This window comes from Notamacropus eugenii, chromosome 1 (genome assembly GCF_028372415.1).
Source record: "Notamacropus eugenii isolate mMacEug1 chromosome 1, mMacEug1.pri_v2, whole genome shotgun sequence".
NCBI classification, from domain to species: domain Eukaryota; kingdom Metazoa; phylum Chordata; class Mammalia; order Diprotodontia; family Macropodidae; genus Notamacropus; species Notamacropus eugenii.
The window spans coordinates 476,047,761-476,162,871 of record NC_092872.1 but is presented as its reverse complement, the minus strand read 5'-3'; the positions used below and the strand labels follow the sequence as shown (position 1 = coordinate 476,162,871).

The 115,111-nt window shown below is 41.8% G+C and overlaps 3 protein-coding genes across 3 annotated transcripts; 1 reads left to right on the top strand and 2 right to left on the bottom strand.

Moving 5' to 3' along the window:
* Positions 1-12,709: 12,709 nt before the first annotated feature.
* TGM6 (transglutaminase 6) lies at positions 12,710-60,915 on the top strand. The gene is made up of 13 exons (XM_072632397.1): positions 12,710-12,795; positions 30,181-30,354; positions 36,620-36,862; positions 37,180-37,298; positions 37,714-37,842; positions 39,770-39,947; positions 40,380-40,518; positions 42,407-42,510; positions 42,636-42,878; positions 54,539-54,886; positions 58,135-58,289; positions 59,264-59,397; positions 60,401-60,915. The coding sequence occupies exons 1-13, from the start codon at positions 12,789-12,791 to the stop codon at positions 60,552-60,554; spliced, it is 2,127 nt and encodes a 708-aa protein (XP_072488498.1). The 5' UTR covers positions 12,710-12,788; the 3' UTR covers positions 60,555-60,915.
* A 17,057-nt stretch (positions 60,916-77,972) lies between these two features.
* On the bottom strand, positions 77,973-89,163 carry SNRPB (small nuclear ribonucleoprotein polypeptides B and B1). Its single transcript, XM_072632396.1, has 7 exons — positions 89,005-89,163; positions 87,237-87,388; positions 84,396-84,507; positions 82,687-82,839; positions 80,055-80,193; positions 79,615-79,740; positions 77,973-78,139 (listed from the first exon to the last, which is right to left on the bottom strand). Exons 1-7 carry the CDS (start codon positions 89,005-89,007, stop codon positions 78,102-78,104), a joined length of 723 nt encoding a protein of 240 aa, XP_072488497.1. The 5' UTR covers positions 89,008-89,163; the 3' UTR covers positions 77,973-78,101.
* A 4,199-nt stretch (positions 89,164-93,362) lies between these two features.
* Positions 93,363-108,083, bottom strand: LOC140519433 (small nuclear ribonucleoprotein-associated protein N). The gene is made up of 7 exons (XM_072632395.1): positions 107,867-108,083; positions 106,652-106,803; positions 104,606-104,717; positions 100,926-101,078; positions 94,860-94,998; positions 94,380-94,505; positions 93,363-93,885 (listed from the first exon to the last, which is right to left on the bottom strand). The coding sequence occupies exons 1-7, from the start codon at positions 107,867-107,869 to the stop codon at positions 93,848-93,850; spliced, it is 723 nt and encodes a 240-aa protein (XP_072488496.1). The 5' UTR covers positions 107,870-108,083; the 3' UTR covers positions 93,363-93,847.
* Between the last annotated feature and the right edge of the window lie 7,028 nt (positions 108,084-115,111).

Here is a 115,111-nt window from a genome sequence, read left to right as displayed (position 1 = left end):
TAAACTATCTACCACAGATAAGAGTATGGGGAACAAGTCAAGTAATCCCCAAAGTAGCACCTGGAATATAACAGTCTGACCCATAAATGGTGTTCAGCCTGAGGAAGCCTTCCAAGCTACCTGTTATATTCTTGGAGCTGTCCTGTTGCAGGTAAAAGATGATCATATCTATCACAGCAAAGTATAATGTAATATATGTTACTTTTTATATTATTTTATCTTATCCATTTGTTCTGAGAGCTAAAGAAAAACATTCATTTCTCACCCTCTTCAATAGAGTGATTGCAAACCCCTTGGAAGCTACTGATAATAAAACAGTAGAAATCTGTAACTTTTGGATAAATCATAGAACGTAGAATGTTGGAGCTGCAAAGGATCTTGGGTTATAGGATATTCTTTCAACAAATATTTATTAAATACTTATTATGTATACTGAGCAATTCTTTCAGAGAGCCTGGAATCTAGAAAGGGGATAAGATATCCACACAGACAGCTATAATATAAAATATTACGTGATTAAGAGAGTTAGAAATAAAAAAGTTGCTGCCTCTTGGATTGATCCAGAAAGGTTTCCTGGAAAAAGTGCCATTGAGGTGAGACTTAAAGGATGGGTAAGAATTAAAAAAGAAGTATAGGGAATTCATAATTCACCAAAATTACAGAGAACATCATACATCAAGCAAGTGGAAGGGTATGTTTCCAAGGAGTAGAAAGATGCTTTGTTTGGCTAGAGAGAATATATATATTACACAGAGGAAATTATATTATATAAGACTGATGAGTAAGGTAGTGCCAGATTGTATACCTGCTAGATTGTACACCTTAGCATACTGACAAGGAGTTCACACTTTACTAAGTAGGCAATAGAGAGCCACTGAAGGTTTTGAGAAGAGAAGTGATACAACCAGCTCTATATGTGCTTCAGTCAATGCTTTCAAGGATCTGTGATCTCACTGTCCAAAGATGAAGTTCACCCGTGTCCTCTTAAAAATCCTCTCCAATGGGATGCATGTTCAGGAGGGGTGAGATGTCCACTGAATATACACTTTCCTTTAGATTGCATGACATTTTGCAGGTACCAATGAAGCACAGGGAAGACCATCAGTTGTCTCTCACTTTCACTATGCAACTGACCCACATCTTCTTCTGGTCCTCTGGTTCTATGATAATTTTCTCATGTCACTTCTCCTGCCCATTTTTTTGTTGGTAACAGACAACTCATGTCTATGTGTTGTGTTTTTCTCCATTGCCTTTTGCATGATCCACAATCTTCATATCTTTATATATCACATATTCAGGCTCCATAGTCATATAACATGCCCAAAAGAATATTAGGGTTAAGAAGATAGGTCTTTGTTTCAAGGAGAGGAAGAAAGACTATTATAGCTGTGGTATAAAAGGATAATGTGGAGGGGAGGAAATGGAGAGCTGAGAGTAGAGGCAGAAAACCACTAGAAAGCTATTGAAGTAGTCTTTATTCAGTTGTTTCAATCATGTCCAACTCTTCATGACCCCACTTGGAATTTTCTTGGCAAAGATACTGGGGTGGTTTGTCATTTCCCTCTCTAGCTCATTTTACAAATGAGAAACTGAGGCAAACAGGATTAAGTGACTTGTCCACAGTTTCATGGCTACACATATCTAAGGTCAGATTTGACCTCAGGATGATGAGTCTTCCTGATTCCAGGTTTGGCACTGTCTCCAATGGGTCATCTAGCTGCCCACTGAAATAATCCAGGATCATGATAATGAAGATCTAAACCAGATTTTAGCAGTGAAATAATACAGGAGAAGATGGATTAGAGAGATGCTGTGGTGGTGAAATTCACAGAATTTGGTAACAGGTGATAGAAAAAATGAGGCAATAACAAGAATATCAAGGTAAATCACAAGGAAATAACTCCCATCGGTGCAGTGATCAATCAACTTCAGGAGACTGACATACCTCCTGCCTCTTGGCAGAGGGCAAAGTGGACTCCAGGTGCAGAACAAGGCATGCATTTTCACACGTGTACTGATTTGTTTCATCTGCTGTTGGTTACAAGGGAAGGCGAGGGGGTAGTCACTGAGATGGGACAGTGCTATCATAAAAAGAAAAGATCAAAAAATATTTAAAAGGAAAATAAAGCTATGACAGGTGAGGAAGAAGAATCAAAGACAACCTCTAGGTTGAATATATTAATATACCTTTTTTAAAAGAGCAAGTGACATCAAATAGAGAGATTCATAGTTTCATAAATGATTCTCTTTATGTTTGCTACTTTGTAGATAGAAATGCTCAGGGGATGGATTTATTGTTTGTAAAGTTCAAAATAAAAAAATATTTTATAACATAAAAAGAATTTACCAAAAGAAAGCTCAAGTTTTCAAGCATGAAAGACGCTTTTGACAATGGTGTCACAGACAGAATGGTGAATCCAAAAGGAAAAGCAGGTTTAGGGGAAAAAATAAATTTAGTTTAGGACATGTTAGCAAGACTGGTTCAGCGGGTAGAGCCCCAGCCCTGGAGTCATGAAGACCTGAGTTCAAATCCTGTCTCAGACACTTACTAACTGTGTGACCCTGGACAAGTCACTCAACCCTACTTGTCTCAGTTTCCTCATCTGTCAAGTGAACAGGAGAAGAGAATGGCAGACCACTCCAGTATCTTTGCCAAGAAAACATCAAATGAGGCCATGAAGGGACAGAACAACAATAGCAGCCAAACATGTCAAGTTTGAGGTGCTAGTGGAAGCCTGTGGATGGAGATGATGCAGAGGAAGAGTTCCTGTAAGCAGGTGGAGATGCAGAAAAGAAGTCAAGAGATTTGTGAGTCATCTACATAAAGATGGTGGCTAAAGTTGTAGGAGAAAATGAAATTGCAAAGGAAGAAAATAGAGAGAAGGGACTTAAGCCAGGACTCTGGGGAATATCCCCATTTGTAGATTGGGTAAAGGTTTGGGGATTTAATGAAGAAGAGAGAGAAGAAACAGAAAAGTAGGAAGAGAACAAGGAAAGTGTGGTATCTTTGAAGGCAAAGGGAGAAAAAATATCCAGTATAGTGAGGAAGGTTGTCAAAAACTACAATGTCAAAAACAGGTCAAGCAGGTTAAACATGAAAACAAGGCTAGAGGATTTGGCAATGAGGAGGTCATTAGTGACCTTGAAGAGGTCACATCATTAGAATGGTGGGTGGTGAAGGCAGAAACTCAACCGCAAGGGGTTAAGAAGAGAGGATAGTGAGTAAGTAAAGATATCAGGCACGGGCAACTTGTGGAGAAGTTAATAGTGAAGGTGGGTGGAGAGATGGGGCAATAACTGAAACAGATAGAAAGGTCAAGTGAGGTTGGGTTTGGGTTGGGTTTTTTGGTTTTTGTTTTCTTAGGATTGAGACATGGGTGAGTTTAGAAGCAGAGTCAAGAGGTGAAGGAAGATGAGAGACAGAGGATACAATATGTAGGCAGGAAGAAGAGAATGCAAGGAGGGATTGAAGAGGAAGAGGAGAAGGATGTGGAGAAGCAGAGGGAAAGGAACCAGTGGCAAAGGGGAGGATGAAGACTCATGAGAGAGACTGCTGGAGCAAGGCCCCTGAGGATGTGGGAGGGAATGAGTTCCAGGACATCATTTGAAGGTTTTTGACTTAATAAATTGTAAGGATACCTCTTCTGTAAGATGAAATGAAAGGAGTTTGAGGAATGGAGGAAAGGAACAGATTGGGCTCATATCTGACAATAGAGCTGAAAGCAACCCAAACAGAACATGCAGGACCTTGTGCTCTGTTTGCATTGGCTTCAGGAACCTGGGTTAAAGAGTAGATATTCAAGATGGTGGAGTGAGAGACTTAAAGCAAGCCAGGATCCTCATCTACTCTACAAACAAACAATAAAAATGCCAAAGAGAATAAAAACTTCAAGAGAAAATAAAAACCAACCAAACTGAAAGATGAACAAAGCAGAGTGGCAACACAATTAAACAATAGTTGTCCCTCAACATTCAAGGCCAAGGTCTCCCACCGCATCCTGGATAATTTCCAGTTGTCCTGATCTTTATCTGGCCATTGGGCCCAGATGGCTCCAGAGGAGAAAGTGAGGCTGGTGACTTTGCCCAGCCCTCCCTCACTTAAATCCAATTCACTTTCAAGTCATGGCATCACCTCCCTGATGTCATGGTCCTCAGAGAAAGAATGACAAGTGACAAGAAGAACAAAGCTGAAAGCAACCTTAGAACAGAGAAAGTCAGCTCTGGGAGGGGTCCTAAAGACCATGTAGTCCAACTATCTTATTGAGAGACAGTGAAACCAAGGCCTAGAATGGGTAAGTGATTTGCCCAACAATACACAATGAGTTTGAAATAGGGCCTAGACTAGAGGATCCAGGAGTCTCAACTCTCAGTTCAGCGGAAGGGCTAGGAACACCAGGAAAGGGAAACCTCACAAAGCCTTTCTGGAAGATCCCCACCAGAGTCCTCCTCTCAGGCAGCTACATAGGGGAAGGTGAGGAAAACAAGAAGGAAAGAATCTAGGAAGAGGACAGAAAGAGAAAGAAGAGGACAAGAGGAAGCCAGGCCAAGGGGAAGGAGTCAGTGGCATGAGAATAAAGGAGGGTTATCTTGGGCAGGCCCCTCCTCACTCTAGGCCTCAGTTTCTCTACCTATTATACATTGTAGTTGAACTACATGGTCTTTAGAGTCCCTCTCAGCTCTGATATTCTCTTTTTTTGCTTTTCTTTTCTTTTTTGACAAGGCAGTTGGAGTTAAGTGACTTGCCCGGGGTCACATGGCTAGTAAGTATCAAGTGTCTAATTTGAACTTAAGTCCTCTGGACTCCAGGGCCAGTGCTGTATCCACTGTGCCACCCAGCTACCCCTCTGATATTCTCTTTTCTAAGGTAGCTACCAGCTACAATATCAGATTAAGAAAGAAGGAGACTGGAGGTCTCTTTTTTATAATTTTTATAATTAATTTGTTTTCAGTTTTCAACAATCACTTCCATAAGTTTTACATTTTCTCCCCCTCCCCACTCCATCCTCAAGACAACATGCAGTCTTATATGGGTTTCTACACATACGTTCTTATTAAACTCATTTTCACATTAGTCATGTTGCATAGAAGAATTAAAATGAGTGGGAGAAACCATGAGAAAAAACAAAACAAAACTAAACATAACAAAAGAGAAAATAGTCTGCTTCCTTCTGGGTTCGGACTCTATAGTTCTTTCTCTGGATGTGGGGTCTCTTTGTAAAGGGAAGCACATCCTCCTACCAAACTGACTGGGCCCATCTGTCTTAGGTCTCTACCACTTTCCCTCTCTTCCCAATCTACTTGGCCCATGGTACAGCCTCCCGGGTCGCTTGTTCCATTGTTTCCTGGTCCCTCACAGAAAGGAACAAGAGGGACTTTGGCTAAGCTTTTGGTCAAGAAACAGGAACCTATTTAAGCTCTCTCATGTGCCTTGCTCTACACCAAAGGAGCACTAGTAGGCATCAGGCCAGGGCCAGTCTCTGTTCTTGGGGAGTTTACAGTCTAGATGGGCAGTATCAGGGAAAGAACATCAGTGAGAGACCCGGGAGTCAGGTTTCAATTCCAGTTCTTCCACTTTAATTTCTCAGGTGATTTTTTTCCCTCTCTTGACCTCAGGTTTCCTCACCTGTAAAAGGAGGAATTTGCACTAAATGGTCTCTTAAGTTCCAGCTCTGACATCCTATGAATCTGTATATAAGATTAACTAACACCAGGCACCAAATGCCGTGCCTCTAAGAACAGACAATGTTGGAGCTCTCTCAGAGGAAGGTCAGACTTCTGTGAGTTGGGTAGACAGCAAAGGCTTTTTAGAGGTGTGAGGCAAGCTGAAAAATGGGCAGGATGTGGCTGGGCAAAGGAGAGGGGGCATTTCTAGATAGGGAAATAATGAAAGCTAAGATAAGAAGGCACAAAAGTTAAAGGCATGTTCAACGATAGTGAGGAAACCTTTTAACTAAAATAGAAAGTCCAAAAATAAATTCAAAAAGGTGAAGTGGGGGTACTCTAGTAGAGTAGAAAGAGGTCTGGATTTGGAGCCATGGAGTCCTTCACATCACAGAATCTCAGAGCTGGGATCTCAGAACTCCTCAGTGGCTATCTATCTATTCCAAATCATGTCTGAAAAATAAGTCCCCCTGCAACATACCCAGTCAATGGCCAGCCATCTTCTCTGCTTGAAGAATTAGAGGTGCAGGGGACTGTGAAATCCACTCCCTCCTGTGCTCTCCATTCCACTTTTATATAACTCTAATGTTTTGGGAGGGTATCCCTGACATCAAACTTAAATAGGGCTTTTCTCACTTCTATCCATTGAGCCTAGTCCTGAACCCTGGAGCCAAAAAGAACAAATTTAATCCTTCCTCCATGTGGCACCTCTGTGAGTTTCAGTCTCCTCACATAGAAAAAGGAAATCATGTTACTCACATTCTTTATACCTAGGACCTGTGTGAGGAAAAAATTCTGAAAACCTTAAGATACTCTACACACAAGTTAATTTTATGGAGAGCCCTGAATATCACACCTAGGGGAATGGGATCTCCCTTCTGGGAGAAGGGGGAGTTGGTAGAATCTATTGAAAGTTTTAGGAAGGTTAAAGATGGCACCTGGATCTGGGATTTCACCAGGACATGTAAAGGATGCTGGAGCCAGCTCTAACCTGCTCAGGAGAGCCCACTATTAAATTTTCAGCATGAACATTTACAAACCAGAAATCAGCAAGTACTACAATCAGGGCTTGATCTGCTGTTTTGTTGATTGTCTAGTGGTGTCAAACTCTGATAGAAACAAGGTCCACTAAGCTATACATAAGGATCCCTGAGGGCTACCTGTTGACTTCGTTTTAAAATGTAATGTTATCTTGGTTTTATTGTATTGTATTTTGTTAATATTTCTCAAATACTTTTTAATCTGGTTCCAGCTCACTTGGACACATCTGGTCTAAATTTAAGAAAGTGATGAAGAAAACGTTAATGATGCAGATTAAGCTTAAAAGAATGTACCAGGTACATTTTTTTTTCCCTAGCGAGACAGTTATCCAGTATTTCCTATCACATCCTTGAGTAAAGGAAAACTCTGAGAAGAGGAAATGCTTTTTACCAAAGCAAATCAGATCATCAAGGTCAGCTAGTTGGTTCAGGAGGATCTGAGTTCAAATGCAGCCTCATACTAGTTGTGTGACTTTGCACAAGTTGTTTAACCTAGCCTCCAAAAACAAAAAAGCAAATCACTAGTTTCTCTACAGTAAAGTCTTAAAGAGTCACCTAGAGGATGGTGAGTTCGTGTGACTTACCCAAGGTCACACAGCTATTAAGTGTCAGAGGCAGGATTTGAACACAGGTTCTCCTGGCTTCAAGAGGAGCTCTCAAACTTCTTCCTCTCTTCATAGGCTTTGGAGACAAAGGTCCTAGATTTGAATCCCGTCTGGTTCACTGTGCGCTACAAGCTGTGATCACTTCCTTTCTAAACCTGTTTCCTCACCTGTAAAATGAGGAGATAGGATGATCTCTAATATTCCAGACTTAATCCTATGATCTTAATCAGTTCCCCAACCTCTCCAGCCCCACCTTTGCTTTAGTTGAGTTCTAGATGTTGGTCCCCTCTGGAATTAATTAATTCCTTCTAAAATTCCTTCTAAAGATAACTTGATGAAGACAAGATGAAAAGGCTTGGAGCAAAGCTATCAAGCTGGAAGGAGGAGCCTGATCCAGCCCAGGTGGAAGAACTCCTTCTACAAGGGCCCAGGGACTGTTCTGTCACCTGGCCAATACTCTGGAGCCATTATGCAAATGATTCACAAATGACCACAGACAGGGATTATCCTGATTACTGGGTAGGTCAGGACTAGGGCTGAGTTCATAAAGAGCTTAAACTACTGTGGGCTGGCTCTCCAGCAGCTCCAAACCGCTCTCATTTCCTTCTCCTTTCAAGGTTTGCCACCCACAACCAAGTAGTGCTGGCCTCAGTCAATCACCTGAATTCCTCATTCTCCCCATTTGTATTCTAAGGGTTGGACTATTCCAGAAAGCGAAGTATGAGGAAAAGACCAGAGGTCCTAACCATGCTGTTAACTAACTGCATGGCCTTGGGTAAAATGCTTCTGACTGGGTCTCAGTCTCTTTATTATAAAAAAAAGGGAAGGTTTGTACTAAATGATTTCTATAGTCTCTTCCAGTAACATTTTGTGAAACATGTGATGTTATATTAACCCACTTTTTAATAGAGACATCAAGTGACTTACTCAAAGTTCTACAGCTAGATGGAGGAATAGCAGATTCCAGTCTGCCTGAAAGCCCTGATCTCTTTCCACTATCCCACGCTTCCTCTGAGGTCTCATCAACTTTAACATTCTATGTTACGTTTCTATGTTAACTAGGACCCACATATTTTGAATCCTCAGTTCTTGTGTATAAAAACCCAGACTAAATCTCAGAAATAGTTTTCCCTCCCCAGAGAAGGAGAGAAATCCCAAGTGAAGGCTTTGAGAGGCTCATAGGCCGTTCTCTGTGGCTTCTGGCTTCTCATTTGTAATTTCAGAAAGGGAGGCAGGGCATAAAACTGGATGATTTGGGCTAAACTCTCAGTTCTTTCTCCTAAGTCCCTTCCGGCTCTAGCATTCTACATTTTAGGTAACCCTTCAGTCTTAACACAGTCTTTAAGGGCCTTTTCCAGGTGGGGTCATTTCAAATGTTTTCATTTTTGTTTTGCTTGGTTTTTTTAGCATTTCTCTCTCATTCTGAGGTTATTGAGTATTTCCTCTGGAATTAGCAGGGACAGTTTGAGACAGAACCAATTTTGCAGTTCTAAAAAAGGAGATTTTTTTCAATGACTTCATGGAAGGTTGGAAAGGGAAAAGGAGGGATGACAGAAGTCACAGGAAATTCCATTTGGGGACCAAACTGAATCCTCTGGGCAGAGATTATGAAGCCTTCTGGGAGTCTAAGGGGGAATAGGATTTATCTCACTTTTTGGACTACTGACTAGATGTTCAATAGATTAAATAAATATTTATTCAGCATCTCCACTGTGATAGAGATTCCATTTCTTTCACATATACTCAGAACGCTTAGAACGATGCCTGATGTTTTAGAACGTTTCTGGGTTTCTTTTCGGGAAGCCATTAAGCCTAAAGAATGGAGGTAGAGAATATCAGCATTGTAAAGGAACTTAAAGCAAGGGTTTTTTTTTTCCTTTTTTCCTTTTCGTTCTCCTTCCTCCCTTCCTCTCCCCATCTCTCTCTCTGTCTCTCTCTCTCTCTCTCATTCTTTCTCTCTCTTTCTTCCTTTTTTCTTTCTTTCCACTCTTCCTTCACTTTCTCCTTCCTTTCCTTTTTTTTTTTTTTTGAGACAGTCTTATCCAGGCTGGAAGTATAGTGACAACCTATAAGACTATTTCCACTCTGATCAGCATGAGAGCTTTGACCTCCACCCTTTCTAACCTGGACCATTTTGCTCCTCACTAGGTAAACTGGTGCCACATCCCCTTCTGGAGGCTCCCCATGTTAGTGTTGAATTTAGTGCTAATACCGCATTACAGCTCAAAACTTCAGAACTCAAGAGATCCACCAGTCTCTGTCTCCCCAGTAATGGGGCTTTTAAGTACATTCTACCTCAACCAGCAGAACTAGGGTTCTTCAGGGTCCATAGAAAAGGTCTGTGGATAGATTTCAGGAAATCTATGAACTTGGATGTGAAAAATCATCTTTATTTTCACTAATTTCTAAATGAAATTTAACATTTTCTTAAATTATTTAAAAACATTACTTTGAGAAGGAATCCATAGGTTTCAGTTATTGCAAAAGGGGTACATAACACATGCAAAAAAAGATTAAAAATCATTTCCTACTTTAGAACGTAGAATATTGGAGATGGAAGTGACATTAAAAATCATTTAGTCTAGCTCATTCATTTTGCAGATTGAGAAACTTCAGTCTCCTGACTCATAGTCCTGAGATTTTATAATGCACAATGAAAAGCACTGGTTTCTGTAGGACTGGTAGAATCCATATGTCCCTGCTCCTAGACAGGTGACTCTGGACATTCCATCACCCCTGTCCCAGCAGGTATATGGGAAGCAAGAAAGAAAGCAATGTCATATAGCACTCACTCACTAGTCAATGAATCAGGAGGTCTAGGGTTTTATGCCACTTCTAATGGTTGTTGTAACTTTAGGCAAGTCATGACTTCCCTTCTCTGAACCTCAGTTCCCTCATCCACAGAGGAGGCAGTTGGGAACTAAGAAGCAGGGGGAGAGAGAAGAGAACAAAATTTTAAAACATTTTTTGTTCTTTAAGTCTAAATTGTTGGTCCCCACATCTTCTCAGACTGATCTCCAAGCCCAATCCTCCACCTCTCTTACTTGATTTTCAAAATCCTTTTTGAGCTCTTCCATGGCCTAAGACCATTGAATATTTATTTTGGAGGTTTGGGATACAGAAGCCTTGACTTTTATGTCTTTCCCTGCTGGTAAGCATTGTTCTTCCTCATCCAAAAGGATGGGAGAAGATATCTGTTCACCAAGAAAGTAACCTTCTATAGTCTTATTTTTTTCCCCTTTTTTGGGCATTTTCCCAACCAGTTACTTGACTTTTGGGTCCTTTGTCAAGAGTAGGGTATACTCTCGGAATCTGTAAGATCTCAGTTCCTCCAAGGTGGCACAATCAAGCATGTACTGGTCTGGGCTCAGGAAGGGATTTTTGTGCCCAGAATCTTAGCAGTTACTTCTCCACAGCTACCTAGCCTCCAGTTCCACCAAGTTAGCACTGGGGACTGATTTTCAGATAAACTGGATGGGCAGGGCCACCATTTGGTGTGAGACAAAGACCAGCTAACCCAGGGCCTCCACATAGGGCAGTGGCAAGAATCAGCTCCTCAGTGCCCCCAGGGTTTTTACACTCCAACAATGGATGCAGCTGCTGTGCCTGCCGATGTGGCCTCTGCGGCGTCTGCCTAAGGCCACAGCTTTGGGAAAGCCCTTCTCCCTTCCTGGCCAACTAAAAAAACCCTTTCACTGACCTTTGGTGCCTGTAGTCTGAGGGATCTGCAGACCCGCTGCTACTGGGACTGGGGATTCCACGACTAGAGATTCTGCCCCTGCGGGTTGTTCAAGAGCCGTGCCCTGCAGCCAAGGCTGGGCTGGGTTCCACTCTGTGTCTGGTGTAACAGACGTTTCCTGTGGGCCTTTCAGGACACCGTGGGCTGGAAATCTCCTCCACTCTGTTGTTCTCCACTTCTGCTGCTCCAGAATTTGTTGAGAGCCCTCTCTACAGGTATTTTATGGGCTGTGTGGAGAGAGCCTCTGTATCTGCGTCTTCCTACTCCACCATCTTGGCTCCATCCCTTGAGGTAATTCTTTTTGACAGCTCTACTTATACCATTGCCAAACTGAAACGGGGGCATTACAGGAAATCATAGGAAGCCCCAATTCTTAATGGACATGAATGAGAATGGAGGAGCAGGTCACTGCTCCTAAGGTCTCTAAGGTCCCCATTCCGTTCCCTCTCTCATCTGTTCCCTCGCTCATCTCACCCAGGGATAGGAAAGAGCCACATGAACTTGTGTAACGGGACGAGTTAGAGCCGACCCCTGTCCATTGCAGGACGCCACACTGAGAGCCTGCCTAAAATAACCTGGGGGCTTGTCAGTAGGGGTGGAACTAGATGGATTTCAGGAGGAAAGGTCTCATCTTTGTTGGCAATGTGGCAGTTCTTTGTCCAGTTCTGGATGTCCAGTGGAGAAGACACCCATATAAGGAATAGTGTTAGGTGATAGGTTCAATGTATAGGCATAGGAATGTTCACATAATTAAGACTATATATGCATGTGAGCTAGCTGGAATAAATGGAGTTCTCACCACCTTGTCTCCCGCCTCATTTCATTACTCACTAGATCAAGGCCTCTTGCTGGACAAGAGCCTAGGGTCAGGGTTTAGGGATCCCTGAAATGGTCTAGGGGACCCCAACAAACTTGAAGTCAAGAAATCAGAGTTTTCTAGTCTCTGATCTTCCACTCTGGGGAAATGGCTTTTCCTTCCTTAGGTTCAATTTCCTCATCAATAAAAGGGAAAGACTAGACCTGACACCTTCCAGCTCCAACCTTCCACATTTCTGTTTTTTAAGATTCCTTCAAGCTCCAAAATTCTATGTTTATGTTCTAAAATTTCTTCTGGCTATTCCATTCTATGTGCTAAGGTCCCTTCAGTCCAATTTTCTATTTTCTAAGAACAATCCCCCTAATGTTCTATGTTCTATGCTCTAAAGTCCCTTCCAATTTTGACTTTCTAGGCTCTGAAATAATTTGCTTGGGTGTTCTGTTTTATGTTTTCAAGTCCCTTCCATTTCTGCTGACATTCTATACTCAGCTCTCCTCCATCTCTGATATTTTATGCTTTGAATTTCCTTCCAGCTTTGACATCTTGGAATCTATATTCTAAGGTCCCTCCCAGTTTTTGCATTCTGTGTTTGATTTTCAAAGGACCCGACTAACATCAACATTCCCCACTTCTCAGATTCTGAGGACTCTCCATTCTGGGATGTTGCTTTCCATGGCCACCTTCCAGGAACAGGTGAGTGAAGGTAATTACTGTGGATGATTATGTGCTTTACCTGGTGAATAACAAGTCATCTTATTGAAGGTTGAAGGGGCCACGCCCCTGCCTTTGAATGCTGGCTTCCTTGCCTGAACAGTGTCCTCAGACTTCCCTCATTAATGTTCTTCCGTCTGGCTGTTGGCTAACACTGTCCTGTCCTTTCACCAAAGTGCTGAGGGAAAGGGGAGTCTGGGGCCCCTGGAACCATCATGGCTGGTGAGTGGAACTTGGGCACTAGGCCACGGGGTGGGGGGAGGGATGATTTCCCTTTAGAAATAGAGATGTCCTTGTGGTCCCTGGAATTTCACTGGAAGATGAGACCTTTGATTGGAAGACCAAGCAGAATTGTAGATCCCCAGACTTAGAGCTAGAAGGAACCTATCTCCTCCAATTCCTTCATTTGATAGATAGGTAAATTGAGGCTAAGGGAGAGGGAAAAAACCTGCTCAAAGTCACACAGTGAATTAGCAGCCAGACTTGGGACTAGAACCAAAGCCTCAATTTAAATTCAACAAACATGTACCAAGTGCCTACAATGTATAAGGAAAACTATATGATGCATTGGGAGGAGCATGGGACTAGGAGTTAAGAAATGTAGGTTTGAGTCCCTGCTCTGCCATTCGTAATTGTGTAGTCTTGGGCCGATTCATCCCCCATTGTGGGCTTAAGTGCCTTCATCTGTAAACCAATGAAATTGGCCTCATGATGATTTTTTAAAGTCCTTTCCAAAGCTAACATTTTATGAATTTGCAAAAGTAAGATGGTATTCTTGGCACTAGGGATACAAAGGTAGTGGTGACATAGACCCTATTTTCAAAGCAATTATTGATTAATGGAAAAAGGTGAAGTATACAAATATCTAAGGTACAAAGGAAAGAGTGATAACTGCACATAAAAGGGCCAGGCAGAACACTATGAAAATTAGAGAAAGAGGACCTGATTGAAGGGAAGGAGGAGGGAAATGAAAAAGAAGAGATCAAGGATGGTTTCATGTAGGAGATGGCATATAATTGAACCTTGGAAGAAGGGAGACAGTTTACCAGATGGAGATATAGGGATGGAGATGGATAGACAGAAGTCATTCTAAGAATGGGAAATTGAATGGGGAAAAGCATAGGGATGAAAGAGAGCAGGATGAGAACAAGTGACTGAGGGGAGTTTGGTCTGAATGAAACATGAAATGCATGAAGGGAAGTATGGATGAGGAGGTAGGTTGGAGTCAAATTATGGAGGGCTTTGAATGCCAGACTTAGAAAAAAATAACCTTGGCTTTATTCAGTAGGCAATGATTTTTTTTAGTGGAATCCCTAAAAGCTATAGATTCAAAGCCAGAAACCTGGATTTGAATCTCAGCTCTGACCTTTCCTAAACTATGCTACCAAGCACAGTCACATAGCCCGTGTGAACCTCAGTTGCTTCTACTCTGAAATGTGGGTTATAATTTTATATTCCCTGTCTTGAAATATGGTTGTATACTAACTTTCTTTTTAAAAAAAAATCCATAGAGTATCATAGAAATGTAAACTATTATTATGAGCCGGCTGGCAATTCCCAGCTCTGGTACTTGCTACCTGTGTGACCTTGGGCAAGTCACTGACACTGTCTTGGTCTTGCTTTCCTCATCTGTAAGATGATGGAACTGGATTAGATGATCTTTAGACCAAGTTGTAGACCTCATTTACCTATATCTCATGAGTAGTGAGGAAAATTGGAAGGGTAATGATAGGGGCCAAAGGCTTTTTCATTCAGCTCAAGGACACTGCACTAAACCCATGTGTCTCTAGCTGGAAAAAAGAAGACTCTCACTTGGGGCCTAAAGAATTTCTTCGTTCCAAACCCAAGTAGAAATGACAAGGATATCATTTTCTTTGGTCTTTCACAAAGGGGAGCCTAGTTCAAGGTCTTGGATAGAGCTGGCACTCAGTAAATATGTGTCGATTTGGTGTTTAAAAAAAAACCATTCCTAATCTTCTGGACTTAAGGAAAAGTTGATGATGCATAAGCAGGGAATCCAAGGGCCTAGCCTATAATCAGAGACTGTGAGGACCTCCTCCCTAACACGTCTGGTCCCTAGCCGACAAGTTTAAAGGGCTGTTAAAATCCTGAAATAGTAGCTCACCTCTATACAACGCTTTACAGGCCACAGGGTGTTTTACATCATCATATCATTTGATCCTCAACATCCCTGTAAGACAGGTATTGCAAGTATCTTTCTCCTCATTTCACAAATGAAGAAACTGAGGCCCAGAGAGGAAAAGTGATTTCCACGCAACTACCAAATGCCAGAGCTAGTGTTCAAAATCTTATCTATCACCTCCAAGTCCACAGCTTTTTTCTACCCATGTTCTATTTTTTTCTATTGTTACTTTTTTCTTCTTCTAATGTTTAAGCATTCTTTGTGGGCGTATGGTTTGAGAAAGAATCAGTTCTTTATAATTAATGCCCAAAATGCAGATAATTTAGCAAGGACACAAGCCCCACAAGAGTTCATTGAATTTGGTTTAGTTTCTCTTCCTTGAGAATCCCTAAGCCTGTTAGTTTCTTAAAACCATCTTGGATGGGTGGGCATGAGAATCAAGGGCCCTGGAGCATGACTATAGCTCCACATTTACCCTGGAAGCTCTCTGCATCAGATCTTGGAGAGCTGCCATGGAAAGAGCCAAGACTTATCAAAAGATTTAGGTTTAAATCCCAACTCCGAAACTCACTTATCTGTGTGATGATGGGTAAGCCACCTAACTTCTCTGACCTTCAAACTCCTCATCTCTAAAAATGGGAATATAATTCTGGCACTTCCTATCTCACAGGGTTGTTTTGAGGAAAGTGCTTTGAAAATTTTAAACTCCATAGAAATAGGGATAAGGCCCAGCTCATTTCATTGGTACAGAGTGAGTCAATAAACACTTGTTAAGCACCTACTATGTTCAAGGCATTGTACTAAATCTTGGGAACATAGAGAAAGGCTCTCAAGGAACTCACATTCTAATAGAGGAGTGAACATTCCAATAACTACATACAAACAGGCTATATGTAGGATAATTTGGAGATATTCAACACAGGAAAGATATTAGAATTAAGAGAGATGAGGAAAGGCTTCCTGTAGAAGGTGGGATTTTAGCTGGGACTTGAAGGAAGCCAAGAAGTGGGGATAAAGAGGGGGATGATTGGGGAGGGGGGAGGGGAGAGGGACAGGCAGTGAAAATGCCCTGAGACAAGAGCTGGAGTTTCTTGTGTGAGGAACAGCAGTGTCACTGGATTGCAGGGTGGGCACATAAGGGGAGGAGTGTGTAAAGTATGAGAAGACAGGAATGCTGGGTAGGGGCCAGGGTTTTAAAGCTAAATGGAGGATTTTATTTAGAGAACTTCCAGATAAATTGCCCCTTTATCTGGTCGGTGAAAGCAGGGAGCTCTTTGTCTATAATTTATAGTCTTAGAAAGTGCCTAAAATACTAAGATGGAAAAGGGTCACACAGTCAGAGAGGGTCAGAAATGGGACTTCACCATGTCTTCTTGGGTTCAAAGACAACTCTCTCTCTCTTCACACCATTTCACTGCCTCACATAGAAATGTGAGTTGAGACAATTGGGAGCCTGCTTGGAGATTTTTTCTTTGAGCTAAGTTTCTCTATGCCAGGAAGCTGTCTCTGACCATCCCAACCTATAGGAATCTCTCCTTTCTGGAGCACTTAGCGTCTGTCCCTCATTGAGCCCTGTTCATACTCAGCATTGTGTTGTGCTCATTTGTACATATTTCATCACCCTGAAGAGGACACATAGAAAGACCTGAGTTCAAATACAGCTTCAGATGTTACGTGGCATGTAACCAAAGAATCCAAGGAATTCCTCAAAGGATGGAGAGCCTAGGGAAAGATTTTTCTCATTCTGTACAAGTCACTTAATCTGTATTTGCCTCAATTTCCTCAACTATAAAATGAGGATAATAACAACACCTACCATATAGGGTTTCTGCGAGGATCAAATTGGATAATATTTGTAAAGTGCTAAGGCATAGTGCCTGGCACGTAGTAGGTACTATTGAAATGCTTATTCCTTTCTCCCCCCTCTCATTTCCATAATGCAAAGGTTTTGCAAAATATTCTCTTCACAACAATCCTATGAAGTGAGCAGTGCAGATATTACTATCTCCATTTTATGAGTGAAGAAAATGAATTTCCAAGAAGTTAAACTACTTGTACCCATAGTAATGGTCTGAGGTAGGATTCAAACCCTGGACTCCTGACTCTAAGTCCAGGACTCTTTCCATTGTGTCAACCTATTGTGTAGGGGTCCACACAATCTCCCCAGCACCAAGTCTTATGAGTAGTCAGCACCAAATAAAGGCTAGCAGATAACTCAGGAAGCAGTGAGGTATGCTAAAGAGATCTAGAACTGGAGACAAAAACTGAGCTCTAGCACCAGTTCTGCAGATAACTCACTCTATAAAATGAGGCTAAAGAATCATTCATGTCTTTTCCAGTTCTTTCAGAGTTCTAGGTTCAAGGATCTCTCCTACCCCTGATGTTCTATGTTCTGTATTCTAAGGTCCTTTCTAGTTTTGATATCCAATATTCTAGAGTCCATTGAACTTCAAGTGTATTTTCTATGGTCCTTTCCAGGTCTGACTTTTTGTTTGTTTGTTTAAGATCTGACATACTGTTTTCTGAATGTTAATGTCCAATGGAAACATTCACTTAATCCAAGATTCTGTCTGTACTGGGGATGACCTGCGATTGATGGGCCGTTGCTTTGCTCAAGAGAGAAGTTAATGATTCTTGGTCTACATTGGAAGAATTAGTGAAACCCCTAATTAATCAATTAGCTGTAAAGGTCAGATGTCAGTGACATATTATTCAAGGACATAATGGAACAGATTAAAAATCAATTACACCTCAGAAGCACTCTGGAGAGACACAGGGAGGGGATAGCTCTTGGAAGACTACCTAGCTTAAGTGAACTCAATCCCAAGCAGTTGATACTGGCTGAGATTGAGCTGCTGAATGTTCCTATTCTACCAAGTCTGGAGCAGAACACTGAGCCAGAGGTGGAAGGGGCAGGAAAGGGGTCCTACCCCATTTGAATCAGCAAAGAGAGCCAAACACATACAGCTAGTGTGGACCAGAGCCACTTCTAGTTGCAGCAGATGATTTTTCAATTAGTTGATCTCTAAATATAAAACCATAGAGAGACACCCTGCTGGGGTTTGGGTGAGTAGTATTGGGAGATAAGGTTAGAATGGTACTAGACTCTGAAGCTTGGAAAACTCCTATTACCTAAAGTTTTTGGCCTTAATTCTACAAGCCAATAGAGTCAAACTCAAATAGAAATGGGGGCCATTAAACTATACATAAGAATGATTGTGGGTGGTTCAGTGGATAGAGTGCCAGGCCTGGAGTCAAAAAGACTCATCTTTCTGAGTTCAAATCTAGCCCCAGGCTTAGTAGCTATGTGCCCCTGGACAAATCACTTCACCCTGTTGGCCTCAGTTTCCTCATCTGTAAAATGAGCTGGAGAAGGAAATACCAAACCACTCCAGTATCTTTGTCAAGAAAACCTCAAATGAGATCATGAAGAGTCAGGCACAACTGAAAAAGAACTGAACAACTACAAAAAAGGATGACTGCAGGCCTCATATTGACTTAGAAACCTCCTGCTACACCCTCCTTCCAGAGTGCATCTGGGTGACTGACTTATGTGTAATTGATTTTTAATCTGTTCCATTATGTCCTTGGCTAATGTGTCACTGACATCTGACCTTTACAGCTAATTTTGATTAATTAGACATTAAGCTAGTTCTTCCAATGCAGACCATAAATCATTAGCCTCTCTCTCCAGCAAAGCAACAGCCCACCAACCCCAGGTCAACTCCAGCACAGACAGAATCTTTGATTAAGTGAAGGTTTCCATTGAACGTTTATACACAGAAAACAATGTCAGATCTAGAACAAAAAATGTCAGACCTGGAAGGAACTGTATGTATATATGTGTATGCATGTATATATGCACACAGGCATATAGACTGTACATGTCTGTGTGCATGTGTACGTGGCTCTATACATATGTGTCCATATACATATGTATTGCATGTGTTAATACACCAAAATATTAATATATCAGTATATTAAAATGGTATAGGAACTACATTTTAATCTGGTTTGGGATATACTCAGGAGTGTTGTAGGCTGAGTGTTTGACCCCTCTGCTGTAGGCAACTGGGAGTCATGGAAGGTGTCTGAGTGATATGCTCAGAGAGACACCCTCACAGTAATGAATTAGGTAAATGATTGGCAGCATATGAAGGACGATTGGAAGGGGAAGAGGCTGAAATCAGAGAAACTAGTTAAAATGTTATGACCCTAATCTAGGTGTGAGGTAGCAGATGACTAAACTTAAACCAGGCAAGCACAGGTTATCAGACTATTGACTTCTGGAGAAAAGACTGGCCTCAGAATTCTTAGGAATAAGAAAAGATTTCAACTCCTCCCCTTCTTCCCCATCTCAAATCTGGTGACTTCAAGTTTTAGCCATTCACCAGTTCAAAAAGTATTTAAGGACCTGCCATAGGAGCATGAGCAAGACCTTGTGCTGGGCACTGAAAAGATGAAAAAGGTCTTGAATGCCAGGATCAAGAGCTTCAGATTTATTCCATAGGTAGCAGAAAATCACAGAAGGATAGAGGACTGAATTAAACATAGGAGTGCATTAAGAATGTTACTCAGGCAAGAGTGGGGAGGATAAATTGGGGCAGGGCATGGGGGAAGACCAGGTAGGAGACTATCTGAATTCCAGGATTTGTCTCTGGGGCTTAAACCTTCATTAAGGATTACCTGAGTGGGGAGATGTGTGTTCTACTACACTGAATAGCTTGGTTGTGGAAACCCACCTCAAGCACAGAAAATGCTTCATGCATAATGGAAAGACCATTGGACCAGGAGTTAGAAGATCTGGGTTCAAGTGCTGCTCCCTCACTTACTAGCTCTGTGCCCTTGGACAAGTCACTTAACCCAGACTTTGGTTTCCTCCTCTATAAATGGGTGGGAGGGGGAGTTGGACCAGGTGAGCCCTGAGGGCCATAATCTTATAAAAAATAATGAAGTACAGAGAAGTGTGAGCCTATATAGTGCAGACGGAAAGTGCTATAGGAGACCTGAGGGGAGCCTTGAGAGCTGGGTTTCTCAAGGAAGCTATGTTTGAGTTGGGTCTAGAAGACAGTATAGGATTTGGACTGGTAGAGAGAAGAAGAGGGACTCTCTAAAAGAGGCCTGGTGTGATACCCTACCACCATCATCTCCCCTGGGGCATTTGTCTTTCTGTTATATTTCTGAGGAATTGGATGAGAAAGGACCAGTCGAGTCTAGGAGAGTTTCAGTTTCTTGAGAAATGTGGAGGGGAAAGGTCATCTTGGAGAAAGTCTCTATGTAGGCCAAGGAATCAGAGGTGGCTCTCCTCTGGGCCTCTGGAGCCAATGGGTTTCTTAGCCAGAGGATGGGAGAGGAAAAGGAAGGAGACAGAGACAAGGGAGAAAAAGGAAAGAGAGGAAAGATGCTGAGCACAGATGGTGAAATCATGAAGAGGTCAAGGATAACCCAGTTTAGGCAAAGGTATGATTTAAGCCTTCCCAAGTATTCCTGCAGGCTTCTTCCCATGCCTAGAATTCTCTGTCCTCATCAACATGTTTTTCAAATCCTCTTCTTTCTTCATGGTCTAGGTCAGATGCCACCTCCTCCATGAAGACTTCCCTGACCACTCCCGGCTAAAAATCTTCTTTTCCTCCATAAATTTTTCCAGAGCGCATTGTCTGGGCCTCTTCTTTGCCCCAATTACCTTCCCTTGTATGATATGACTTGTTTACACACATGTCATATTATTCCCTATTTAACTATAAGCTACTTGAGATCAGGGACTATGTTCTTTTGCATTTATATTGCTAGCATTGAGCAAAGGGCCCTGAACCTAGTAGGTGCTTCATAAATGTTTATTGAATTGAACTGATTTGCATGCTAAGCCAATCTTCTTATGATGCCCAAATAGAAATTTTTTTCCTCCCAGCTCAGAGGCATCCTTGCTCACAGGATTCCACTTCTCCCCTCACCCCAGAATTTCCATGCCCCCCTTTGTAATAGACTTCTTCCTAAATCTAGGTTTCTCTAGGGAACAAGGAGCCCAAGCCAGGGTGCCAAGAGGAGTCAGTCCCATTGACCTCTGGCCCAGCCTGAAAATGTTTCCTCCAGACCTGAAATCTCAGACATTTGCCCCTCCTGCCATAAGGAGTTTGATTCACCCTGGAAACCCATTTTTCTTCAGGTGGAAAAGATCTAGAGATTTCTTCTCCCTTTCTCCCATTTTGGAGAATGATAGACTTTTTCAGGACCTTGGAGAGGGCAGGGAGATGTAGCATTACACCCTGTTGTGATAGATAGGGGACCACTTTGTCTCTTGAAGGGTATCAGGACTCTTTGGAGAGTCTGTATCCAGAACTAGGTGACCTAGTTGTCTTTTCAACAGAACCCCCTTACCCTTCTTGTTCCTCCCAGGAAAGGAAGGAAGAAGGAAACACAGATTGGAATGTGCTAAACAGACGCATGTAGGATTATAGACCTATAATGACATTGTCTTAGGGGCTGGGAGGAGGCCACTCAGCTGTGGAGAGTAGTGGGGCGGGGGCAGCAAAATTGTGGGTGAGTCCAAGAAGCTGACGTAGGTCTGATCTACTCTTATACAAACACAAACACACCTGTCGGTGTTATGGAGGGGAGTTCATCCATGTTCAAACCTGGCACAGACAATGAATCTGCATACCCTTAAAATAAGCTCCCCACCCCCCACCCCAGATTTCTCAACAACCTTCCTCTCTCTTCCTGGGAGAGGTCATCTCCCTATTGCTTTCTTCCATTACAAGTAATTTTAGGACCCTTCATCAGCACTACCAAGTGGCAGGGTTGTATAATGGTTAAAGGGGAGTCGTGGAGTCAGGAAGACTTTGGTTTGAATACTGCCTTAGACACTAGCTGTGTGACTTTGGGCAAGTCACTTAATCTCTCTGTGCACTGCTCTCCCCAACTGTAAAAATAGGGATAATAATTTAGGGTTGCCGTGAGCATCAGAGATAATATACATAAAGTGCCTTGAAAATCATAATGGACTCTATTCATGAGAAGTAGCGTGGTGTAGTGGATAAGGCAGTACTCCTTCCTGGGCCATTTACTGTATGACCTTGGGCAAGTCATTTAACTTCGTTGTACTTCAGTTTTTCATCTGCCCCTAAGATCTCCTCCAGCTCTAAATCTATGATTCCATGTAATAAAAGTTGATTTATTAGTCTAAATTAGTCTAAGGAAAACTTAGCATGATACCCAACTGAACAAAGTTACCCAAGGGCATTCAAGGATGAAAAGAGAAAGAATATTGGAGGAAGACAAGCAGGAGGAAGAAGAGGAAGAGGAGAAGGAGGGTAAAGGGCAAGAAGACAAGGAGTAAGGAGAAAAAGGCAAAGGAGAAGGAACATGATTTGCAAAAACAGTTACAACACACTTTTCCCCATCAAGAATAGTAGATCCTCCACACTTGGATACTAACATCACATTCTCTGAAGTAGAAATGGCACTAAAAATAATAAAGATTGGAAAATTAGATTGGATCAAGGATTTATAGAGATGGGTTGGAGGAGATAAAATTGTGAGCGCATTGAGGGACTATTTTATTTGGTCTCACAGCTCTGGTTAAAGCAAAGATCTGGATTCAAGAATTTATAGGAAACTGATACTCAAGAAACTGGCACATACAAGAGCTTTATTACTAAGTGGTGCAGTAAGCAGGTAAAAAAAAAATCATATACACCCACACTATATAGCAACATAGTGGACAGAAGTTTTACTGCATGGATGCAAGAAACTCACCCAGCACCAGAGGAAGGAAAACATGTGGGGGAAATAACATGCTCAAAGTTTAGATTCAGGTAGTGAAATTATATTCCCTAAAAATGAGCTTGGTTGAGAACAGGTCGCTGGTGCCAGATGTGGGAGAGACATTCCTAATCAGACCCAGAAGTGGTAGAGAAGTTTTCAGGGTCACTTATTGATACTGGACTTGAGTGAGACTTGGGTAGGGAGAGTTTCTGTATTGAGACCGGAAGCTGGGAGAGGGTCTGAGCAGGAGGAAGAAAGTTTTTACAAACCATCAGGAGTTCTGTCCAATCAGAAGCTAAGAGCATAAAGTGCCTGACACGAGGTTAGTATAAGTCAGAACAATAGGGAAAATATAACCTTTGCCTGTCTTTGCCTATATGCTTTATGGACATTAGGACCACTTAGACTAAGTGATTCCATATGGGAGTTCTATCATTATAACTATAATATCAAACAACATAAAGATCAAAATTATCACAGGGACCTATGTGCAAAGTATCCAAAAGAGAAGAGACCAAAGATGTAAAAAAAACCTCAGACTTTGTTGATACAAAAAAAAAAAAAAAAGGTAACAGAATATCAGTAACCAGTGGCCTGTATTCCTATTCTCCCTTCTGTACAAAATCTTGATGAGGGTCATTTCTATACAAACCAAAGGCATCCTCAATGAGGGTACTGGTGGGGCAAATACAGAAAATGGTCATGATATTCAACAATAAATGACATCTTTACTATCTCGCAACTGACTGAAAGATGTCAAGAATACAATATGCTATTGGGTTCGTTGTTTGTTAACTACACAAAAGCCCTTAATCTCACAGAATGAAAGTGACGTCTCCTAGGCTTTTATATCAAAGAGTCTCTCCTTCATATCAAGGTCATGCAGTATCCCTTGAAAGATATAACAAAAATGACTCTGTGATAATGTCGACCTGAAAGTTTGGTTTAAAAAAGGCAAACAGGCTGAATGCACATTGTTTATTCCCTTAAAGCTAGCTGTTACATGGCCATGGAGCCAGAATGAAACCTCTGACTGCCTGATAAAAGAATGACCAGGCTTAAATACACTTTACCATGAGAAACGAATTTTCTTAGTTGTATAAGTTGTAAATTCAGTGAGGCAAGACAGTTAACAAGGTAGAGTCAGTTGGAAATCAAGATCCTAGGATGTCTGTTTTCCTCTGTCCCTGCCTATCAAGATAAGAAAAACCCCACCATTCTGGTTGTAGGCATCCTGTGATAAACAGGTCTTTGAAGTTGCTGACACAGGAAAAGACATTTTTAGAGAAAAACAAAGCAGTCTGATTAATTAGTTCAGGCTTTGGTCCCTATTAAAAGTCCAAAAATGATATTAAATGTCATCAATAATAAATGGGAAAGGGATAAAGTGGGAAAATGTCCGCTCATTAAAAGTATACTGAATCCAGGGTGGAGTCTAGGAGAAGGAGAGATTACCTGTGGATTGTGAGGTCCTCCAGATTCTTCTATTTATAGATGATGTTTCATTAATAGCGTCAAGCCCAAAGACAGCAGAGTCTCTTGGGAAAGACCTATAAACACTCTGAGGCAGGGGTTCTTAACCTTTTCTGTGTCATGGATCCCTTTGGCAGTCTGATGAAGCCTCTGGGTGCTTTCTCAGAATAATGTTTTTAAACACATAAAGTAAAATACATAGGATTACTAAAAATACCAATTGTGTTGAAATACAGTTATCAAAACATTTTGTTTCCCCTCTCTGGGCCTCAGTTTCCTATTCTGTTACATGTAGAGTTTGGGCTAGGTGATTTCTAGGGTTCCTAAACTGTGCCTAAGATTACATGGAAGCAAGATCTGGAAATGCCCCCTGCCTCTAAAGCTGATCATCAAACAAAGGATAGTATCCAGAGGAGGGTAATTGGCTGGGGAATTCAACCTTGTTACAGGATCTGAGAATGTTCAGCAGTGAGAAGGCTTAGTGGAGACCATGGTAATGAGGTTATCACAGTGAAGAAAAATTAGGTTTGTTTTGAGTCACTGCAGCGTGGAAAACCAGAAGCAATTTCTGGAGGAGGTAGGGAAGGGGAGTTACAGGGAAGCATATTTTGATTCAATAGAAGGAAGAACTTCTTAAATAAGAGATGTTCAAAAATGGAACATGTCTTGTAAGGTAACAATTTCCCCATCACTACAGGTGTTAAAGTAAAAAGTAAACAACTAGATATTGAAGATGATATAGTGGTGATTAATGCATTGCAAGAAAGTTGGATTAGAAGACTTCTCGAGTCCCTTCTGGCTCTAAAGAAGAGTCTGTGATTCACAATCACCCCCACCCCAGATCTGGCACTCAGTCTGGACCTAGTCCAAGGGCTCAGGTAATTATTGCCCATTAACTTCACCTCCTGCCTGATGACTCACTTCCAGTAAGATAATTCTGCAGATAATTGTAGCAGAAAGAGGCCCAAGACAGGGTAGAGATGCTGAAAGTTCTGTGGAGGAGATAAACACCGCATTCCACCAGAGACCCTGGGGCACAGTGAGAATGGGAGAGGGCTGCACGTCCTGGCTTCTCCTTCCGGCTCTGACACCTCCACCCAGGTAGTATTAGGCACAGCACTTAGAAGCTTAGGAGCCCTAGAAATCAACTGGCCCAGCCTCTTCACTTTACAGAATAGGAAACTGAGGCCCAGAGAGGGGAGACAAGTTTCCCCAGACCATAAAGCAAATATAGTGGTGGGCCCTGGGTAAAGCCCGTCCTACTGACTTCAGTCCTGTGCTTCTTCTCCCACATCATGCTCTTCACCTGGTCTCCCTGTCTTTGGGCCTCAGCTTCCACATATGTAAAAGGAAAATCACAATCCCTCCCTACCTAAAAGGGAAAGGTTATGAGGATCAAAGGAAATCAGAGGCATGAAAGGACTTTAGAAACTTAAAAGGCCGAAAGTAGTCGGCTTGAAAATTATCTGTTTGCTAAAGGCATGATCCTTATTCTCCCAGATCATGATGGGGAGCCAAATTGCCCAGGGAATCCAGCTCTGCTGCTAGGGCAGAGGACAAAGCCCAGAAGAGGAGATGAGTAATGACCTCACCCCCGCCCAGGTCAGGGAGGTCAGGGAGGTCAGGGGCTGTTGTTTGCCTTTCTTTATATCCCCAGTGCTTGGCACCTAGTAGGAGTTCAATAAATGCTCATTGACTGACTGACTAGAGAACTCATTACCTCCTGGGCTAGCTCATCCCATTTTTAACAGCTTCGATCTGAAACTTTTCATTATTCTTAGTGTAACCTGCCTCTTTGCAAGCCCCACAAAGAGAGAGGTTGTTGTTCATTGTGTCTTGACACAGTACCTGCCACATTCGTTTTTTGTGGGGGCAGGAGAGTCTAGGCTTATGATTTCATCTGAATATGGAGAGCTCCATGGTGAGGACTGCATAGAGGGTCCCAAAAGTCTTAGTGTGGTTTAAACCACAGTGTAGTCACAGGGCAAAGGTCACACTGTAACCAGAATATCAGGCTGGACATAGAGGTATTTGTAAATCACTGAAGAGAACTCAGAGATCATGATGCTCTGGAAGTGTGGCTCAGTGATTGGAATACTGGACTTAGAGTCATAGATAGACCTGAGTGCAAATCCCCATGCAGCTTTAATCCACACTAAGAATTTGAGGACACCCTATATAAAATCAACATCTTCCATGTAGTTATAGGCCAGGGTTCTTAACCTGAAGTCCATGAACTCACTATTAAAATGTATACATATAACATACATGTGCATATATATATATTTATAAATATATTTCAATATAATTGGTTTCTCTTGTAATCCTATATATTTTACTTTCTGCACTTAAAAACATTATTCTAGCTTAACCAGACTGCCAAAGGGGTTCAAGACATATAAACTGTTGAGAATCCCTAACTTAGAGGATTCTCCATGGCCTTGAAAGGTTAAGTCTTGCCCAGAGTCACACAGCAAACATAGATCAAAGGTAAAATTAGAACCTAGCTCTTCCCAACATGAAAACCAGTTCTTTATCCACTATTCCACACTGCTACTGCATACAGAAAGGCCACTTAATGAATATTTGTTTAACAGTGAGTTAATTATTCCAAGTTCTTCCCTCTGGGGTCACATAGAACAAGTCTTGTCCCTCTTCTTCACTTGCTCTCCTCCACTCACCGAGGCTTCTTTTCTGCAGATAAAAATTCCAAATACCACAGGCCAATTATCATGGCACCATGGCAAGAGTCCTGATTCTGGAGTCAAAGAACCAGAGTTGAAATCTTATCTTTCATCCTTGCTACCTGTGTGACCTTAAGGCAAATCCTTGAGTCTTGTTTTGTCATCTGTAAAATGAGAAGATTGAACCAGGGAGCCTCTGAGGTCCCTTTTAGGTTTCAGATCCTATGGTTATTTTCCAAGCAGCCAGGAGGCAGAGGAAAGTGGTAGACTATCCACCATGAGACTCACAATAATACAATTAAAAAAAAAATACTTGCTGAAACTGACTGGGGGCACAGCCCTGGAACTGGCACATGGAGGGGAGGGGGGCGGTGCTGTTGTCACTAACACTTGGGGAGGGGACATCAATGACACACAGCTTGAGGCTTGAATGAGCCTAATGAACTGGAGAGTGATTGATGAAGGCTAGCCAGAAGAATAAGACAACAAACTATAACATGAGACAGGATGTACTGAGTGCTTTTGGATGGTTAGAGAAACAGTACTGTGGCAGGTTGGGGGGAGGCAGGGTTCAAAGGAGGGAGGGATCAGTTCCAGCAGGGAGGCAGCTTTCTGGAGGAGATAGCATTAGAGCGGTCTTAAGTAAGGTGTAGGATGTCAACAGGTATGTCAGTATTGGGCATAAGGTGGCAGTTTAGAGAAGGAGGGCGTTCCTGATGGATGGAAAGGTATGAGCAAAAGTGCAGAGAAGAGAAAAATAATACATATTCTCTTAGTTCTTCCCTCTGGGGTCAAGCACACAGGAACTGTGATGATCGTTGCAGGTCTAGTAAGAAAGGAAGAGAGCTGAAGATAGATAAGTATGTTGGGGTCAGACTATGAAGGGCCTGAAAAGGACAAAAGTAGGAGTTTGCACTTTATCCCATGAGTAAGTGTGTTTTAGTTAGCACAGTCCCTGGCACATGGTAGGTACTAGTTGACCTAGCAAATGCTAGTGGACTGACACAAGAGGAGCCATTGACTGTGTGTGTGTGTGTGTGTGTGTGTGTGTGTGTGTGTGTGTGTGAGAGAGAGAGAGAGAGAGAGAGAGAGAGAGAGAGAGAGAGAGAGAAGAGAGAAAGAGAGAGAGAAGAAAAGAGAGAGAGAGAGAGAGAGGGAAAGACAGAGAGAGAGAGAGAGAGGGAGAGAGAGAGAGAAGAGGGTAGAGGGTAACCTGATTAGAGCTGACCATTTTGAAGATTAGCTTGGCAGCCTTGTCCAGGATGGATTTGAAGACAACATACGGAAGCTCAGGAGAAAAGCAGATGCTCACTCTGTCTCCTTGCTGTCACCTCTCACCCCTCCCTTTGGTCCTCCCTCGCCTGACCCTATCAATCTGAGCTGAGTGAGAGGGCGGACTAGCCTGGAGGCAGAAGGATGACAGAGAGCAGGAGCCATGCCACTAGGGTATGGGGAATAGAGCCTATTGTGAGTGCCCTACAATTAACCTTCCTCAGGCCAATTACCCTCCAGGAGTGATTCATAGACTGAGAAAAGCTGGTCCCAGGACTGGGCAAAGTGCCTAGAAATTGGAGTTTGCCAAAGGCAAGGGGATGGTTTTAGGGGCCATTGATATTTAGTTTCATAAAATTACAGAGCTCTAAAACTGGAAAAACAAAAAACAGAGTTTGACAAAGGAGGAACCTTGAAACACAGAACACAGACTGTCAGACCTAGAAGGGCACTAGAACATACAACATAAATTACTAGAGCTAGAAGTGATCTTGGAACATAGAACACAGACTGTTGGATCTAGAAGGGCATTAGAACATACAACATAAATCACTAGAGCTAGAAGTGACCTTAGAATATAGAACACAGGCTATCAAGAATGGTAGGGGCTTTAGAATATAGACTGCCAGAACTAGAAAGGACTCTGGAAGATAAAGCAAGACCTCTAAAGCTGGAAGAAAGGGACATAAGAATGCAGATCAAACACCATGTCAGTAAGGCGTTACTATGCTCCTACTCTGGAGAGAAAAAGAAGAGAGACCTGGTCCCTGCCCTCAAGAAACTCACAGTCCAGCTGGGGAGGGTGTGCACACAGAGAACCAGAACAGAGCCTGGCGGTCTTGGGCAATAAAAGAGCTCAAAGAGTGAGATCCATTATGAATATGATATTATTTCATTTATAGGACATGGGTCACACTTCTCAAACCAGTCTATCCTTAAGGAGCAACTGTTGATAAACACTGAAAAAAAATATTTTCAATAGATGACATGTGGGCTTTATACAATCAGATTTTGTGGAAAAGTGTTATCATTGTCACCACCATCAGACCTGGAAGGGTTGTTAGAACATGTGATATAAACACTCAAGTTAGAAAGGATCTTGGAACTTAGAACACAGACTGTCCAACCTGGAACAGCAACAACAAAGGCTTTATACAAGACAGATCTGAGGGAAAAGCTACACCATGAATAAACCAATATGGCAGGAGCGATGGCAAAGTCCAAGGCCATCATTCTGAACTCCTGAGTGGGAGGGTCTCATGGAGCATGACTCCTGAGGCTCAGGGAGCTACCCAAAGACCTCTCCCATTCTCCTTATTCATGTTGAAGGCCTGGACAACCCTACTGTCACCCACCCTTCTGGGAGTCCAGTTGAGACCCTTTTTTCCTGTGATGATGGCCCTGGGCATCCACTGTAGCCAAAGTTCTCCAGGATACAATTGTGATTGTGGGGGCAGGAATGGGAAGGAGTTACACAGTGTGTGATTTGTTCTGCTCTCAGCATCCCCCCACCCCACCCCAGGAGTCAAGAGCTCAGAGGATGAAGAGATCTCAGTGGGCTAGGGAAGTCAGAGAAGGCTTGAAAAATAATGATAATAATAACAAAAATATCAACGGCAAATTCACATTTCTATAACACCTTATGATTTATAAAGCTCTGTTTTTACAATACTGTGAAGCAAACTATAGACACAAGGATTGTTATCCCCATTTTACTGATGAGAGAAAACAGAGGCTCAGGGCAGTCAATTGACTTTTTTTTTTTATGGTGACATAGTTAGTAAGTACCAGAAATGAGACTCCAGCTCAGGTCTCCTGACTCCAACACCAGTCTTCTTTGTATTACACCCTGGCTAAGACTTTCTATCAGCCTAGAAGTAGAGATGATGGTAGGAAGACAACAGCATAAGTAAACACTGAGGCAGAAAACTGCAAGGTTTGGGGGAGAGTGAAAAGAGTGACCCAGTCAGAGCACAGGTTTCATTGAAATAAGATTGGAATGATGGGCTTGGGGAGAGCCTCAAATACCAGACTAAGGGGCTTAGAGTCTATGCTGAAAACACTGGGAAATCAATAAAGGTTTTTGGATGCACAAGGACTATGATCAAAGTGGTCCTTTTCAAGTTATGTCTCCTCTGTCCCTTTTACAATTTATTAAGCAGGGGACAGTCAGCAATGAGGGAAGAAGAGGAGGGGGATTTTCCTAAAGGTTTATATTCGTTTCTTTCCTCTCCTTCCCCTTCTTTCCTCCCCTGCATCTGGATCCCCCAGCAATCAAAATAACAGAAATGGACTGGCAACAAGAGAAAAACACACGTGCTCACCACACAGAAGAGTACCCAGGCTCAGAGATGGTGGTGAGGAGGGGCCAGAGGTTCACACTCAGCTTCAGGTTCAGCAGGGCTCTGGAAAGTGAGGAGACCTTGATATTCACTGTGGAAACAGGTATTCTCTCCCCTTTCTCCTCTCACCTACTGAAGGTCTCCTTGAATGTGCTTTTCACCCCATTACTACGTTTTTCCCTTTGGTAGAACCACAAAGTGATGGAACCTTGAAACATTTTATTCCAGTATCACAGGATTTATACAGAATCCTAGAATCTTAGAACATACAATATTGAACTCAAAAGTAGCCTCTGGGAATCTCCTTACAAAAGGGCCCTCAGAAAACTATCCTAGGATGAGGTATTCCATGAGTTAACTTTTACCAGCTAGCCAAAAGACACCTTAATTCTAAACAAAAGATGTTCAATTGAATAGCATGGAAAATAAAGGGACAAGAATAGATTCAGCCAGGTACAGGTGGGGTACATTCTCCCACAGGTTACCATACCAACAAAGGGAAAAGATAGAAATGCAGATTTGTGACCAAGAAATACATATGGAGGGAACATATATGGAGAGAACATATGTGGTTAGGAATATTCATGGATGGAGAAACTCTCATACTACATTTATCAATGTTCTCTCTATAAATATCATTGTACTGCTCTGCCAGATATCCTATCTCTGTACTCTGCTGGGTATATCATCTTTGCTTGGCATATCATCTCTTCTGGGTGTTTCATTATTTCCACTGTTTCTTCTGGATGTCTCCTTGGTCTTTATGTCATTATCTCCTGAGACTCAGCTCTTTAGGGCTATTTACTGGTTGGCCATAGATTTGTTCTCCTCTATTAAAGTGTTGTGACTAGAAAGCCTCTCCCTGACAAAAGAAGCCTGATAGCTCTTTTATTCCATGGTAGGGATTATGAGCCCCATACCTAGTTAAAGGCAGTTAACAAAAGTGAGCCAGAAGTCCCTCTGGCTACATCTGTTCTTTTGACTATCTATGCCTAGTGCTGATTCAAAGTCCATGATCCTAGACAACAACCTGACTTAGAGTTAGAAAATTCCTTTAATTCCTGTGGAGCAACTCTATACCCAAAACCAATTTCAAAGACTCTGCAACAACAAAAGACAATTATAATAGAAGCTGTCTTGAGTCTAAAGTTCCCCAAATGCCATGCAAAAGAAGTTGAACAAGAACAAAAGTTAAGCAAAGAAGATAATGCCATTGATCTCTTCCATCAACATCCCAACCCCTGAACCATATTTCTGCCTTTATTCTGCATGGTACAGTGGAAAAAGCATGGACTCTAGAGTCAGAGAAGCTGGGTTCAAAGCCTGGTTGTCACTACCTGTGTGACCTTGGGCAAGTCATTCATCCACCCTCTTTCCTTTCATAGAAAATAAGAGACTTAGGCTAGGTGGTCTTTAGAATCCCTTATAAGTCTCGATGCATGATTCTGTTATCTTCCAGCCACTTAAAAAACAATAACCATAACAACAGTAAGACTTTTACATTGTATTTTATCTGTTACAAAACCTCATAGTCTCCATATCCCTAGAATATAGAATACTATAATCCCCAAGTCTTAGAATCAGAAGCAAGAACATATAACTCTAGAATCATAGAATATTAGGGAATCTTAGAATCCTAGAATCCCAGAGCCCCATAAAACATGGTAAAGCTTGACATAAGCTAAAGCTCTCAAGGAAATTTAAGAATCACAAGAAGCACTTTTGCTGTGGCTGCTATTTTTTTTCCTTTTTAGCTATATTGGGGAAAAGAGGAGAGACTCTAAGATGGAATAATAACTGAAAATGGGGTAAAGTAAAACTGTTCATTGCTTACTTCTCTGTCATGAAGAATAATCTTTGGAATAGAAAGGACAGAAGAGATAACTAGCTAATAGGGAACTGATGCCCAAGATTAGTCAGGAGACAACAGTGATAGCTCTGAGCTGCCATTGATGGGTTTAAATTACTTTGGCCCAGATAACGTCCATCCTCAGGTAAGGAAAGAACTGGCAGATGGGATTTTATGAGGCACTCTCAGTGATCTCCGAAAGATCCTTGAGAGCAGGAGAGATGACCCAGAATTGGAGGAGAACACATGTGCAGTCCTGGTTGTCAAGCAAGGGAAGAGAAGGAGGTTTGCAAACTAAAGTAGCTGTGAACCTGACCTCAGTTTGTGGCAAAATTCAGAGCCAGATTGTTAAATGGGCTGAGTGGGGAATAACTAGAAAAGAAAATGGTGACCATCACAAAGAACACCTTGGGTTCCTCAAGAACAGGTCCCATCAGACTTACCTCTTTTGACTTGAGTTATTAAACTGGGAGAGCAGGATAATGCTACATCTAGAGGATTCTAGCAAAGTATTTTGACCAAGTTTCTCATGCTGTTCTTGTGGGGATTGGAGAAAGGTAAACTAGATTATAGTACAGTTAGATAGATTTCGAACTAGTAAAATGGTCAGACCCAAAGAGTGGTTATTAAATGATTTAATGTCAACTTCAGAAGAAAGTCTCCAATGGAGTGCCGAAGGGATCTGTGCTTATCCCTGGGCTGTTTACCATTTTTATCAGCGAGTTGAACCAAGGTATAGATGCAAGGGTCTCATGAGGTTCAAATCAGATGTTGAATGTAGAGCAATAAGGTTTAAGAAAATCTCAAAACTCTTTATAAATAAAAGCCAGTTGCTGTCATCATCATCCATCACCATCATCATCATTAATTATTTTTGTCCTACTGTCCCCAGACCTCCAGTCTGGTAATGCCTTCACTTTCTGAGCCTTCTGTTGCGCTTCTACTGAGCTCAAGCAATGTTTATAGAATAATGCAAGAGTGTGCTGGCAAATATGTAACAAGGGGGGAGAAATTCTGGTCTGCACACACATTTTTAAGTTTAATCTGCATTATTAACACTTTCTGAAGTCTAGACAACCAACAAAAAAATACACTAAGCTCAGAAATGTAGTGATTTCTAGGTGTAAATGCTGACGCTAAAAATTTAACAATTAACAAATCCCCCTTAGAGGGGACTCTGGCCCACCCCTGAAGAAACAGCAGTCTTATCAGATTTGCAGATGATACAAAAACTCAAAAGGATAGCTGATATGGTGAATAATAGGATTCTTGACAGACTAGAACTTGGTTCTGAATCTAACGAGATATGAAATTTAATAGGGATAAATTTAAAGTCTTGTTCTTGGATTCAAAAATCCAATTTCGCATATATGTTGTAAGGGATAAGCAGATAATTTTCTGAGAAAGACCTGGGGTGGAGGGTGTGGGGGTGGGTTTTAGTGGACTACCATTTAAAAAGGGGTCAACAGTGTAATGTAACAGCTAACATTTATGTAGCCTTTTAGAGTTGGCAAGGCGCTTATATGTCATTTCATTTCATCCTCAGAACAACCCTGAAAGTAGATGCTATATTGTTCCCATTTTACAGAAAAGTAAACTGAGGTTGAGAGCAGTAGGAGGCTGCTACTAAGTATGTGTGGGGAGGAATTTGAACTTAGATCTTCTTCACTCAAAGCGCAGCATGTCCCCACTGCGCCACCTAGTGGCCTCTCAAATATATGCTATTACAATCAAGAAAGCTAATTGTAACTTTAGTCTGAATCCTAAAATACAATGTCCAGGAGGAGGGAGGGGATAGTGTTACCGTTCTTTGTCCTGTTCAGACCCACCCCATCTAAAATATTGTGTTCAGTTGTGGGTGTTACATTTTAGAAAGGATACTAATGAACTGGATAGTGAAGCAACTTGGTGGTATTGTGGATACAGTCCTGGGTCTGGAATGAGGAAGACCTCAGTTCAAATACAGCCTCAAACACTTACTAGCTGTGTGACCCTGGGCAAGTCATTTAATCTCTGTCTTGCTTAGTTTTTCTACACATTATGCTATGTTATGTTATGTTACACTATGTTACGTTACATTGTGTGGTGGTGTTATGTTATATTATAATCATAATAACACCTACCTCTCAGAGTGGTTTCAAGGATTAAATGATATAATATTTGTAAAAATTAGTAATCCAGTGCCTGGAACATAGTAGGCATTTAAAAAATCCTTGTCCCCTTCCCTTCCACCCTGGTATCCACACTAGTGTACATAAGAGAGCAGGCAGGATGATGGTGAGCCTCCATTTCATATGCAAGAAGATCAACTGAAATAACTACAGATCTTTAACCTAGAGAAGTAAAGACTTAGGGGGCACATTAATTGTCTTCCAGTATCTGAATGTTGTCAGATGGAAGGAGGGTGAGACTTTTTCTTGTTCTTAATCCCAGAGAGCAGAACTAGAAGAAATAAATGGGAGATACAAGAAGCAAATTAAGGCTTGACATAAGGAAAAACTTCCTGATGTGTAGAACTGTTCAAAATTATAATGGGAAGGAGGAAAAAGGGAATAATCATTTATATAATACCTACCATGGGATGCCTTGGGGTCCCCTACCTGGGAGGTCTTCAAACAACATCAGACTACCCACTTGGGCATGTTCTTGTTCAGGTGTGGGTCAGATCAGAGACTTCTGAGGTCTCCTCTGTATGATCTTAGGATTCTGATTTCATATATCCCAGATCTCAGCACAGGGAGGATTAGCACTTCTCAGTCTTTTGGCTAAAATTAAATCCTTCCCATCACTCTTAATACTATTACCCTCTGGAGTTACACAGAAAAAGTTTGCTTCCTCTTCTCCCATTACAATCCTTCAGATGCTCCTGCTACTCTAGAGCTCTCTCTCTCTGTCTCTCTCTGTCTCTCTGTCTCTCTGTCTCTCTGTCTCTCTCTCTCTCTCTCTCTCTCTCTCTCTCTCTCTCTCTCTCACTTTCCCTCTCTTTCTCTCTCTCACCCTCTCTCTCCCTCCCTCTCTCTTTTCCTCTTTCCCTTCCTCACTCCCTATTTTTGTTTTCTTCCCTCCATCTCTCCCTCCCTCTTTCTCTCCCCTCTCTCTCTTTCTCTGTCTCCCTTCATATCTCTCTCCTTCTTCTTTCTCTCCTTTCCTCCCTCCCTCTTTATCTCTCTCCCTTCCTCCTTCCCTTTCTTTTCCTCCCTCCATATCTCTCTCTCTACATCTCTCTTCTTTTCTCTTTCTCTTTCCCTCTCTACATCTCTCTCTTTCTGTCACACTCCTTCTCTGTCTTCCTCCTCCTTCTTCTTCCTCTCTCTCTCTTTCTCTCTGTCCCTTTATCTCTGTCTCTCTCCCAACCTAAACATCCCCACAATTTAAAAGATTCTCATTTGCTTCAGTTTCCACTCCTCTCCCTCACATCCTCCCACATCCACATCCTCTGGATGTGATCAGTTTGTCAATGTTGATCATCTAAAATCTGACTTCCAGATGGGACCTGACCTGGGGAGAAGCAGCCAACAACCAAGACTTTCTTTGTCCTGATCCCTGGATGTCAATTTGTGCTGCCTAAGATTGCAGGATTGCATTAGCTTTTGAAGCAGCTAAGGGACAGCTCATAAGGAACTATCCATGGTCTCTCAGGCAGGAGCACTTTAGACCCAGAGTACACTTTTTCAAGGACTGACCAAGATTTGGTATATATTTCGTGGTTATAGAATATGGTGTAATAGAGAGACTACTAAACTAAAGAATCAGGAGACCTGGGTCAAATGCAAGCTCTGTCATGTTGCTTGACCTCAGAAAAGTCACTTCTCCCTGGGCCTCACTTTCCACTTCTGTAAAATGAGAGTGTTGGACTCAAAGATTATAGATTTAAAGCTGGAAGATACTTAGGTCAACCATCTAATTTTACACATGTGAGCTCTAAAGCCCCCAAAAAGAAAAGGTGACTTGCCCAGGTTCTGATAGGGAAGTACACAGCACAGCTGAGACCTAGTAAAGGGCAAAGCCACAATTTAAAAGTGAATCCCACTCCAAAGCCAGTAGTCTTTTCATTACACGATCCTGCTTCAGGAACAGTTTTGATGCAGATGTGGAGTCAGGGGCTGGATTAAGTGACATCCCCAGAAACTTCCTCCAGCCATCAGGATTCTCTGAACCTCTGAAGTCAATCGCTGCACAGTGTACCCAACTTTCCTACCTAGACTGTTGTTATTTATTTGTTTTTCAGTCGTGTCCAACTCTTGATGTTTTCTTGGCAAAGAGCGATTTGCCATTTCCTTCTCCAGCTCATTTTACAGATGAGGAAACTGAAGTGAACAGGGTTAAGTGACTTACCCAGGGTCACACAGCTAGTAAGTGGAGGAGGTCTGACTTGAACTCAATTTCCTGACTCCAGGTATGACTCTATCCACTGTGCCACCTAGCCGTCCCTCCTACCTAGACACCAGACAGCATTTCTCTCCCTTTCTCATCCTCTTTGGCTTTCAGTGCTGAGTTTCACAGTCAATTCTCTTGATAGGACCCCAGGCTTCTGAAGCCCTCCAGACTAAATGTATATTTGAAGCATCAGAGTCCAAGCGCAAGGGTACCTGGAGAGCTATGGAGGAAACCAGGGAAGAGAGTTCTATGACGGTCACTATCTCTAGCCCACCAGACGCTGTCATTGGCCATTACAAGCTGAGTGGGAGGGTCTCATCCCGGGCCAAACACAACAACAAGAAATTGGGTCACTTTGCTCTCCTCTTCAACCCTTGGTGCTCAGGTAAGCCCTGGACTGTTAGACTAGTCCTCCAACTAGCACCAGTTGTCCCCTCTTCAGTTCTATGTGGGACCAGCTAGCTAGACCCATTTCCTAAAAGCAAAGTTCAGAGCCCCACACCACCTTTCTTCCCTCTCCCCTTAATCCCAGGACCAACAGGGCAGTTCCCCACCCTATTCCCCAGGTTCCCAGGTGCCTCATGCTCTCTGGGAGCATCCCCCAATGATATACAGTGTCATTCCCCCTAGCCTAGCCAGAGCAGAATCCCCAGTCCCATCTCAGTCCCTGGAGGACTACCCATACTGGTAACTGCTTTCCAGAGGATGATGTCTACCTGGCTGAAGAGGAAGAAAGGCAGGAGTATGTGCTGAATGACAATGGCATCATCTTCCGAGGAGTGGAGAAACACATCCGAGCCCAGGGCTGGAACTACGGGCAGGTCTCCAGGGGTGTGGTCACTGTGGGGTTCTGGGAGGGGGGAAGAAAGAGACCAAGTGTCCCTACTCTCTACGCCCCCCTCCCCAGGGTCAGACAATCCCTTAAAAAACAGCAACAACAAAGATTCCCGGTGTGCCTCTGGTTGACACTGGGTGTTTCTGAGACTTGGGATTACCTATGTGTGACATGCCTAGGAGAGGTATTAGAATTCACCAGATAGGAAGTCCATTTTCTGCACACAAAAGGAGGGACTCTTTATGGCACAGGCTTCCAGACAAAGCCCTGTGGTTCCAATATTAGTGATACTAATTAATTAGGGTGATTTGGGGGTCCTTAGCAGACTAATCAGAGCTAGGACACGTAGCTCCTAGAACTTGCCCTGGGATTATACTAAACTTGGCTTTTCTGAACCACAGTTTGAAGAGGACATTCTGAACATCTGCCTCTCTATACTGGACCGGAGCCCCAGCCACCAGGAAGACCCAGTCACTGATGTGTCCCGACGAAATGACCCCATCTATGTCACCAGAGTGATCAGTGCCATGGTGAGGACTGTTTGGGAAGCGCTTTTGCTAAGACCTGTAGGCCAACCCAAATTCTGAGCTGTGTGACTTGCAGCAAGTTCATCAAGGGCTCTCTGGTCTCCCCTTATCTGCAAGGAAGGAAATGGGACCTGCTCTCTTCCCTGTATCCCAAGAAGACTACAAAGTCAATGCACATATACTGAGAGACCTGCAAATGCCAGTGAAGACCCCCAAATGAGCAAAATTCCAGTTAATTCCTGCTCATGTAATACAAGGGAAGGAAGGAAATAATAATTTAAAAGATAGTTTTTATAATGGCTTAGGGTTTGCAAAATGATTTCCTTAACAGATTTGTGAGGTGAGTACTATAGATCCCTACTATAGGAAACCTCCTCAATTTAAAGAAGAAACTGAGGCTCTAAGAGGCAGTATTCAAACTGGGGTCTCCGACTCCTACCCAATACTCTTTCCACTATGCCATTCTGGAACCAATCCAAAACTCAGAGATAATTAAAAGACAAAAACAAAGGAACTGAATGGATGAAATGGATGGAGAGATGGATGAATATTGTCTTGGCTTTGGCTTAGGTTTCTATCATCATTCTAAAGTTGGGGTGGGAAATCTATGGCCTTGAAGTCATATGTGATCTTCTAGGTCCTTGGGTGTGGCATTTTTACTGAGTCCAAGTTTTGCAGAACAAATCCTTTTATTAAGGGGATTTGTTCTGCGAAGTTTGGATTCAGTCAAAGGGCCACACTTGAGGACCTAGAGGGCCATCTATAGCCTTGAGGCTGCAGGTTCCTCAGCCCTGGGACCTAAAGCCTTTACCATAGATTTTCTGAGTGGGAAGAAACCCTAGAACGTAATATGTTAGAAATAGAAGTAATCTTAGATTATTCATATGGAGAATGGCCTTTGAGAATAGATCATACAAGTGTATGTTCAGGCAAAACAGTGGTCTGAACTGGGACTGACCTTAGTACATACAGTATCAGAGAAAGAGAGAGAGTCCTATTCCACTTGTATAAATAACTTGATAAAAGTCATAGAATGAGCTATAGCGGAACTGAGACTAGAATTCAAGTCTTTAGCCTCCAAGATTTTTTCTTTAAAAAAAAAATTAGATTCAATATGGTTATTTCAATTTGTTCATGGTATTCTTTCTGGATGTACTGCCCCACCCCCAGCGCTAAATCCTCCCTTCTGAAAAAAAAAACAACAACTTAAGCAAAACCAGTGGATACAGGGTCTCCATCTGCCAATGTATACACCCTTCTGTCTCCATGCTCCCCTGCCTCTGTCATTATCAGTCCTCCATGACCAGGATTGGCTATTACAATTATTTCATTATATTGACTATTATTGCTTACTACTCAGAACTCAGCTTCCTCTCAGTGTCTTCATTTGCCTCCTTGGTCACTACACAACCTTTTCTCTGGGTTCTCCTTACCCCACTTACCTTCAGTGCATACATCTTCCCAGGTTGCTCTAAATTTCTCACGTGCATCATTTGTTAGGGTACAATAATATCCTATTACAGAGAACGGCAAAGTCTGCTTAGCCATTTCCCCAGTTAATGGGTACCTTCTTTGTTTCTAGTTCTTTGCTACCACAAAAAAATATTACTATGAATATTTTAGGAGATAAACCCTCCTGGTCCTTTTGCACTATCACACTCTCTTTCTCCTTTCCATCCCTCATCCTCAACAGAACACATCCTCTGCGTAGAGCTAGGGTAAACAGAGCCATCTACACTTTCCCACTTGGGCATAAGGCCTTCGGTCTCAAATGGAGGGGGAGGGATAGTGATGTACCCTCACCCATTCTGAGATGGCACCCTCAGCCCCATAGGATTTTGAGGTCCTATGCTCCTCCACTGGGTCATCCAGCTCTACCTCCCCCTTGAGGTTTCCAGCCTAGATAACTGAATGAGGCCTCTCCTGGCAGGTGAACAGCAATGATGACAAAGGTGTGGTCCAGGGCCACTGGCGGGGCAAGTACATCGGTGGGACCAGCCCCCTGCACTGGCGGGGCAGCGTTGCCATCCTCTACAAATGGTACAAGGGCAGGTTTAAGCCTGTCAAGTATGGCCAGTGCTGGGTCTTTGCCGGAGTCATGTGCACAGGTACCTGGGTGGGTAAGGGAGGCTCAGCTCTCCATTCCCTTGTCTTAAATTTGCACGAAGCACCCCTGGCTCCCCATAACTTCTTTGGTCTCAGTGATCTGCACTAGGGGAGCAAAACCACCAAAAATATCCATCCCACTAAAAAAAAATTACCAGACACACCCGTACAACTATTTCTAGGTTTCACTTGCAAACACATCTCGAGTATACCTCACTTTAAAAAAACCAAATATATGAAAATCATAGATTTAAGAGCAGGAAAGTTGGGCAGAGCAGGAGTTGGGTGGGAGCGGTGTGAGTGGAGAGACGCCATCAGAACCTTAATTCAGCTTTCTTTTGGGGGGGAAGGGGATGGAGGGGAGTGCAGAAATCTGCTGTGGGAAAGCCTTCCCAAGATAGTCTGGAACATCCCTAGTCTGTAATTTTTTTTAGTCTTAAGGTGCTTAGGAATTGCCACCCGAGTGGTCTCCAATTTCAACTCAGCCCATGACACAGATAAGAACTTGAGTGTGGACAAATATGTGGACTCATTTGGGAGGACTCTGGAAGACGTAACTGAAGACAGTATGTGGTAAGCATCTGGTTGTGCTTCCTGATAGCTCCTTCCCTTCCCCCAGAGGACAGTAGGCATGTGACAGAGCAGGCTTGTGGGGCACTGCCCTCTCACCCTTCCCCAAGAGTAAGGAACAAACTCAGCAGCATAGTCCTGAGCCCTACAATACTGCCTCTGGGGCGAGTCTCCTAAAGATAAATTTAGCCACTTCAGAGTTATTTTCTCATCCTTGACACTTAGAATTCTAAAATCCTGGAACCTTCATATTAGAAAGTCACACATTCTTATGCAGTAAGTATTGCCCAATCTCCTGGGTTCTTGTACCCTCGGAGGAATAGTTTGTTCTAGCATTGATGATGTCACCTTGATAAGGTGTCCATCCTTTGCCTTGTCCTGGATTGTCTCACTGATACCACATTGAGGGTGTCCCTCAATTAATATACTTAAGCTACACATCCATCTTGAACTTTAAAAAGGAGAGCAGAAATGGGGGCACAGAGAGAGAGACCCAAACTTGGAAGATCAGATTAAGAGAATTCATGATTCTTCTGTTTTGTGATGGAGACTTAGAAATAAGCCAAGTCCTGATATTACCAGGGGAAACCCTGGTGGAAGGGGGTGGCAAGCGAAATAGGACTCAGTATTGAGAAGTCACCAAGACTGTGCATGTAAATCCACAGAATTATGCACCATGATTTACAGTTAAAATTGTGGAATGTTGGAATTTTAGATGAACAGAACCATAGAATCCTAAAATGGTAGAGGCCTCTCTTCAGGAAAAATCATAAAGGAGGTTAAATTTGTCTTCGGTGTGCCATCTCTCACCTGATTTTCATTTCCGTTCCCTCACACTGTGTTCCTGGTGTCCCAGGACCCCTAATAGCTCACATTTATATAGCATTGCAAGGTTTACAAAGTGCTTTACAAATGTCTCATTTTATCCTCATAAGAATTCTAATAGGCAGATGCTATTATCACCTCCTTTTTACAGCTAAGGAATCTGAAGGAGAGAAAGATAAGTGACTTACGAAGGTCGCACAGCTAGAAAACAACTGACACAGGCTTTGAACTTAGTTCTTCCTGATTCTAGGACCAGTAGTCTCTCCACACTATTACCTATGTGCCTACTCTTCCCCAAGGCTTCAGTCCTTTAGGGCCTGGCTTTAAACTTGTTCTCAACTAATCCTAACCATGGCATGAGCCAACAAATGCTTCAGGGGTTCTTTCTGTTGGGGATATTTGCTTTTTCAAAGGAGAGTCCCAACGGCCTCAAAATCTTCAGACTTCAAAAGGAATAATTCCTTGGTCCCAGAAGAATGCCAGTTATTGGGATTTCAGGCACTTTGACAGGACAAACTGGGAGGACTTTCTGGGTAGGAAGGTCTTTCCACCTAGGGTTCTCTCATACACCTGGAATACAGTCAGCCCTATCTCTCCTTTTAGAGCAGCTAGGTGCCACAGTGGAGAGAGTGCTGAGCCTGGAGTCAGGAAGACTCATGATCAGTTCAAATCTGGTCACTGATAGCTGGATGACCAGGGGCAAGTCATTTATGTCTGTTTGCCTCAGTTTCTTCTTCTGTAAAATGGAGAAGGAAATGGTAGACCACTACAGTATCTTTGCCAAGAAAACCTCAAATGGGATCATGAAGAGTCAGACATGATGATCTTCACTGATTGATAATGACTTTCCCACTCAGACCTCACATAGAATTTTGTTTCATAAATTTCTAATGAACTTATCATGTAGTGTATATTCTGACTGTCTTGTCCTGCAAAACAGTAAGCTTTTTATGGTTAGGAATTGTGTTTTATCTAAGACTGGTATCTTCCCAGCACAGTGCTTTTCACACAGCCATGCTTAATAAACATCTGTTCTATCTGCATTTGTATTTTTTCTCTGCTCCAGGAATTTTCATGTCTGGAATGAAAGCTGGTTTGCCCGAAGAGACCTTGGTTCCTCCTACAATGGCTGGCAGGTCCTAGATGCCACACCACAGGAGGAGAGTGAAGGTAACCAAAAACTAGGGTTGGTGTTTCCATTTGGGACAAGGTCTCCTGGCCTCCCTGACCCAGAGTCCCTGTCTGAGGGTTGGCATCCCTTATATCCACTTTCTTTCCGTTGGTTTCAAATACAGGTGTGTTTCAGTGTGGGCCAGCCTCTGTTACTGCCATCCGGGAGGGCGATGTGCACCTGGCCCACGATGGACCCTTTGTGTTTGCTGAAGTCAATGCCGACTATATCACTTGGCTCTGGAATGAGGATGACAGCCGGGAACGGGTCTACTCAGATACCAAGAAGATCGGCAAATGCATCAGCACCAAGGCTGTGGGCAGCAACACCCGTGTGGACATTACCAGCCATTACAAGTACCCTGAAGGTAAGGGCATCACATGGGCTAGTCCTCCTGCCCCCATAGTTCCATCAACAAGCATTTATTTAGTGCTCAGGGATGGGCATACAAATACAAAAGCGACATGGTCCCAACTCTCAAGAAGTCTATGTTCTAATGGATAAAAAGAGTCCAAGTCTTGGAAGTGAAAGCCATGGGTTTGAGTTCCAGTTCTATTACTTACTAGCTGTGGAGCCATAGGCGAGTGCTTTTGTTCTCTGGGTCTCAGTTTCTCCATCTGTAAAAAATGGCTAGTTGTTTCCCCCTACTCCATTTGCCACCTTTTGCCTTTACAGAAGTGATTTTCCAGGCCTGGATGTACTCCTTCCTTACCTTTATCTGTCCCCTTGAAGCGCAGCCCAGGAGCCATCTTCTTTTTTTTTTATTTTTTATTTTTTATTTTTATTTTTTAATGTTTAACAATCACTGCCATACAATTGAGATTTATCCCCCCCACACCTACCCCCCACTACCCCCCTCCCTCCCCACAACTGCATACAATTCTGTATAGGTTCTACATATACTTTCCTATTGAGTACATTTTCACTATAGTCATGCTATGTAGTCAGACTAAAATAAATGGAAGAAATCATATAACAAATCAAAACATGATACACAAAAACATACACATATACAAACATGATCTGCTACATTCTGCGAATGACTTCCATATTTCTTTCTCTGAGTGTGGAAGGCATTTTGCCTTAGAAAACCACCATTGGGATTTTTTTTTTTTAAGAAGTTCTTGCGTTATTACGAAATTCCAAGTCTACCAGAAAAAACTCTCGCACACTGTGGTCGTTGCTGTGCACAAAGTTCTCCTGGTTCTGCTCCTTTCACTCAGCATCAGGTCATATAGGAGCCATCTTCTACATGCAGCCATTCCTGGTCCCTCTGGTTGGAAATTCTTTCCCTGTCTCTGTGTCTTTCTCTCTATCTCTGTCTCTCTCTGTCCCTCTCTCTCTTAATTACATTGGATAACCCTAAATTTACTTTCTTCTATATTTCTCTAGTAGAATGTAAGTTCCCCAAGGGCAATAAATACTTTTCATTTTTGTCTTTCTGTCCCCAGTGTCTCGAACAAAGTAGGTGCTTAATAGATGTTTATGGAAGTAAATTGCACTGCCTGCCTATTATGAGGAAAGTGTTTTATAAACCCCAAGGATTTAGATGTGAGCCAATAGGATGCTATGGTGGAGAATGTGGGATCAAGGGGCAAGAGGGGTCTGAATTTGATTTCTAACTCTCACACTTGCTAATTGTGTGACCTTTAGTAAGTCACTTAGCTTATCTTTCCTTGTCTGTAAAAAGTCTATCACCCCATTAATTACTGTGAAAATGGAGGCTGCTTGTCTATGCCACACACAGCAGAAACAGCCTATGGGCTGATTCTCACTGGCCCAGGAAATGGTGCATACCCCATTGCAGCTCCTTGGACTATGTAAGGGTCTCTGCCCCAGAGATTCCCTATGGCAGTTGACTCCTTTATACATACTCTCAGAGTACAAGAGGCTGATAGGACACTGGTGGGATTAACTTTGGAATGCCCCGGGGAGTCTCCCCATCCCTGAATAGAGGGCTGTCTTCAAGCATTCAAAAGTGGAAGAAGTCAACTTGTTTTCCTCAGTTTGAGAGGATAGGGCTAGAAATCATGAGTGAAAGTTAGAGAAAGGCTGACTTAGATTTGATATTAAGAAAATTGCCTAACTGTCACTGAGAGGAAAAGTCTGCCTTGGGAAGTAAGTTCCCTATCAGCAGAGGTCTTTAGAAGGAGACTTGATGCCCAATTTTCAGTGATGTGCCTGAGGGGACTCTTGCTCATGTACTAGAGGTCTTCTGAGGTGCCTTCTCAACCGGAGAGTCTGTGACATTCAATAGCTTGGAAAGCAGTTAGTTCTACTGCGCCGGGGGTAATGCCACTGGCTTAGATCTGGCTCAGTCAGATGAGCTGATGCAAGGAGAGGTGGGGAGTATAAGATACTATGGGCTGCGGGGAAGGCTGGGATGCAGAGAGAGCAGGGACTCTTTATAGGAGCAGGAAAGTTGAAATTGACTGGGTTGTGTAAGAAGGAATCAATGCTGTGTAATGATGTAAAGATGTGAGCTGACCAAGCTGGGACTTCAATGTCACTGAGGACATTGAAGGCTGAGGGGAGGCTGAGATAGCTCCCAGAAGAGTAAGTTGCATCAGCAGAAGTTCCCTAAGAAGGAGAAGACAGTGATGGTTGTAATGGGGGCAGCACAGGGCTTGCCAAGCAAAGGCCTGACCTTCAAAGAGCCCAAACAGCCAAGGTTAGGGTCTCAAGGTGATTATCAAAGGAGAGAGGGGGAGAGCAGATATCACTGAAGCCAGAATGGGCACAACTTTACCTGAATTCTTTTATCCCCAAAGGTGGGGCTGAATGGCCAGTAATGAATATTTGCCCAGGTCCTGACAACCAAAATCACCCATCATTTCTCTTAGTACTTTGCCCTCCCTCACTCAAATCAAAGTCAACTACAAGTCATGACATCATTTCCCTGATGTCACAGTCCTCTTTGAAAACAAGATCAAACACAATTAAAGTTTACAAAGCACGTTGGTATGATAGCCCATTTTAGGGAAGAGAAAAGTGAGGCTCCAAGAGAAAAAAAATTTGCCCAAGGCTACAGAGCTACTAAGCCTGAGTCAGACTCAAACCTACATTCCCTGACCGTAAGCTCAGGGTGCTTTCCACCACACCACGCTGTCTCTTACCTTCAAAGGGAAGAGTTCAGACATCACTTTTCAAAGATTCCAACCCCTGGGGCACATTCATACTTCTAGAATTAGCTGGAAGCTATGCCAAGTTTCAATTTGGTTTCTGACTCAGTCTCATAGTCATTTTTATGGAGTGAGTTAGTAGATGGGGAGAGAGGAGGGTTGAGGATGCAAAGAAAGCTATCTGTGGTGCACCCCCTGGAAGAATACAGGAGCCTACAAGGAGAGGTACCACCAAAGATGAGGTTGTTGTTTAGTTGTATTTGACTCTTCGTGACCCCATTTGGGCTCTTCTTAACAAAGTCACTAAAGTGATTTGTTACTTCCTTCTCCAGCTCATTTTACAGATGAGGAAGCTGAGGTAAACAGAGTTAAGTGACTTGCCCAGGGTCACACAGCTAGTAAGTGTCTGAGGCCAGATTTGAACTCAGGAAGATGAGTCTCCCTGACTCCGGGCCTGGTACTCTATCAACTGAACCACCTCGCTGCCCCCTAGGGGAGAAAAAGCAAATGTAAATAATTGCATGCTAATTGTCTGATAGACTCACATTGACTTAAATCCAACTAGATTTAATACAACAAGAACTTTTTCATCATCTACTCTTACCAAATCCGCATTTTCCTAACCAGCCTTCAAAGCTTGGGATCTATGAGGTGAAGGGTGGCTCTTTCTTTCTATCACAAAATCATAGAATTTCAGAGCCAGAAGCGACCTCCATAGCCATCTGATCCAACTTCCCCAACTTCTCCCTAAAAGTATCTCTTTTACAACATGACTAACAAATGGTCATCAAGCCTATTCTTGCTGTCAGTGACAGGGAGCCTGCTACCACCCCAGGCAACCCATCCCAATTCTGGATGCCTCCAATTTATTAGGAAGTTTGTCCTAATATCAAGCCTTAGCTTGCTTCTGTGCTGCTCTCATTCATTCCTCTTGCTTCTGCCCTCTGGGGGCCAAACAGAACAAGATTATTTTTGCCTTTCTTTGTATTCTCAGAGCTTCACCCAAAGCCTGACACGTAAGTACTAAATAAATGCTTCTCAACTGATTGACTGACTGACTGACTGGCTGAAGTGCAATCCTTCTTCCAAGTGATAGCCCTTCAAATACTTAAAGGTAGCCATCATGTGTCATTCCCTCCCACTCTCCCCACCCCCCGCCTCTCAGTTCCTTCCAATAATAATAACTTTTATACCTTTAGTGCTTTATGCATATTATTTTATCTTCACAACAATCCTAGGAACTAGATGCTATTATTTTCCCCATTTCACAGATGATGAAACCGAGGTAGACAGAGGTTAAGTGACTTGTCCAGGGTCACACAGAAAATGTGTCTAAGGCAGGATTTGAACTCAGGTCTTTTTGACTCCAGCTCCAACACACTAGCCACACTGTACTAGTTAGCTGCCTAACCTTATATTGCATGAACTTTTTGTCATTCTGACTACCTGTATCTGAATGCCCTTAAGCCCATCAATAGCCTTCCTAAAATATAAAACCTAGAACTAAACGTAATACTCCAGGTACTGTGTTACCAGAGCAGAGTGCAAGAATATTCCCTAAAGCTGTGCCTCTCTTAAGGCAGCCTGAGATCACATTAGCTCACTGGCTACCATACCATACTATTGAATCACATTAAGCTTCAGACCACCCTAATCCCCAGGTCTTTTTTAGAAAACCTACTGTCTGACCATGTTTTCTCTACCTTATGCTAGTGAAATCTATTTTTTTAACCCAAATGTGGGACTTTACTTTTAGCCTCAATGAAATTTTGCTTTATGAGATTTGACCCAACAATCTAGCTTGTTGAGAGCTTTTCACGTCCTGACTCATTCAGTGTGTGAGCTATTGCTCCCAGCTTTGTGTCATCTGAAAATTTGATAAGCATGCCATTTATGGCTTTATCCAAGTTATCATTAAAAATATTTAATAGCAAAGAGCGAAGCACAAATCTCTTAGACATTTCACTGGAGACTAAGATCCTATCCAGCCACTCAACCTGTTCCATGGTCATTGAACTGCATCATCATCCAACCCACATCTCTCCATCTCTTGCATGGATAAATAGAATGAGATGTTTTATCAAATGCTTGCTAAGACCTGGGCAGACTTTGATCTAAAACCAGGGATGTGCTGGTAAATGTTTAATAACTATCTCTCTAAAAATGAAAACAAAAATTGCACCCACACCCTACTTTTAAGTTTAATCTGCCTTATTAGCATTTTTTCATCACTTTCTTAAGCCTAGATGTTCAACTACACAAAAAACCAGGCCTTAATTTGAAGATTTCCAAGGTGTAAATGTTCATATAAAAAATCTAATACTTGACAGAGCCTGGAGAATTCCTCTGATCCGTTGTTGCTCAGTCATTTCGGTCATATTGACTCTCTATGACCCCAGTTGGAGTTTTCTTGACAAAGATACTGGAGTGGTTTGCCATTTTCTTCTCCAGCTTATTTTACAGATGGGGAAACTGAGGCAAACAGCTTAAGTGACTTATCCAGAGTCACACAGCCAGTAAGTGTCTGAGGTCATATTTGAATTCAGGAAGATGAATCTTCCTGACTTCAGACCCTGGGCCTTCTATCCACTGCACCACCTAGATGCCTGATCTACCATTTGGCTATCCTCGTCAAAAATTGGAAATAAGGTTAGTCTAACATGACCTGTTCTTTATGAAGCCAGACTAGTTATATGTAGTCACTTTTTTTCTTTTAGAAAAATAATTTAAAATTAATTTTACAAGCAATTACTATCATTTCTTCCCATCCCTGCCCCGCCCCTACCCCCACTGCCACTGAGCAATAAAAAAAAAAAAAAACCTTTACAACAAATTCCCATAGTCCAGCAAAGCAAATATCCACATTGGCCATGTCCAAAAATGCACGTCTCATTCTGGCTTTTAAATCCATCACCTCTCAGGCAGGATGTGTGTAGGTAGTGGGAGGTGGGATGATATGATTCATCTTTAGTCTTCTGGACTCAATGTCTATCATTGTACTGATCAGAGTTCCAAAGTCTTTCCAAGTTATTTTTCTCCATAATGTTGTCATCATGTAACTTGTTCGGGTAGTTCTACTCCCTTTGCTCTATATTGTTATAGAGGTCTTCCCACTGTCTTCTGAAATAGTCCATTACACTAATATTCCATTACAGATCAGCTGTTCCCCCTCACATACCTCTCAGTTTCCAGTTTGGGGCTACTATAAAAAGAGCTGCTATAAATATCTTTGTACATCTGGCACCTTTTCCTCTTTTTGAGGATGTCTTTGATCTCTAGAAGAGTTATAGCTCACCTTTTGCCAACCTCTTTAGTAACAGGTTTAATAATTGCCATAATTAATTTAATTAATTCAATAATGAATAATAATGCATTTAATCATATGTTCTAGAATTTTTCAGGAATGGATATCTCCCTCCCTGATTTAATGGTTTACAGATTCAGTTCTCTTCCCATTTACCTTTCTCCAGTCCTTTAGCATGCATCACTGCCACTTTCCACAGTATTTTAAAAATCACTGACAGTACTGAAGTAATCACATCTGCCAGGGTGTTGGAGTTTTTCTTTTTCTTTCTTTCTTTTTTTTTTTAGTACTCAAGGATATTGTTCATCTGGGTCAATGGAGCTGAATATGTCAAGAGCTCTTACCATCTCCTTAATTACTTTGGGTTCGGACTCCTTATTCTCTACTTCTGTTTTTTGCTTTTGTTTTTCAATCCCGAGGATATTTTCCTTGGCAAAGAAAACAAAGTAGTAATAGCTAACATTTATGAAGTGTGCCAAACACCTTACAATTACTGTCTCATAGGATTGTGACCGCAACCCTGGGAGGAACTGAAGCAGACAGAGACTGGGACTTGCCCAGGGGCACACTGAGGGTAGATTTGAACTCAGGTCTTCCTGACTCCAGGTCTAGCACTCTCTACGCCGCCCCCACCTAGCTCTGTACACCTCTGCAGTCGGGACCTGCTGGAGCCTCCGCTCACTGTGTGTCTTGTGTATACTTATTTATACGCGTCTCCCATGTTAGAAATTCAGGTCTTGCCTTGAGGGCAAGGGCTGGTTTTTGCCTTCTTTGATACTGAAAATGTTTACTTGGCATAGTGTCTGGCATACAGCAGGTGCTTAATAAATGCTTATTGATTGTTTGCTATAAGACCAAATGAGAAAGGACAAAATTATGAAGTGACAGAGTCCAAAAATGTCCTAAGATAAGGGCCATAGATGATGGACAAACTCCTTGGTCTATCTAGCCACACACATACACACACACATACGTATACATATACCCACACGTACACATACATGCACACACATACATATACATATACCCACACGTACACATACATGCACACACATACACACATATTCACACATACATATGTACACACACACGTGGGTGCACACACACCCCTATTGTGAAGCAGCAAGGAGTATGGGGAAGAATGCTAGACTTGGAGACAGGAGACCTGGGTTTGGACCCCAATTCTGAGGCTACTTCTGTGTCCATGACTTACCAGTCATATCCTCTCTCTAAGGCAGTCTCTTCATCTGTAAAACAGTAGTAATCTTTACACCACCTACTTCACAGTTTTGTAAGGAAAATGCTTTGTAGACCTTCAAGTACTAGAGAAATGAGAGTTATTATTTGCTTAGCATGTGGGCCTAGCTCAGATATAAAGCAGCTGCCAGCTTGCCTTCAGGAAGAAAGGAAATCTGGTCCCTACTGTTCTCAGGCCATGGAGACCCACTCTCTGCTGGATCTTCTTCTTGCTTCAAAGACAGTCCTTCCTCCTGACCTCCTCTGGAGCTTTGGGCATGGTCCTTTCATTAGTCAGATAGGTGGGCGGTAAATACAGGAAGCTAGGTGGTGTAAAGTAGGCAGAAAGATTTGACTTCAAACACTGACCCTGGCCAAGTCACTTAATCTCTTTGCCTCAGTTTTCTTATCTGGAAAATAGGGATAATAATATTACCTTCCACTCCAGATGGTTGTGAGGATCAAAGGAGATAATGTAGGGCCAGCATTTTGCACTTTAAGGCACTAGATAAGTGTGGGTCCAGCATATTAACCAAGCTCCATCCAGGCAGATTGAGTCATGGCTCACCTCAACTCCTTCCTCTTAGCACCAAAGGAACCTGCTTGAAGTCCCATCTCCAGACCATGCATTATTTTTTTTTAATTTAGAAATTTACTCTATTTAATCCACAAATTTTATATAGCTTTATTTTAAAAAACAAACACAGATCACACATTATTAAATGGTTAGACAGTTCCCACCAAGAATCATGGAGAGACTATTCTTTGCCACCACCACCCCTAAATTTGGCTCCTGAACAACTCTGGCTTTGCAGGCAATGGGGCATGCTGTGCTAGAGCCAGCTCAGTGCTAGCTATGCCTGGTTGGCATCTGTCAGCACTAGCACTGAGTGGGAACATGCTAGGAACACAGTGATTTATGACAATCATGCCCTAAGCTACTGGCAAGAAGATATGAGGTCTCTTCCTCAGCGTGGGAGGAAAGGAGAGTGGAACCTTGGAAAGAAGTGGGTGTTGGCCCCATGGGGCATTAGAGATTAGGCCTTCTGAAATGATAAGGGCTTGTTTTCCTTTCCAGTCTCGTCAAAGTGACAGACTAGCCCTTATGCATATAAAAATAGGAGGTTTGAAGTAATGGAAAGAGCCAAAGACAGAAGACCAGGGCTCAAATCTGGCTTCACCGGATCTCCAGCAGTGTGACAACATTAGACAAACCTTCAGTTTCCTCTTCTGTGAAATAGGGGATTGAACTAAATGGTTTCTAAGGTTCCTCTTAGCTCTAACAATTTCTAAACAAACTGACTCCAAATTATAACAAACTCCATCTGAACAGAATCCTGCTTGGTAAGATCTATAGAGAGACAACCACCGGTATGGCTAAGCTGCTAGATTGAATGAAGGCTGAGTCACAGTCACAGAGGATAATGATGCAGCCCCAGTCACTGCTGTTTGCTCCCTCTTCTCCTCAGCGACGGTGACCCAGAATCACACCCCTTAGAACTGGGAAGGACCTTAGAGATCAATCTAGTGCAGCTCACATCCTTTACAGAGGGAGAAACTGAGGCCCTGAGAAGTTGTGATTTGTCCAAGGTGACTGAGACACTAGGTAATCAAGTGAGTAGGACTCACATCTATAAAGAACTCTAAGGTTTGCAGTGTATGTTCTTTAAAATTATTCTATTGAGTAAGAAGTCTCAGAAATGGTCAATGATCTGCCCAGGGTCACAGAGCAAGTAAACATCTCAAAATAAGACTTCAAACTTAATGCCTTCTGATCAAAGTACAGGCCACTCTCCACTACACTGTGCTGCCCCATGGTTACTGTGGAACTCAAAAAGGTGAGTTCTCCACCCAGCCCCTAACCCTGTCCAACACTAACTTGGAAGAAAGAAAGGAAATGGGTGCTGCCTTAAAAAGACATCTAGGCATAGTCCAATGGACAGTTTCTTGGACCTAGAGTCAGAAGACCTAGCTTGTCCTAACTTCTTGTGTGACATTGGGCAAGTCATTGAACCCCTTCCGAGTCTCAGTTTTTCCATTGATAAAAGAGGCTAATTTACTATCTTTTTACTCCAAACTTTGAAGGGCTCAATGAATGAGTCATAATTATTGACTCTAAGTATCAAGAGGACAGAAAGGAAATCTCACTTCTGCAAATACCTTGAAAAATTTCCCTCCTTCTCAGATAACTTGGGAGAGGGGGGAGAGAGAGAGACTCTTAATCAACCAACAAGCATTTATTAAATATTCACTATGTGCCAGGCTCTGGGAATACAAAGATGAGAAGTAAAATAATCCCTTCCCTCAAGCATCTTACAATCTAGCTGCTTAGGTTCCCAAAGTAGGAGATACCACCCCTTGGGGGATGCTGGAATAATGGGGGGAGTGGTAGTAGTCTCAGTTGGGAGGTGTTGAATAAAAATAAGAGGCAGGGGAAGCATAAGGAAAAAAGAAGCAAATTTTGAAAAAAACATTTTACATTTTTCATCTTTGGTATAAGAGTTAAAGTCATGGTTTATTTTCCAAATAAACACACAAAATTCAAGTTATAACTGATTAGGGGTCAAGTTCCCCAGCAGGTCTTAACAAGCAAGTGTTAGCAGGTCTGCAGGTCACCCACACACTTTTGGGAAGTCCAGCACACGTTGACAGGAATGTGTGTGCATAATGATTTGTTTATAATATGATACTATATGGTTACATGACACAATGCTGCATCATCAAAATTTCAGTACAGGGAAAAGACCACAAATCTACAATAAATTATTAAATTTAAGATGCATCATTAAAAAAATTTTATACAGATTTTTTAAATGATGCAAATTTCAAAAAACCACTATAGAGTTAAAGAAAGTAGATTCCCATGGGAGTATTGAGTAATTTTTTTAAGGGGGTGATAGACCAAATAAGTTTGAGAATTTCTGGTCTAGAGGAAGGTAAAACACATACATAGAAATGTATACAAAATATATGCTAAAAGAAGATACAAGGTAATTTGGTGGGAAAAACCCTAAAGCTGAGGGAATCAGGAAGGTCCTCATGAAGATGACAGAGCTCTGTTTTGGGGAAAATTGGAGGTTCTAAGCGGCAGAGGAGAAGAGGAAGACTGTAATGCAGTCATGGGGGCCAGCCTGTGAGAAAGCATGGAGGCTGGAGAAGGGATGTTTTGTGTAGGGAATCCCAAGGAAGGTAATTTGACTGGGTCAAAGATGGCCTGAATGAGAGTAATGTATAATAAGTTTGGACTGGTATTTTGCAGCCAGGCTTTAAAACAGGGCTTTAAATGACAAACAAAGGGATTTGCATTTGACTCTAGAATTAATAGGAAGCCACTGAAGTTTACTGAATCAGGGAACAGCATGGTTTAGGTAATTCACTTTGGCAGCTGTGCGGAGGATGGGTCTGTATCCCGAAGAGATCATGAAAAAAGGAAAAGGACCCACATGTACAAGAATATTAATATCAGCCCTTTTCGTGGTGGCCAAATAATTGGAAATTGAGGGGATGCCCATCAATTGGGGAATGGCTGAACAATCTATAGATGGCAATCTTGGCAAAAAGACAAATTAAGTTACTATTGTAACTCCAGGAGAGAGGTGATGGGAGCCCTAACTAAGGCTATTGCCATAGTCCAGGAGAGAGAGGATGGGGTGCCTAACTAAGGCAGGGTCATATGGAGCAGAAAGGAGATGGATGTGAATAATGGCACAGAAGCAGAAATGATTAGATACCTAGGGTGACAGGGAAGTCAAAGACAACTCCAAGGTTGAAAACTTTCGTGACTAGAAAGGCTTTGGCTCTTTTATGGACATAGAGAAGTCAGAAGAGGACTTTGGGGAGAATATGAGTTCTGCTTATGAGTTTGATGTGCCTATGAGATGTCGAGTCAGCATTTATTAAGTGCTTTATGATGTACGAGGCTAATCTCCGGACAGTTCAGAATGTCCTGTAGAGGTTAGTGATGTGAGACTCTCAGGAGAGAAGCTAGGACTTCATTTAAAGCACTGGAATCCACTACAGAGAGAATAATTAAACCCTTTGAAATTGAAGAAATCCCCATAGAGAGAGTGTAGAGAATGACAGGCTATGTCAGGGGGATGGGGAAGAGGGGGTTGAGTTTGGGTAGGGATCTATTGGGTATGGTATTTGGATTTGGGCAAAATATGGGGGAGCAGGATAGGAGGAAGGAAGGGAGAATTAGGGGTCTGACCTTCATCCTGGCTTGCCCATGACCTGACCTTTAGAGGATGGACCAGCTGGTTTAAGGGAGATTGTTCCATCCCTTCTGAGACAAACTGTCTGTAGAGCCCCCACTTTGGGGAAGTAGACCCATACTAATAATAGCCTTTCTCTTCCTACCCTCAGGGTCCCGGAAGGAAAGGCAGGTATACAGGAAAGCAGTGAGGAAGCTCTTTGGGGTGGAAGCCTCCGGGAGGAGAGACAGGATCCGGAGGGCCAGTGGCCGAGGCTGGGCCTTCTGGAGGGATGACATTCTGGAACCAGCCAAGAAGCCCAACATCATGGGGAAGTTAAAGTTGCTGGAGCCACCTGTCATCGGCCAGGACATCAAGCTGGCCATCTGCCTCACCAACCTGACCTCTCGCCTGCTGAGGGTCAAGGTGAACCTGAGTGCAGCCACCATCCTCTACACCCGGAGACCAGTGGCTGAGATCCTGCATGAATCCCATTCAATTAAACTAGAGCCTGAAGAAGGTAACTTCCCTTATTCTAGGAGAACTGATCTGAGTGAAAGGTCTCAGTGCACATCCAGGTCTGACCTTGAGAGGTCAATGGGACATGGGGGATATCTTCCCCTTTGGGCAGTGATGGGGGTGGGGGTAGGGGTAGGAGGGAGGGAAGGAACAAGGTGAACCTGAGCTTCCTGCTCCAATCATTTAGTAATGGATTCATTTGGATTCAATTAGGGTGGATTGGGAAGACTTCTTCAAAGAGCCAGTGCTCAATCCAAGCCTTGGGGACAGGAAAGACTCAAACAGAGAAAATGGGTTATCTCCTTAGAGGCCCGTAGCTTTTAGATCAAGAAGAGAATTCTTTAGAGGGCATCTAATTCTAGTCCAACTCACTTGTTTTAGAGCTTAGGAAACTGAGACCCCCAAAATGTAAGTGACCTGTTCATGACCACCTGGAGAGAAATAATAGAGGCAGGATTTGAACTCAGGTACTCTGACTTCATGGCCATCACTCTTTCTATCCCAACCCTCCTTTAAGGGCAGGGACTGTATCTTACATGTAGTTAAACTTAGACAGGACAGACTCCACCGGAAGCACTCAAGATATAATTCATTTGAATTAAGCAAAAATTTATGAAGTTCTTACTGGATACAGAGCACCCTGCTAGGCACTAAGGGAGAGACTGTATAACATAGACATAATCAGTCAACAAGCATTAATTAAATGTTCACCATTCCAAGCATTGTGCTAAATCTTGGGGATAAAAAAATGGCAAAAACAATTCTTGCCTTTAAGGAGCTCACATTGGGGAGAATTAAGGAAAATTTCCTGGAGAAGGTAACTTTAAAGAAATTATAGGAATCCAACAGGCAGAGGTGATGCATGTTTGCGGGGGTGGGGTGGGGAGTCAGGAAGAAGAGAGGTACACTCTAGCACAGATAATTTAGTGGGAGCAAAGATATGGAAGTATGGGATGGGAAATGAAGAACTACCTTGTTTCACTGAAGACCACATGGAGGGGAATAATTGGTGACAATACAGGATTTTGGTAGCTTTCCTTTCTCTAGGTTTTAAATTCCTTCTTATGGCTCTGTGCAAATGTTACTCTCCCCATTTTACAGATAAGAAAACTGAGCCTTAGGGAAGTCAGAGAGTTTGCTCACAGTCACACAACTAGAAAGTGCCAGAACCCAGGTCTCTTGACTCTCTGTCTAGTTCTCTTCCCCTATAGCCTGGTTGCCTCCACAGTAAGCTCCTCTAATGATGGGAGCACCTGTGGGTCAAGCAAATAATGTCTCTGGTCTGTCTTTACAAGTATCATGGCACAAGGGAAAGAACATTGGTTTGGATTCAGAATAACTGGGTCCACACCCTGAGACTTAGTAGCTATGACTACAAGGGGCACCACCATGTCCCAGACCCTCAGGCTCATAACCAAGGTGCCTTCCTTACCTCCTCATTCTTGCTCACCCTCCATATCCAATCAGTTGCCAAGTTCTGTCTAGTCTATCTTTATACAATCTAGTATATATGACCCTTCTCTCCTCTGATGATGGACTATTGCAGTAGTTGCTGGGAGGGATGGGGTGGGAGGGAGTCCATCTGCCTTAAGTCTCTCTCCACTTCGGTCCATCCTCCATGACCTTTCCAAAGCAAGTCTGACCATGTCAGCCCTCAATTCCAGTGGCTCCCTTTCACCTGAAGGATCAAATATAAAAGCCACTTTATTTGGTTTTTAAAGCCCTTTAGAATCTGGCTTCCTCCTTCCCTTCAGTCCTTTTAACCTTATACCCCACCACATACTCATCAATCCAGTGAGACTGGCCTCCATGCTACTCCTCAAGTGAGACACTCCATCTCTCAGCTCTGGGCATCCTCTCTGACATGCCACATGCCTCCTCATCTCCCTCCTCATCTCTACCTCCTGGCTGCCTTCAAATCCCAGCTAAAATCTCACTTTCTAGAGGAAAACTTTCCCAATCCTCCTTCATTCTAGCATCTTCCCTCTGTGGACTATCTGCAATTTATCCTGTCTATACCACGTTTGTATATAGTTTGTTTTCATATTGTCTCCCTCATTAGACTATGAGCCCCTTGAGAGCAGGAACTGTCTTTTGTCTTTCTTTATATTCCCAGAATTTAGCACAGTGTCTGGCACATCCTGTGTACTTAATAGATGTATAGTGACTAATTTGACTGTGACTTTATGAAACTCACTTCGCATCTCTGGGCCTCAGTTTCCCTATCTGTTAAATGATAGGGGGTTGAACTATGTGATCTCTGCACAGAAGTTATAATCCTTTAAAATGCCTATTTTAAATTTTTAAAAAATTTTATAAATATATATAAATATATTTTGTATTTGTACTATACATTACAATTTATATTTGTATTACAAATTAAAATTTATAAATGTATACATAAATATAAAAGAAATAGATAAAAATATAAAATGCAGAAATATTTTATGCATTTTATGTATATGCATCAGCAAAGTTGTGTCTCAGTTAGGGAGATAATATGTACATTGAGAAGGAAGATCATTGGCTCTGAATTCAGAGGATCTGAGCTCACTTTCTGCATGATAGAGGATCTGTTTTGAATCTTGACTCTCTCACTTACTACCCAGGTGGCCATGGGCAAGTACTTTGTCCTCTCTGAATCTCAGTTTCCTCATCTGTAAAAATGAAGGGATTAGAGCAGAGCTATAAGAATTCTTCCTAGCTTTTAATCCTATGATTCTAAGGTATAAATATAGAGCTAGAAGGGATCTCAGAGGACATCTAGTTGAACCCCTTCACTTTTCAGATGAAGAAAATGAGGTGTATGGAGGTTGAGTGACTTAACAAAGGTCATACAGGTAATAAGTAACCAATTCAGGATTCAAATTGAGCTTGTTTCACAGGTAGTGAAAGACCTTGGCAGGATTTGAACCCACATCTTCTGATTCTAGTGGATAAAGTTCTGGGCCTGGAATCAGGAAGACCTGAGTTTAAATGTAGTCTTAGATCTCTTTAGCTGCGTGACCCTGGGCAAGTCACTTAATCCCATATGCCTCAGTTTCTGCATCTGTAAAAATGAGCTGGAGAAGGAAATGGCAAACCACTCCAGTACCTTTGCCAAGAAAACCGCCAGTGGGTTGTGAAGAATTGGATATGACTGAACAGCCACAGGTGCCTCTCACTCCAGAGTCAGAGTTCTTTCCACTGTACCCGATTTCTTCTCTCCCAAATGGCAGCCCAAGTGGCAACCTCCAATTTTTCTTTCAGAGAAGAGGATCCCAGTGGAGATCTCTTACTCAGAGTACAGAGAAGACTTGACAGACGACAAGAAGATCCTGGTGGCTGCGATGTGCCTGGTCTCTAAAGGGGAGAAGCTCCTGATAGAGAAGGACATTACCCTGGAAGACTTCATCGCCATCAAGGTCAAACCAGCCCAAGGGACCAATTGGCTCCCAAAAGAGCCTTGGGTTGTTGGGGTGAAGGGTGGTGGGTGGTAAAGGGACAATAAAAATTTATGAAGTGTCTGTTATATGCCAAGCACTGTGCTAAATGCTGAAGATACAAAGAAAGGCAAAAGATAGTCCCTGCCCTCAAGGAGCTTACAATCTGATTGGGGTGACAGCATGTAAACAACAATGTGCAGACAAGATCTAAACAGGATGAACTGGAGATAATTCCAGAGGGAAGGCACTGGGATTAAAGGGAATCCAGAAAGGCTTCCTGTAGAAGGTGGGATTTTAACTGAAATTTGAAGGAGGCCAAGGAAGCCAGGTGGTGAAGACCAGGAGGGAGAGCATTCCGGGCGTAGGGGATAAGCAGTGAAAATGCCCAGCTTGTCTTGTTTGAGAAACATCAAGGAGGCCAGTATCACTGAACCAAAAGGTATGTGAAAAAGAGGATAGTGTAAGAAGACTGGAATGGCAGGAAGGGGTCAGGTTTTGAAGAGCTTTATAAGGCAAACAGAGGATTTTATATTTGATCCTGGGGGTGATAGGGAGTCACTGGAATTTATTGAATAGGGAGATGACATAGTCAGATATATATTTTAAGAACATCACTTTGGGGGCAACGAGGTGGCACAGTGGATAGAGCACAGTCCTGGAATCAGGAAGACCTGAGTTCAAATCCAGCCTCAAATCCACTTACTAGGTGTATGACCCAGGGCAAGTCACCTGTCCCAATTACCCCCAGGGGAAAAAAGATCACTTTGATAACTGAGTGGTAGATGGAGTAGAGTGGGGAGAGACCTCCAAAGGTCCATTCCCTCCTCCTTTATCTTGCTAAGATTCTACTCCTCTTTTTGGGAGCCTCCAAACTTAGTCGGGGATGATAGTGCCTACGAGGGAAATGAGGTCAAATGTTCAGAGACCAACCTACTATGGTATTTCCCCTCCAGATGCTGGGTCCTGCTGTGGTAGGTGAAGTTCTTGCTGTGGAGGTCACGATTGCCAACCCCCTGTCTGAGCGGGTAGATGACTGCATGCTGATCATGGAGGGCAGTGGGCTCCTCAGAGAGCAGCTCAACATCGAGTGAGTAGAGGAGGTGTTAGAGGAGATGAGGGGACAAGAGGCCCCAGGGCCAGGGAGGGGAAAGGAACTAGATACTGCAACACCCTACTGCCTTGAGTATTTCAGGCGGGCCTGGTTGGGGGTGGGGGCTGAGAAGAGACAGAAAAAGTCCTAGAAGCATAGCCAAAGGATGCACTTTTGTCTACCTTGTAAAATTAGCTGTGTGACCTTGTACAAGCATCTCTGAGCCTCAGTTTCCCCATCTAGAAAATTTATTGGGAAGATCGGAGGAGGTGGTGTATATTGAGGCAGAATTGTGATACAGTACAAAGAACTAGGGACTGAATCTTTTATCAGACACTCACTAACTCTCTAGACCTCAGTTTCTTTATCTGTAAAATGGGAATAAATGATACACCACCTAACTCACAGGGTTGTTGTGAGGAAAGCACAATTTGCTCTTTCTAAGGTCCCTTTCAGATCTATATCCATTGATCATAGTTATAAAAATAATGAATACAAGGTCTGCAAATGATAAAATGCTATGTAACTAAGCTATTATTATCACACAGTGAGAGCTAAAGTAACTTAGGGGAAGAAACTTGTGAGCTGGAAAAATCAATAAAGGCTTCCTGGAAGAGGTGAGACTTAGCTGGGCCTTGAAGGATGGGAAGGATGTAGACAAGTGGAGAAGAGAAAGCAGAATATTCCAGGCTTGGGAACCACATAAGCAAAACCACGGAGGTGAGAAAAGGATCTTGAGGAGACATTGACTGTCTGAAATTGAGGGAAGGTTCATGTAGGATAGGAGAGGGGAGATGAGGAGAGGAAGTGATACTTGAGAGTTAAATTGGAACCAGATGGTGAAGACTGTCAGACACCAGACAGGGGAGTTTGGACTTGGTCATATTACAGGCCACAGAAAACTGCAGGAGGTTTTTAATTGCAAAGGAGTTTGTACTGTTCAGTCCTAGAGACAAGAGGGGCCTGAAGGTCTGACCCTCATTCTTTCTTCTTGTTCTAGTGTGCCAGCCCTGGAGCCCCAAGAGAGGGCTAGAGTCCAGTTCGAGATCACACCATACAAAAGTGGAAACAGGCAGCTACAGGTGGATCTCATCAGCACCCACTTCCCAAACATCAAAGGCTTCCTGGTCATCGCTGTGGCAACCACAAAGTGATCAGGCTGACAAGGATTTGGGGAAGCAGCGATGGGAGACACATATCATAGTCCACCACCTTCTAGTTCTAAGAACTCAACTTGGAGTACCTGAGTTCTAAACCAAGCCAAGCTTCTAACTCATCATGGGCCTCCTTAGAGAACTAAGATGGACTCAAGGTACAGAATGAGACCTATTTTCAGACATGGCCAATTCAGGAATTTGTTTTGCTTGACTATGCATATTTGTTACAAGAATTTTGTTTTGTTTTGTTTTTTTTCCTATAGGGAGAGGTAGGAGGGAGAGAAAATAATTTTTTGTGAACTAAAAATTAAATAAAAAAACCAAAAATATATATATAAATAATAATAACTAGCATTTATGCAGCACTTTAAGGTTTGCAAAGTATTTTATGTATTAACTCATTTGATCCTCACAACAGCTCTGTGAAGTAGGGTACTATTATTATCCCTACTTTACAAATGAGAAAACTGAGTCACAAAGACATTAAGTGACTTGCCCAGGGTCACATAGCTAGTGTCTGAGGCAGGATTGGAAATTAGGTTTTCCTGACACTGAGTCCTATACTCTATCCACTATACCATCTTTAAAAAAAAAACTTTACAAAGTACTATATAAAATTATTGTGTAACCTTGGGCAAGTTTCTTTGCCCACTCTAGTCTTCAGATTCCTTCTAAAGGTAAAATGAGGGGGTTGGGTTCTAAAATCCCATTCAGTTTTGATATTCTATATTCTATGACTCCTTCTAGCTCTGATATTCTATGTTCTGAGGTGCCCTGAGCCTCCTTCCTCTCAACCTTGACCCTTCACCTGCCCCACCACAACCCAATATTCTGTATTCTGCTTCCCCAGCTCTGACGTTGTCTTCTATATCTTAAGGTTTTGGTTGGCTCTGATGTACTGTGGGTTGAATGGACTCATGAACTTCCATGACCCTATGACTTGTGAGAATTGGAAAAAGGACATTGGAAGTCTCCATTAGTCATCTTGCAAACCAGGGGGAGCAATGGGGGCAGCTCCTCCAGGGCCTATCCTACTTTCAGTATCTTCACTATTCTCATTATCTCCAACTTCACTGCCTACAGCTCCCACATGAAGGTCTGTTTGAAGGCCAACCTGTGGTAAAGGGATTTCTCCATGTTACTGCCTCCAGACACACCCCAGCACATCTTGCTCTACTCCTTCCCTTACCCTTAAGTGCCCTCCAGCCCCAAGTCATACCGCCTACCTTCATATTTGTCTCACCAGCTCTTCCCCAGAACTGCTCCTGTCAGGGAGGAGTCTGCTTATGGTCCAGCATTTGAAGGCTTCTCCAGCTGACACCAAAAATACCCAAGGCTCAAGTAGGTAAACTCAGAGGTTTATCTTTTTCCCTCTCTGGTCCATCCTCCATATTCCCTTAGACTGCCCTACTGGGAAAGACTTTTCCTTCACAGGGCTCCTTGGGTGTCCAATGGACCCTATACTATTTGACAAAGTGGGAACAGGGATAATGGTATGTTTTTTTCCCTGAGGCCTCTCACACTCTCTAGGGATGACCACTCCCACCTAGCATTAGCCTCTGATCCTCACTCCCGCCAAAGATTGCCACTTTCCATAACTGCTCCCAGGGCATAACTAGGAATGAGAGAGAGCAAGTACCACTGCTACAAGTGAGGGCTTGGGCAGGGACATACAGAAGTGGACTGGGGTGAGGAGTCAGAGGTGGAAGTGACTCCGGGTGAAGACCAGCCTCATTCTCACTTAGAGAATCCCCCACAGTGGGCACCTTGTAGAGAGCCAGGATGTGTATCAGCCATGTTATTAGGTGGTGTCATGAGGTCAACTCACCTAGGCAATATTTCAACTCACAGCCCTTTTCCACTCTGGCTTAAATTATATCTAATTCAGTGCCTTAGTCCTTGGAACTTCCAGTACTCCCCTAGTGGTACCTCTCTCCCCTTTCTCCTACTTCCCTTCATAAAATCATAAAATACCAGAGCCTCAGAATAGAGGTCAGCACTGGAAGAGACCTTAGAAAAATGTCAGAACTAGGAGAGACATTAGAGATGACCTCCTCCAGCCCTTAGAGAGGGAAGTGACTTGCCTAAGGTCACTTAGAGTCAGCAACAGAACCCAAGCTTCTTGATTGCCCTGGTAGTGTTTTCCACTGTGCTGTGCAGAACCTACACTGGGGCCAAGTTCACCCAAGTCACCAGGATAGTGTGTTTCCTTCCTTCAGTGAAGACCCCCACATAGACCCAGAGAGGCTGAACAGATTTCAGGGCTCTGAAGCCAAGGCAGAACAGCTGGGTTGACAATCCCAGGGTCCAAATACAGATGTGGAGCAGCTGTGCTGATAGCTGGCACCCTCCAGCTTTTCCCCCTCTCTTGAATTCCCGAAATGAAGGGGAGGATCCTCCAACTGGAATCTTCCCAGAGTCATTTCACAAGTAGCATTTATTAGGGCCCTGCTGCATTCAAGGAGCTATGCTCATGGTAGATACGTCAAAAAAAAAGGAAAGAAAATTAATGTAATTCTTCACCTCAAGGAACTTATAGTCTTCTAGAAGTGATACAATAAGCACATAAATAAGTCCACTATATGGTAACATGTGATAGAAACAAAGGAGAGCTCCAGAGAAAGAACTCAAGGATAATTTAAGGAGGAAGATCTTTCTCTCAGTTGAGGTCTCCGGGAAGGTTTCATGGAAGAAGGTGGCATCCCAATAAAATAATCTCAGTTGCACCCTGAGACCAATGACAGGGCTTCAGATAGGAATTCAGTCCCTGTATTCATTTACTGATTTAGCAATTAAATTCCAACCTCCAAATAATGTAATGGCTTGTTTCATGTCATGGTGAGCTCTCCATCATTGGAGGGGTTCAAGAAGACAAATGTACTACTCTCAAGTAAAGAAAGAAGAGTATGGCTGGGTGTGGTCAGTGAAGGTTTATGGAGGATATTAGAGCTGCGCCTTGAAGGAGATGGAGATGTGGAGAGGAAAGACAGGCTAAACAGCAGGAAGGCTGGAGCACAGAAGTCCCTGAGGGGAGGGGGTGGCCTGGTAACTGACCAGGGTCAGAAGAGAGGGGAATCCTTGAAACCTGAACTCCAAGAGAAGCTTGGCCATAATGCTGATGGGAATGGAGATCCTGTAGCTTCTTGTACTGGGGAGGGACATGTGGAAAGCAGGCTTTGGGCAGATTATGCCACAGACAACTAGGGCACTGAGGATCCAGTTCCCTTTTGAGGTTATTTACAAAACAAAAACTGTCGATGCTCCTGAATTTAAGCACTGGGCAGAGATACTAGTTTCAGGTACTCCATTGAGGAAATATAAGGAAGACACACTCCTTGCTCCTATAACCCAAATCTGCCTCTTCCTAAACATTAGGGCCAAGCTGTGTTTGGCAATGACACAGAATAATTCCATCCTATAGGAGGTTGGTTAAAAGCAAGCCTTTTGGGGAAGGAGATGATTGACCTAGAATTCTTTTTATCTACCTTTTCTGGGAGGCCAGAGTTCCCTTCCATGGGTCTATCTTCTTAGCCATAAGGGCCAGAGGGAGACAGATTGGGCCTCTCCCAAACCAGACTGATGCGGAAAACCCAAGGTAAAAGATCTCTAAACTAGTTAGTTATATTGGTTGATTTAATGGGAACCAAACTGGTACAAACATTCCTCCTGCCATTGAACTCATAGGTTGACAATGCTTTGCTGCCTCCCACTTTCTGGGACCCTAGTTCCCTGGTTGAACTGGTTTCCGTTCACGGAGTATATGGCTGGACCCAGTTCAAGGCAGAATTACAAAGGAGGGGAATTCAATATCTCATTCTACCCTTGGGGCCAATTTAAGCATCAGTAAGGGAGATATTTTGGGGTGGGAAAATGGCTATCTTCACATTGTCCACAGCCTATACTGTCTAAGGTCAGCCCTGCTCCCAACTTGCAAAACAGGAAGGATACCCAGCAGGGAATTTGAACCAAGTACTCTGCTTTTTGAAAGCTACCAGTTTCAATGAAAGAATGAACTATACCCAACAGCAAATTTGGCATTCTGAGGCAGATTCTCTGGGAACCAGTCCCTGCCTTGCCTTGCCCTGTCCTGCCCATGCCCTACCCTAGTCTTCCTCCCAGCTTTCTGGCGCCTAGGGATTAATTTGTCAGCAATGTTGCCAATACTATACTTGGACTTCCCAAAGAGTGTGGTTTTTGCATCTCCACTACAGGCTAGGACGAGCAAGGGTCACATGGGCTGAAAATGAGTGACAACCAAGGAGGGAGGGTCAGGCAGGTAAGGCTGAGGACTATGAGAAACATCTTGGATTAAAATGTTCTATCAAACAGATCTAAGATCCTGAGAGGAAATTTTCTCTCTCTCCATAAGAAACTGGATCTAATAGCACTGGGCCTAAACTCCTATTAGCAGGACAGCAGTGGGGTGAAACAGATACATTCCTCCCTCTGTGCTGATTTCTCTAATATTATAGGATATCCTGGCCTAAATAGCCTACTAGACCTTGACCCTGGGTCCAGACTGATCCCTGATTCCAACTCCAGACCAAGCCCTGACCCTGGTGAAAGCTTTTAGCTCGGTCCCAGACTGAACCCTAACTCTAGTCACAGGATGAACCCCAGACATACCCTGAATGCTCATCACAGGCTGAGCCCTGAGTGGCAGGGTTTTCTTAGAGACCTCCAGGCTCCTTTTCTGTCCCAGTCTGTAGTAATACAGGGGACCATTTCAGAATGATAACCCTCATGCTGTAGCTTCACCTAGAGTCCAGGGGTTCAACCAGAGTCCTTTGACTGAATCCAAACTTCACATATTCACATACTTCACAAATTCCCATAATAAAAGGATTTGTTCTATGAAGTTTGGATTCAAGTTTGGACTGCACTTGAGGACATAGAGGCCTCAAGGTCACAGGTTCCCCACCCCTGATCTAGACTGCCTCCTTCCTCACCACCCTGATGCTGAGATGTGGGTATGATACGAGTTGGGGGATAGGGGTAGGGGGACAGAGTTTGGAGGAGGAAAATATTAACAATCCTGGAGCTTATTAAAGTCCATTTGGGACGCATCAGGGGGCAGCCCGAGTTTCTTCCTTGGTTCAGGGACCCACTGAGCAGACACTCCCTGGTATTCTCAGCTACTTGTGGATTCTTGGTCATGGGAGTATCAAGAGCTTATTTGCCTGAAAGAATTGAAACCCAAAATTTAATTTAATTTAATCCAAACTTTCTTTGGATTAAAAAATCAGATCCACATGGAGATGTTCACACACAAAGATATGTGTATATACATGCACACACACATAAGCACATGTGCACACACACATATACACACAATATATATAAATACCCAAGTATGTGCATTCATTGGTAAGCCATAAAGCAGTATAGAAAACGTGAACTAGTTATCATTATTATTAGACACATGCCCAGACATGCTCCCAGTTACTATTGAAATTTGATTCAATAAGCATTTTCGAAATACTTATGTGCAAGACTTTGTGCTTGTTGGCAGTACAGAAATGCAAAATGACAGTCTCTTACCTCAGAGAAGCTTAGAGTCTATTAATGTGGACAGAGCATGTAAACAAGGAAGAGTGTGATGGAAACAAAGAAAAGATCTAGAAAAAAATGGCCTGAGAAAAATCTATAAGAAAGAGATCACTTTCAATTGAAAGAATGAGACAAGGCTTCATGGGAAAAGTGGCGCCAGAGCAGAAGACTGGAGGAAAGAAATTATTTTCATAGAACAAAGAGGTTATTACTTGACCATTCTAGACTTTAGCCCCTTGATTTGTAAAATGGGAGTCATAATCCTTACACTATAATGATCTCCCAGAATTGTTGTGAGGCAAGAACTCTGTGTAAACTTTTTAAGTGTCACATGAGCTTTTAGTATTCAAAAGATTTGTGATTTCATCAGTATGGCTGCTCCCTCTATCAAGGAGAACTGCAAGGCCACCATGCCTAGTAGATGGGCCATAGGAACTGCAACTGCCCCAAAAAATCATCTTCTAGTGGCCAACTTGGGGATGCCATTAAGATCGCTTGCACAAATATATGAAGGAGGCAGATGGCAAGTCAGTTTCAAGGAACAGCTAGTAGTTCAGTTTTCTAGGAATGTAGAGTACCCAAAGGGAAGTCGAGGAAAAGTATGGAAAGTCGAGGAAAAGTATGGAAAGTCAAGTAGGCATTAGATTATGGAGGGGCTTAAATACTGGGATAAGAATTTCATGTTTTCTCCTGTAGGTAATAGGGAGTCATTGAATGTTTTTGAGCAAGAGAGTGACATATAATCACAGAATCTTGGAGCTGAAAGGAACCTCAAAAGAGATCTAGTTCAACCTATACTCAAACAAGGATCTTCTCTACAACACACTCATTAATCTCATCCTGCCTTTTCTTAAAGATTGCAATTGAAAAGGAATCTACAACCTTCTAAGTCATCCTATCCCACTTTGGGATAGTTCTAAATGTAAAGAAGTCTTTCCTGACATGAATGGCCTAAATCTTCTTCTTTCCAACCTCCACTGTTCCTTGTTTAGCCTTATGGGCCAAGCACAACAAGTTAAATCTCTCTTCTGTAGGAAAGTCCTTCCAGTTCTTAAAGACAGCTTTCTTATTTCTCCTAATTCTCTTCTCCAGGCTAAACAACCCAGTTCCTTCAATTGATCCTTGCACAATTAGCATGATCTCAAGACCCTTTAATATCCTACTTGCCCTGCTATGGACATTCTCCTCCTTATTTCTAATGAATTCTCTATCCTACTCCCCAAAGGAACTATTCCCAATCTTTTCTTCTCAGGTTTCCCCTATCACCTCTTCTCCCTACCGCTCAGCTGAGGATCTTGCTTCATCTTTTACTTGGGAAAGAGACTATGAGACAGGAGCTCCCTTGTAAAAGGTATCATGATATCGAGGTTAGAAGGGACTTGGAGTCAGGAGGGGCTAAGTACAAATCCCATCTCAGAGATTTGCTGACCGTGACACTTAACTTCTCTTAGACATAGTTCCCTCCTCTGTAAAATGAAGGGGTTGCACTCAATGGCCTGTAAGGTCTTCTCCAGCTCTAAATCTATGATCCTAGAGGGCAAGTGCAAGAGACTTCAGAGTCAGGAACCCTGGGTTCAAAAATAAACTCTAGCACATTTAAATAGTTGGTCAACTTCCAGCAATTCACTTTAGCCCTCTAGACCTCAGGCTCCATATCTATAAAACAGGAAGAATACTCTCACTACCTACTTCGTAGGCTGCTAATTTTTTGAAAGCCTTAAAGCACTAAGTAAATGTGCATTATTATCATGTACACACAGACGTACCCTCGTTGCTGAGCCTTAGCTGGTCCAGCAACGTGGAAACAGAAACCTCAACAAGTAGAAGCCAACTTGCCCTTCCCAGTTTCCAGGTAATTTCCAGGAGCCCTGGGTTCTGGGCAGTCCTCAGTTACCTGGGTAGAGAGACTCCCCTCCAGATGGAAATGGCTATGAGCCACATGGGCCAATGCCAGAGGTCCAAAATCATTCCGTGATTCTGCTAATGTTCATAACCCAGTAGTGCCTGATGGTCACTCCAGTCATCTGCCCCATGCTTCCCCCTAGTGGCCTATATATGAATCACAGCACTGAAAGAACTTTAGAGCCCAGAATCGGGGCAGTTCAACCATTCCCTTTGTTGGATGTGGGGGAAAGAATTGTAGACACATGCTCCCAGGGAAAGGGCACCTTTCTGACCGTTAAGTCCAACTCAGCCTTCTAGGGCTGACTCAAGACCATTGTCTAATCATTATCTTTTATTTTTCCTATCCTTAGGATCCCTTCTGGATGGTGGTCCTCTACCCCTCACTTCTTTCCCAAACCATCACTCCCTACACTGACCACATTCTTCTCATACTCTCCCTTATCTGCCTCCACCCCTTGATGAGTTCAACTCTACACTTTCCTCTACACTTACACTTCTTGCCCTCTTATATTGTTGTCCACACTTTGCCAAGTGCCAACCTTGCACTACTTCCACCATTGCCCCCCTTTGTTCCAGTATAATGTCATAAAGCTGTGCTACATCCGCTACAGATTTGTTACATAATATCAACTGGACCCTCATGGCTGCAAGACAATTTTTTTAACACTTCCCAAATGGAGTCACTGTCCCACTCACCACAGTAACTACTACAAACCTTTCATAACTCTTCAGTCTCACACAATGCCCCCCACCCCAAAACTCTCAGCTGAGAACCTTGCCTCCTACTTCACAAAAATAGAATAAAATTGAAGATATTCACCAAGATCTTTCTCTTCTCCCTTCTCCCGTGTCTCCCATTCCTCAAATGTCTTGCCCCACTATCTCTTCCTTCAACCATCTCACGTGAACAGGTGGCCCTTTCTCCTTGACAAGGCAAAACTGCAACAGGCATCCTTTCCTATTCCATCCTGCCATCTCCAGCAGATTGCCCCACTCTCACATAGATTTTCAATCCATGTCTACTGCTACTTCCCTGATGCGTACAAACTCATGTCTCCCTCAACCTTAAAAACCCCTCATTTAAGGGGTGGATCAGTGGAATAGGTTAGGTACTCAAGACACAGTATTCAATGAATATAGCAGTCTACTGACTGATAAACCCAAGGACCCCAGCTTCTGGGATATGAACTCACTATTTGACAAAAACTGCTGGGAAAATTGGATAATAGTGTGGCAGACACTAGACATAGACCAATGCCTGACACCATACACAAGAATAAAGTCCAAAGGGGTACATGACCTTGGTATAAAGGCTGATACTATAAACAAATTAGGGGAGCAAGGGATAGAATATTTGTCAGATTTGTGGAGAATGGAGAAATTTATGACCAAACGAGATACGGAACATTATGAAGTGCAAAATGGATAATTTTGATTACATTGAATTGAAAAGGTTTTGCACAAACAAACCCAATGCAACCAAGATTAGAAGGGAAGCAGAAAACTGGAAAAGAATTTTTACAACTAGTGTCTGTGATAAAGGTCTCATTTCTAAAATATATAGAGAACTGAGTCAAATTTAAAAGAATACAAGTCGTTCCCCAGTTGATAAATGGTTAAATGATATGAATAGGCAGTTTTCAGAGGAAGAAATTAAAGGTATCTATAGTCACATGAAAAAATGCTCTAAATTACTATAGATTAGAAATGCAAGTCAAAACAACTCTGAGGTACCATATCACACCTGTCAGATTGGCTAACATGACAAAACAGAAATATGATACATGTTGGAGAAGATGTGGGAGAGTTGGCACACTAATTCATTATTGATGAAGCTGTGAGCTGATCCAGCCATTCTGGAGAGCAATTTGGAATTACGATACAAAACAAAGGGCTACAAAAATGTGCATATCCTTTGACCCAGCAATATCACTTCTAGGACTGTATACCCAAAAGATCACAAAAATGAGAAAAAGTCCTCCATGTACAAAAATATAGCAGCTTTCTTTGTGGTGGCCAAGAACTAGAAATCAAGGGGATGCCCATCAATTTGGGAATGGCTGAACAAGTTGTGGTATATGAATGTAATGGAATACTATTGTGCTATAAGGAATGATGAACAGGAGGATTTCAGAAAAACCTGGAAAGAATTATATGAGCTGATGTTGAGTGAAATAAGCAGAACCAGAATATTATACACAGTAACAGTCACAGTGTGGGAGGACTATTTCTGATAGACTTAGCCCTTCACAGCAATGCAAGGACCTAAAACATTCCCAAAGATATCGAGGCAAAATGCCATCCATATCCAGAGAAAGCATTATGGAACTAGAATGCAGAATGAAGCAGATTATTTTCTCTTTTATTATGTTTTGTTTTGGTTTGGTTTTTCTTATGGTTTCTCCCAATTGTTGTTTTTTTTTTTAATTAATTAATTTATTTAACTTTTAACATTCATTTTCACAAAATTTTGGGTTCCAAATTTTCTCCCCATTTGTCCCCTCCCCCCACCCCAAAACACTGAGCATTCCAATTGCCCCTATCACCAATCTGCCCTCTCTTCTATCATCCCTCCCTTCCCTTGTCCCCATCTTCTCTTTTGTCCTGTAGGGCAAGATAACTTTCTATACCCCATTACCTATATTTCTTATTTCCTAGTAGCAAGAACAGCACTCAACAGTTGTTCCTAAAACTTTGAGTTCCAACTTCTCTTCATCCCTCCCTCCCCACCCATTCCCTTTGGAATGCAAGCAATTCAATATAGGCCATATCTGTGTAGTTTTGCAAATGAATTCCATAATAGTCATGTTGTGTAAGACTAACTATATTTCGCTCCATCCTGTCCTGCCCCCCATTGCTTCTATTCTCTCTTTTGATCTTGTCCCTGCCCAAGAGTGTTGACTTCAACTTGCTCCCTCCTCCCATTGCCATCCCTTCCTGCCCCCCACCCTGCTTATCCCCTTATCCCCCACTTTCCTGTAGTGTAACATAGGTTTTCATACCAAAATGAGTGTGCATTTTATTCCTTCCTTTAGTCGAATGTGATGAGAGTAAACTTCATGTTTTTCTCTCACCTCCCCTCTTTTTCCCTCCACTAAAAAGTCTTATGCTTGCCTCTTTTATGAGAGATAATTTGCCCCATTCCATTTCTCCCTTTCTCCTCCCAATATATTTCTCTCTTACTCCTTAATTTCATTTTTTAAAGATATGATCCCATCCTATTCCATTCACTCTGTGCTCTGTGTGTGTGTGTGTGTGTGTATGTGTGTGTGTGTGTAATCCCACCCACTACCCAGATACTGAAAAGTTTCAAGAGTTACAAATATTGTCTTTCCATGTAGGAATGTAAACAGTTCAACTTTAGTAAGTCCCTTATGACTTCTCTTTGCTGTTTACCTTTTCATGCTTCTCTTCATTCTTGTGTTTGAAAGTCAAATTTTCTTTTCAGCTCTGGTCTTTTCATCAAGAATGCTTGAAAGTCCTCTATTTCATTGAAAGACCAATTTTTCCCCTGAAGTATTATACTCAGTTTTGCTGGGTAGGTGATTCTTGGTTTTAGTCCTAGTTCCTTTGACTTCTGGAATATCATATTCCACACTCTTCGATCCCTTAATGTAGAAGCTGCTAGGTCTTGTGTTATCCTGATTGTATTCCCACAATACTTGAATTGTTTCTTTCTAGCTGCTTGCAATATTTTCTCCTTGACCAGGGAACTCTGGAATTTGGCCACAATGTTCCTAGGAGTTTCTGTTTTTTGGATCTCTTTCAGGCAGTGGTTGGTGGATTCCTTGAATACTTATTTTGCCCTCTGGTTCTAAAATCTCAGGGCAGTTTTCCTTGATAATTTCATGAAAGATGATGTCTAGGCTCTTTTTTTTGATGATGGCTTTCAGGTAGGCCCATAACTTTTAAATTGTCTCTTCTGGATCTATTTTCCAGGTCAGTTGTTTTTCCCATGAGATATTTCACATTATCTTCCATTTTTTCATTCTTGTGGCTTTGTTTTGTGACTTCTTGGTTTCTCATAAAGTCATTAGCCTCCATCTGTTCCATTCTAATTTTGAAAGAACTATTTTCTTCAGTGAGCTTTTGAACCTCCTTTTTCATTTGGTTAATTCTGCTTTTTAAAGCATTCTTCTCCTCATTGGCTTTTTGAACCTCTTTTGCCAATTGAGTTAGCCTATTTTTCAAGGTGTTATTTTCTTCAGCATTTTTTTGGGTCTCCTTTAGCAAGCTGTTGACCTGCTTTTCATGCTTTTCTTGCATCTCTCTCATTTCTCTTCCCAGTTTTTCCTCCACCTCTCTTAACTTGATTTTCAAAATCCTTTTTGAGCTCTTCCATGGCCTGAGCCCACTGAATATTTATTTTGTCTGTTTGGGATACAGAAGCCTTGATGTTTATGTCTTTCCCAGATGGTAAGCATTGTTCTTCCTCATTTCAAAGGAAGGGAGGAGATATCTGTTCACCAAGAAAGTAACCTTCTATGGTCTTATTTTTTTTCCCTTTTCTGGGCATTTTCCCAGCCAGTGACTTGACTTCTGAGCTTCCTCTTCACACCCACCTCGCCTCCAGATCTGCCCAGCCAGTGCTTGGGGTCTGAGATTCAAATGCTGCTTCCCAGCCTCAGGTTTTCAGCAGGGGCGGGGCTACTATTCAGTTGAGATTAAGTTCAGGTGCTCAGGTGGAGGCAGGGCTGCCACACGGGGCTCAGTTCTCTCAGGGGGTTTATGTGGAGACCTTCAACAATGGATCCGAGCTCCTGACTGCTTTGGGAGCCCCTGTTCGCTGCCACCTCTGCTGCTGCCTCCCGAGGGGACCTGAGTTATGGGGACACCCCACTCCCCTCTCGGCCACCCAAAAAGATTCTCTCACTGACCTTTGTCACCTGTGGGTGGAGGGACCTGCGCGGCTGCTGGAGATTCTGTCCCTGGAGCCTGCTCGGATCTGCTCCTCTCAGTGCTGCACAGCCAAGGCAGGACTGGGCTCTGCTCCGGGTCCAGGGCGCAACGGACCTTTCGGGTCAGTTTTTCAGGTCTCTCTGGAACAGTAATCTCCTCCACTCCGTTGTTCTGTGGCTTCTGCTGCTCCAGAATTTGTTGGGAGTTCTTCTTTACAGGTAATTTATGGGCTATGGGTTTGGAGCTAGCATATGTGTATCTTTCTACTCCGCCATCTTGGCTCCTCCCCCCTCCCATTTGTTTTAATTCTTTTATGCAACATGACTAATGTGAAAATGTGTTTAATAAGAATGTATGTGTAGAACCCATATAAGATTGCACACCGTCTCAGGAAGGGAGGGGGGAGGGAGGGGAAGAAAATCAAAGATTTATGGAAGTGATTGTAGAAAACTGAAAACATATAATTTTTTGTTTTAAAAAAAGGGTCACTTGAGGCTTTTGGATTTGGACTGGGAAGACAGAAAATAAAATCTTTGGGTAGATAGATCTGTTCTTGAAGAATACCACTATATCATATGGCAATTGTTTTTGAAACCAAATGTAATTTAAGATAATTTGTTTCAAAAATTATTCTGGTGAGGCTGCCCTGGTTAATTAAATAAAGCATTCAGAAATGGTTTAGTAAAAAAAAGAAAAAGAAAGTGTTAAATAAGATTGTATGTACAGAATCCATATAAGATTGCGTGTCATTTTGGGGAGGGAGCAGAGAGGGAGGGGGAGAAAATTTAAGACTTATGGAAGTGATTGTTGAAAACTGAGAACAAATAAATTAATTTAAAAAAATTTCATTTGAACTATTCTGACCCTTGAATACTTGTCTACAATTGGTGATTCCACTTCTCTCCTTTCACTCTCTTCTAACCCTTCTGCAGTGTGATTTCCAGCTTCATCATTCAACTGAAACTGCTCTCTGCCAAGTGACCAGCGATCTCATAATTGCCAAATCTAATAGCCTTTTCTTTTTCCATGATTCTCTGTAGTCACCATATTCATCATTTCTTACAGCAAGGCAATGTGCCATTACCTTCATTACTACAATTTGTCTAGCCATTCCTTAATCGCTACACATCCATCCTGCTTCCAGTTATTTGCTACTGCAAAAGTGCTGCTATGAATATTTTGGTGTATATGGGAATGGTCTTTTCTCAATAATCAACCTCAGCTTCTCTGCAACTTCTGAAACTGTCCTTCACGCTCTTCTTCTAGATAGTCATTCTTCTCTAGGTTTTCATGACACTACTCTCTCCTGGTTCTCCTACCTGTATGAATGACCCAGTTGCTGATCTTCAACTAGATTCTACCCAAGGCTGTAACCTCTATTCAATCTTACTCGGTGATCTCTCAGTTCTCATGGGTTCCTTTATCATCTTTATGCAGATGACTTGCAGATATATATGTGTGTGTGTGTATGCATGCATGCATACATATATACATACAATCCTAGTCTCTCTCCTGAGCCATAGTTCCATATCCAAATCTTCATGACCTCATTTTGGGGTTTTCTTGGCAAAGATACTAGAGTGACTCGTTTGCCATTTCCTTCTCCAGCTCCTTTTTACAGATGAGGAACTAAGGCAAATAGGGTTAAGTGACTTACCCAGGGTCACACAGCTAGTAAAGGTCTGAACTGCATTTAAACTCATGAAGATGTTTTCCTGATTTCAAGCCCAGAGCTCTCTCCACTGAACCACCTAGCTGCCCTAGTTCCAAATCAACTACCAAATGAGACATCTGGAACTAAATGTCACAGACACTTCAAATTGCATATACAAAACAACTTATTTATCTTTCCCCCGCAAACCCAATTCTCTTCTCGGGTTCCCTGTAACTGTCAAGGGTGCCACTGTTCTCCCGGTAACCCAGCTCATGTGAATATTATCCTCAACTCTTCACTTAATCCATTCAGTTGATGAATCTTGTCATTTCTGCATTCCTTTCTCTTGCATGGAGCTCCTCCTCTTGTCCATTTATAAAGCCTCCACCCTAGTACAGGGTCTCATCACTCCTTGCCTAGATTACTGAAAAAGTCTGCTAGTTGGTCTCCCTCTTTATCTCTCCCTGCTCCAATCCATTCTCCACTCTTCTGCCAAAATGATCTTAAATACAAGTCTACCTTATCACCTCATTCAATAAATTCTAATGGCTTCTTATTACCTGCAGGATCAAAACACGATCCTGTTTGGCTTTTAAAAGTCCTTCACAACTGGTACACATGCAAATGCATGCACACACTGGCACACACACTCATCTCCAATTCTCCTTGTTCAATCTACCTTTCCCCACCTTCACTTCTACTGGCCTTCCCTCTGAGATTATGTCATCTATCTTTTATATGCATAGTTATTCACCTGTGGTCCTTCCCATTATAATCTGAGACCTTTGAGGTGAGCAACAGGGCTATTCCAATTCTTTGTATCCTTCGTGCTTAACGTAGTCTGCTATATGGCTGGTGCTTAACAAATGCTTTTTAACTGACATGATTCATCACTAAATCCAAAAGATCTTCCGATGAACTGCTGTAAAGCCATTCCTTCCCTCTCTTGTACTTGGAAAATTATAACTGAACTTAAGACTTTGTTCCTATTATGAAGTTTATCTTCTTAGATTCAGCCCATCATGACTTAGGTACCGTACTCAGTTTAGCTATCCTCATCTTTGTACTACTTGCAGATCTAATAAGCATTCTTTCTAAATCTTCGAGTCACTAAAAAAATCATTAAAACTGCACAAAACATCTTACTTCACATTCCCAAATGCATTCTAAATGGATAGTGACCTTAATAGTAAAGATTGTATTTTTAAAAATTAGAAGAAAAACAAATCATACCTCTCACAGCTATGGGCAGATTATATTCTTAACCAAACAAGGGATAGAGACAATTACAAAAGATAATTTTGATTACATGCAACTGAAAATATTCCACACAAACAAAATTAATGGCGAGAATGACAAGAAGGAATTGAATGGGGAAAAATTTGTATCAAAACTTTTGTTAAATTTGCTATTAACAGATCTATATATAATATGTAGATCAAGAGAATATCTGCATATAGATCTTTATACAGCTATATACCTATATATATTTATATTTACATATTTGTGTGTATATACGTGCATATATGACTTACAGCCATTCCCCAATAGTAAGTGATCAAAAGATGTAAATAGTTCTCAAAAGTACAAACAACCATACGAAAGGATGCTTGAAATCATTTTAAAAAAATGCAAATCAAAACATCTAAGGTTTCTCCTCATAGCCTTACAAATTCGCAAAGATGACAAAAGATAGGAATAGCCCATGTTGGAGGGGATATAGGGAGATAGGGACGCTAGTGCCCTGTTGTTAAGGCTGTAAATCAATGCAACCATTTTGAAAAGCAATCTGTAACTAAACAAAGTGGCTAACATACCTTTTGACCCAGAGATTCGACTACTAGGCTTATATTCTATGGAGGATATTGATAAGAAAGTCCTCATACACACCAATATATTTATAGCAGTACTCTTTGTGATACTAAAGAATTGAAAACAAAGCAGATACCTATTGATTGGGGAATGGTTAAACTTCAGTATGTAATGCGATACTGCTGAGCTCTAAGAAATGACAGATATGAATACCATGAAAAAATCTGTACCAACTGATGCAAAGTGAAGCAGAGTCAAGAAAATATACACAATTACAATTAAATAAAATGAATCATTAAAAATGAAGAAGTGAATGTTGCAAAATAACAAAGAACAAGCAAGGCTTGAAAGAAGACATCCCATCCGGCCTCTGTGCAGAGGTAGGAGGTTCATAAGTACAACATTGCACATATTTTTAGATTTTTTCAATATATTGATCAGTTTGATGACTTTTTTTTTCTTTTGCCTTAAAAAAAATATTTCTTATATGGGACAGCTTTCTGGGAGAAAGGGGAAGGATATTAGGGAAAATTATGGTGACTTAAAAAAATGAGTAACCAGTAAAATCTCATTTTTAGAAAACTGCACCTTAGGTCATACCACTAGCAACCTCTTTCCAAGCTGACTTCAAATCCTCTGGGTCCAGCCCTACTAGTTCTAAATCCACCTAATTACAGTACTTTTACTGTTCTAGTCTTTTTCTCACTATCTCCTCCCTCACAAAGAAAAAGAAAACATAAAAAATGTTTCTATTACCTCAAAAATCACAACTATTCAACCTGACCCAGAGGACACTCCAAAAATTCACAAGTAATTTACAGCAGGACAAAAACTTTGTATTTTATTAGTTTGGCAATGGAGTTTCATAAGAATAAACGAAAAAAGCACACTTAGCCTAGCATACTTAGCACTCAGGCATGCTTAGTACTTAGCCTAGTCATGCCACCAGTTGTTAGCCCCTTCCCCCTAAGATCTCACACAGCACTTTGCACCTCTCTAAATACTAGCAAATACGTATATTTACCAATAGTTGTAAAGCTTGTATTAATAATAGTTTTAATAATTATAAAAGTTGTATAGTAGTTAAATCCTGAGTCTGAAGTATGATTACTGACGTGACCTTAGGGAAATAAACCTCTCTGAATGTTTCCTTATCTATAAAAATGATGCTTGTAATTCTCTCATAAATCTGTTGTGAGAAAAGTTCCTTGAATAAAAAAAAGTGCCTTTATAGCCCTTAGAACCTTGTAAAGATGATTTATTAACAGTGTAATTGTTTTCACATGTTCCTTTCACCACACTCCTAATGAGCCTTTATCTCTCTTAGCTTTGACAGGATTAGATAAAGTTTTAAGCAGTGGTTACTCTTCATTTGTTTTGAACAAGTAGATTTAATGAAATGGTGCTCCTACTTACCTTAGAGCTTCAGAGGCTCTAAGCCAACGTCTGTATTAAAAGAAGGTGGAGAGAAACCAGTTTTGCATAGGGAGGTCTTGTTGGTGAGAAAAAGATTAAGAAGCCAGTTATTCTGAAGCACCCAAGAAACAGAGCCATCAACTTGAGTTGATGGTGCCAGTGAAAACACCAATCTGCACGCTTAAGTTTTTTTTTTACTGAAGTTTATTATAAACCAAGTTCAAAGGCAATAAGACAACTATTTACAACTTTCCAGGTGGCAAACATAGAAAGAATATCTGATCAAGGCCTACAGAATCTTAGGGTCTTTAGGGTCTTGGTGGACGCATCCCTGGAGGTGGAGGACCTGTGAAGAAAAGAAAGGATGAAAAAATATCTAATAGGCTAATATGTTCATGGTACTGAATTCTGGCCCAGGGCAGACAGCATGATCACTATCCCACAGGTAAGAGGCAGCATGATTCAATAAGAAGAGCACTAGATTATGAATCAAGAGACCTCATTTTCTAGTGGTGATATCACTATCATATTGTATGATCTTGGGCAATTCAATCCCGCCACTGAGTGTCCCCCTGTACCCCCAAGAGTTCCTCATTCATAAAATAAAGGTGTTACACTAGTTGACCTCCAAAGTCCATGCTGTAATAGAGTGCAAATGTTAGTGTTAGAAGAGACAATAAAGATTACATTAAGTCCTACCCCCTAGTTTCACAAAGAAACTAAGGTTAGCTCTAATATTCTGATTATATGGTCAGGAAATGGGCCTTTGTGAGGCCCTGAGTCTATTTCATATTCAGATTAAAATGTAATTGGGAAATGTTTAACAAAATAAATAAAAATACAATAAAACATAATGTTAATTTGTGGTTTCCTAAGTTAACACGTGGCCAGCAGGGATTCATTTATATTTGTTTTTGACACCACTCATCTCAACAACACATGAAATTGCTTGTGTGTGTGAGATTCAAATTTCCATCTGCTAAGCACAGAAATCAAGGGCCTGGACATTTTGAGCAGCATACCAGGCTATAAAAAGCAATGGCAACACAAGCCACACAGGTCACACACATCACATTTAACACTGGAAGCAACAGAATTTAAGAATACATCAAAGGATCAAGCTTTGTTAACTGATACAGTGCATTTTTTATCCGTAAGGGAAAGAAAATAAAGATAGTAGGACAAAAATTTTTATTTCAAAGTAAAATTGCAATATTTTCATGTCAACTGACACTCTTGGTCCTGCTAGTGTTAAAACACAGAATCACATACTCTCAAGAGTAGGAAGGGAAATGTAAAGGCCATCTAGTCCAACCTATACCTCAATAAGAACACCTCCTGCAGTATACTCCCTGGCCTTTCTAACTCACTGTGATCTCCTTGGGCATATCATTTCTCCCCTGTAAGTCTTACACTAAAAGATCACAGATGCAGAAATAAAAAGAACCTTAAGGGTCATCTATATAACATCCTCATTTTACAGATGAGGAAACTGAGAGCAAGCCAAGGTCACAGAGGCAGTAAATAGTAGATCTGGCATTCAAACCCCTTTTACTCTCTTATCTTCTGCTACTTCTACAGTACAACTTGATGGACAGAAAAAGTGCTTTAAAAGACAATAGGTTCAGTGCAAATTTAAAGATCAGAATTCCAGAGCTGATAATGAACTTAGATCATAACAAAAAATTCAGGAATTAACAAGTATCTTAGAACACTGAATATCAGAATTAGAAGGGCACTTAGAAATTGTCTGTAATCCAGCCTCTCCCTAAAGACACCCTGATTTCAATATCTTCAACATCACTATTCCAGAGCACTCACCTCTCATTCCTGGAGGAGGGGGTCTCATGCCAGGAGGGGGAATGCCCATTGGTGCCCCTCGACCAGGGGGCATCCCCATTGGAGGGCCCATGGGAGGTCTCATTCCAGGTGGAGGAGCCATCATGCCTACAACAGAGAAATTCCAGAAAACTTGTGTTTGTCTTGGAAAAACAAACAAACACAAACTCAAAAGTCTACCACCACTCTGTCCCCCAACTCAGCCCTCCCCATATCCCTAGGATCTAAACTCAGGAACCATGGCTTCTTATAGCTCATCCCTTGCCTTGAAGTTGTATCCCAAAGAATGAGCCTTGACTAAGACACACAGCTGGACCTCAGAGTAATCCTGCTGACTGAACCTAGTTCCTCACCAAGTTTAGACAAGGTCATGCTTCATCATTAATGCAATTGAGGGTCTTTCCTTTCAAGCAGATCTTTACCTGGAGGAGGTGCTCCTCGGCCCATTGGTGGAGGAGGTCCTCCTCGGCCCGGAGGATACTGTGTTGGGGCCCCTGCAATGCTGGCTGTGGCGGCAGCTGCTGCAGCAGCAACAGTTCCTCTTCCCTGTGGAGTCATCACCTGCAAAGACAAAGTAGGAAAGACAGAGAGGTTATGGAATTCTATAGCTAGAAAAGACTTAGGAGATCCAATCCCCAACAAGGCACCACCAAGAAATAGATACCTAGTCATCACTTAAATATCCCCAGTACCAGGGAGATCAATACCCACCTGAAAAGAGTCCATTCCATTTTAGATAGTCATAAATGGTAATTTTTTTCACACAAAATTTGCCTCCCTCAACCTTCCATCCTGAGGCCAATAATCAAATTCTTCTTTCACATGACAACCATCAAACATTTGAATACAGTAATCAAGATTCCACTAAATTTGCCATTCTCCAGGTTACACAACCCTAGTTCCTTCATGTGATTTCCTCTCTCCGAATTTATTAATCATCCCAAGAACAATGTTATCAATGCCCCTTCTAAATTCATTTTCAAATTCTAAATTCAACTACACCCATTTTGTTGCAGATTTAACAGTCCAAGATTCAGCCACTGCTACCATACCTTGGTAATGACCTTCTTCCTTGGTAATGAGCAAAGCACAGACATTTTACTAGTGGCAGCCTGACTTCCTCTACACAAAGTAGGTGCTGCTATTCTGAGCGCATGGCTCTCGAAACGTAAAGGTCTATGGCTCGCAGTCCAAACACTGCATAGCAGAAAGTATGACAGAATGAAAAGGATAAGATGGTGAAAAAAAGGACAAACCCCAGTCACAGGACCTAGAGTTCATAGCTTGACTCTACCACCTACTACTTCTGATAGTTACAGCAGCATGATCTTGGGTAAATCATCCGAAGCCTCTTTAGGCTTCAGTTTCCTTATTTGTAAAATTAGAGTGTTGGACTAAACATTTAAGGTCCCATTCAGCTCTAAATCTTTGATTGTCAAGAGTCTTGTAATCAGAATATATGAATTTATATCCTGGAGCTGACACACTATTATGCCTCAGGATTAAGTCACGTCAGCTCTCAGAGTTTGTTTCCTCACTTATAGATTGGATTTAAGACCTGCACTGCCTACCACACAGGGTAATTATGAGAAAAGCACTTTTTCATAGTTTGAAATGCTAAAGAAAGTTTCCCAGAATACGCTATTATTTAAATATTTTCTCTATTTCTAGTTTATAGAAGCTGTGGGATGAATCAGGAAAAACACTGGACCTTTGGACAGTTCAAACTTTACTAGCTACCACTTCACCTTCACTTCATCATTTAATCAAATAGATAATACCTCACAAAGTTCTTGTGAAGAAAATACTTAGTAGTTATTGCCTCTGTTAGAGATTATGAGGAAAGGGGCAAATTTTTAAAACTATTGCACACATGTTCATTTCAAAAAATATAATCACAAATGATTAAAAGGTTGAAAATCACATTTTTACTTGTTTCAAAAAAAGCTTACAGCAAAACACATAAACCATCCCAAATTTACAATACAGGGGTCTGTATATTGCCAGGGTTCTGTTATGAGTCCTCTTCTCTCTCACATTACACTCATACTGACCTTATCAGCTCCTATGGATCTAATTATCTTTAAGATATATCTACAGATATATATCTATTATCTATAATAACAAATCTATATATTCAGTCCTCATTTCTCACCTGAACTGCAATCCTTGCAAAACTTGCTGAACATCTGCACCTAAAGCTCTTAAAGGCACCAAAAAAGAACTCATCCCCACCCCCCAAAAAAGCTCATCCCCAACTTCCATACTTGTCAAAGCCATCACCAATCTTAAAGTCGTTCAAGTTTGTAACTCCAGTCATTTTTATTTCTTAATCCATTTTCATGTTCCATATCCAAATCAACTATCAAGTCTTGTCAATTCTATCTTCACATCTCTCACCCTCTTCTCTCCACTTAAAACAGTGCCCTAACCTAGTTCAAACCCTTCGTTACCTTTCACCTTGACTACTGAAATATACTCTAGCCACTCCATTCTCCAATCCATCCTCCACATAGCTGCCAAACTGATATTCCTAAAGTAAAGAGCTGATCCTGCCTTTTAAAGAACCTCTAGTGGCACACTTCCTCTTGACTCTAGAATAAAATAGAAATTTAAACTTCTCTGAATAGCATTTAAAGTCCTTCATGTTCTGGCTCCAGCCAATCTATCCACAACGATTATGATACTGCCCATTACAAATGCTACAGCACAGTCAAAACGACCTACTAGCTGTTTCCCCTCTGCACTATCTCCTGCTTTTGCGTCTTTACAGAGGCTACTCTCTCCATCCTCATCTCCACCTTGGAGCTGTTAGTGCTGCCCACCCCAAGATTACTTTGGATCCACTGTATGTATCTGATATAGTCTTCCATACCGTTTCCTCCCCAACAGAGAGGAAACTCCTTGAAGGCAAGGATAATCTTACTTTTGCCTTTGTATCCTCAGTTCCTGGCATATATCAAGTGCTCAATGAAAAAAATGAACTGCTTTTTAGCACCACTCCCACAACTACCCCCTCCTTTTACAGTGACCAATGTTACTGTAGCTCCTCACCTGTTGGGATGGTCCTCCTACCCCTCTGACAGGCCCTGCTAGCCCTGCAGGAGCCTGGGGCATTGGGACACCGGCAGGTACACCTCTCCCTGCTGCCCTGCCAATCCCAGGACCTCCTGCAGCTCCCGAAAGTGGCACTCGGGCAATGCCAGTCTGAAATAGGAAAGAAACAAGTAAGTTTCATAACACAGGGACACAAAAGAGAGATACCTTTATGAAGCAAACTTGCCAACAAACTTCCAAATCTGCAGGGTATCCAAATATACAGACCAAGGTCCATATGCAACCACAACCCTGACCCCTTTTAACCACCATGCCTGATCCTATGTTGAGAACATATATTTGGTCATTTAATCAACTAAAGTCTCAGTTCCTTCATCTGGAAAGTGTTCCACCTATCTCACTGGGTTAAAGAAAGCTTTTTGTACACTCTTAAATGCTATACTTATTTGAACTGCTATTATTATCACCACCATTACTATTTACATATAACACAGCCAACAACAACACTTACACAAATTCCCACAAGGACCAAAGGAAAAATACTGGACCTGGAACCTAGTTATGGCTGTCAATAATTTGGTGCATAAACTTAAAGATAAGCAATTTATCCTCTATGTCTCATTTCTTCCTTAAAAACTGAGACTCTCACAAGTTGAAAAAACCTCAGAGGCTATCTAGTCCAACACATACAAAGACTTTTGTTCTAGATTGCTTTCTAAGATCCTTCTAAGTTTATGATTCTATGACTAAAAACTCAATGTGTAGTTTGCTATCATGTATTTTAGGTCCAGTCTACTGGCTGTCCTTGGGGTTCTGTGGCAAGGACTCCAACCCTACAAAATGCTCTGGTCTAACAAGGTATGGTATAGTGAAAAGAACTGAAGTTGGTGCCAAGAGACCTGAGTTTAAATCCTGGTTCTTCCACTTCACCAGTTATGAACTGTGTATAGATCAAGCCCGCACAACATACGGCCCACATCCAGAGGATTTCATATGCAAAAATGTAAAGGATGTAAAAGAAAGTGAAACGTAATGAGTGCTTTGTCCATGCCCCACCTGCCTTCCACTAGTCACTATTATGTCCATCAGGTAACTTGGCGGGTGGGCTGCCACTGTGAAACCTGTTTGTCATATGACTCACACCAACCAACCACTGTCAGTCTGTCTCCACTCTGAGAAGAGTGAGAGTCATATCTTTTCACTGTTTTTAGTCATTACTGGCATTGAACAAGGACAAAGTAAGTGCAGCAATGTAATTTTAACATCGATGTGATTTCATAATAAAAATCTTGATAAGTGTAATTAATTGATACTAATTGAAATTTCCTTTTTTAAAAATATGGTTTATCTGCAAAATAGCTTAATCATTAATTATCCCTTTACTTGGAAAGTAAACCGCTAAAAACCTCTGTGGCCCAAACAAGTTTAGCCTATTTTAATTTTGGTCCCTATCTACTACCAAGTTGTGCAGTTCTGCCTTAGATAATCATATCTCTCTGAGTTTCAGATGTATATAAACGTAAAGAGATCATAATGATTTTACTACCTACCTTATTGGGCTGTTGTGACAAAGAGCTTTTCAGCTTTGTAAAATGATACAGAAATGAAGAACTATTACTACCCCAGGAAGAGCACTTGACTCTCAGTACTCACACCAAGATGGGGGCTTCCCCATCACCTCAAGACCACACTGATTCCTGCCTTACATCTTTGGGAGGTGGCCCCTCAACGGTCATTGAGACTAGGTTCTCCCCACGTAGCAGCACAAGGCCCAGAACTCGCTTCTCTTCCCTTTCTGCTTGTTTTGAGTTCTTTGGCCTGAAGATGAGGAGAAGAAAAAAAAAATCCTTACTTTTATGGACAGGATATTATTAAGTTATATGTTACATTTTCTTATGACATACTCCCAGTAACTTCCCCAGCTTCCCAATCCCTCCAACTTCAGATCTGTCATAGTCATTTGCAGGAATTAGAACAAGATCTAGTCCATTTCCAGACATTTAATTGATATAGTGGAAAGAGGCAGAAGAGTTGGAGACAGAAGACCTAGATTCAAATCCCAGCTCTGCCACTGACTAGCTATAAAACTCTGGGCAAGTCACTCCCCTTCTCTGGATCTTTTTTTAATCTAAAAATAAGAGGATTGGATTAAATCATCTCTAATATTCCTTCCATCTCTAAATTCTATGAAAATTAGCTCCTCTTGGAAATCTTCCTAAAATGAACCAGGGTAATCTTCAGATCCCAGGAATGGCTGCCTCTCAGAATGTCAAAGGTAAAAAGGACCTTGGTGATCATCCAATTTCTTCCTGAAGACCTCCAATGACATGGAGCTCACTGTTTCTACAAGAAAGTAAATCACCCTTTCTGAGAGCTCTGTTAGGAAATTTTCCTTTAGAGAGTCCAAATCTTCCTTTTTATATTTTGTTTTTAGACCTGTCTAGAACTAAATGAAGTGAGTCTAATCCTAATTCCTCTTTCACAGGAATTTTACTTCTTCATTGGCTCCCAGTACAACCTCAGAAATGCAGAAATACCCCTAAGAGACAAAGCAGAAAACTTTTGGTAATAAAAGGATTCAAGTTAGTGCTTACATTTATAGCAGGCTGGATGTATGGTAAAACAGTAGTTCAAAACTTTTGGGAGTTGTAGTCCTACACTTAGTAATTCTCTTTTGCTTTAGACTCTTACCTCTGCCCCTTCAAAAACACAGAAATTTGACCTGTGACTCTGGATCACAATTCAATTAATATATTTCAAGCATCTGTTACAGTGCTCTAGGATGATGTCAAGACAGTAGAACATAGACAGGGTAGACAGCAACCCTATTCCAGTACAAGTGTACCCAAGCCATAGCTTTTTCCATATCCCATACGTGCTAAGGGAAACAAGGTAAACCCATACTATTCCCAGTACCCATTACAGCAAAATGCATGTTACGGCTATTTAAAAAAAATGTATGTTGAATGAATAATCATACTGGTCTGAATATAGGAAGCACCTTTCCTCCAAACTTTGCTTGTAAAAAACATGAATACATTTTATAATTAATGTTAGGCTTTTTTTCAGTATAAATTGAATTTTTTTTTTCCTTTTAGAGACCTTCTTTTAGGAAGGCAGTCCATAAGATCAATTCAGTATTCATTAAGACTACTTTCTATTTTTACCTGTATCTTCAGCCAGTGCCCTCCTTCATACCAATCCTTTCCATAAACTCCAAGACACTGACAATATTTCCCTCGGTGAGCTTGAATACTCTGCAGCTGACCCTGTGCTAATATGTTCACAGCTACCCTCCTAATCTAAGTGATACTATCACTATGATGTTCCTATCTATCTGGGTAACTTGCCATACCCTCCTGTATTTGATTTCTCTTACAGGAAGAAAGGACAACTGCAGTCTACTTCTATTAGCTGCCCAATCAATAAACTCCTGCTGGCATTTAGTACCCCACTCACTCTGGACCTAAGTCCTCATCCTAGATTCTCTCCACTCAAGCCAGACACACACAAAAAAACACAGACCTAAAAGAAACAAAAGGTCATTAATAGGTTGAATGAAGGAAGGAAAATGGGAGCTCTACTCTTGGAAGCAAGAGACCTGGGTTCTAGTCATTCCCACCCAACCACTACCATTTAACAAACTAATGGCCATAGGTAAGGCATTTATCCTCTCTGGGTTGCCTGATCTGTATAATGGAAATAACTTAGCTGTCTTAGGGTAGGCAGTACCTAAACCAGATCATCTTGAAGTCCTTCTAGCTTTAAGACACAAGATTCTTACTGAAAAACTGGCATAGTGAATAACTTGAAAACACAAGGGGCAGCATTTAGCCATTGTCTCTCACTACTTCTTTTTTTGCAGATGACAAATCAGAAGGGAGCCTGGTATAATGGGAAAAACATTGGATGCAGGAGTCACAGAATTGGGGTTTGAATATCTGCTCTGCTACTACTCTAAGATTTTGGGCGAGTCACTTAGCACTGTTGGATTGCAGTTTTCTCTTCTATAAAATAAGGGGTCGCAGTAAATGATGCTGAAAGTCTCTTCCAACTCTTATTCTAAATCACTAGCCCCAAACACTAACCCAAGTGGTGAAGCCAGGCACTTACCCTGAAGAGAGTCAGGGGCTCCTGAAAGCTGCTTCAGAGCAGGCTGTATTGGGTGGGAATGCCGTTTAGGCTGCAGCCTTACAGAGAGGCAATGAGGACAGAAAAGCAAGTTCTCCCCCTTAAAAACCTGTGGGGAGAACACGAGAGCCCTTTACCCCAAGGGGGCAAACAAAGAAAAACAGAAACACAGCTCTCAAGCCAAGGGGTTCCAAGCACAACTGAACTCCTGGGGAAGGCAGCATTCAGAGGGCACTGGGGAAACTCAGCTGGATTTTCTTCAAAAAAAGGACACAACCACACAGACACAAGAAACACATCTAGGCCACAGCCAGACAGGGGACAGCTAAACTATACCACCTGCTACTTGGGTCCCTCCCCACAATATTCTGCTGGGTGAACTGGGTTGCTCCCCTCCCACCAGGGCTCCTCCTCACTTGATTTTCCTGAACTCATCACAGTCACACAGGATCAGGTTCATGTGCTTGTCAAAGGCCTTGAAGGTGCCGATGAAAATGCGACCATCCTGCAGGATGCACCTCATCCTGTAGTCGATGTGCTGCAGCATCTTGCTGCTCTTGCCCACCGTCTGTGGGAAGCAAGAAAAAAGTGGCTAAGATACTAAAATCGGAATGCCTCCTTGACTCTACTTCTCTCTCAGTTACACTCCCAGAGGAAGACTAGCATAAAGGGAAGCAAACAAGGTTGGAGTCAGGGGACCTAGGTTCTAGACCTGACCTTGGATAAATCACTTCCCCACTCCAAACCTCAGATTCCTGCTCAGTAAAGTGGTTTACATGAAATTAGCTATAATGTTCTTTATAGTTCTTGCATTCTTTGTTCTAAGATTCCCCCAGACAACATTCTGATTCCTGAAACAGCCTTCTATCACCTCCATTTTTTAACAATGGATTTCTTCATTCTCCTTCCCTCCAGACCAAAAATAGAGGACTGGATGCTTGTGTTGTTTTCATACATAATCCAGTTATCTCATCTGACCTTCCCAAGAGTATAAAGACGTAACCAGTGCAAAGATATCTACCTCCATTTTACAGAAAAGGAAACTGAGGCTCAGTTGAATAGGTTAAGAGACTTGTCCAAGATAACACAGTAAGTTGGTGATGGAACTAGAACTGAAACCCAAATCATCTGACTGACAAACCCAATATCTCGGCTACCTGAGGGATACGTTAGCAACATTCAGCACACTAATTGGTATATAGTGCCCACTCAACAAATATTATTTTAAATGCATGAGAGAGGATAAGATGGATATAACAGAATGTAATTACACTGGGAAAGTAGGATTCAAATAGTGTTACGGGAAAAGAACTGATTTAGAGTCAGAAGATCTGGGCTCCTATTCTGAATCAGGTCTCACTCGCTGTATTTGACCTTAAGGTTGAGTTAGTGAGGCCTAGAAGCTAAGGGACAGTAGGTCCAAAATTGGGGGCCAGGATTTTTCTCGGGTGTAAAACGACAGAGATGCAGTAAATGGTAAAAAGGTTTAATTCTGACAAACCCCACCCCTTACACTCCCCATTCTTAACCCTCAGGCCCCCTTGGCTCTAATTCCTCTTCCAACCCATCCCCCTCCAGACCCCATCTAGTCCTCCAGCCCACCTCCCAGTGAGTCCTAAAAACCTCCCCACCTTTAACCTTTCCCAGGTTCCAGGACCTCCCACCTTAATCCCTCCGTCTCCCAGCACTCCCCCAGCCATCTTTCCCAAGGTCCCCATCCTGGCCCTGCCACCACTCCGCTCTCAGTGCCAACTATGAATGGCACTCAGAACCGTGACACACAATCACACACCCCGCCCCGAACCCGGCCTTCCTTCTGAACCCCCTCCTCAGAACCCCAGCCTCGAATGCTCTCCCCTCCCCCCTCCCAATCCGGGCCTCGTGCTCTCTCCCCTCCCCCTCCTCAGAACCCCAGCTTCCCAAGCCCTCCTCTCCCCCTCCCAATCCGGGCCTCGCGTTCTCTACCCTCCCCCTCCTCAGAACCCCAGCTTCGCAAGCCCTCCCCTCCCCCCTCCCAATCCGGGCCTCGCGTTCTCTCCCCTCCCCCCCCTCAGAATCCCGGCCTCCCGCGCCCTCCTCCCCAAACCTGGGCCCCAGCCCCCTGACTCGGCGGTCGACTGGCTGCGCCCCCCACTCGGGGCCATTCCCAGGACCACCCCAGATGGCTGCCCGGCCCTCCCTCACCATGGTGGCGGCTGAGATGGCCCCGGTTCGCGTCGGATTCGCCTCCGCCGGGCCTACAAACCGACGAAAACTCCAGTTCCCGCGCCCGCGGCCGGAAATGAGCCCTTGGCAAAAACGGTCCGGCTAGGGGAACTTCCGGCTGGGTGAACTTCCGGCTCCGCCTCCCGGCTTACGAGGCCCGTGTTCTTCATGTTCCGTCCCTATAGTTTTCCCCGGCACACTAGTTAGAACAGCTCGAATGAATGAAGCACTCCGCTGTTTATGAAACGCACTCAACAAGCGCCGATGTTATTGTGCGCCCTTTACGACTTATAAACTGAAGCTCAGATAGGTGAGGACTGGCCCAGAATCATGTAACTAGTGACCATCAGTTCTAATCATCATCACGAACCGGCACTTACGTAGCGCTTTAGTTTGCGACATGCCTGTCATTGTACACACAGGCAGCTCCGGGAGGCTGGGGAAACTGAGTCCAGCGAAGCTGAGCGACTGGCCCAGGGTCACGCAGCGGGAAAACGAACCAGAGCCGGAGTCGCTCTGACGCCAGGTCCGGCTGCCCAGGGTGGTCACCCCCCCACGTGTGCAGCTCAGACACCCGGAGGGCCTTGGCAGCTTCCTGCGGCCAGCTTCCACAACCGCCACGCTGTGGGAGAGGGGCCGGACGTGCCCGCCGTCTGCCACGAACGGAGGACAAAACCAGCCCGCCCGAAGCCGGGGCCATGCTCAGAGCAAGTCCGAGCACCGCCCAAGACCCCAGTGCGCCTCAGGATTGACAGCCTGCCCCCCACTCTACCCAGCCCGGCCCCCCAGGAAGCCACCCTTGTGGAGCTGCCAGTGGTCTGGCCTGTTCAAATGCCAAAAGGACGTTGACCTAAAGGACTATTTTTTCTATTTTTAAAAAAATTTTAAAGTTTTGACTTTTTTTTTTTTTTTTTACAAATTCTATCCCTCCTCCTTTCTCCTCCCCATTCCCTGAAACAGTAAGCACTCAGATTAAGGTCATATATATGCAATTATGTAAAACATATCCATATTAATCATTTTGTACAAGAAGACTCAAATAAAAGGAAAAAAATGAAAGTGAAAAAATAGCCTGCTCAAGTCTGTATTCAATCACTATCAGTTCCTTCTCTGGAGGTGGACACTGTTTCACTCTTCGGAATTGTCTTGGATCCCTGTATTGCTGAGAATGGCTGAATCGTTCACAATTCTTCATGGCACAGCGTTGCTGTTATCGGGTATCACCGGCTCCTGATTCTTTACTTCACTTTGCTGTGCATCACTTCATTTAGGTTTCTCTAAAATTATCCTGCTTGTCCTTTCTTATAGCACAATAATATTCCACTACAATCACATACCACAGCTTGTTAAGCCATTCCCCAATTGATGGGCATCCATCCCTTTGATTTCCAGGTCTTAGCCACCACTAAGAGAGCTGCTATAAATATTTTTGTACAAATAGGTCTTTTTCTTAAGAGACTATTTTATGGAGAACTCACATAAAGCAAGCTCTTACATGGAGGTCAGGAGGAACAAGGACACTCTCAAGGTCCCTCTGAAAAACTTTGGTTTTTGTTTGTTTGTCCTTTGTTGCCAAAGATGACCATGCCATCAGAGAAATGATGACATGACTTGCACTTGACTTTGTTTTGAATGAGGGAGGGCTGTGCAGGTCACCAGCCTCACTTCTCCTCCAGAGCCATCTGAATCCAGTGACAGATATTCATCAGGATGACTGGAGATGACCCAGGATGCACTGGGGGACCTTGGGCCTTTGATCTAAACTTTGGTATCAATTGTGAGAAAGAAGAGATACAGGTACAGGACTGCCTAGCATGAAGTGCCTGCATCAAAGAAGGCACTGTCTCTCTATAAGAAAAGCAGAATCTCAGTAGCATAAAGAAAACATGAGATGCATAAATCCAGAGACATCTCCATTCCAAATGTTCAAATGCACCATTTGTGCCAGATCTGTGGTTGAGCCTTCCGAGCTCAAATTGGTCTGATCAGTCACTGTCAGACACACTGTACCTTGACCTCAACACAGTGAGGTCATTTTGGTCCTCCTCAAAAACAAAGGACAATTACCTACAACCTTCCCTATATGTCATCTCCTCCTTTAGAATATGAGCTCCTAGAAAGCAGATAATGAATGCCTCATTGGTCTCCCCAACACTTTTTCATTCATCCTACTTCATTAACTTGCTAATTCAATTAACAATTATTTGTTAAGCAGCTATCCTTTGCATAGTTTGTCAGGTTATGGATGGAGATAAAAAGATAATTAAGACAAGGCCTTGTCCTAGAGTTTACGATCTAATGGTAATAAATACAACTTAAAATAAAAGACTGTTAGCTAAAAGGGACTTTAGGGATCAGCAAGCCCAATTCTCATTTTATATCAACTCTAACCTAACAGCTAGTTCTAGAGTTAGGTCAGTAACTATTGCTAAGTACTGGTCTAGAAATGAGACTTGGCATCTACTCTCAGCACTACAACTAACCCTCTATGTGATCTGGGACCTTCAGTTTCCTCATCTATAATTAGATTACATTAGATGACTTCAAAGATCTCTTCCAGAGCCTTACAGGGCTATGCAGATAATAGGGTCTTAAACAGTTGTTGAAAATGATGAGTCAAGAAATGGAAGAGAAAACTTGGGCTCCTATATACTAGTTCTGGAACTTATTAGGAAGCAAGCCTGGTCAAAGCACTTTACCTTTTAAGTTTTTTCCAGCTCTGACTTTGTATGTTCTATAGTCTAAAAGTCTCTTCAAATTCAAATATCCTGATTCTACCATTTAGTTTTCCTCCCTAACAGATGAGAACAAGCCACTGGTGAGAGGTAAAAATGGTAAATGAGAGTTAAAAGAGGAATGGATATGAAACATCACCTAGGAAACACTGCAAAGGTGAGCGGAAGGGCTTCAAGGGTATTGGGTATCTGAGAAGAAAAGTAAAGAGGAGATTGTCAAAGATAAACTTCCCCTATTGTAATGTTATCAAGAGCCACCAGAGTGATAGGAATTATTTGAGTCTGCCCTTTAAAAATAAAGGTACTTCAACTACAGCACAAAGAGCTTTCTTTTCTTCACAAAAGCTATTCCTGAGACTTTCTTTAACATCCCATTCAATCAGGTCTCCTCAGTGGTCTCCATTCACACTGTTTGAATTCCTCCTTTTCTCTCCTCACTATCCCTTTGTTCGTTCATATGGGCAATTTAGCACAAGGACAGTTATATAATGGCTTTGATGAAAAATATGTATGTCCCACTTTGGATGAAGACAGAGTAGTTGAGTTAGAAAACAAAATGAAAGAAGGTGGAGTTATTGATTACCATGGCTGTGACTTCTTCCCTCAATCATGGTTTCATAATAGTTTTTGTGCTTCAAACAGATAATTCTGTATTTTATACAAGACTTGAAAAGAGGGGATACAGTGTAAAGAAACTACAGGACAAGTTGCGGCATATAAATGTAATGGAATACTATTGTGTTGTAAGAAATGCTGAGCAGGCAGACTTCAGAAACACCTGGACTCATATGAACGGATGACGAGGGGGGCAGAACCAGAATATAATGCACAGTTCCAGCCACATTGTGCAGTGACTAACTTCGACAGACAGCTCTTCTCAGCAAGGTTCCAAGACAACCCCAAAAGGCTCAGGACAGAGAATGCCATCCACATCCAGAGAAAGAACTATAGAGTCTGAACGCAGATCAAAGCATGCTGTTTGCTCTCTTTTTTGTTTTGCTTCTTCTTTCTCATGGTTCATTCTGCTGGTTAGAATTCTTCTTTAAAACATGACTAATGTGAAAACATATTTAACATGCATGTATATGAGAGCCTATATCACACTGCATGCTGTCTTAGGAAGGGAGGAGGCAAGGATAGGGGAGAAAATTTAAAACTCAAAAGCTTGTGGAACTGAATGTTGTAAACTGAAAATTTTAAAAAAAGAAATAACAGGACAATATTTAGTAAAATTTTCCAAATTCTTTATGAAGAAGCCATGGCCTCCCACAACCATGAAGTAGTACACTGGCTGCCTAGCAATGTACCAGGAGAACTAGAGAATAATTTAGATCAGATAATGAAATGGATTGAGCAGATAATAACTGAACCTTGAGGGCAAAGCATGAACTTTCGAGGTTTTTCACATGATGATTGAAGATTTTCTTGATGATTACTCCTTCCCCATGCAGAAGAAATTAAAGACAACATACACCGAATTCCATTATCCAGGATTGTGTTATAGAAGTAGCAGGTGGACAATATATGAAGTTGAGCTATGACTAATTTTTTTTCTCCATGAGAAAACTAAAAACTCCCAAATACAATGAATAAGATAATGACTTTTTAAGTTAAGGAATATTCAGCATTCTCATTTATTTTGGTTAACTGCTAAAGAATAAGCAAATTTGAGAAAATAGGAGAAAAAGAAAATGAAGGCTTAGAAGAACTTCTGACTTAAAAGAGTCAAGGATAAAGCTATAAAAAACTAATAGGGAAAAGCAGGGAACTGAATCCATGGTTATCACAATGGAGGGAAGCATCTGAAGTCATCCAGATGAATAAAAAAGGAACAAAGGTAACTCAGATGTAAGAACTACTTCCTCTAGGACAGCCCACGTAACAGCCAGGGTGGTCTTAAGGGGTTTAAATTCTGCACTCCCTCCCAATGCTTCCAACAGGCACAGAAAATACCCAACAATAACTGCAGGTTTTTTTGCCCAAGAGTTTATTATGAATCAATTTAAAAGGAGCACACTTTATACAAAAAGCCCACAAAACTATATACAGCCTCATCTCAGAGGCAGCATCACAGCAGTTGAGGAATCCTAAGGTCTTGGTGGGCGCATTCCTGGGGGAGGGGGACCTATAAGGGAAATAAAGGAGTCCCATGAGATAGACACAACAATTTACATTTTTAAAATCCTTTAAAGTTTACAAAGTATTTTCATCACAACAGCTCTAAGAGGTATATAATAAAAACAGTATTATCCCTTTTATACAGTGGAAGAAACTGAGACTCAGAAAGGAAAAAATGACTTGGTCCAGGGTCAGATATCTAGTAAATATCTAATCCTTCCTGGAAAACAAAACCCATGGGTATAAAAGCAAAGGGGATTCAGAGCTTGGTGGAGCAATTACCCCCACCCCTACAAGCAACAGCAAGAAAATGAGTCTGACTAAAATCACTTCTAGGGAAGTCTGGGCAACACATCTATGGCTTTAATTTTGGTTCTACTATACAGGCCCATAAAATACCAGAGGCCAAGCTCCCATGAAGAGAGCTCAGGCTGAAAAGAAAAGTAGCAACAAAATCTACACTGCCCATATGTGAACTGCAAATGCAGCTGTTCCACTCACCTCTCATTCCCGGAGGAGGGGGTCTCATGCCAGGAGGGGGCATCCCCATTGGTGCCCCTCGACCAGGGGGCATCCCCATGGGGGGCCCCATGGGAGGTCTCATTCCAGGAGGAGGGGCCATCATGCCTGCAACAATGTAGTTCCAGAGAACAATTCAGTGTTGTATGAAAATTGCAAGGAAGAGCACGAAGGGGGAAACGTGAGAGCCAGAGCTTTGCAAGGGGAACCACAGTCTCCAGCTCCATCATCCACTTGGTGGCTGCTCCTAGCTCAAACATGACTCACATCCAAAAGCCAGGGCTCCTTTCCTAGGAAAGAGTGTGCCCTGAGCTCCTAGACAACCATTCAGGCTGGACCTCAGAGTAATCCTGCTGAATAATTCAAATTCTTCATCAGGTTCAGACAAGGTTATGTTTCATCACCAATCCAGCTGAGGCCTTAACTACCAACTAGCATAGCTGCTATCCAAGGATGCCTTACCTGGAGGAGGTGTCCCTCGGCTCACAGGTGGAGGAGGAGTTCCTCGACCAGGGGGGTACTGCGTTGGAGCCCCTGCAATACTGGCTGTGGCAGCAACCGCAGCAGCAGCTACAGTCCCTCTAGCCTGTGGAGTCATCACCTAAGAGGGCACAGAGGGTGGTTAACAGTAAAAGACAAATAAAAATACAAGCACTTATTAAGCACCTACTATATTGAAGGCACTGAAGAAGATATCAAATCTAGAACAGATATGACTCCTGCCTTCATCAAACTTAGTCTAGTAGAGAATAAAATACCAATACAGATGGTTATAATAATATATAATTTATACATTAGATGGGTATAAAACAAAGTGTTTGGGAAACCCAAGGAAGAAGGATCTACACAACCCTCCCCTTCACAAACTGCAATAGACATATGTAAAAAGATAACTGAGAATTCAATATTAACAAATGAAGGCAAAAAACCAGGAAAATAAGAAAGGGAATAGTGGGATAGCTGGCATGTTAAGAATGTAAAGGAGACACTCATCATCATCATTTCACATTTCTCTAATGCTTTAAAGGTGATGTGAGTGAAAAAGGGAAAGGAAGGACGGAACCAGATTGTGTAGGGTTTTGAACACCAATCTAAAGAACGTGGAGCAATAGGGCCAGAACGACTCAATAAAAAGCCAGTCCTGGTAAAGTGCGAAAGTCTAACTGTGCTGGGGAGACCAAGGGCAGGCAAAACCACCAGGATGCTATTACCACACTCCAAGTCAAGAGATACAAATTGAACTAGAGGGTAGCAATGAGAATGAAACAGAAGGAAAGGTAAAAGAGACACTTCAGACACAGAACAGAAAGGATTTGGCAGCTACTTAGAAGGTATGGGGAGGTGAAGGAAAGAGAATAATCAAGAATAACTCTGAAATTTTAAACATAGGCAACTGAGTAGTGCCATTAACAGAAAATTTAGATAAAACTGAAAAGATTTTGCAAAAGCTAAATCCATACAGCATGAATTAGAACATTTTAGATGAGGAAAAAGCCTCTTAAACAAATTTCTCTGGAAAAACTGTGACATGTAAGATATAATGGTGAACTGATTTAAATGTATAAGAAAAAGTGTAATTTTTAAAATAAATAATGATCAAAGGATAGAACAGGCAATTTAAATGAAAAAAAGTAAATTATTGTTAAAATTACCAGGCTGTGACTTCTTCTCCCAACTATAGTTTTGTACAGTTTTTGTACTCCAGACAGACAATTCCTTATTATATAAAAGACTTGAAAACAGAGGATACAACATAAAGAAACTAAAGGACAATATTCAGTGTGAAATTTTCCAAATCCTTTATGAAGAAGTCATGGCCTCTTACAGGAAGGAAATAATACACTGACTGCTCAGCAATGAACCAGAAGAACTATAGAGAAAGAGAGATCAGATAATGAAATGAATTGAGGAGTAAAAGACAATAATTGAACCTTGAGGGAAAAACGTGAACTTTCAAGGTTTTCCACATAACAGTTACAGATTTTCTTGATAATTTTTCCCTCCCTGCAATAGAAATTAAGACAACACATACCATAATTTACTAACATGGATTGTACAGTAGAAGTAGGAGATAGACAGTCTATAACGTTGAGTTATGGATTAATTATTTTTTTCCTCAATGAGAAAACTGAAGACCCTCAAATACAATGAACAGGAAGGTATTAAGGACTTTTGAAGCTTAGGAAATACACAACATTCTCATTAACTTTGGCTAAATGTTAGAATAAGTAAAATTGGGAAAATGGTTAGAAATCTTTAAAACTTGACATGGAAAAGAAAATGAAGGCTAGGAAGAACAGTTTATAAATAAATAAACAAATAAATGGGTGCATAAATAAATAAATAACATTTATAAATAAAAGACTAAGGATAATACTATAAACATAAAATTAAGCTTTTTATTGGTGATGAATTGCTGGTTTGTTTTTTAATATTGGAAGATGGTTCCAGATTAGAAAGTCACAAAGTAAATGGTGAGATCTTTGAGCAAATAGGGTTTTTTCAGCACAAAGATTCACTGAGCTCTTTTCTCTATAAAATTGATGGTATCTGTTTATGCAGAACAGTAAGCTAATCAGTTTCCAAATATGGAAGGGAAATAGTAAAGTCAACTGCACCCATGGAAACTCTAAATATTAATTTATTGGTTGATTAGTTGATTAGTTTCAGTCTTGCTAAGTTTCATGAAAATTCAGGTGATGTTTTGCTACTTTATAGGTGGTGGCAATTAGATAAAATGTCAAAATACAGTGACTGTGTATAAAAAAAAAATCCAACTCTGAAGTTCCACCTCAGATTGGCAAAGAGGACCAGAAAAGATAATGACAATGCTTGGAGAGGATGTGGAAGGACTGGCACATTTGGTGACCTTTGAAATGATCCAACCATTCTGAAAAGCAGTTTCAAACTACACCCCTAAAAGTCACTAAACTGTGCAACAGCCTTTGACCAAGAGATATTGCTAATAGACACACATCCCAAGGAGATCAAAGAAAGAAGGTAAGGACTCACACAGACAAAAATATTTATGGCAAAACTTTTTGTTGTAATAAAGTAGGTCTTCATCAACTTGGAAAATGACTGAACAAACTGTGTTGTATGAACTTGAATGAGATGAATATAATAAATGGGACTACTGAGTCACAAAAGTGATGAAAGAACAGACTGAGAAGACCTTGTATAAATTAACACAGAGAGAAGTAAACAGAACCAGGAGAACAATGTTTACGATGATTAAAACATTGTGAAAGACTTAAGCACTATGACTACTGCAATGACCAAACACAACTCCACAAGACTGATGAAGGAATCATGCTTCCCACCACAGCTGGTAGACAAGAGGCTCAGAATCAGACAGAACCAACAGGCAGGTTTATTTTGCTCAACTTATTTCACTTTACTGTTCCTTATATAACAAAATGTTCACGTTTGTTGATATTTGTCAAGCTCATTATTATAAAAAACTAAATTTTAAAAAGTGAGAAAAGCACTCATGAAGGGTATTCATTTTCTATTTCTTTTATATACCCTCCTAGGATCTAATACACAGCTTCACTTTCAACAGGCAGACTTGGAATCGGCACACAGGCCTACTTCACATCACACCCTCACCATCTTGGTGCTAGCCTCTGGACTCTGTCTGGTCTCTCACTTCTCCAAGTCCAGAGCTGTGCCACCGTGATTGCTGAGCACCTCACCTGGCCCACCCCCGCCAGGTTTCACTTTTCCCCTGGGTCTCAATTTTGCCTACTGCCTCAAGCAGAGACCTCCTCCATCCCCCTAAGCTCTTCTTCCCTTTGCCATGGCTACTCCCCTCTTAATCCATTCACCATCTCAGGGATTTCTTCTGCTCTCCTGTAGGTCTCCCCTTGTTAAAATGAAAGCTTTGATGGCACAGATCATCCCTTTTATATTTGTATCCCCAGTGTTTAGCCCAGTACTTGACAAATAGTAAACAATAAATGCTTTTTCAAAAATTAAATGATCCTCTTTACTCAATGCTTATTGCTATGTCACACTGGGTAAAACACTTAACCTCTCATATGTAAAATAGTAGTAATTATTTTGCTTTGTCTACTACATCACTGGGCAGTTGTGAAAACCTAGTTTACAGAGATGGGAACTATTATTATAATAAATGAAGAATAGGATAATACTACCTGGAGCTCCATAAATAACTGACCAGTTCTCTGCTAGGAACACCAGTCAGTAACTGGGGGATTCTGAACTTTGAAGCACAGAGTCAAGTCAATTCAACATCTATGAAATGCTTATTACCTCTGACTTCTTGCTCTCCCTGACCCTTCAAGTAGATCAGCTGCCAAAGTAAAGTGGCTCAGCAGTCAAGTCTGACACTGTCACTTCCCTACTCAAAGTTCCAGTGGCTCCCTACTGGCCTTCAGGATCCAAGATAAATAAATGGTTTCTCATTTAAGCCCTTAGTCAGGCCCCAAACTCTCCTGACCTAAATAAACACTTCTGTACTTAATACATACTTGTTACTTCCCCCTGCATGTACACCACAACTTAGCCAAACCAGTCTTCTTAAAGTTCTTGATCTAGGACACTCCACCTGCTTTCTTCTCCCAGGCCTGAAATCCACACCCACCTTACCTCTGCCTCTTAGAATCCTCCATTTCCTTCAAGACTCAGCTCACGTACTGACCCTCCAGCTCAGAGGGCCTTCCCTCCCCAAATTACTTTCTATTTATTTATTTTATAAGTATTTGTATATGCTAATTTACACATACATAATCTCATCTGATAGAATGTAAGCTTCTTAAGGGCAGGAGCTGTTTCGTTTTTGTCTTTGTATCCCCAGGCTCTAGTATAATACCTGGCACATAACGTATACTTAATAAATGCTTGCTGATAAAAACTGAGATATACATTTTATCTTCACTACTACCCTAGGAGGTAGTTACTAATATAATCCCCATTTTACAGATGGGGAAACTGAGGACAGGTTAAGTGAATTGCCTAGGGTTACATAGCCAATGTCAAAGGTAGGATTTGAACTCAGATTTTCAAGTGCAGCATTCAGTCCACTGCAACACCTAGCTATAAAAGCCCAATAGGTAAAGTGGTCTAAAGATCTGAATAACGACAACAAAAAAAAACCGATAAAAAAGTTCTCAAAAAACCCCGTAAAATATTAACAACCATATGAAAGAACCATAACCGATAGTAACAATACAAATCAAATCAAAACACTTCTGAAGTTCCATCTCACAATTAGCAAAGTAGCAAAGAAGATAAAAGATGGAAATTGGAGTTGTAGAAAGGTAGACAGATACGCTAAAGCAGCTTTGGTAGATCTGTGAATTTGCCCAACCATTTTGGAAAGTAATTTGGAATTATGTAGAAGAAAGTGACTAAAATGTCTTTAACCCTTTAACAAGAATGTAAATGATAAAACAGGCACTATATGCACTTAAAATACACATAGCAGTGCATGGTTCCCAGCATACAACAGGTGCCCAAATGCTGGAGGAACTGCTAAACAAGATGTAGTATACGAACAGACTATGACTGTGAAATGATGACTATAATGAAGCAAGGGATGACTTCTATGAACTCATACAAAGTGATGTAAGTAGAACCAGGAAAATAATATACACATTAACCATGACATAAACGAAAATAATAAAACCACCGCAACTGAATTTGGTGAAATTACAATGACCAAGTTTGGCCTCAAAGAAGTGCTGTGAGAAAGCACCTCCTTTTCCTTCTTGAATCAGTCGAAGATGACAGACTGTAGGCCTGGAACATCACAGGGAATGTGAGACTTTTTTGATGTTCTGGCTAGTCTTACTCAGTATTTTTCCCCTCTTTTTTTATTCTTTGTTATAAGGGATGGCTCTCTGAGAGGAGGAGAGCAAAGGATATATTCAGAAATTTTAGGTGACGTAAGAGTTATCAATAAAAATGTTTAAAATAAGAATAAAAATAAATACCCCTCAATTGACTGAAAATTCACTCTCACCCCATATAAAGTGAAATACAACACAGGTCCTACCCTAATGAAGTTTACAATCCAATGCAGGATTATTTACACTCATTACTCATTAAGTACTTCTTAATAAATACAATAAATTGTATTTATATATAATATATATAATAAACACTTACTAAAAACACAACAAATAAATGTACAATAAATCCTAAGGGGAAAGTGGAGGTGAGGAGAGGAGAGTAAATCACTAGGGCTTTGTTCTACTCAGGAAGCCTGGATTGTTACCTACAGCATTTCAAGGAAAAGGTTCTGAATACCTGATTGTGTTCTTCAGGAATATGCCCCAGGATTTAAGGCTTTGACACAGCTGCTATTTATGGAGACAGGAGCCTGTCCTTTAGGTGCTTTCCAACACTCATGCCCTGACAAAATGAGCCCCCTGAAGGTAAGAAATGTTTTGTTTTTGTCTTTGTGTCTCCAGAGCTTAGGAGTGTCTGACACATTGCAGGCATTTAATAAAAGCTTATTTATCAATTGATGGAAGACGTCAAGGTCACCCAGCTCCTCACCTGTTGGGAAGGCCCCCCAACACCCCGGACAGGTCCTGCCAAGCCTGAAGGAGCTTGGGGCATGGGAACGCCAGCTGGCACACCTCTGCCTGCAGCCCTGCCAATCCCAGGACCTCCTGAAGCTCCAGCTAATGGCACACGAGCAATGCCTGTCTGAAAAAGGAAAACATAAAAAGTCATTTATGGGGAAGCAAAGACTAATTATGATCACATTTTGTAGGCAGGCTAGCAACAAAAGCTCAACACTTACTGCAGGAACATAAAATGTCACTAGTCCCTCATAAACCACAAACACCACTTCCCATGCCCACAGCCTGCTGTTAATACCTAAATGTGCAACAACTACAACAAAAAGTGTATAAACATAGCTCACACACTTACATGAATATTCATCAAACAATATTATCAAGATAGAATACAAGCCTTGGCTTATGCAGCATTTTATCAACCAAAATCAGTCAGCCTTTCTCCAGGAGTTCCTTAAATACTCTCAGGATCATTATAAAGTTTAAATTACATGTAGTACAAGAAAAACATGGAAGGAAAAGAGAGTTACAAGGAGCTGAAACTTGCCTCTCTGCCACATCTCCTCCTAGTCCTGCCTTTTAGACCTAACCAGAATAAGTGGGTGTTGCCCAAGATAGTCCCATTCCAATAGGTGAAGACAACAGTTTTGTGTTTCCCATTCCTACCCCCTCCCAAGTCTTCTTTTCTCTACATTAAAGATCTTCAGTTCCTTCATAAACAACTGCATTTCCCAAACTCTGATCTGTTCCAAATAATACAAAGAGGGATTAAGGATAATGTTTCAACAATAATACCAATTTTGTCCTATGAAATATCAAATGTGCATCTGTCCCCAGATGATAAATGGTCAAAGGACATGAACAGGCAATTTTCAGAGGAAGAAATTAAAGACATCTATAATCATATGAAAAAATGCTCTAAATCACTTTTGATTAGAGAGATGCAAATCAAAACAACTCTGAGGTACCACATCACACCTATCAGATTGGCAAACGTGACAGAACAGGAAAATGATAAATGCTGGAGAGGATGTGGGAGAGTTGGAACACTAATTCATTGTTGGTGGAGCTGTGAGCTGATCTAACCATTCTGCAGAGCAGTTTGGAACTATGCCCAAAGGGCTACAAAAATGTGCATACCTTTTTACCCAGCAATATAGCTTCTAGGACTGTACCTCAAGAGATCATAAAAATGGGAAAGGGTCCCACACGTACAAAAATATTAGCAGTACTCTTTGTAGTGGCCAAGAACTGGAAATCAAGGTGATGCCCATCAACTGAGGAATGGCTGAATAAATTACGGTATATGAATGTAATGGAATATTCTTGTGCTATAAGAAATGATGAACAGGAAGACTTCAGAGAGGCCTGGAAAGACTTATATGATCTGATGCTGAGTGAAAGGAGCAGAACCAGGAGAATTTTGTGCACAGCAACGACCACAGTGTGCGAGAGTTTTTTCTGATAGACTTGGATCTTCATAGCAATGCAAAGACTTAAAAAAAAAATTCCTAATGATCTTCTAAGGCAAAATGTCTTCCACATCCAAAGAACTATGAAATTCAATCGCAGAATGTGGCAGATCATTTTTTGTGTGCATATTTTATGTTATGGTTTGTTATATGATTTCTCCCATTTATTTTAGTTCTTCTACACAGCATGACTATAGTGAAAATGTATTCAATAGGAATGTATGTGTAGATCCTATACAGAATTGCATGCCGTCTTGGGGAGGGAGGGGGGTGGTGGGGGTAGATAGCGGGGAAAACAATCTAAGTTTTATGGAAGTGATTGTAGAACACTAAAAATAAATAAAATTAATATAAAAAAAGAACAAGGAAACACGTGTATATTGCATGAAATCTAGGACTCAACTGACAGAAAATTAAAGGTGGGGAAACCAAGTTAATTCAGTTTCATTTGGTTAAGGTCAGAGTCATCCTCGCATTAGGAGAAATACATACAAACAACCACTGCTGTCACAAAATAAAACTATTTCAAAATTTTAAAAAAAAAGTACATCTGATATTTATTTTTTATATTATATTTATTTTTCATATTGATATTTATATATATAAATATATATAAATGTAAATATCAAACCCATATACTATATGCAATAACTTTCCAGTATGAAAAATACGTTTTTTTCCTATTTCGCTACAAAATTTCATTAAGACCCTCTATTCCTTTGGAAATGTAGGCTGGCATTAATGGAATCCATTGAGGTATGTGTGTATATGTATATGTACACATGTGTACACACACACTTCAAGTCCCAAAGCATTTTATGGTCAAATGAGTATGGGAAATGTTGCCATGAGAACAGTATTATAAATGGGACCTTGACCAGACTGGTGTTCAGGGAGCTAATGCAGCCAGGGCTCAGGTCTGACTTCTGTTCACACCAACACCCCAATTTGTACCTTAGACGACAGGTACAGTGAAGCCAGGCAACATTACTGTGGAATCTGGTCATAAAGTTATAGTAATACTGTGAAACAAAAATCACTTTCACTATGGTCATATCACGTGAGGAGAAGGGGGAGGCAGTGTTAAGCCTGTGTAATTATATTGCTGTATGTACTTTACTATACTCTTAATACCTGGATACAATAATTGATGGACCTATGGATATTAAGGATCTACAAGCTTTCAAAAGAGAAATCCTAAAGTTGTAACCCTTCTTTTTCTGATATGTGGCTCAGAAGTTTATAGACTTTTATCAATGGAAGCGTCCTCATGGAAAAAGTCTCTCGGCATTGGGAGAATTCTCAGAAGCCACCTAGTTTAACCCATTTCTGAACAAATACCTTCTCTATGACAACAGCACAATAATAATAGCTAACATTCATACCCAGCTAAACTTAAAGTTTGCAAAGTGATTTACATGTTAACTCATCTGATTCCTCACAACAATCCTGTGGAGTAAATGCTATGGTTATCCTCATTTTACAGATGAGGAAACTGAGGCTAAGTGACTTGACTTGCACAAACAGTCTCAGAGGTGGGTATGAAGACCAAATGAGGGTGCAAGACTATAATTTAGGACTGAAAAGGATTTATACAAATCATTTAATCCAACCTCATTAGAACACAGCACATCAGAAAAGAGCTGGGAAGGACCTCAGAACCTAGAACATCAATACTGGGAATCATTCCTAGGATCACAGAAATCAGACCTTACAGATCATCTAGCTTAACACCTTTAGAAATCAGCTATCATCTAGTCAAAACAAAAATATTCTGTTATTTTGCCCTTTTCAAAAAAGAGAGGAGGGCACCAATGAGGGGAACAAAGAGGAAAGCAGCATTTATATGACACTCACAAGGGTGTGGGGATGGTCTTGGTACTCAAATTTCTTCCAGACTTGAATATTTATTATCTCAATGAACACTAAAATCTCTAGATTGATCCTAATCCACTTGGTAACTCTAACTTTATCAGAATATTTAATTAAGGCCAGGCAAACTTAAGTGCTAGATACCCGCTAATTACTATGGCTACTTTCTGGCTTCTAAACACCCAGTTGACTCAGGAAGAGTCAAAAACACAACATTCTTTCTCTTAAGTTTTATAGGTTGCTAAGGTGGGTACCTCCAAACACTTATGGGGGTTCCCCTCCCTGTTCTTTCCCAATCCTTTTGCCTTACATCTTTAGGGGGTGGACCTTCCACAGTCATAGAGACCAAGTTCTCCCCACGAAGCAGCACCAGTCCCAGAACCCTCTTTTCCTCACGTTCAGGTTGTTTTGCATTCTTTGGCCTAGAAGATAGAAATATGTGTGTTAGTGAAACAGGCTACTGAATATGGCCTGCACAATGCAGGCAATTCTATGCTCCTAGGCTTCCTAGGATCCCTCAAAACCTTCACCTTGTCACTAGGCCCATAACTTACTCAAGGAGTCCTGGGATCCTTAACGTTGGAAGACTTAGAATCATAGAATGTTAAAGCTGGACGGGTCCTTAAAACATAGAACATAGCAAGTCAGAACTGAAAGGAACCTTGGAACATAGAATGTTAAAACTGGAAGGGCCCTTAGAACACAAGATTTAAGTGTTGGAAGGGACCTTAGAAACCATATTATTTCCTCATTTTATAGAAGAGGAAAATTAGGTCCTGAAAGGACCTAGTCTAAGGTCACATAGCCAGTCACCAGTAGATATAATTTAAAATCCAGCGTTATATAGAGTCAGAGCAGAACTTCAGATAACAAGGATCTTAATAAACACTCAAATTGTACTCCATACCTCTTTTAGCATAAATTACATTCTAAATATTGTATTATAGATGTTTGAATAACTGACATTCCGCCTATTGGGCTATAAGCTCCCTGGGGACAGGATCCAAGTCTTTATTCATCATTATATTTGTTGGAATTCAAAGCACAGTGACTTACACAGAGAACACAGTTAACGTTTATTAAATGTGAAAATCAACTCCCCCTTTAAAAGCCTTATAGTGTAAGAAGCCTTCACCCCAAGATGACCTCATAGAATCACAGCCCTCTGACCGAGAAGCTCACAGAAAAATATATATATTATATAAGATGCTATTTTTGTTGATCTTATAGTACTGAGGCTTCATAAATGTTTGCTAAGTTGAAGTAAATTTACCTCAAAGCATTTCACTCACTAAATAAGAACAACTCATTATGCTTTGGGTAATTTTGCTGAACTGACATTTTTTTCCCGTTTCTTTTTATACTTTGTAACAAACGAAGGTTCCTGGAGGAACGGAAGGGTGAATGACCATATTTGGAAATGAACTTAATGAAAAAAATCAAACAATATATATTAAAAGAAAGACATGAACATATTTCATTCAATGTCATTGTTTGCTGGGAATAAAGATCTGGAACTCAGAAACTACGGGTTTAACAAATAATAAGTAGAAGGGCCCCTTTCTAGATAACTAAGTATTCTCTCCAAAACACACACTTCCTAGGAACCACAGAACCAAAGAGGGCCTGAGTTAGAACAATGAAAAAAGAACATGGATGGAACATTAGAATTACTAGATCAAATTCTATGAGGGGAAGGATTGTGAATGTTAATGTCAGAAAGGACTTTAAAGATCATCTAGTCCAGGCCTGCATAACCTTTGGTCTGACAAAGGATTTCCAGCAGCCGGTGAAAAACGTAGAGAAAAACAACTGTTGTATGTAGAGGAAATCCTTTGGCATGCCTCAAGTTGCCCATGGGCTCTGTCCCAAGGGCTGAAGGTTGTGAAGGCCTGATTTACTCTATTGTCCTCATTTTATAGACAGGGAAACTTGGCCTAGAAATAAATGCCTACAAAAAGTTGCAGTTTATACAGAGCTAGGTGCTCAGAGCTATATGCCTGCAGAAATCTAGCACCTAGATTTCCTGACTCCCTTGCACAGTACCTGGTATATTAAGAACTTAATAAATACTTTATTTAGCTATCATCTATCCCAAGACCAAAGCTCTTCCCACTGTATTGTGCTTCCTTTTATCATTTCCAGGTGATGTGTGCTGGTACACATCTAAGTGTACAATATGTCTGGGCATAAATGTTTCCTCAAAATCCACTAAGGTTGGAGTGCAGTGGGTGGGAGAGGGATGGTGTTCAGGACTAGAACAGAGAAGAGTTTTATGAATGTAAGTATAAGAAGCCTACTTTACCTGCCCTCCCCTCTTCACATCCCAAGCTTCCCAAACCATCCCCCTCCTCACTTGATCTTCCTGAACTCGTCACAGTCACACAGGATCAGGTTCATGTGCTTGTCAAAGGCCTTGAAGGTGCCGATGAAAATGCGGCCATCCTGCAGGATGCACCTCATCCTGTAGTCGATGTGCTGCAGCATCTTGCTGCTCTTGCCCACCGTCTGTGGAAACAGAGAGAGAAAAGTATTGACTCCAGACCCTGGACTGACTAAACACTGCCAGGCGCTCTTTCTACCCCTGTTCCTTTTCCATCAGCTCTCTCTCTTCTCTTCTGAACCAAGATCCGCAGTGCTTCCTCTCCACTGTGAGGTCTTGACCCTTTATCTTTTCCCAAACATCCTAGCCTACACCTCCCCCAATTATATGATTCTGACACCACACAAACACACTCTGGGCTCTTAATCCCTAGGAATGGATCCATCATCTCTGACCCAGTTCTATGATCTTGTCATCCTCCCCACACCCTCCCCCAAACCTCAGACCCCCTTAGTAGTATCCCACATCTCTGGTTTATACCACCTTCTCTCCTCTGACCCCCAGCTGCCTTCTGGCGGGTCAGCCTCCTAAAGGGCGGGTCTGACCACTCCCCGCATGCCCCTCCCCCAGTAAACTCCAGGGGTTCCTTGTTACCTCCAGGATCAAATAAAAAGCCCTCAGACTTTTAAAATTCTTCACCTTAAGCCCCCCCCCCCCGCCCCTGGCCATTTCTCAACAAGACGCCCCATTTCCCTGTTCTGGGCATTTTCGCTGGCCCTTCCTTCATTCCCTCCTGATCTTTTTTTAGTTTTCCTGGCTTTCTTCAAGTCCCTTCTGCAAGGACCTCAGCGCTAGTCCTTCCCCGGTGATCACCTCCCACTTAGCCTGCACAGAGCTCGCACGCACACGGCGGCTCGCTTATGGTCTCCCCCATCACACGGTGAGCTCCTGCGGAGCAGGGTCCGTCTTCTGCCTTTCTTTGTACCTCCAGCGTTTAGCGCCAGACGGAGCACAGAATAAGGACTTCATAAATCTGTGTGGTCTGACTTCACCTCGGCCACTTCAACCACGGAAAACCGGCCAACCCACCCCCCGCCGCCGGCAGGACCCTGACCTCTGACCCCTCCGGTCGCTCGGCCCCGCCTTCGGCAGCGTCCTCACCATCCCCGCGATCCCCGGCCCCGTCCCCGACTCGTCCAGGCCTGTGTCCCAGCCCAGGCCTAGTTTTTCCAGAGATCCCAAGCTTACCATGATGCCGGCTACGAAGTGCCCCGACTTAGAAAAAGGAGCCCCCTTCGGCGGCCGCAAACACGAGGAGCTCCAGAGGAAAGTGCCCGCCCCCTAGCTTCCGGCTGTAACGGAAATTCGAAAAAGACTATAGCCCTTGGAACGGGGAGGACACGTGACCGACCTTGTTTCCCTCAGCCGCCATATTGGGTGAGGGCAGGCGCCCTTTCCCCAGAGCAGAAAGGCTTCTTGGGAACGTTCCAGAACTAGAGGCTTCCCGAAGTGGAGAGCTCTTGTGGGAGCTCTCCAGCAGCGGCCAGCCCCCTGTCTACGAAGGACCGAAGAAGGGAACTCTCTCGTTCCTTTTTCTTGTTTTTTGTATCACCAACTCTTAGAGCAGTGCCTTACCCATAGGAAGCACTTAATAAATGTTTATTGCTGGGTGATATTGATTTTGGAACTGTCACTCTATTGTGAAGATGCCTCCAAGTCTATGTGGTTGCCAGAAATCTATATACGGGATAAATTGGAGAGAATCTCAGAGGGACGGCACTACAAATAAAAGGGAATCAGGAAAGGTTTCCTTGATTATCACTATTATCTTTCACAGAGCTGCCACAATCATCTCAAGGCACAGTTCTGAGCCTGTCTCTTCCCTGACTCCCAAATCTGCAATATTCTCTTATCCCCCCTAATGTTTAATAGAGACTCCTCAACTTTTCATTTAAGGCCCCTCTTAATCTGAGCCCCAATCTTTAAAAAATAGTCTATTTTTAAAAATTAATATTTAGTTTTAACATTTTTAAAATTTTAAATTCTGAATAAGGTCTCTCCTGCCCCTTTCCCAACCACTGAGAAGCCAGATTATGTGATAGCAATTACACATATTAAATAATGTGAAACATATTTCCTTTTAAGCTACTTTTCAAAAAAAGCAAAAAAACCCATAAAATGTTTTAAAAAATTATGCTTCCATCTGTATTCAAATTTCATCAGTTCTCCCTCTGGAGGTCAATATCATTTTTCATCATAAGTCCTTCAGAATTGTTTTGGATCTTTGAGTTCATTGGAATGGCCAAGTCATTCATAGTCAAACAGCATATAGTATTGCTGTTATAGTATTGTGTGTATAATTTTCTTCCAGTTCTGCTAGCTTCACTTTGTACCAGTTCATGTAAATCTTCCCAGGTTTTTCTGAAGGCTTTCTCCTCTTCATTTCTTCTACCACAATAGGATTCCATCACAATCATATACCTCAACTTACGCATTCATTCCCCAATTGATGGGCAACCATCAATTTCCAATTTCTTCACCACCACTAAAATAGCTGCCATAAATATCTGTGTGTATGTGGATATAGATATACATGTAGATATAGATACATAGATATAGATATGTCCTTTTTCTTTTTTCTTTGAGCTCTTTGGGATACAAACTTAGTAGTGATATTTCTGGGTCAAAGGGTATGCACAGTTCTATAGCTCTTTGGATGTAGTTTGATACCAACCTTCCTAACTTTGTTTCACTATATTCTTCCTTCACACATTTTTTTGTGATTGACAGACAGGACTGCTAAGTGTTCTCTGAACTAAACATTCTATCTCTGGCCTAGGGCTCCATATGAACAAGTGGTCCCCAAACACTGAAATGTACTATCTCCATGAGTGCCTCCCATTATATCTATGAAGGTATCCCTTCTACATGGGTGCCCTCTCAAATTCCTACCTACTTTAGGCTCAGCTCAGTTGCCATCTCCTCTGTGAAACCTTCCCTTATGTCCCCAGTTGTCAGTACTCTCTCCTCAATGTAATTGCATTTACTTATCTATGTATGGTAAAGAATATAAGCTCCTGGAGGGCAGAGACTCTTATTTTTGTCCTTCTTTCCACATTGCCTAGCCCAGGGGCTTGACTTAATGTTTAAGAAATGTTTAACTGAATGACTAATCAAGTATTTGTCAGAAATCATATATGTGCCAAAGCACCCAAAAGAAATAAGATATAATCCTTGCATTGGACGTAAAGGCACAAGAAAGCAGTTTAATGCTTGTTATAAAAGTTGTAAATCTGCAAGCTGTTTTTAGGAAAATCATGTCTAACAATTTGCGGTGCTTCAAGTCCCAAGACGAACTGGAGCACTTCACCTTCCTCTCCTCTAAGTTCTAGACCCAGGCTTATGCAGCCCATTTTCAATCCTGAGCAAGCCTAACCAACTAAAAGAAAGGCTGAACTTTTCTTTTCTCATTCTTTCACTCCTTAGGTCCCCACATTGGCACTCCAGGGAAAATTATATATATCTTAGGTTTGGCTCATGTCTTCCAAAGTGTAGAGTAAATAGAAAGGTACCCAATGTACAGTATAAATCAGGGATAAATAGGTATTTTTTTCCTCTGTATGAAAGAAATGCTTAACATACACAAGACTCACAAGCTTACATTGACAGAAAGATTTAAAGTAATATTTGGGATCTATAACTGCTGTTATACTTTCCTAGGAGGTTGAGACTTAAGACCATCAAAATCCAACCGGGCCCTCACTGCAACAAACAAATCTCGTTTTTTGACATTTTGACATTTTATGATTTTATATCTTTTTAATTTATTCACTATCCCACAGCAGCTTTTCCAAACCTTTTCAGCCCTCCTCAAAGCTCCTGTGACTCCTTCTCTCCCCATAGATAAAGTGAGCCAACCTAGCACCCCAAGGGAGAGACAGGAGGTAGAATACGCCAAACAAGTCAAACTACCACTGCCACCTTAATCTATGTCTCCCTTCAGACCTTGACATAGACAGCCCAGAATCCTGAGTCCAAGAGCTTTGCAACTAGCAGTGTTTCCAAGTCATTGCCCATAGCCTGGGAAACAACCTCTATGTAGCCTAGACACAAATACTAAAGACCCAGAAAGAAAAGTCCTTGCTACCAAAGTCCTTGGCAATATCAAATGGTTCAACATCAGAAACAGATAAGATTTTATCAATGGAAATTCCATGAAAGAAGAGGCATTATAATTTGCTTTGCTGTTACACCCTAAGGACCATGGGACCTTTCCATCTGACTTGCCCCTGAAACTTCCCATATGACAGCAGATGTCACAATACTTTGGAATTGTGATCATGGTTATCACTGTGATAATCAAATATTGAGGCAGCTAGGTGGAATCGTGGATTGGAGTCAGGAGACACCTCAGTTCCAATCTAGACTTCCATATTTATTAGTTGTATGATCTCAGGAAAATCTTTTAACCTCCGTCAGCCCCAGTGTCCCCAGCTTCAAAATGGTGATAACCACACCTACCTCCCTTGTTGTAAGGATTAAATGAAATAATATCTGTAAATCTCTTAGTATAGTTCCTAGCACATAGTAAGTATTTAAATGTCTAATTGCTTCCATGATCAGAGTCCTTAAGCTTTTCAAAATAGTTTATCTTTGCAATGTTTTTTATCATTACATAATTTGTTCTTCTGGTTCTGTTCACTTCACTAAATAATAGTAGTTCATACTAGTCTTCCCAGATTTCTGTGAAATCATCTTTTTTAGCATTTCTTACTCTTAATAGTACTCTGCTACATTCAACCCATAATTTGTTTTGCCATTCCCAGTTAATGGCCACTCCTTCAGTATCAAGTTCCTTGCCACCAGAAAAAGAGCTACTATGGGTTTTTTTTAGGTCCTTTTTGATCTTTGGGGTATAGGCCAAATTTTGTTATCATTGAGTCAATAAGTTGAGAAGTTTTGGTAGCATAGTTCCAAATTGCTCACCAGTGGTTTAACCTCTAATTATGAATATAATAGTTTAGAAAAGTCTTTTACAACTAGTGTGGTTGTGCAGAAATATGAAGTGCTACTTGCTAATTAAAGGAATTTATTTAATTAATTATATACTTTGCTTCTATGCCTCATTTGTCTTCTCACTTTGGAAGTTCTCTGGTTTCCTGGGGTCTTCTCACAGAGATTCCCAAACCTATTTGGCCTATGACTCACTTAAAAAAAAAATTACTCATCCCCCCCCATTAGGTTAGATTAACCCTTATTTTTTTCAATGCTCCCCAATTGCACCGGAAGATACTACCACCCCCTGTAAACACCCCCCCCCCCCATCGTTCCAGTGCCCTCTAGAGGATAATATTGCCCACTTTGGGACCTTATGCCAAGAATATCTGTCCACCATGCAGGCCCCATGACCTGCTTCTCCCCTTGATGAGTGCCATCTGGGATCATTGCTTCAAAGATGGCCCAGGATGACCATGCTTTGCTTTTCCATTAGTTTGTAAATTTCTTGATAGTAGAGATTGATTTTTACCCCTTTTTTATATTACTAGATCTTAACACAGTACCTGGCACATAGGTGCTTAATAAATGTTTATTGATTGATTGATTGGCACTGCTTGTGATTCTAAGGACTTCACCATGGCCTGAAACTTTTTCTCCTCCGCCTTTTCATTTTCTTTTACATACTATTTTCACCTATAAGAATGTAAGCCCTTTGGGATCAGGAACTCTTTATTTTTTACTTATATTTGCCACAGTACTTGGCACATAATAAGAAGTTTAATAAATGCTTGTTACCTGCGTACCTATTTGCTAATTAAAATACATACAAAAGCACTTAAGAGAAGAGAAAGATCACTGGAGGCAGCTACTGGGAGAAAACTTCTCTCACCAGTTTTACAGAATGACTTAGGGACCACAAATTTCATGCAAATTTGCCAATTCAGTTCATAAAAGGGAGGGAGAAGGCTGTGGATGGTTTTGCACAAAGGAATGCTAGGCCCTGGCCTCACAACAGGTTACTGACCACAAAGGCCGACCAAAAACAAACGGAAGTCTCACTAAGGCAATTTATAATTTATCTGAAACCAAACTAAAAATGCACTTTGCTTTCAATTTCAATGTTTTTTCTCACATGGGATAGAGATTCAGTGCAATGGGGGTGAAGTCAACTCTAAGTGGAGAGTACTTTCCATCCTGTGATTAGCTGGATGAAGCCCTGTGATTTGTCGGTATTCCTGGGAGGACTGCAATGCCTTCTGGGCCTGGTAGTCCTGTGAGAACCCCTGTTAAGGAGGATCTGTTCCTGGGAAAAGGGAGCAAGCACTTTCTAAATACCTACTACTATAAGCCAGACAATGTGTTAAATGCTTTTATAGTCATTATAATAATAATTGGTGTTTACATAGTGATTACTATGTGCCAGGAACTGTGCTAAATGTTTTACAAATATTATTTCACTTGATACAACAGCCCTGTGAAGTAGGTGCTAGTGAAGTGGATGTTATTTCCCCTTTGGAGCCCCTGGGTTGAGAAATGTCTGCTGAGTTTGTAGGCAGGGTTGGGCCGCCCCCTTTTGCCTAGTAGCCACTTTCTGTTGTGCCCCCCTTGCCTAGCAGCCACCCCTCTTTGCCTAGCAGCAACTTGAGCCCCTGTCAAAACTGTTCTGTGAGATATGTTTGCTGTTGAAACCACAAGGCTGTACCAGGAAGTGTTGAAATGCTTAAAAGGCACACACATACCTTAGTTTGGGGCTGCCTCCTCTGGGTTTTTCCATGAGACAGCCGCTGGCCTGGCTAATAAAGATGCTCTCAAAATTCCCAATTGACTCTTGCCTGTGCTTTTTCTTGGTCCATCCATTTCACTATCACTATTCTCATTTTACAGATGAGGAAACTGAGGCAAACAGGTTAAATGACTTGCCCAGGATCACATAACTAGTAAGTGTCTGAGGCTGGATTTTAATTCAGATCTTCCTCTATTGACTGCCTCAGGAGAGTTAGAGCTAGAAAAGATTTTAGAAGTGATTAAGTCCAATCCTCTCATTTAATGGATATGGAAACTGAGGCTGAGAGAACTTTAATGACTTGTTCATGGTAACAGTAAGTACTGAGGCAGGGTTTGAACTCAGCTCTTGCTATGTTGCTTCTGTCTCTTTCTGCCTCACTGTGATTACTGAACTAAATTTGAATTGCATCGCTCACTTTTATGAGCAAATCATTTTGCCTCAGTTTTTTTAATCTGTAAAATGGGGCTAATAATACCGAGTACCTACCTCCCATGGTTGTTGTGAAGTTCAAATGGGCTAATTTATATAAAGTGCTTTGTAAACTTTGATGTACTGCAGTTATCGTTTCTATATCTCAACTTTCCCAATCCAGGTTTTGATATATCTTGGGTCAGTATAAGAAATTAAATGGGAATTTTTGGGGAGTTTTGAGGAAACCACCAGTGACACAGGGTCTATGGCCAAAGACTTAACCCAAATTTTACAATAAGGTAGTATAAACAGTCCATAAAAGAAAAGAAAAAGAAAAAATTCAGACTTCTTTAGTGCAAAGGGAGAGCCAAAAAATTTTGTAAGGATTTTTCCAGATTGAGGGGGCACTCCATCCCTAGTCCCCTGGTGTGGTTTGGGGTGGCTGGAGTCTGTCTGGACATACCTTCTTCCAGTCAAATGACAAGGTTTATTGCAAGGTCAATAAAGTGAGCCAGATTCTTAGGGAACCTGGGGTGAGACTGCTACTTCTATACAAAAGGGACAGTGAAAGATCCAGATGGGATTAAGGAGTGGTAAGTAGTCTGGGATGAAACAAATATGACAGTTAAATGAATGTCAAGTAAATTAATTAGGTGACTGAGGTGGGATTAAGGAGTGTTTGGTATATGCAAGTAGTCTGGAATGGGCCAGTGATCTTTGCTGCTGGAATGTATGGGAAAATTCAGGGTCTTTTGGGGTCCAGGTCCCATCATCCCATCACCCAGAGAGGGTGATTTAATGTCACTTATTAAGACATTATTAAAGTCACTTATTAAGTATTAATGTCACTTATTAAGACAATTGGCAGGCAAGTGGTGCAGCAGATAAAGCACCAGACCTGGAGTCAGGAAGACCTGAATTGAATCAGGAAGACCTGAATTCAAATGTGACCTTGGATATTAGTTGTGTAACCCTTGGCAAGTCATTAAACCCTGTTTGCTTCAGTTTCCTCATCTGTAAAATGAGCTGGAGAAGGAAATGGCAAACCACTCCAGGATCTTTGCCAAGAAAACCCCAAATGGGGTCACAAAGACATGGCTGAAAATGATTAAACAACTAAACATTAAGATAATCATGTAACCCAACCCTATAATTTTACAGCTAAGTTAACTGAGGTTCAGAGAGAGAAGAATGGACGTACCCAAGATCATATAGCTAATGAGGTACAGAGAAAACACTAGAAGCCAAATCTTTGGGCATGACAGTCTTGTTATTTAAATTTTATTGTCATTTAAATT

Excerpts from the sequence above, each read along its gene's own strand:
- TGM6 (XM_072632397.1), top strand. Across the intron at positions 30,355-36,619 it reads GATATTCACTGTGGAAACAG|GACCCCAGGCTTCTGAAGCC; the intron begins GTATTCTCTCCC and ends TTCTCTTGATAG. Across the intron at positions 37,843-39,769 it reads CCAGAGTGATCAGTGCCATG|GTGAACAGCAATGATGACAA; the intron begins GTGAGGACTGTT and ends CTCTCCTGGCAG.
- SNRPB (XM_072632396.1), bottom strand. Across the intron at positions 84,508-87,236 it reads GATGAGTTCAGGAAAATCAA|GCCAAAGAACTCAAAACAAG; the intron begins GTGAGGAGGAGC and ends CCTCATCTTCAG. Across the intron at positions 79,741-80,054 it reads CCGAGGAGCACCTCCTCCAG|GCATGATGGCTCCTCCACCT; the intron begins GTAAAGATCTGC and ends TCTCTGTTGTAG.
- LOC140519433 (XM_072632395.1), bottom strand. Across the intron at positions 104,718-106,651 it reads GACGAGTTCAGGAAGATCAA|GCCAAAGAATGCAAAACAAC; the intron begins GTGAGGAGGGGG and ends TCTATCTTCTAG. Across the intron at positions 101,079-104,605 it reads AAGGTCCACCCCCTAAAGAT|ACAGGCATTGCTCGTGTGCC; the intron begins GTAAGGCAAAAG and ends TTCCTTTTTCAG.